We start from the raw sequence: 107,370 nt of genomic DNA on the forward strand, positions 1-107,370 counted from the left end.
TGCATTACTGACACTACAATTTTTTTGTCTTTCATTAAAGCCATGTTAGTGATTACCCATGCATTAAAACAGAAATAAGGTTTTCAATCGTAGGCATATTTTAACTATATTTTGTGATTTTAAAGCTTTTATTTTTTTTTCTCTTGCTTAAGGTTGTACAGCTAACAATACTTATGTTAATTAGTGTGCATTTTGTTAGTAACTCTACTTGTCTAATATATAAAAAAGTTACTCTTGCTTGTGAAATTTACTCACAATCGGAGGAAATTCCACTTCTGACAGTATTGACAAAAGTATTTCTATGTCTTAATTGTTTAACTCCAAACACTTTTTAAATCACATTCAGTTGTTCTATTATTACGTTAATATGTCAGACAAGTTATTTTTTTTCTCCAGACTTTTTGGTATTATCCATTTTGATCCGCATTGTATATGGATAGCAAAATATCGGAGTGATGCCAGACTTTGTTGTAAATTGTTATATAACCCTTACAAATTTGGTTTTGGTTTCTGACAGGCAACTATATGTACACTATCATACGCCAGGATTCATATATACAGGTGTAGCTCTTATGTTAATGAAATCTGAAGGACTTTGATTATAGCTTTAATTTGGAGTAGAAATCCCCAAGACTGTGTAAACACTTGTTAGTATGATGGCCTATATAGTGACAATCTGGCTCCATAGGCTCTCCGTATGTGCACTGTAGTAGTTTATTTAATCATATTCCCACCCCCTTAGTGTGTCTGACATTTTATTTGTTTAATAAATCCAAATGTATTGAGTTTGATCCATCTTCTTTTTATTACTAAGGCTATGTCTTTTACTATTTTTTTTTTACTTCTTTTCCTTTCTGTTGCTAGACTCTCTTAAGATTTTTTCCTCTCCTTTTCTCAGCCTAAATTATAAACTTGTAGGCCTGCTTCTGATGTTGGCTTTACTCACAGAGGACTGCAACAGAGAGGAAGTAATTCTATAGATCCCACCTCTGCTAATAAACCAAAGGTTTTTTATTATTATTATTCATCCTTATTTATGTTGTCTTGTTTTTCGCTAAGCTTTTGAGTTCATTGTTTTTTGTTAAACGAGATCTTTTAAGTTGAATTGGATATTATTTAAATTTGTGTAGTTTCATGCATTATGAAAGTGCATTTGCCAAAATGTTACAATCTGTTGTTTCACCCCCTGAAAATGCTCTTAAACTTTAAAAAATTGTACAGATATTTGTAAACAATAAGTATGTAATATTTGTACATTTCTTTGTTTCTTTTTTATGATGATTTGTTTGGTTTTTAGACGCAAAAATTTGCTCATTATCTCCTTAGTATGATAAGGGGGAAAAAATGAAGACTTGAAATTCTTTGGCATGAATGTGTGTATGTTACATAATCATGGTCTAGTCTGAATGTTGCTACAGTATGTTTCGTACTATAACCATTGTATCATATTCTACATGTTCACTATAACACAATACATTTCAAAATGTGTTATATTTTATTTGTTATCCATAACTACTACAGATAAGTATATATAAATATATATAGGTGCTTACACAACAGTAAACTATTTCTAAACTGAAAGAGCCGTGTTATTTCTTTTTTCTTTTGTTGGTGCTGTCTTCGCAAAGAAGAGTTCAGGCAAGAAACATGGCAATGTTTGGACTTGATGTCGCTAAGAGATCTTGTAACTTGTCAGATTGCAATGCAAGAATCGTGTGATATGCTTTGGAAAAAGCAGTAAATAGTTACTTGAAATGTGAAGAATCTATCTTCTAAAAAGACACGAGTTCAGATTGCTGCATTGTGCTTATGACCGGTTTTCATTGCACTGTTGTTGGCACACCTTTGGTGTTCCTGTGTCTGTTATAGACCTGCAATCGGTAATGTTTCTGAACAGATGAGCATTAAAAATGATAAGAAGACCATTAGTATAGTCACTACAAAGGATATCTTAACAATTCACTGATTTCACTTAATCATATCATAGACTGTTTTTAAGATTAATCGTCAAATGTCTCATCTATGACTTTGCATGGAATTTGTTGTGGTTGGTGCGTTATAGTGCAATGATCACGACTTGTTAATTACTGCGTGGCCGAACCAGTCCAAAGTTTTAATCTCTTGAAATCCAATCCAGTCAAACTCTAACCAACTGTATATCAGGTCTAGTCAGAACACTAAATTACCCGATATACATGCTAGTCAAAACACTAAAATTACTGGATATCCAATCTAGTCAAAACACTTGAATACTGAATATCTAAGTCAATCAAAACACTAAAATTACTGAATATTCAATCCAGTCCAACTCTAACCCAATTGTATACCAGGTCCAGTCAAAACACTAAATTATTGGATATCCAATCCAGTCACAACACTGAATTACTGGATATCTTAGTCAGTCAAAACACTAAAATTACTGGATCTTTAATCCAGTCCAACCCTAACCAAATGCATATCAGGTCCAGTCAAAACACTAAATTACCGGATATCAAAGCCAGTCAAAACACTAAAATTACTGGATTTCCAATCTTGTCAAAACACTTAACTACCGAAGATCCGATTTCCAGTCCAAAATCCAACTCGCGGCATGTCCTATCAGACCAAGCTCTAACTCGTAGGATATTCTATCCAGTCAAGTATATTGACTCCAGATCACTCAATCGATATCCGATCCAGTCTGTATTTCAACTCATTGCTTAGCCGATCCAGCTATAAACTCCAATTACAAATCAGGGATGTTTGAAAATCAATAGATTGCTTTACTGCATATCAGCAGACGTTGTCGTTAGTATTGATAGGAACAAAAACCCACGTCTCTTTCTTTTCCGTTTTCGTATGGATATTATAGACAAAGATCGATGAAAAATCACCGAAGTATTATCATGTATCTTTGTAAATTGGGTCGAGATTTTTTTTAAAAAGTTTAGCAGAGATATTAGTGTAGCATTGCGATTCGTTATAGAATATACGTACTTGTAGAAAGATATTTGATCATGCACAAAGACCACTGAAAATTCGTGAAGTGTTTAGAAGTGTACTGCAGTACTGAAAATTCCAAAATATAGATAAAAGATCGATGAATTTATTTGAACTGACAAATAGACGCTCCGACCTACAAAAATGACAAGTAATTTGTGACACATATAGGTGCATTGTTGAGTTTTGTCAAATCTGGAGCCATCGAACAGTTATTTGCATCGGTTTTTTTTGTTGTTGAATTATTAATTTTCAAAATTGAAAAGAGGTCTTTAAGTGAATATCAAGTAGAGCAGCTAGAGAGCCTTTTTCTTTACCTGTCACGTGTCTAGGAGATTTATTGAAGATTATATAGAGAACATATTTGGCCATAGATCTGTGATGGAATGACGGTAACTGTTTCCAATAGAGTGCTCGCTAACATTGGTCATTAATTTTGTACGCTAAACTGTCGCCTTGATGAACAATCCGGGGCTACCTGTCAAACCGCCCCATAATTTCTCCTATCCCTATACAGGGCCCCTGGGGAGGCAATATGCAGCAGTTTATCTTTCGCACACATGAACAAGAAATTGATGTCTGTACCATCAACTCGCTGTACTTACTTTATTAGTACTAAAAGTTTGTCATCAATTGTTTTTTTTTCTATTGCGATGCGATCATACTTTTTGTAACCGTCGCTCAGGGATTTGCAACGGTGACGTTTAAGGATGTTGTCTTGGATGCGGTTATTTTAATTAGTATTTAAATTTATGATATGTAACAAATTTAGTGAGAGCCTTCATGCCTGAAAAAAAAAGGAAATTGATTAATTTTCTTGTGTATTTTGACACCTAATTCTATTTTGTCGTCAATGTTTTTGGATACAACGTATGATTGTGGATGGGCAAAAATATACGATAAAGTTTCGTCTTCTTGCACCAATATATTACGCAAATATCGTACAAATGTATATATTATTTGAAGGAGACCCTTCATATCAATCTTGTAACATCTCATCTATCTGTCAATTTATACAAATCTTTTAGCGACCAAACTTTTACGCGTTAACTCTAGAAGTCTCCGTTTCGTAACCAAAAGGGACATATGGGTTTGACTGCTCTTCTTTGGCAATTAAGGCAAACTCATTGAGATTTGTTTACAGGGTTGGTCATATGTTTCTGTATATGCCAAAATTTCTGCCCTATTATAGATTGCAAGTACGCCTACAAAATGTAACTTCAACATACTGCCGTTCCTTGTGGTAAACCTTTAATTCTGAAGCGATAACCCCGTAGGCGCTTCTATAATTCTCCAATTACTAATAATTAAAACGATCGTGAATTATGATTTATTCCCAATGTTTGTGCCAGCCATAAATTTCCACGACAAGTGACTAGTGTAGGGAAGCAACACTCGGACATTTGATATATATTAAAAAAACAATATTTAATTTTTAAAGGCTAGTCATCTCAAGAACCGTCGAACACCAAAACTTTTTTTTAACTAATTGATCAAATTCTATATCGACGTATTTTGGGACACAGTTCCAATAGGTCAATGGGATTGATGCGTAAAAGACAAATTGAAGGCAGGTGTGAAGGACCACGTGATCAGAATGTTCCGATCGGGTCCTACCGGTACGCAGTAAACAATTGACCGCAATTGTCAGTTAAGAAAAAAATATATGAAATTAAAGTTAGCATTTTAATGAGTGTATTGGCTGCGAAAACTTTTATAGCCATTTTATGATAATGCGGGAGATATTTAGAATTCGAATTTCAAGCCATCAATCTGTCAAAACGCAGTGTCCATTTTTGGAGTTTAGCGCTTAAATAGCAGACGAATACGAGCCTTATACAAATTAATAGTCCTTTCTTGGATAAAAAAAAAAAGGATTAAAAAGACATGCATTGCATGGTACATTTGAAAATTAATACATGCAAACATATGTTCATTTCACTTACAATACTTTTGAAAATATCATGTCTTTATCATTGCCCATCAAAATATAGATTGACTGTGAATAAAAATAAAATTGTTTGTGAAATTAAAAAAGAAGATACATATGTATTTCACTCTTGGGCGCGAGGCAAGTTTAGTCAACAGGATGATTCAGTCATGATTAATTTATTAACGGCAGTGATGTTGATAAGAATATCCTTAAGCTAATCGTATACACACGAATCAAAGTATATCTATAAACCGAAAACCTTCCCTTTCTCGGTCCAAGACTGATGACCAGGGGGTGCGACTAATTTTTATTAATTACAGCATGGATTCCGCGAAAATTTATGTCCGAGCTGCACGTGTATTCAAAGGAAAGACTGATCCTGGCCGTGCCGCGATCGGCGGCCCAGTAGCCGCGAGTAAATATGGAAACTTTGACAGAAGTCTGAAGTTGTATTTGTCAAATTGCTCGCATGCGTAACTGACGTAAATAGCAGTTACGATTGATTGAAAATTTAGCCCCCGTGTCAGAGTTTGGGCTGTTTTTGGACCCATGATGAAGGACCCTTGGTTAGTGTACATGACAGTTCGAACGTCGCCATCGAGCGGGTCGGCCTTTGGATGGCCGACATCGCATGACGATTTAGAGCGGTATTAATTGTGAATATTAGTTTATAAAGATAAACGATGCAGTTTTTAATGCTATATGCATATGTTGATCCTACGCGCATTTCAATTCTTACCTGCAGCAACTGGATCTTTATTCGTGTTGATTTAAAAAATATATCTTAGATAATTTATAAAACAATAATAATTGACACCAGTACAGTTTATAACAATTGTTTGGTGCAAATAAATTGCTATTCTTAACCCTGGTCCAGAACTTTAAGCAAAACTCTCTTTTTGAACTATATCATCACGTTTATTGTCATATTATTTGAAGTTATTACATCCTTGATTTTCAAATAAACAATCGGATGGTGAACCCAAATTTCAGAACACAGAATCCATTCCCTGCCAAAATACTAGTATATGAAGCGATTACTCTGGCTAGATGAAGGAAAGGGAATATAAATTATATAAATGAGAACCGTTGATGGTTTGATTGACAGAGCTTTGAAAACGAGCATTTAAAATGAAAGTCTTCTCTAGGTATTCATTTTCTAATACATGTATATTAATTTATATCTATACATGTAAATGATGAATCACTATCTAACATCATCAAACATAATCTTTTCTAATGTTGTTTTGAGACGCCTGAATAGAAAGTTAAACGACAAATCTGTTTACAGAACGGTACCGGAAGTTGCAGGAGGACTACCAGGAAGCTGCGTCAACCGTTCAGGAACAGAAGCTACTCATCACTCAGCTGGAGGAGGATCTGCGAAGCTTCAACGCCGTGTCGTCAATGTTCCGGGGTGAAGCGGAAGGGGAACCTGTCACCGGAAGTCAAGTTGAGGCGGATGTAGTTGCAGAAGTAGTGAAAGACGTCATTCCAGGTTTTAATATTTTTTTGCTCGATTGGAAAAAATATATAGCAGTTTGTTTGAAGTATTGTGTAAATTTGTTTTTAAATAATGTTTCAGGAGTAACGGCAGGAGATAAGACAGCGGTTGATTCCATTTTGCCGATTGTTCAGAGTCAGCGGGAACGCTACAGATTGCGCGCGCAGGAACTTGAAGCAGTAAGATTTACATTTTTGTTTTCTTGACTACCTGTTAAAACTCTGTTTCTGCTGTTTGATTTTCTGACAATTTTTAAAGTAGGTTCAATAAAATCGCTTTAAATTAAATACAAGTTGCTGTCCTTTGAAAAAGGACTACAATACGTGGACCATTTGCATGTGTTTCCAACGAAAACGTGAAAGCCTTAAGATTATCAGAGAGTCCACCGACTCTAGCCCTCTGCTTTTAACCACTAAATTTGTACGTTGTATTACGTATGTACATGTATGTATAGCCCTGACTTTTTATCTCAGAGTTTAAAGGATTCATACTTCTAAAATAATTATGATCTATCTATGAATGAAGCTTGCATGTGTAGTATCAGGCATTCGGTGAATTCTACTATTTGCGCACACATTAAGATTCGCACTACTTTGTTAACTATGCAGTGACATCTTTGTGTAAATTAAAAATTTCATATTTTGATGCATTTTTCTTGAGATTTAAACTTTTATACAGTGACATAATTATTCAATCATACTTAAATGCTTAAAAAAATTTAATCGGGAAGTTCTCTAGCCTCGCCTACTATAAAAGTAAAGTTAAGTTACATGTGTGTATTCGGAAAACAACAAAACATTGCAAATTATGCTATTTGATGAATATTGTAGTTTCGTCATAACATTACCTTATTTCACAATACTGATAGTTCATATCACATGCCAAACTTTTCTTTAAAAGGAATACTTTCTGTACTGTTTACCGACAACTTTACAATTACAGCGCCTTTGAACTTATGTGTGCATATGGCATGGAATTCCGATCCCGATTCAGATAAACGTTTGCTAGCCTGGTTCCCTGAGTTACCCATTACGCACAGGAACCAGGCTAGCGCATGCGCAGGCTGAATTTTCCCCATAGCATCCGGTTTAACCTCGCTTATATATTTTCTGCGTGGACCTCAGGGTCCACGCAATGAAAAGTTCGTAATTTAACTGATATATACATTGTAGAAATGTCACCACTTATCAGTTGATTTTTAAGAATTAGGAAATCTCTGTATTCTCATGACAAAAAACTAAGTAGGAAAATAAGGGGATTTACGATACATATTCCTTTGACAATGTATTTAAGCAAGACCGAGGGAATGAAAATAAAAATGTCAACTTGTATCGAAGAGCTCGTGGATTTTCCAAGAATGAATCATAAAGCATCCTGTCGATTGCTCGCAGAACGTGCCTGCAATTGCACCTGTAAAACTCCACTATTGGCCATTGCATATTCATTTTTTGACCTTAAACATCTTGTCCTATATCTTTGCACGCTTTGTTAATTTCGTTGGCGTTTTATGTTTTTAGGTCTGCAAATATTGATCCCTGTCACTTTTGCATTATTTTTAAAATTGAAAATGGAGATTTTTGAACTTGTGATCGTTTTCATCTGTCAGGTTTCAAGGCGTTGTGAAGAGATTTATGACAAAACAAGTTGTTTATCTTATGAAATATATCCTTGGTCCTATATAGAATGGCAATTTGGATTTCACAGGTCATCCAATGTGCCCGTCAGTTGACAGCTTACATCGGGTTATTTCTATATACATAATTTTTTAAATAATGTTTCAAGGTTCAAGCTAGAGACAAAAAGAGAAAAAGTGAAACATTTTTTTCCCCGACCGTCGGTTTGTCCTAAATGATGGCAATTAATTCATTAAACTGAGAAAAAAAACCACGCAGTTTGTTGCATAAGTTTCTTTCTTGTAAAGTTTTGTTTTCAAAAACCGTTCAAACAAAACCTGTTCAAATTAATTCGGTCCCGGCCACCATTTATCACTGAACGTCCCTCGTCTCTCTCTGCGTTGCTCCTTGTTTCCCTACACTTGACACAGTGTTGGAGTACATCTTGTCCGTGTATTTGACGGTTACTGCTGCCGTAAGCCGTGAAACATTGCTGTTCTTTTCCGACCTCGACCACTTTTCTCCGGTTCTGTCGCCTCCTGTACAAGATGGCAACTTCCCTATAGCATGTTTTCCAATTTCTTATCTATGTTTTCATGCTTTTGTGCGTATTAACTTTCCTGAATGTATCCTTTGGCAGAAACTGTAGATTTGCACGTTCCAAAATACAGAAAACATCGATGACATGCACGTTCTATGTCTGAAGCAGTTTTTTATTTTGCATTCTCAGCACAGACTTGTCCACATTGCATGAAAACGCGATTTTTCCAACTATCTACAATTGAAATATTTTGATACCTTTTTCAAACCTCCTTTTTTGCACGAATACCACACGAGCTGTATTTAAACCCGTTTAACTGTAACAGCGAGCTCTCCATACCAATAGGTAAATTATATGGGAACGGAGAACTCGTGGTCAAATGGGCTTCGCCCCTGTGAAGATTACTGGTCAATCATGATCGTCGTAGAATTCGCAGTTGCTGCCACCCAGTAAATTCACTATCGTCCGTGAGCTCTAGCTCTGTGTTTTGTGGTGACAGCACTACATATCTCTACATGAGCTTTGTGTTTTATGTTGACAACACTATCTCTACATGAGTTCTATGTTTAGTGCTGACAGCACTATCTCTACATAAGCGCTATATTTTATGTTGACAGCACTATCTTTATATGAGCTCCGTGTTTTTTATGTTGACAGCACTATCTCTCCATGAGCTCAGTGTTTTTTAGTGCTGATAGCACTATCTCTACATAAGCAGCACTATCTCTACATGTTTGTCTCTATGTTTTGTGTTGACAGCACTCGCTCGGTCAGCAGCAACAGATCAGTCTCCTTCAGAATGAGATAGACAAGCTCCGCTCAGACAATGTGAAGCTCTACGAGAAGATCCGATTCCTCCAGAGTTTCCCAGCCAAGGTACTGACTCATATTATATTAATAGTAGCTGTTTGGGAGGGTAACAGTTGAAATTGACACCCCGAGGAAACCATTGTCAACCTCCGCTTCGCGTCGGTTGACAATGGTTTTCGAGGGGTGTCAATTTCAACTGTTACCCTCCCAAACAGGCACTATTTATTTTATTATGCTGAATGTGTTAATTTTAGAGAATTTTTATATTGCTTTTATATAGAAATGACTTGAATTCTATCGCGAAACGTACGCGCATAACTTACGCGCATGTAACAATTCGTTGTGTTACCCGTTGCCAAGTGTGTTGCTAACGCTGAGGGTAATAGAACGGATTACCAACTGCGTCTAAACCAATCAGATTTCAGTATTTAAATGAAAGTATAATAAATATACATATAGGGTCCAACCAATCAACTCACACTATACTATTGCTATACATAGGTACCTAAATACGTACATGTACCTTTATAACCATACCTCAAGAGCTACCCAAGCAATGCATATGGAACAAAGGGTCCAACAAATTTGCCTAATAAAAAATGCTGTTGTTTTACATGAATCATGGTTACAGTTCATCTTCTTGTCTTCTCACGTGTTGCCAAGAAAAAAAAACCTCGTGACAATATTTTGGCATATGCATATTCGAAAGTAAATTATTTTATAAGTTTACAAAAGCAAAAGAGGCAACTCAGAACACACAGGGTATATGTAAATATATCCCATCTGCTGGTAATGCTGTTAACATTAGCCTCTGACCTGGTCCTTTTTCTGTACAGGGAGGACAGGCGTCCTCTGAGGACACGGAGAGTCGTTATTCCATGCAGTATGAGGAGCGGCTGGACCCCTTCTCCACATTCAGCAGAAAGGTACCTCCCAGTTATAAATATACATGTACTACTGTAGATAATCCTATCACTAACTTCTGTAGAAAAACATTTAATTATAAGATTTTTATCAACATGGCATATGATTCATGTGATATTTTGTGCATTCTAAGGTCGTGATTTTATTTCATCTCAGAAAGTTAATTTTTAATTTGACTTTAGAAAAATCAAATTTAAAGAAAAAGCTAAAAAGTTCTTTTTTTTTTATAAACATAAAAAGGATCTTCGGATATTAAAAATCATTAACATAGTGAATTAGAGATAATAAATTCTTTACTTGGGGCATTTGTTCAACATGTTATTGTAAACAACTTGTATGATGATGGACACAAACACATAATTTTATAAACGCCTACGTTTGCCAGATGATAATATTATATCATTAATATTAATATTTAATTTCTATCAGCGTGATTGGCATTTTAAATTTAGAATTTCGAAATTCTATACTACTAAATATCATTTATACACATTAAGCAGCGGCTCAGAACTGATTTCCCCATCAATAATTTTCAATAATTCCCCTATACGTCTTCTTACGATAACGTCATTTCTCTAGGAAATAAACATTCTTCATGCATGAAATTTACACACATCCTTCATCAGCTGTTTTTGTTGTGTGTTTTTTTTCAGGAGAGACAGCGGAAGTACATGAATCTCAAACCATACGACAAAATCACCCTCAGTATGGTAAATATGTGACGTCATTTCAGAATAGTTTAAACTGTCAGTTATTGAATATATTCCACAATTTGTGCGTACATGGATTCATTTAACATTACAAATTAATATGTTATATAATACTCGAAAAGTTATCAAAATGCCATTCGAAATATGTCTTCATATGTCATGCATTCCTCAAATTAAGTAATAGTGCTAATTCGGAATTAAAAGCGAACAACCTCGATGAGTTAATCCTCCATCCTCTTATTCATGATATTTTCTAATGGATGTAAACAATTTAAGTAATAAGTTGATATCGAGATCACGATGTTTGTAATTAATTTATGTTATTCTATTATATTTGGAAAACAGGAACTTTAGGGACATTTTCTATCAGAAAATAAAATCTTGTTAATCGATATTCGAAAAAGAAACGTGATAAATTCATATGCTTTCTTTGTTTAATTGACCAAATTTAGTCGAGTTGAATAAGTTATTTTTTTTTAACATTGTCATGTCATGTTTAATTAAATAAAAATAAATTATAATGACCAATGGCTTAATGAAAAGAAAACAAAACACGTGAATTGGGAACCGACAACATACTTTTCTGCAACGAAGATATGAATTTTTCAACATTTGCGGTCAATGAATTAATCATTCGGTGAGATACACAAGTCAAGAAGAAAAAATCGGACATTTAATCAAGATCAGCTAACTGTCTTCAAATGTCAGATTTCCATTAAATCTTGATATTAACGCTAAAATTTTAATCACTCTGCACCCGCTGCTACTTAACCAAAAAAAAATGGTTGCAGACTTTTTTCTCAGAAAAGGAAAGCTAAAATATTATGGCATTGGAAGGATTTACTATCATATGCATGTAATTGCTGTTACCTGAGTTTTCAGTGTTTCGAAAATGCTGCAATCAAATTCTAGAATTATTTGCTTTGAATGCAAAAAAAAAAAAAAAATTAAAAATTAATAATAATTCATAATAAAGTTTAGAATTTTACAGTTTCGGTCCAATTTGAAGCATGCAAATTTGAAAAATGGATAATTATATATCCTGCAGCTGTCAGGGAATATAAAGACTTTTAGGAGACAACGTGTTGGCATTTATATTCATTTTGTCCCAGATATATTCTTTCAATGTAGGTAAAACAATGGGTTATTAAAAGAAAAACTTTGCAACAGTGTGTAGGACTTAAATCCTTTTCGAATTTCTCGAACGCATATACCTGTATTTTGGAGAAACGGGGCCATTCTACATAATTGTTAATACTTTGCATTCATGTTTACATAAAAGTGAATATTTGACCATGCTAATGTAGGTTTTATATTAAGTAATTGTAATATGTAAGGCTAAGCTCACGGGGTATAATAAGCCGGCTTCTTGAGATGTTCTAGATTTCCAACGTGTAATCAAAGGTGGTGACTTTTACGGCCATGCTTTTAAAACAAAGTTTGCGGCATAACCAGTTAGGACCACTAGTTTAGTTTGCGGATCTGGCTGTGATAATTAAAATAAACATCATTTATATAAAAGAGGGCAGTGATGCCAATAATATGGGAGGAGGAAGGGGGGGGGGATTAACTCTAAACGATTATGAAAACATTACATGTAATATTGTACATGTATGACTTCTGTTTGACAATTTTTCCACAGGGGCGCTTCATCATGAGTAACAAAGTGGCCCGGACCATTGCTTTTTTCTACACCCTTCTTCTGCACAGTCTGGTGTTCTTGGTAAGGCTCGCAATGAACGGAGAAACCAACTGATTAACCGATTAAATCATGTAAAATTTATACGGCCGAATGTCCAGAAATGCTAAACAATTTTCCATACTGACATATTTCATTTTGGCATCTGATTTTGATAAATTATTAATCATACGATAGCGAAAAGCTGGCTCCAGTAAAAAAAGACAAAAAAAATGAATCACAATTTGCACTTGCTGTTTCTATAAAAAGGCATATCGAGACGCGGTTGTTTTGTTTTTAATACCGATCATGTCAATATGTGGTGGTGTTTTTTGACAGGTACTGTACAAGTTGGCCCACACCGAGTCTTGTAAGCGAGACTATGCGGCGGACTGCCATGCCAAGTAAGAATGAAATCTTGAATCTTGAATAGCAATAGAAACATTCATTCATTCCTGAATTTCAATCAATTTACTACACGATTAAAATATGAAAATAACACCCCCTACCCCACCCCCCCCCCCCCCAAAAAAAAAGTGGTCAGAAAGAATTACGTTACGTGAAATTCTGCAAAGGTCATTAACTTTTGGTAATGACGTTTTCTTCGCGTAATTTTATGTGGTTGTTTTATGGTATTTATATTTACATTTGAATAACAATAACCCTTATACAACCATTGTTTAATACGTAATTCGCTACTACGATATTGGCATCTCCCTGGCAAACTGAAAGACTAAGGTGTCCAATAAGATCTTCTCATTAGATGTAGCGAGTCAACGGCAAAGGCTTCAAAGTAAAGCTGTATAATTGTATCTATATGCGAACACAACTTATAGGCGAGTATATATGGTATCTTAAACCCAAGTAGCCTAAACCTTGAACACAATAAATGCGGTTCATGTTTTAATTTCCATAAAGGTTTTTATATGTTTACCCTATATATTGAACCCCACCCACGCCTCACTGCATATATTGACAAAACCATTCTCCAGCGTTAGTATCAGCGATAAATGGAACTTGTCTGGTCAGTATTTAGATTACAATGTGAAATTCCAAGCATGGGATATTTGATCTGATTTTTTATGTAAGACGCAAAGTAATGGAAATTTTATTTATTTTATCTGATTAGGCATTCAAACAGGGGCGCATTGTAAAGATCAATGACGTGCAAAATTAAAATCAGAAAAAAATGTAAACACGGACTCGATTTTTTGGAAAAAGAATTCCAATATTTCGAAAAAGACCTAGAAATGATTAAAATTCCATTGTCTTATATGACAATATGCGCGCAACCTTTGAGTAATGAATTCTTAACCCTACCACAAGCCGTGGACACCGAGTGAAATTGCAAATCATTTCGTCACTTCTGGAATTAAAAAAAAAAATTAGAAAATCCTTTCAGAGGTTCAGCGCTCCTGGGTCCCGAGTTTTACCATTGTCTCTATAATGACGAATGTCAAAGCGCGCATCTCATTGCGATCCTGACCTAATATTGTGCTCTGTGTTTGAGAGATGAACCGCCGGCTAAATTTAAGAAAAACTGTCAATAATTAATGTTTGTTGTCGTCTTTATGTTTGCATGCTGATGTATATCCCTATTTAGCATTCGGCAATATCTTCATGTGTCAGTGTCAATTAACGCTCAGCTAATTGCGAAAAACGTAATTTTAAATTATAAATTTTGATACATTTCCACGCTTATGCATGAATTATCATAATGAGATAAAAGTCTCCTATGTTGAAAGGTTTGTGCTTCATTAAGCGATTGTTATCTTCTTTGCAGGTTTGCAGAACACATGTTTAAGGTGCATGGTGCAAAGGACGACCACCGACATAACTAGAGAAATGGTGTAGGGAATTCATTGTTGTCACGTGACCAAGCAGCATATAACGGAACTTTTATCATAACTTTTTTCTATGTTTAAAAAAAAATGCCACCACATTTAGAACTATTTGACCAAAAACGAAATAAGTATTTAATCAACCAGGAATTAACGTATATCGGGATCATGATTGTTTAAAGTCATAAACATTTTGTTTATCATTTTATCATTAAACAAAGAAACTGTGACTAAAGATTTTTATGCTTGTGCCTGTAATGCTTGTACTACAGTTCTTGCCTGTTTCTTTAATAGTCGAAATAAATATGGGATCAATGGTTATTGTATTTTTATTATTTATTTTTTTTTGGACAATTCTTTTTTGTGTTCTGTAATGTACATGTATTGTACAACAAGATTATACATGTATAGCCCAAGATGTTGACACATAGCACTTAAAAATATGAAGAAAAAACCCACTGATTGTTTCGCTATGGGTGGTTTGATTTTCTTGTGTATGTATATGTAAAATACACAATTAATTTTGAACAAGTTGAGAATTATTGGGATTATTGGAACTTCGTAAGGTTCCAGGCGCATGTTTAAAATGCAACCATCGGAAAGGGCTAGCAGCAAAGATAAATTTGAAAGACTTGGCAAGAGTATAGGGGAATTATGTGTATGTGTATACACTTTCCATCGGGGAAAGGAACTCGACGGTCAGTGTCGAGCAATTAATCTGCATCTTTTAAAAGATCTGCACATTCTGATCTAACGTTTTGGGTTACAACAGTCTTATCAAAAATGTCGATTTTATAGCACACGTGCCGATCTCAACAGGATTCGGGGGGGGGGGGGGGGTTCGATAATGGGTTACGGGTTGGGACCGACGGGTGTTTTTTTTAAGGTGACTTTAAAATTTAGGTAAGATTTTACGTTCGTTTGGATCATGTGCATTACTTGTATATATATATATATGGAGGTCATGTATCGTATTGTGACTTTACTGCACTTAAAATTAAATGAGAATGTATGTCAGCGATACGAAATTAACCACGAGCAGTTAATTAAAAATGTATGTTATGCCTTATTAGAAGCATCTGTGATCTATCTGCACCTAGGCTTACAATGATCTTAACTTCTAAATTCTATTTTTTTAACACAAGTTTTTGAGAGACATTCGGTGTTTTAAACATGCTAACAAACTACGAATTTCTTTTAAAGTAACTTGGTTTGACAATGATAGTAAATTGATCTATTGTTTAAATTTCGGTAATACATGTACATGTTTATTACACTATCAGAATTTAAAACTTTTTTGTAAATTCCCTACTACGTACAGAACAAAACTTAAGAAATTTAGAGAGGTATATTCATATTTATTTGAAGACGGATTTAAAAAATTCTTTCGCTGATGTTTTTCAGTCGGACGTTTAAGTTGTAATCATTGGCGAAAAAATATTAAAATAACCCGCTTAAACAAAGGTGATGTATTTTCTGTTAAATATCCATTAATCCATTAAAATAATGTAAGGATTTTTTTTCACTTGCGATTTGTTAAACTCAAAAGAATTACATGTAGATGAATATATTTCATTTGAACGTAGTAATTTTCTTTCAAATTGATGGATAATTATTAGGCAGGCAGGGTTTGAAGTGATTATAGAAAAAGAATATTCGAGAGGTCATTATTCTAAAGATCCTGGAAGACATGATAAAATTGTTTTTATTTTAAGAAAAGAAATACATATACTAGTATTTATCATATTTCATATCTTTAAAAAGAAATGGTGATGATTTTGTAATGTTTCATGTAAACGTGCTTAGTTTTAATGAAAAATGTATTTGTTAGATACAATGTAATCGGTATGCAAAATTTTGTGAATTTTTTGTCGATTTCTGTGGTTGAGGAAAAAAAAAGAGATATCATTAGAGAATTGTACTTTGAGAGGAATTAAAAGAATCTTGTAAAGAACAACTATATACTATATCCAAAATGGTTCAAAAATATCTGTTATATTTTGTTTTTAAAAGTGCATCAATGTTAAATACTAAGATCAAAATATTTTGAATTGGTCATGCACGGTTAATCGATTAACACGCGCGATAAGTAAAATTGTTTTCATACCCCTCCTTGAATGTTATCGCGAATACAAATGACACGATAGGTATCGTTTTTCATTAAACGCATAAAGAAAGATAACTCTAAACTTTTTGTAGTTGCGTAATGAAATTTCGAATTTCCTCGATATAGTTATGCTGTGTCCTCGTGTGGTATTCATAACTGGCGCAAACAGAGGTTTGGGGCTAGAATTTGTCAGACAGTTTTTGAAGTTAGGAAACCCTCCTGATCATCTATTTGCAACCTGTCGTGACCCCGAAAGAGCTGAGGTAAGTATCGTGTGTTGCTCTGCAGCTCCCCGATGGTCTGAAAAAGAAAATCTGGACGACTCCATTTTTTTTTCAGACCAGGGAGCTACAGACCTGCAGCTAAGTGTCCTTTGTAAGGCCTATATGCTAATTATAACCGTGAACGCAAGCTCTTTTAACTATAAAATGTTTTTGATTTGGTTCTTATAGTCAATGAAGATCGACACTGTAGAAAGAAATACCGTAATCGGCATAAGCCGATTATGTTTATCTTTCTGCAATGCATAGAATCACATCAGAAGGTACAGTGTTACATATATGCCATTTACGGAACAGCCCCAAAAATCCGGTGTAAAGTCCATGTAGTCCGTTGTCACTGTTCAATGTCGATATATCTCGGAGAGTCCTCGAATGATTTAAAAGAGAATGAATTTATTGACACCGAATGAAATTATATAGTTAAAAGTAATTGAGAAAAAACACATTAAAGATTCAATATTTCAAACAATGTTAATCGAAAAGCAAAATTCAAATAATGTTTACATTTGAATTTTGCCTTTAGGTTATTTAAATAGTCTGTTGTTCATTTCCGGTCAAATTGCCTTCATCAAACGGATAAGATTCGATTTGCGACATAGACTAGTTACAGCACTTTTTGGAGATAAGTTTTTAAAATATTCAGAAAAGAGAAATCTTTCTATGTTCAACTGATCTACATGTAGTTAACGTAGATTTAATTTAAATGGAAAAAATCTTTAAAATGATTTGGTTTCTTGTTTTTACAGGAGTTAAAAATTCTGAAAGAAGAGAACGACAGAATTCAAATAATTAAACTAGGTAAGCAGTAATAAACGAAGAAAAAAATGTGACGTGATGTCCGTGATAAGAATAAATACCAACCATACTTAACCAGTCTATATTTTTGTAAAAAACACCGATAGCAATGTAAGTATCAGGTGAAAAGTAAAATTCATCAGAAAATAGCTGTCATGCTTGCAGATCTGACTAAGTTTCACTGTAGTCGGGTGGTATTTAGATAAAAGGCCTGCAGGTATTAGTCCAGCTTGCACTTTACCGTAATAAAACTAATGTGTATATAATCGTTGTTGTATTTCTGACCGCATATATTATGCTTCAAAGTTTAATACAGGTTTAAAGAAGTGTTGAGTAATACTAGTTTTATCGATAATTATAACAATTATAACGTTACCCGTTTTACAATGTTGTTCTATGTTTTAAACTAGTATTCAGTACTATTGGTTCTCCTTTTATTAGTGACACAATTTTTGTTGAAGATGGTAAAACACAGTATACGTATATCTGTACTGTGACGTCATTGATATCTTTGTTCGGTAGATGTGACCAGTCAGACCGACATCGATGCCGCGGCCAGACAAGTGGAGGATCGTGTGGGGGACAGGGGACTGAATCTACTGATCAACAACGCCGGCATGACCAGAAAAAGACAGTACGTCGGTAATCTCAACCGGGACCATCTCCTGGAGCAATTCGACACTAATGTCATTGGACCCCTCCTGGTGACACAGGTAGGTGTATTCCGATTCTAAAATTCCCAAGTGGTTTCATATTGGAATTATGCTTTTCATGTTAAGTATTTTTCAGTTAATATTGAGATGAAGTAATTGAAAACGCATGTGGAGTAGCTCCAATTTTCGCGTAGATCCATTCTCAAGTTTTCGTAGGCTTGATGATTTACCAAATACGGTACAGCTTAAAAATATTTTCTCAAATCAGCAGACAAATACTTGATTATGATAGACATCATAATGGATAAGAAGTATTTAAGTCAAAGAGGCAAAAAATGTGCAATTTTGGATGAAAAATTAGATTTTCGAAAATTTAATTAAGTAAACATGAACAAAAACTCCAGGCAGATTCGAACTCATGATCTGCGGTTCAGAAGCCTAATACTATAGCCACTGAGCTACGACGATATACAACCGAATCGAACGATATAAACAGTTTAACAAAATATTTAAATCGCCATCTTGTGACGTAGTGTCTTAAAAGTATAAGTCTGGGTGTAGTGAGGTACCTTAAGATGTTTTTCATCAGCAATACGTATTTTATCTCCTCTGTGATGAAAACTTACATGTTGTAACTCACAGTTATGTGCATTTCAGTGTTTTAACATCAATTTATAAAGCGTCACATAAAACTTGCATGTACATTACATGTATAGTTTATATGCCGCTAAAAGACTGGTTGTAATGCTGTATTTTCAGTCCCTTATGCCCCTACTATTGAGAGCAGCAAGTTTATACAATGAACCAGACAGTTGTAATAAGGCAGCCATAGTCAACATCTCCAGCATACTGGGGTCTATAGCAGAAAACAAGTCTGGTGGAATGTACGGGTACCGTCCATCAAAGGTCAGTGAGGTCGACTGAAAACGACGTCACATCCTGTTTCTAAATTATTTCAAACAAAATTAAAAATGGCTCACTTTTTCATGCAATTTAGGTTTATATTGTAAATTTTAGGCAGCAATGAATATGGTTACTAAAAGTCTCCATGAAGAACTGAAAAATAAAGGAATTCTCGTGGCGGCATTACATCCAGGTTGGGTAAGAACCGGAATCGGTGGACTGGAAGCTACTTTATCCCCGGAAGAGAGCATTAAAGACTGTTTAAATGTACTATCGAAATTATCAACTGAAAAATCGGGATGTCTTTTGTCAAACAATGGAGATAAAATTGAATGGTGACTCGATGTCTCGTACAATTTGTATTTTCTGGAGGTTCTGTTATTTTGATGATATATTTCGCGGTAAGAGATGCAAATATAATAATGTGAAGTGTTTAAGAAAACAAGTTTCTGGTTTATTCACAAACTTGATACCATCATTTACATGTACATGTAACAGCCATTGTTTCACCTCAATGACGCACAGAGGAAGGGGCTGTTGACTGTGGTGGCCTGCTGACGACAATCATTTTTTCATCGGGCTCAACCTTCTTTTTTCTCTTGTTTCGCTTACACAGTAAAGCAATAAGAAAACAGGTGAGACAGAAGAGGGCTGCCGCTCAAGCTGCTGCTTTAATGGCAATTTCTTCGGCTGAAAAAAAATCATAGTCAATGGTTTACATTCACTTTTTTTGTACCGAAATCAGCTGAACATTAATAAATTACTATATCTTGTGAGTGACATGTAACATCTGGCACACAGCTACACTTTTTTTTTTTTTAATTTTGTTGTAATAGAATATAGGAAAATGCAGACACGTACATGTAGCATGATCAGCATCACCCCTCCCACTTTTTCCATTTTCTTGCAATATTTAAAGAAGAATTTTATTTTGTATAGAAAATTGAATTTTGTAGATGTCTCCCACGTACAATTTTGGGAGCATATGACATTGAAGTGAAATTAACTTAATAAACTTTGCAATGGAGAATTAAGTAAGTACCACGCACCTCCCTGCACAAAGGATTAGGATTTTGAAATAAATCTCTCTCTCTCTCTCTCTCTCTCTCTCTCTCTCTCTCAGTAAACTTGGATTATCATATAGTTTATATTTTAAGAGCGACGCATTAAACTCTCCCCTCCTTCATGGATTAAGATTTCCTGAACATGTATTAGAGAGCTTATCGGATAAACCCGATCGGTCGTTGTCTTCATTGGTTGTAGAATTACTCACGGAGTAAACAGACAGACCTGTAATCAGACTAAGTTTGGTAACGATTCACTGGCATTCACGGATTCAATATTTTCAGTAATACACGTTTCAGTTGATATCTGAATGTGGCAAATTGACTGGATTTCAAAAGGTTCGAGAATATCTGACAATAGAAGGTTTATTATGAATAGCTTGAAACTTCTTCATGAAAGGTTCTAGAATCATTTTAACAAGACCTTGGACTTTAAGTAGGATGTAACGATCTATTTCTTGCGTCAAGACAAGTTAAAATGACGCTCGTTTCAAGCGAAATACACACCGATTGCGTAGTCTTCGCTCAAAAGCCAGACAAATCCTGTTGATTTCAAAGAGCCATAGCTTAGTGGCCTACAAAGAAATAGAAAGGCCTACGCCACATTGCCGTTTGACCTAACTACCCAAAGTCCAAGCTCTTGTTAAAATGGTTCTAAAAAAATTTCAAAAATATTCCAAATCATTTTTTTCATGCTGAACGTTAAATACTAATTGGGATATCTTTCTGCCCTTTTGGGATATGGTTTGAACAATATTGAATTGATTGTACATATATATGAGGAAGCGTATACATGCATATAAAAGTTTTAATATTGCTCGCTATGATAATTAAAATTTTACAACCATAATGCCCTATTGAAAATCTTATTTTTGAAGGCCCTTCATTTGAACAAAATCTTGACAGCCCTTTAGCCAAGGATCCTCTATTTTACTTTTTACTACCCTCGCACAATGAACATTTGATTGATCAGAAAAGCTCACATGAATCTTCTGACAAGATTAGACAAGGCTAATTATACCTTACTGCTTGCGCAATTAGTGGAAGGATCATATCCGGAAACGCAGGAACACGAGAATGTGGAATCTGAGAGCTTGGTGCACGTGCCCCCGTGCTTGCAGGGAAAACTGTCACATGGATCGTCTGTAAAATTCCAGAAAAAGATTTTCATAGAAAGTAAAGAATATTATAAATAATATGGATTTTTGCACGAATATAGGGAGCTATGAAGATTAAATTACCCTCTCCGTCTCCACCCCAAGAAAAAACAGAAAAAGGGCTCTACCCGTGGGAAATATATGTCGTGGGAAATAAATGGAGGACAACTACGGAAGCCCATTGAGGTCTTTTAAGTAGGTAAAAAAAAAAATTTCGCGAATAAATGCGTTACTTTTGCGATTGACGCGAAACTTTCGCGTTACTTTCGCGAATAAACAAATTCCTTTCGCAAAAATACTCTAAACTTTCGCGATATAACATGTAACTTTCGCGAATCAACGCGAAAGTTTCGCGATATAACGCGTAGTTTTCGCGAATGAACGAAAAACTGAAGTATAAATATTGTCATTTCACACAAGAACCCTTATGAAGAACAATGGCTAAAAACAAACACATTTTAGTTTTAAGGTGGCTCTATACACCCACAGTTTATTCCAATTTTCAATAGAAGACCACAAAACATATACTTATCAAATATTAAAATGATGATAGGGATATATAGGTATTTTTAAAGAATTTTTTAATGTTTTTTCGTGTTTTTGTAAAATTATTTTTAAAAAGTTAACTATTAACAAATTGAGAGATTTTTTTTTTGTCATATAATGGATATTTCCTTCGGATATCTAAATAATATAACACTTCTTAACATTCAAAAATGTTATTATTGTAATTTTTTTTAGTTTTTCCCCAAAACATAATTTTTCATATTTTCTTACTCTGTTCACAAATCATCTGAAAAAGCTGCTTCATGTTATAAGAAAATGTATTTTAATAAATGTGACATAAACAAGAGGCCCATGGGGCCACATCGCTCACCTGAGCAACAATGGGCATCAAAAGATATTGTCCCATATGGTCCCTCGGTAGAAAAACAAAAAATAAATATTGTAAAGTATTCGAATTTTACACTTTTTTGTATACATGTAATTTTTGACATTGTACCTTCATGAAATACTATTTTTTACCAGAATAAGAAAATTCTACGCAAGATATAAAACTAAACATTTGGTAGAGGTATACTGTTAAGTTGTTAACTTCCAAATCCCTATATTTTCGTTCTGCCCCCCCCCCCACTTTGTAAAGCGATCAAAATATATGAGTGCATATAGTTACATTTTTTTCATCAACTACTCAGTACTTACTAGTTATTGTTTTAAAAAAAAATAATAGTTATTGTTTTTTATTTTAAAAACCCTACATGTATAGATGTGAAGAAGAAAATTGTACCTCAATGTGCTCAATTTCTCAAATTAAAACCATTCAAAAATTTTATTTGTCTTCTCCATTACAATTAAATGACTGTTATTTACTTCGCGTACAAACCAGGATAATTTTCCGCTGTGATATTCTTAGGAATAGCGATAATTACTTTATCCCCGCAACAGAAATGTGTCAGAAATATGGAAACTGTTTTAAAGATGTCGTTTTTATTTACTCGTGTCTGAAAAACTATCAAAATTGATGTAGATTTCACATTATTTATTGTATAAAGAGAGGGAAAGTAGATATATACAGAATACTGTGGAATCATTAAATTTCGTGGGGGCCAATTTTCGTGGATGACTTAAATTTTACAGATTCGTGGGGACGTAATTTCGTGTTTTCATATATATCTACAAAAGGGAATATGACTTTATTACCCTAATTCATCAATTCGTGAAGGATGTTATTTCGTGGATGAGAGGTACCCAAGAATTCCACGAAAAATGAGCCACCACGAAATCTAATGATTTCACAGTATCATTATTTTATTTTGTTTGTACAAGTATTTAACATACTCTAATTCATAGAGATTTTCTAATGTTCAACCAAAATTTCAGCGTCAATTGTAGAATTATAAGCAAGATACAGAGCTCACAGTTCGCCTAGGTTTGATTCATATTTTGTTCACATGAGTTTATTACATTCAGCTTATGATTTTTAACTTGGTATTTCCTATTCAGCATTTAAAATGGAAAAAAAGAATGGCCTAAGATTTTATATTCTTTTATTCACTCAATACCAGTTCACTGGTATTTGAGGTTCAAAATCAGTTTATACAAATGTACACAAACACAGTGAAGGATCACATGTACAGTAGGAGTAATAATGACGAAAAAATGTTAAGTTTACAATACAATAAGATGTTAAAGTTGGTTTCTGAACGAACAGACTTTGAAAATTTTCTCAATAAATATTGACAAATTTTTTACTTTTTTAATCTTTAGTTTTTAAGATCTGTGTACAAACATAGAATTGTGAGCAAATCTCTGTATCTTGCTTATAATTTGAAGCTTAACACTTAAATATGGTTAGTTATTAGAAATTGAAAACAATTAAACACAAGAAACATTCACTATAACAAATAAAGAACACAATTTATTTTTTCGAAATGAATCATATAGATACATGTATATACCTACATATTTCCGTCAGCAATGTCAAACTTTATTTAAATTGAATAAACTCGAGAAAATGCCGAGCATCGCAACAAAACCTATTGCATTAATCTACCATTACGCAAAAGATAATGCCGATCGAATTACCGGTAGAATGAATTGTATTTCATTATTTTTTAATACATCAGATTTTGCTTAATTTGCGCAGGTAAACAGTTAACTGTTTGATTTACCAAAGTCTCTGTTTGATTTGATACGTAAAAATCACGAAATAATACAGACGATTGTTCCCAGGTTACAAGCAGAAATAATGAAAACGAAACGAAAATCGGAACAAGCTAACACCAACGTCATGTGTGAAAACTGTCAACGCATTGAAATATTTAGCCTCAATTTACTTCACAAAATCGGCAACGATATATTTTGCATGTTTCAAAAATTTCCCTTCATACGCGAACTGTTGCACAACAAGCAAATTCATCATAGTCAGATCGACCCTTTTTCTTATAATGTCATGGCTGCTTTAAACAAAGAACCTCGTTTTAGATGTATGGAATACGAGTCTAGGTAAAATGGGTATGCAAACCCGGGCCGTGGCAAAATAAAAGCCAAGGCAGATCGACAATCGTCAATTCCAAATACGCATTATTTTGCAGCAATATTTACAGCGAATACAAATATACTAGTCCATCAAATATCCTGATATTTTAATGAGATTGGCAGATTAATATCTGCCAATCTTTGTTTTGCCCAGACCAAGTCTTGCCTACCCATTTTACCGGATGCCGGATTACCGGATGCCGAGCCCGAAGCTATTAAACTGATTGAAACACCCATTTCCTTTATTATTATTTTCGTAATAACTCAAATTTGACACAGAATTAGCACTTAATTTTTGCAATTTATATTTTCCTTCCCATAAGGATAATTTATGCTAAACTACGTTGAATTGGAATCAGTAGTTCTTGAGAAGAAGATTTTTAAAAATGCACCCCCCTTTTTCTACAGTTTCAAGGTTTTCTCCGCTTTGAATACAGATCGGACTTTTATTTTTGCAATTTATATTCGCCCTCACATAAGGATGCTTTGTGCCAAATTTGGTTGAAATTGGATAAGCGGTTTTAGAGAAGAAGTTCAAAATGTAAAAAGTTTACAGACGGACAGACAGACAGACGGACAGACGGACAGACGGACAGACGGACGACGGACAAAATGTGATCAGAATAGCTCACTTGAGCTTTCAGCTCAGGTGAGCTAAAAATTGAATGAAAATCATTGCAAATAAACATAAAAAATAATTTAAATTTTATTTGGTATGAAAGTTCCTCGGGTAAGAGTTATTGTTCCTAAGTCCTAAGTCCCTGTAACAATCACTTGTATACTAGCACCAGGCTAGCTTCGTGGCCCTTTGATTTTGTAAGTCGGGTTACCCATAAGTCTTTGCAAATGCGCAGTCAGGTAGAACCGCTGACACCTGGTCATTCCCGGGTTGGCTGCCGTGTAACGAGACACGATTTTGAGGGCAGCTCTTGTTTGCTGTACTGAGCGATATTGCAGCATGCATTGTGCATGAACCATGTTATAAGTGGGCACGGATAGCAGACCGTGGTAAGTATTTGTTATCAGTTTTATTCAGTATTTTTGTGTATTCGACTAGTAATTCTTGTTTATTGAACTAAATATAACCTTGGCCAGCGTTCACCTGTTAAACTTACCTGTGTGAGCAGTCGAGCGTATCTTTTGCGTGGAAGTTTAAATACCAGTTTTATACTATCGATAAAGCCTTGTAATATAATTGTATAGCTTTGAACGTTATTCTATGCGTATTTTTTTGTATTAGATAAAACTTGCTGATTTATTTAAATGTCTTGGGCGGAAGTGATTCTCCGGAACTTATTGACCGGAAGTGTGCGCCATATTTATTTTGTTATTATTTACATGTTGCTATGAAACATAACTTTGTTTACATATTAGTGACAGACACTTATCATATGATTATTTTATTCAAGTATCATCATATCTTGCCACACTCAGGTTGCCTACATATACTTATAACTGTAATAAATTGTAGCGTTTTGACTTGGTCATACATCAGTGAAGGTCCAGTTGGGATAACCACCCCGATGTTCAACACCACCACGGTTCCTAAGTTCCAGGACCACAGCCCTGAAGGATTCCACGGTGGGGATACTGGAGAGAAGTGAAGTCTACTCCGTGACATCGGCGATGATTTGAAATAAAAGCAGATATCCGATCGAGATAAGTGATCGCGTGACTTGGAACACGAGTGATATGATAGATATTAAGTGATTGATATGTGAACAGTTGAAAATAAGTTTTGGAGTGGCAACCATGTTTAGAACTTAAAGAAAACTATTATATACCGGTTCGTCTGTCTGTCAAAAAAGGTTTTTTTTTATATTCATAGATAGTATTTTTTTCATATAAGTTTGTTAAAGTAGGGTTATTAATTACTGCAAATTGAATGAGTATGGGGTGTGAGCGAGTATGGGTGTGAAAGTGTTATTGTAAATATATTTCATTTGTTCTTTTGTTAATAAATTTATAAACCTGAAGTTGTCTTAACTGTTATTTGGAGAACGCCTGGCTCATCCACGTTACAATTGGTGGCAGCGGTGGGATGACGATCAGTTCTTCTCCAAATCATTTAAGATTGCTTCAAGGGTGAAGGTTTGCCAATTCTAAATATCACTTGTAATTTCATTGAATTGTTAGGTTTAGTCAATAGTCACAAGTTGTTGCTGATATTATCTTTGGAGGTGAGTAAAAGTATGGTACACCCATAAATTAGTTAAAGGTGGGTATCTTAGATTAAAGATAAAAGTGAAAGTATATAGACAAAGAGAGCTGTAGATATTCAGGTATACAGGTTCATTACAGTACTTACCGCCATGTCTACTATAGCAGAAATGAAGGATCTCCTCGACTTGGGTGCTCAGATGGGACTGAAAGATGAAGACTTGAAGACATTCGTCCGCGAGGAGCAAGCTAGAATGCGTGATGACAGAGAAAAAGAACGATCTGAAAGACAAGCTGAAAAGGATCGTGAATTCCAGTTACAATTAGAAAAAGAGCGCAGTGAAAGAGAGCGTGAAGAACGACAACATCAGTTAGAACTAGAAGAGAAAAGAGAACTTCATGCTGTGTCCGAGCATAAACGTAAAATGCAGGAAATCGAAGTGGACCATCAATTCCAAGCACTTGCGTCAGAACGATCTCACAGAGTTGCGTTGGAATCTACACATGTGACAGAAAATCATCAACCTGTGAAAGGCCCGAAACTTCCAGCATTTGATGAATCTAAAGACAATATTGACGCTTACATCCAACGTTTTGAAAGATATGCAAGAGCTCAGAACTGGAACGTCGGTAACTGGGGATCTCACCTTAGTGCTCTCCTAACAGGAAAAGCGTTAGATGTGTTCGCAAGACTTCCACCTGCGAGTGCACTCAATTATGAGGAACTCAAAGAAGCTTTGTACAAACGTTTTGAAATGACTGAAGATGGATTCAGAAAGAAATTCAGAACATCCAAACCAGATGGAAGCGAAACATTTTCCCAATTTTCATCACGGATTGACAATTACCTTGGTCGGTGGATCGAACTCTCTAAAATTGAGAAAACATTTGATGGATTAAAGGATCTGTTTCTCCGAGAGCAGTTCATTCTGTGTTGTTCAAAGGAACTTTCATTATTTCTTAAGGAAAGGATTCCCGCAACTGTTCAAGAAATGGCACGTTATGCAGATCAATTCGCAGAAGCAAGGGCAACAACGTCTTCGTTCGTAACCCAGAAACCTGTGGGATTCGACAGAAAGCAGCAGTTTAATTGTCAGCAACAATCTAGAAGTCAAGGGACACCAGGGAGTCAAAGGGGACAATGCTATGTGTGTGGTAGATACGGACATAAAGCTGTCGAATGTACATCCGGAACCTACACACCAAACAGACAATCAAGTGATATTCACAAGGGAAAAGATGAATCGAAACAAGTTCGTTTTTGTGATGACAATCGTAACTCAAACCATTATAACAACAGGAACAGAGTTCCAAGTCCTATGAGATATTCACCTTCCTTTCGTGATCGCGATAGAAACTATGGAAATCAGTGGCAGGGAAGGAATCGTCAAGGATCATCAGTTGTTGAAGCACAGAAGCATGTGTCACACGTCAATGACTGTAAGATAATCCCAGAGACTGTTATGCCGATAGTCAAGGGTTGTGTTGGTGACAAAATTGTGAACGTACTCAGAGACACTGGTTGTGGTGGAGTAGTGATAAGGAAAAACCTTGTGAAACCAGAACAGATGACAGGCCAAATTCAGAAGTGTGTTTTGGCAGATGGTAGTGTGGTCGATGCTGATGTGGCAGAAATAGAAGTGGATTCACCGTACTACTCCGGAACTGTTGTCGCTTGGTGTTTCGAAAACCCATCGTATGATTTGATTTTGGGCAATATCGAGGGCGTCAGAAGAGCAGATGACCCAGACACATCGTGGATATTGGCTAACGGATCGACTACAGCAGTGCAAACTCGTAGCCAGTCGAAGAAACAGAGCCAGTCTTATAAACTTTTGCGAGTTCCAAGTGCATTGGCAGATGTATCTCCAGAGGAATTTATCAAAGAACAACAAACAGACACAACTCTGGATAAATTCAGAACTCTAGCCAAAAAACAGCCAGTGAAAACATATAGTGATGGAGGATCAACCAAAATATATGAGCGGAACAACTTGTTATACAGAGAGTTTAGCAGTCTAAAAGTTTCGAATGGAAAATTGTTTCATCAGTTGATCGTACCGAAGAAATACCGACACTTTGTAATGAAACTTGCGCACGAAACACTGATGGCTGGACATCTAGGGGTGAAGAAAACTATCGACAGAGTTACATCAGAGTTTTATTGGCCTGGAGTTCAAGCGGATATTCGACGATTCATCAGTTCCTGTGATATCTGTCAACGAACAACCCCAAAAGGCAAAATTCCTCCTGTTCCACTAGGTCGTATGCCTCTAATTTCAGAACCATTTCACCGAGTTGCCGCAGATATTGTGGGACCGCTAGAACCAAGAACGACAAAAGGCAATAAGTACATCTTGACGATTATCGACTTTGCAACACGCTATCCTGAAGCAGTTGCATTGTCTGGCATAGAGACTGAACGAGTAGCAGAAGCTTTAGTTGACGTATTCAGTCGTGTTGGAGTACCTAGAGAAATCTTAACAGACCAGGGAACACAGTTTACATCAGATGTAATGAAAGAAGTCAGCAGGCTACTGTCATTGAAACGAATCACGACAACTCCCTACCACCCTATGTGTAATGGTCTGGTGGAAAAATTCAACGGCACTCTTAAACTAATGCTTAAAAGGATGTGCGCCGAAAGACCCAAAGACTGGGACAAATATCTGAACGCTTTACTGTTCGCATATAGAGAGGTACCGCAAGAAAGCTTGGGTTTCTCACCCTTTGAACTTCTATATGGACATTCAGTGCGTGGTCCCATGAAAATTCTGAAGGAATTATGGACAAAAGAAATACCTGATGAAGATGTGAAATCAACATACCAGTATGTGATTGACCTCCGAGAAAAGTTAGAAGAAACATGCAAGATTGCACATGAACAGTTAGAAAAAGCACAAAAGAAACAGAGACACTATTACAACAGAAAGACAAAGGTCAGACAGATGAAAGTTGGTGACAAAGTTCTGATCCTTTTGCCAACTAAGTCAAACAAGCTATTGATGCAGTGGAAAGGACCATATGATATCGTTGAGAAGTTGGGAAATATGGACTACAAAGTTAACGTTGACGGTAAACTGAAGACTCTCCATGCAAACTTACTGAAGAAATATGTTGAGAGAGATGATGAGTGTCGTGGCGTCTTAACTGCATGTGCTGTATCTGTTATTGACTGTGACGATGAAGACACCGATGAAAATCAAGAGTCCATTGTGTTACCTCCTGCATTTCAGACGGAAACCTACAACGACATTAAGATCTCAGAGCAGATTACTCAAGTTCAGCTTGAAACAGTAAAGACTCTGTGTGAATCATTCAGTGATGTTCTGACAGATCTACCCGGAGCAACAAATTTGGTGGAACACAAGATTGACGTGACAACAACTGAGCCAGTTAGAGTAAAGCAGTACCCTTTACCGTTCCATACAGAAAAGACAATAAAAGAGGAAGTGGAAAAAATGCTCCAGTTGAAGGTCATAGAGCCATCATCTTCACCTTATTGCGCACCAGTAGTCATAGCTAGAAAAAAAGATGGCACGAACAGATTTTGTGTGGATTTTAGGAAACTCAACAGCATAACTGTCTTTGACTCAGAACCGATGCCGAATCCCGAAAGTATATTTGCAAAGATGTCAGGGAAGAAATACGTGTCGAAAATTGATCTTAGCAAAGGATACTGGCAGGTGCCAATGGAGAGACAAAGTAAACAGCTCACGGCATTCACAACACCAGTCGGTTTATTCCAGTTTACAACCATGCCGTTTGGGTTAGTAAATGCCCCAGCAACATTCAGCAGACTTATGAGAAAGCTACTTCAAGACATGGATGACGTAGACAACTTCATTGATGATATTATGGTGTTCACCGACACTTGGGAACAACATCTTGATGTACTACGTGAACTGTTTGCTCGTCTACGGAGAGCAGGACTAACAGCTAGACCATCCAAATGTTTTATTGCTTACCCAGAACTGGATTGCCTTGGACACGTCATTGGTCAACAGCGATTACAACCTGAAGTGGAGAAAATCGAGTCTCTCAAAAATTCACCAATTCCCCAAACAAAGAAGCAAGTCCGTTCATTCTTGGGATTAGCTGGATTTTACAGAAAGTTCATACCGAACTTTTCTGCCATAGCAATTCCATTGTCAGATCTTACCAAGAAAGGACAGCCTAATAAAGTGAAGTGGAGTGATAGTGCACAGCTGGCATTTGACACGCTTAAGCAACTATTGTGTGCGAGACCAATCCTCAAATTACCAGATTTTAAGGAGAAATTCATTTTGCGCACCGATGCATCAGAAGATGGGATTGGCGCGGTGTTACTGCAAACTGAGAATGAGGAAAAATTACCGGTAGCGTATGCTAGTCGGAAACTTAAGAACAGTGAGAAGTCTTACGCTGTAATAGAGAAAGAATGTTTAGCTGTGGTTTGGGGCATACAAAAGTTTCACCAGTACTTGTATGGGCAAGAATTTATCCTTGAAACAGATCATCAACCCCTAACCTACTTGAACAAGTCAAAAACGGAGAACTCTCGATTGATGAGATGGGCGCTTCAACTTCAGCAGTATCGTTTTCGAATAGTGGCGATAAAAGGGAGCGAAAACGTTGGGGCAGACTACTTGAGCCGCCAGTGATGAAATCCAGTAGACAAGATAAGGTATGTATACCGGTCTATTTGTAAATATGTTCAGAATTTTTGTTGTTGTTAGGATATTACCGATCTCAAGTGATTGTACTATATTGAGAAAATTGTAGACAATTTTCTTCACAAGGGGGGAGGTGTGTAACAATCACTTGTATACTAGCACCAGGCTAGCTTCGTGGCCCTTTGATTTTGTAAGTCGGGTTACCCATAAGTCTTTGCAAATGCGCAGTCAGGTAGAACCGCTGACACCTGGTCATTCCCGGGTTGGCTGCCGTGTAACGAGACACGATTTTGAGGGCAGCTCTTGTTTGCTGTACTGAGCGATATTGCAGCATGCATTGTGCATGAACCATGTTATAAGTGGGCACGGATAGCAGACCGTGGTAAGTATTTGTTATCAGTTTTATTCAGTATTTTTGTGTATTCGACTAGTAATTCTTGTTTATTGAACTAAATATAACCTTGGCCAGCGTTCACCTGTTAAACTTACCTGTGTGAGCAGTCGAGCGTATCTTTTGCGTGGAAGTTTAAATACCAGTTTTATACTATCGATAAAGCCTTGTAATATAATTGTATAGCTTTGAACGTTATTCTATGCGTATTTTTTTGTATTAGATAAAACTTGCTGATTTATTTAAATGTCTTGGGCGGAAGTGATTCTCCGGAACTTATTGACCGGAAGTGTGCGCCATATTTATTTTGTTATTATTTACATGTTGCTATGAAACATAACTTTGTTTACATATTAGTGACAGACACTTATCATATGATTATTTTATTCAAGTATCATCATATCTTGCCACACTCAGGTTGCCTACATATACTTATAACTGTAATAAATTGTAGCGTTTTGACTTGGTCATACATCAGTGAAGGTCCAGTTGGGATAACCACCCCGATGTTCAACACCACCACGGTTCCTAAGTTCCAGGACCACAGCCCTGAAGGATTCCACGGTGGGGATACTGGAGAGAAGTGAAGTCTACTCCGTGACATCGGCGATGATTTGAAATAAAAGCAGATATCCGATCGAGATAAGTGATCGCGTGACTTGGAACACGAGTGATATGATAGATATTAAGTGATTGATATGTGAACAGTTGAAAATAAGTTTTGGAGTGGCAACCATGTTTAGAACTTAAAGAAAACTATTATATACCGGTTCGTCTGTCTGTCAAAAAAGGTTTTTTTTTATATTCATAGATAGTATTTTTTTCATATAAGTTTGTTAAAGTAGGGTTATTAATTACTGCAAATTGAATGAGTATGGGGTGTGAGCGAGTATGGGTGTGAAAGTGTTATTGTAAATATATTTCATTTGTTCTTTTGTTAATAAATTTATAAACCTGAAGTTGTCTTAACTGTTATTTGGAGAACGCCTGGCTCATCCACGTTACAGTCCCAAACACCTTGGGGACTTCTCATTTCTGAGTTGAAGAAATTTCCTAAATATCATGTTGAAATGGTAAATACATGCATATTTCATTATAGGCCTACATAAGTGAATATATTGAAATTAGCTTTAATGCAAAACTAAGTCAAATAAATAAAGGGGAAAATTAACTAATAGGATTTATGTATCCCAACCTGAGAGAAATTCAAAGCCACCTTCCCATCCCCTTAAGTTGGTAATTTAAGGAACATCTGTCGATATTATTGTGGATTTTAGAATATTATAATTGAGATACTTTCACCGGTTTTGAATTTTCTTTCACAGTTTTCATTCCAAAAATACGTTTCAGAAAATTTTGAAAAGTTAAAATTTTTTATCGTCCTCAACGGGATTCGATCTCATGACCTACAGATTTGTAGTGAACCCACTAACCCACTGCGCTACGCTGTAATATGACGATTATGGGAAAGAAACTATTTTAAAAAGTATACTTGATTTTATTGTTTATTTCGATAAATCTATTCGCCTCAGTTTAAATCAGCAAGTACCGGAATTGCATGCTTCCAGATTTACCTTTTTGCGTACTGCGTCATCAAAAAGTGGTGTATAGAGCCACCTTAAATAAAACAAAATAATCTTTTTATAAAAAAGATTCGAATTAAAAGGTTTATCAAATATCAATGTAAAATTGAAAGGTTATCATTGTTCAACACGTCACTTGTGTTATATCGCCGCGACATTTATTGATATCTAGTTTGTCGGTTTTATATCAGAAAATAAGTCAAGCTGAAATCACTTTAAACTTTAAAATTTTAAAGCTATTATTTCGATTTAGATAACATGAATTCGTCCTCTAAATCTATCTCACATGGCGTTTGAAAATCAGGATAATATAATAATAATAATGAATGATAAGTATTTTTTTAAAACTAAAATGAGTTTTCAATCATTGTCTTCATAAGGGTTCTTATATTAAAATGACAATATATTAAGTTTCGCGTTTATTCGCAAAACTAGCTAGTTTATTCGGGAAAGTTTCGCATTTATTCGCGAAATTAATGCGTTAATTCGCACAAAAAAAATTTTACCAACAAAAATGAGCTCAATGGGCTTTATTTAGATATTTATCATACTGGATTATTTAGTAGTTTTTATTGTTTCTCCACTGTATCGCTCTCAATGATTTAAACATTGAATCTGTTTCTTTATTTGCAAATGTGATGCCTTTATTCTTGTTTCCAACTTACCTGTAGTCCTCCAATAGGTTAATATTTTTAACTGTCTCTGTCCATTATTTTAAAAAAAACCGGACAGTTTTTTATCCATTATTTTTAAGAATGGACACCTACAGGTAACTTACTGAATTGTTTTTTTAAATTTAGAAGTATATTATCTTGTATAAAAGCCAAGAAGAACAAAGGATTGCATAACAAAAATATTTAAATTATAGGTAGTCACACCTTAAAATTTATTGTATTATTGTATTATATTGTTGATTTGAAGGTCAATGCATGATTAAATATCACGGAAATATTTGAAATATAATTTGAAGTTTATTCAAAGTCTGTAGTAAGAAATATTTATTCAAAGAGAGTGCATTTTTATAAAATAAAGAAAGAGAAAGTCGAGCAAATAGATAAGACATTTACCGTAATAGCCGAGTCTAAAGAGTACATGTACATCGAGCACTTCCCAATACAGCTCTCTACATTCAGGCACTTTGACAGACTAGAATATACTTGTACATAAAGTTCTTACCTATAAAGCTTATCCTAGAGAATAAGACAAAATTTACTTCATATGATAGAGAGTAAAGAACTTACCGATACAGCAAAGTCGAGAGATTAATACGGCTTTTGCGGATAATATAAGTATAACAAGAGGCCCAAGGGCCACATCGTTCACCTGAACAACAATAGCCATAAGATAATAAAATCAGCTTCATGGAGTCATAGACAAAATACCTGAACAATGTAGTAAAATATATCCTGTATAAAATATTTTGATATTTTTGTCCAGATATCCTTATGTAAGACATTGAGCCCCTTTTGTAATTGGATGTTTTTATAGTCATATCAGATATTGAACATTGCAGGTCTCAAAAAGATCCTAAACAACTGTTTATTCATATATGTGTAAACCTACATCAAACTTTAAACATCTGATTTCTTAAAATTGTTTAAAATTTTATCCTTGGTAAATTTTCGACCCTTCAATGTGGCCCCACTCTATCCCCAAACATAATAATTTTAACAAACTTAAATCGACACTGTCTGAGGTTGCTTTCAAGCAAGTTTCAGCATTTCTGGCCAATTTGTTCTTGAGAAGATTTAAAAGATTTTTCTCTTTATATACCTATGTAGTAATTCAACCCCAAATGTGACCCTACCCTCCCTTGGGGTTCATAATAATCATTTCGAACCAACTCTACCCGAGAATGCTTCCTCACAATTTTCAGATTTTTTTGAAAGATACCAACACAGTTTTAATAAGTCTTAATAATCTCCCTTTGAAAGAGGGCGTGGTCCGTTATTATAACAAACGTGAATCCTCTCCACCTAGAGATGCTTTGAGCCAAGTTCGATTAAAATCAGCCCAGTAGTTCAAGAAAAGTCGAAAATGTAAGACGTTTACAGACCGACAGACGGGTGCCGGACAAAAAGTGACCAGAAATAGCCCCTGAGCGTTCGCCTCAGATGAGCCAAAAACCAGAATCTTAATACAGCTAAATCAGGTAAAACAGACACTTACCATTGCAGCGATGTCTGGGGAGACAGAAAGAAAGTAAACTTAAGGTTCTTACCGATATGTTAAGTCTAGACAGTAAGGTACTCACCGATACAGCTTACTCTAGAGAGAAAAGAAGGCACTGGCACAGCTAACCTTAGAGAGTAAGGAATGTACTTACCGATGTAGCTGGTTCTAGTAAGTGGGTACTTACCAATACAACCGATCATGTAGTGGGCTGGACATGGTAAGGACAAATGGCAAGTCGTTCCCACGGGGCAGGTCCATCCGGAACAGAGCGTTTCTCGTACATGTTCACTTTGAGTCTGAAAATCATCGATTTACTTTAGTTTTTGATTGAATTTTTCAACATTTTATCTGGACATTCGCTGTTTGAGTTATATTGTACTTCTTTTTTAAGAATAATTAACTGCTCAGAAATTATAATAATTAATGATTAAAAATTTGTAAGGCTCGATGGGCGTGGCCATTTTCAGACTGTATTGATCTTCTTTAGAAGAAGAGCTCTATATAAAAGTAAAGGAAAATACCAAAATGATAAATTCTTTTTTTTTTTACTATATAATAGTTTATAGCTATACAAATCATAGACATCTTCAAATTAAAGGTAGATTTGATGATTAATTTGTGGACCATCCAGCCTCCTTACGTAAGTAAAAAAATAAAAAGAACTCCCCTCAACTTCCTCCTTCTTATTATCGTAATACAACGGGAAAATATGTGTTGATCGGGTAAAGTCACCTGCGATTGGGGAAACTCCTTCTGTTTGAATTATCAATTACTGTAAATTTATTTGAGCAATTATTATTCTGAATAATTTCTGACATACAACTGAATGCATGGGCAATATTTTGCAGCTATTTTTGCTATTAATGCTAGCCCACAATTTTCACCTCAATCGTGTTGATGTTCATCATAAAAAAAATTAATGGTCAAAAACAGAAATGCTTACAGTACTAGTACTGTCCGACAGGGAAAGATTCGCCCCGTTTTATTTTTGCCTATTTCGCCCTCGTCGTCAGCGGGCGAATTCAAGATTTGGCGAATATAAATGTCATTATTTACCTCTCTTTTAACACAACTGTTTGTATGTCTGGGCGAATTTAACTGTTTGCAGGTATAGAAGGACAAAGGGAAAATAAATAGAGATGAATCAAACATTTAATTTATTTGGATTATATTGCAAATCTGAACATGATTCAAGCTGACGTGGTTTTGTTTCTCAAATTACATGTATTATGTTTTACTCAACCCTTGCGTATCAAGAAATACATATTAGTACAGAGTGCAATTAATCACTGTATTAAATAATAGACTTGTACCATTTCATCCTCAAAAATATTTTTTCTGATTCAATTTTAACAATTTGACATAAAACACTTTGAAGTGAGCCGGAATTGGGGACATCCCAAAATTGGCGACTTCACTGTATTAATAGCAATAATTTCCAAGATGGAAAACGATTGAAATATATATTAAGAACAATAGTTTCAAGACAAAAATTAGTAAACAAAAAAAATACATTCTACTTTTAGTGTTTAAGTGAGTATTAAAACTTCTGGAAAGAACTATATATGATAAGAGTTAAATTTGGCCCCCATAATTCGCCATTTTTTAAGTGTTTCGGGTACAATAAAATGTTTACGTATTTTTTAGAAGAGTTGATATAAAATATATATTTCATCTATTTATTTCATTTATTTGCACTCACTGGCAGTATATGACGTCAGAAGTGACGCCATTTCTATAATTCCATCAAAATCAGCCAAAAATTGACATATTTCTTATCTATTTACGAATGGGAAATATAGAGCGCATGCTTGAACAAGAAACATTTTTTTGTCACTTATTTGTCTTGGCTAGATACATCTCTGATTAAAATATTTTGTTTGTTCAAGGATGCGCTCAATGTTTTCGGAAGGAAAAACTGCTTGAAAACAAGCTGTTTTACGCCAAAAATGCAAAAATGGCGGGAAAAGGTTGTCTTTACAACGTCATATTTCTAAATTGTGGGCACTTGAACCAAAATGAATACTATGTGAACTCATCACATAGATATCTGTACTAAGAAAACAAATAACTATAGTAAAATGATGATATTCATTTAAGGGGGCCATTTTAGGCCCATATCATATATAGTCCTTTGGAAATCATTTGATGCTGTTATCATTTAGGAAATAAATACATGTAACCTTGAAAAATTTTCGAAATTTTTGGTATTAAAAAAAAAGAATTAAAAAATATGTAATCTTTCGTTTCCTCAGAATACTTTGTATCAGTAATCGAAATATTTCTGGAAAATTGTATCCAAGCAATGTTGAACTCTAGCGTAGTCCTGAATACACACAAAAACAAAGAATATCTCTGAATTGTTCGGATCATTTAAAATCTGACTATTTTCAAGGTATTATAAATAAGCTTCCTTGAAAAATGCTTTTGAATACATTACACTGAATTTTTTAAAAATTATTTTCAAGTACTAAGTCTTGTCTGCGGTGATAATTTGTGCTTAGGTCCCAACTCTGTTTCACCTCCGGTTTGCCAGAGTAACAGCATAGGAGAGTTGATTAAAATCAACTTCAAAAGGCAGTGTATTATACAGACGGAATCCTGTCGTTTACATGGGGAGTTGTTTCTCCACACATGCATATTGATGAAATTCTTTGATAAAATATCCACACAGTTGATAAAATCGAAAAGAAAATGTATATAAAAAATGTTACTTGTAAGTGAAAGAATACAGATAGAAACTCACCCGGCGTGATGATTGGTCGTTCTCACATACAGGTTCATGGAGACAAATCGTGGCTCTCTTCTCTCTGTTCAACAGGAACGAGGCCGACTGATGAAGCGAGATCTCGCCTGGAAGCTGATGACCCGTGTAGCAGGTAAAACTTACGTGTAATCATAGGTACAATACTGGCAATACCCATTGAGAGAGAGGGACAGAGAGAGAGAGAGACAGAGACAGAGCGAGAGAGAGTTACTTTTATACCTGAAAAACCCATTATTATAATAAATATTAAAGTCGACATCAGTGGAGACCTTTGGTGTGTCGTGAGAGTTAAACAATGAGTTGCTTCTCTTTTCCTTGTCCTTTGTTTTTATGAATAATTAATTTTTTTTTGGGGGGGGGGGGGGGAGTCCCTTTGGCTTAAGCAAATTGAAATTCGCATTTAAAATTTCTGATCAATTCAAGTCAAAAATTGAATAAGCTGCTGTATTAAAATATTTGTAAAGAATTTTAAAACTACATAAGCATCGACCGTTATATCGACCGTTATTTAAAAGTAAACATTGTTTGGACTTGAAAGAAGAGGAGTACAGTACGTACATGTACAAAGCACTGGAATGAACTGAATATGAAAAGTATTATTGAAATGTAGACAGTCATCATATGATTGTATTAATCAATGACATTATATAAATAGAGCAAGATTCGTGGAAATTTTCTTTCATAGTTTAAATGTTGGTAAATGTCTTTCAATGGAGTACCTTTTCATTTTAATAAATTAGTTGTAAACACATCAATAACGCTCCTTTCTGGCATAACTGTAAAGGTTTTATGTGTTTAAATGATTTTCTCTTCCTGGTTCGATCTTTTGATATAGAATTACTTTCTGGGATTTAATTTTTTTTTTTGTGTTAATTTTTATCCACTTCATACATTGGATATTGCTGATCGATGAAAATTCACTTCTTTGTACCCGAACATCCCACACGATGCCTATTTTGTTTGATTTTATTCAGTGCTTTTCATTATAGATAATTTTTGGCCAACGACACGAAAAATTAAAAGTCAAAAATTTTGGACATCCATTGCCTTCTTTGGGACACTAAAAAATAAATTATTGAGAGCTACACGTAGTACACCGCTGAATCTAAAAAGAAATTTATTAATATATATTCATAAAAAAACAACTATGATATATACGGCACCAATGAAAATGTCTTTATTGAAGTATTTTCGTGTTTTCTGTTTTAATTTCTCTCTCTCTCTCCCTGTCTGTCTGTCTGTCTATCTCTCCCCCTCTCTCTCTCTCTTTCTCTGTGTCCGGTTAGTAAATGGAGCTACAAAAATGTACATAATTATAAACCGATGGAATTTATACCGCTTTTCAATTTAAAGGTATTAAGGATATTTTTCCATTGTTTGTTTTTTATTACTGTCCGAGACTGAATAGTTTTTTTAGCCAACGTCAGAAAAGTATTTCCGTTTGCTTTATTCTTATCAACAAGTTTTTTTTACCATTTCTTTACCTTGATTACTATTCTCCTGCACATGCGCAAATTCTAACAATTGACATTTGCTCTTGAAAATTCCTATTTCATTACATCAAATTATCCCAACACTTATTTAATACCAATTAATAATCTGTCACCCTTTTCACAAAATTTTCTTTTATACAGCTTATTACACTACATTTATACATATCATCATGAAATAATTACTAGATTTGCAGTTTAGATACTGAAGTACGTTGTTTATTCACAAAATAACAAATCTAATCAATAACATTGTACACATGAATAGTGATAGATAATTTCCATCACTTTTCGTTTTCGGCATTTTTTAATCTCAAGATTTCACGAAAGAAGGAGCTGCCGTTGATGCAGGTGCACTTCCACTTATGTTTGGGTTTTCTTCGGGCTCAACCTTTTTTCTCTTGTTTCGTTTACACAGTAAAGCAATCAGAAAACAGGCGAGACAGGCAAGGGCTGCTACTCCTGCCGCCGCTATAATGGCGATTTCTTCGGCTGAAAAAAAGTTAACATAAGTGAAGGGTTAAATACAGTGGGAACTTATTGATATATGGATTCCTATTATGTTCATCATCACTCATTAACGCTGTTGGTAGTTATCATGTTACTTACTGGATAAACCTGACTTGGTGTTGTCTGTATTCGTCGTTCCATTACTAACAGAGTGAAGAGTTCCTCCTGTGAAAAAAATGGAAAAAGGTTTTAAAAACAAAAAAAAATGCACCACTCATTTCCATGCACGCACTCTTAAGTTGTTGGATCAGATATTTGTCGTTGGATCAGATATTTGTCGTTGGATCAGATATTTGTCGTTGGATCAGATGTTTGTCGGTGAACCAGATATTTGTCAACTAAACTCGGAAAATTCAATTAAGCCTCAACGCTCTAAGGAAACCGTTTAAAACCTGATTGATTTGTAGTGTTTCAGTTTATCAAATAAACTGTTAAATCTTTATGAAAAACGAAATATGGAGAGCTATCGTTATTTTACGCTTTGACAGAAAACCAATATCGTTCAAGTTTAGACATCAGTTTTCGAAAACATCACAGTAGTAAAATGAACCCCAAAAATTTATTTATGAAACGGGTGGTTTTGGAATAAGTAAATGTGTCTGAATAAAGTACATTAGCTTGATTTTTCGGATGAAAGTAAGATTATCTCTTAGCCACTGTCTTTGAACTCTTCACTCTGGATTTATCGGACAGATAAGTGTTTCAAATCGTCCCATTTCAACATGGCACGTACAGGATTAAGGGTATTTATCATAAGAGTTTATCAAAAGATATTAAGTTAAAGTTCACATGGTCTACTGTAAAAATTTTTAATTAACATGCCCGTTGGGAAAATTGCAACAAATGTTCCAGTCTACCATATAATTATATAATAAATCGTGAATAAATATGTATGTGTATATCCTTACAAGAGAGAGAAAAAATCTCGTTGTATATAGGCAAACGTCCATCCATAAACGCAGAAAAGATCTTAAGTTTTGATGAAACATGCGAAGTTTTATATGATTAATGAAACTTCTTACATGCAGTGTTTGCATAATATTTTTGAGAATTTGTTGCTTCTAATTTCATTGAGATAATATTCTTTTAAACTTTCTATTATGTGGGGACCCAATGCAAATGCAGACAATGTACGAGCATTACTAGTAAATCTTAAAATATTGTATAGGATTGAAGTTTTTCTTAACCACGAAAATTCAACGCTTTTTAAGTAGGTCATTTATAGAGTACCAATAAACACAATAAAGTCATGACCGTACCTTGGACCACCGTAATTGTTCGTGTCCGCTGAGTTCCTGGACGTGAAGTGGTCCCTATAAATAATTTATCAAAAAATAAATAAATATATAAATGAAATAAAATTGCTATCGGAATTTGACCTTTTAACAAATTAAACTAGTACATTTTGGGTTCAATTAATTCCTGGATTCAATTATAAAACAGTGTTAAAAAAAACGATGACAAAAATTACAGATTAGTGACATTTGTTGTTAACTTTATGCATAATTATACTAGAAGGACTTGTTAAGAAAATGCAAACAGGCGACAAATACAAATAGCATTATATCCAGATTAAAAATTTATGAGTCTGCTAGTGTATTCTAAATACTAGTATGCAGTTTAAGATAAATTTATTATTTAACCTTTGATTTAAACAAAGTTTAACATTTTCAAGTTTCTTTATTTTTACACTGTACAACCACTTTCAAAACGTGCCTTTTAATTGATTTTCGTACTCATGAATTCGCTGCTACTTGTTATTTTTGGCTCAGTTAATACCTGTTTCCTACACGTAAGTGTATTTACATCTGAAATACTGATTATATGTATTTACCCCCCCCCCCCCCCAAAAAAAAATAAATAGAAGAAGATCTTGACCGAGCAATATACACGTGCCCAACTGAATTTAATTCAATTTAAAAACCATATAAATGGTACAATGGTGTCTGGATTTCAAAAACAGTGGTTTGTCATAAATATACAATGTATTTGTTGAAAGCAACAATTCTTACCGATTTTGGGCATGAATATATCATATCTGTTAAAATGCAGAATTTGTATAAGTTTGTAAACTAATTATAGAACTTTAATATATTTTTTCTATCTTTTTTGAGGCCCCGTTGCTCTTCCTTGAATTCGTGTTTCGTTTTATCGATTTTTGAGATGGTTGACAGTTTGTTATTGTAATTTTGACATTATATCCTTAGCTTGCTAAAAATGTTTTTCAAAGGAAGACAGAACATTACATAATTACAAATGATGACACCCAACTCCATTTGGATATTTATCCCACGCGAGTTATACTGAAAAATCTAATACTGATATACGATTGCTTTGATAACATAAGTTTCAATTATTGAAGAAGCAGCAGCGCAATTGTAATAGGAAATAATGATCGCTAAGATAATAACACGTTTACATTGAAAAATATGTACTTTTTGTCAAGTTTGAACAGAAACAAAATTTCAAATAAATAATCTGAAAAGTATAAAAAAAAAACCCAACGTTTTAACATGGAAGAGTTGACATTCCAGATTAAATTGCATCATGGAAAAGTAAACCAAGAAATGAAGAAGTTTCTTAAATTGTGTATTACCAGTTGTTGAATGAGATAGTCCAGGTACTCTGTGCGTTGTAGGTGGAACTAAAACGCAAAAACGATTAAAGATAATGAACAGTGAACGAAAAAGTAAAGAAAAAATTATATTATCATATTCCTAATAAAGTTTTATCAATTGTGATCAAACGTTTTGGAAAATTATACATTTGAGTTTGTTAATATTTTAGATAAACGTATTTTTGACTCAATACCTTAACGATTTTATCATTGTTTTCATGAATTCCAAAAGATAAACCTAAAACACGGAAGTGTGTTTGGCAATCTGAACACACTGTCTCGCCTTTTCTTCAAAACAGATTTTGATTAAACCATAAATATTTAAAAAGTACAATAGATTCAAAATGAAAAAAAAACCCCAATGTTTCAAATAGAACAGAATCACACAATAAACGTATGCCACTTCTAGAGAATCGTGAAAAAAAAATTATTTTAATTTCACTTGCAACCAAATTCCCGTATTTATGATTGTTGACCTTTTTGACCGTTCTGTAGAGGGAACCTGGTGTAAATATAGCTTAGCAGTGAAATGATCTTCCAATCTTAACTATAATTGAAAATACATGTTTGACCCATCAATCATAAAGAAACATTTCTGTACCTGTAGTTGTAAGAAGCCTCAGTTCCTCGAAGTCATCATCCGTCATATTGCAATTTATTTTGCACGCAAGGAAAGTTTCATCTGTTGTCTCAGTTGAGCTGTTTCTAGGACAACACACGGCTTTTTGCCGTTTTTCGTACCCAATTGTGCATTCTTTTGGTTGCATTCCATGACCTCCCGTGCAATCGTTCCATCCAGTCCAGTACATTAAACCACACTCGGTGTAATTTTTGCCATGAGCTGTGCAGTATCTCAAGATAGATTGATAATTTGGAACGAATAACAAAAAATATAACGAACAAAGTGCAACACTTTTAATCATTTTGGCTATTGCAGCGATGCACCTTTTCTTCAGAAGGAGAGGAAGTAATACGCTTTATCTCTGGTCACGTGAGAATAGACTTTTATGAAGTGTTCCTTCCTTTCAATCTCAGACCTTTTGTTCACACTTTAGAAATATGGAATTTGAGGAGATGGCCCTAAGTTCTTGGATTTCACATAAGTTATGATAAGAACACTCGATTGTTCGATGACAATTTGAAGATCCCTTTGATATCTAACAATACTTTACATATGTGTGTACTTAGAGTCATGAAAACGACGAGCATTATCTACATGCATACCTGTCCAAAATATCAAAGGTTGTCGTATAGAGACTTATCATTTTAACTGTACAACCAAACAGTTTACTTGTAATAGAAAAAAATGCACCCCATTTGCAACTGGGTATTTGCATTTGATAAATGCAATGGAACATTTCAAACCAGTCATAAATACTAGAGAAAAGAAGATTTACTCAGTTACATAAGATTCAAAGAGTATGTATTTTTTGTCATTTGGACGTTGAAGAATGAGTATCACTTTATTTTTAAATGCTCGCTGAATCATGAATATAGGAAATTGTATGTCCAAAAAATACTATTGGTGTAAACCAAGTATGTTTAAACTGTTACAACTATTGTCAACTGGAAATACCACTGAATTAAGTAATCTAGGAAAATGTCTACAAATAGCAGAAACACTTAGAAATTTGATTGTAATAGATAAAAAGATAATACGTTGATGCATTTAGTACGATATATTATGTATTCTTTGTATCTGATGAGGCATTTGGCTTAAAGAATAAATACAATAAACTAAACAAAAAAATCCAATAATCTTGTCATTACTTTTAATGCATTTGTGCTCTAATTTTTTAATTACACAATAATTATTTTGTAGACATTAACCATTCATTTATCACAGTTAAATGGGAAAAGTTTTTGTTAATTGAATTTATTTCAAGCGTGTGTATTTTCCTCAACATAAAAATTGCTACCTTTAGTTGATGTTTATTGCTAATAAAGTTAAAAAATAATCCTGTCAATCGAAAATTCATTTCAAGATAAGATTTTGATTTAAGTGTGGAAGTTTATCACAGAAATTGATATCAAGGTTTAAAAACGAGGAATTCATAAGATTGAGGAAGTATAAAGTACCGTCAGGAGAGGTTTGTCGCACGAGATAATAAAGTGTAAGGTCAATAAAACTGAGTGTATAAAATGCTCAAATGACTTCCCGGTAACTCATTGGTTGTATTGCGTCGTCAGTAAACTTCTTCATCCCAATACCTGCCGTAGTTATAATATCTCCGGCATGGGAAATTTAACTGGCGGCCAAGTTGTTAATTTTGAATTTTTACAGAGGTAGTAAATACAAAATTTAGAACAAATATCTTATTTGCTTCAACCTGGTTATAGAAAATCTACACCATGACAATCAGTTCAGCGGTCACAACATCAGGTTTTTCTGTTGTTTGTATGTATTCCCAACAGAGACGTATGATTCTTATTCTAGATTTTCTACATTGTATATATTTGTACAATGGCAAGCTTACCAGAGTCTGCGTTAAGAGGAGAACGTTTAAAATTGTTTAAAAGTTTTGATGATATTGAATGTTGCTGCTCCTGAAAATGAAAAAATATGAATTTTTATGAATTTATATAAGAAAATTTCATTTCAATTTCTCGAAAATCAATATGAGAAAATATGTCAGGTACAGATTCCATGACATGTGGTGATAACAAACTGTGCACAAAATCAAAAGTCCAAAAGAAAAATACAAACAGGAGCAGAGCGTACACGGACCTTAAAACAAAATAGTTCGGAGCAAGTGCCATGTCGGATAGGCATCCTCTGCTGCATGTAATCGGTCACACCCGCTGTGGGTACTTTGTCGAAATTAGTAAAACGGGAAACTTCCGTAGACAAATAGTTGATTATCTATGGTCTTACAATATCTAATATTATACCATAGCCATGAAATATAAAATTCATGTTTTGTTAACATTAATTTTTTATGTATTAAATTCTACACATTCTTTTTTTTGCATCAGGAAAGTGTGTAATTATCGGTTTCAATTGATTTTTAGCAAAATGTTCCATTTCGATATAGCTTTATATTTTTAAATGGCAGGATTGAAAATGCTGAAAGACCTTCGCATGAAACATTAAAATCTGAGGCGATGAGTCTCAAATATTTCCATTGTAAAGATTTTATTGTAGGTGTTGCAAGTCTTTGCAACCACAATAAAACTGTGATAAAAAAGAAAATTCAATACATAGCGTAGCACAAGGGGTTAGAGGTATCTATACTAATCTGTTAATTATTAGTTCAAATCTCGCTTGGGTTTTATCTTTTTTTTTCTTTTCAAAGTTTATTAAACGAATTTGTTGGTTAAATAAGGTGGAATTTAAAAATTCCAAACCGATTTAAGTAATTTAAGTATGATGTACTTTAATCCACATTAATATCGACATGTGTCCCATACCACCTGAAAGGTCTTTGTAAGAATCTAGTGAAGGTTTATTTATAGATTGTTTAGCAGCTATATTTGTGTTTGTAGAAATTACGTTGATCCTACTTTATCAATCACGAAGCATTACGTGTATTTTTACATGGGAAAAAATCAGAACAAATCTTGAACGAGAGTCGAATTTTATATTCCGTCATAAAATAAAAAATGTATAAAAAATTGTAACTGATTAAGTCAAAATTCTGTTCAACGTTGCTAATATCTGTTGACATTGTATCATCTCAATGATGTTATATACGCAATCTGATAAATTTTGAATTGAGATTTAAGTCCACGAATAACCAAGAGAGTAAAAAAATAATGATGATAATTTATGATGTCCTTTTTTGATAAACATACAACTTAACATACCTTTTCATGCCATAACACCCAAGTAAATCATTTAACACAAGGGGACGTATATTCAGAGAACTACACCTCAACTATATCTGATTCTAATTCAATGGGATTATTACCATAAACTCGTGCTGTGCACATCGTGCCTTTCCATTTATATAATTTTATTAAGAATAGCACATAAATAACTTTGAAAACAAAAGATCAAAGATAATTTTCTAAATTGTAATTTATTTATTGAAAGTAGTACAAAAGTCATTAGAAGATGTTTCACAAGGCCGTGAAAAAAACATTTCCGATTATATTTTGAGATGAGTAAACGTAACACACACAGGGCATAATTAATCATATCAAATATTTGATGAATAGAACTGCCATTATTTTCAACATAGTATATAACGAAAAATAAATCAAATAAATTAATTTTGATTATAAACAATATACCGTTAGAGAAAATGAAATAAAACGTAAATGAAAAGTTAGTTTCATGAGGTGTTATTATATTACAGGAAAGCAATGTTATATGTATATCACAGGAAAAAGCTGTAAGCCTGTAATAATACGGGAAAATGTTGTAATATCACAGGAAAGTGTTGTAATATCACAGGAAAGTGTTGTAATATCACAGGAAAGTGTTGTAATATCACAGAAAAGTCTTGTAATATTACAGGAATATGTTGTAATATCACAAGAAAATGTTACAATATTACAGGGAAGTGTTGTAATATCACAGGAAAGTGTTTCAATATCACAGGAAAATTAATTACTGACAGACTCCTCTCTCGTCCTTCTTCCTCGGACTGAGTGTGTCGCCCTGTACAGTGGCCACAAGACGGATTCTACGATTTTGTTTTCGTTTCCAACGTTTAATAAAGACGATCAGCAGAAGAGCACCAACTACGATTCCAATAACACCCGTCACAATGCCGGCTACTGCACCACCTGGTATGTTGAGGAATATAGATTAATGTTTTTAAAGTTTATAATTCCCTCTCTCTCTCTCTCTCTCTCTCTCTCTCTCTCTCTCTCTCTATCTCTCTCTCTCTCTCTCTCTCTCTACTAAAAACACGAACATAAATGGTAATAGAAATTAAGTTATTAAGGCAATATGAGCTGTATTTTTTAGAATTCTATTTTGGTGCAAAAACCTGTCAGTATGACTAGATGTAACTTAAACATTATGGTAGATAAGATTGGAACAATTCATTTATTTTTGTCAAGCAAGAGACAGATTTCTCTTCAAAGGAATATACATGTTTGGCAAATCAATTTTTGTACAGGACGATAATAAACCAATTCTGTTCCAATGAAGGTTTCTTAACGACTTTTCCCCACCAAAATATGGCTAACAGATATTTAAAAGTTATGATATTTTTGTCATTTTAGTAGAAAATAACATTTTCATAATATGAAATTTCAACATGAAAATTGCAGCTCATATTGCTTAAAATATTCAGATACATTTACCTATTACCTACATGTACGAGTCCAAAGCCTTCATTTGGAAAAGTTGAATCCGAAAAATATATTTTTTCTAATGCGATTGCTCCGAGTTACATGCTGTTCTTTGTTAAACAATTTTTATAATATAAATGTTATTTCTTATCAGATATTATAGCATTTCTTTTGCGTTTACATATCATATTCAAAACAACTAGACCATTAATTTTAACTACAACTTAGCAAAGAAAAAGAACATAAAAAAGGAAACAAATGTTTTACCTGACAGAAACGTATGCCTTTTATCCAGAGTACACATTGATACATCGTTACAGGTTTGGTATTCCCTATACTGTGTTCTGCTGAGATTACAGTGCGCGATGCATCCCAAGAAGTCCAGATTGCTTTGGTCATCGCAACACACGCCCCGCCATCGGGACTGTACGCCCGACCCACAGGTCGTGTTGCATGCCGCCCATGGGTGCCAGGATGTCCACTGACACAGCTGACCAGGTTGACATGAAAGTATTGTACAGAACCAGCAACTTAAAGTCAACAAAAGTAAGCCTTGTTCTTTGTAACTCAAATGCATGACTATGTTAATCGGAATGTTAGATACAGGCGTTTAAAACAATTTGTTTTAAAGCAAATATCATTTTTGTTACCAATATCAATTTAATATAATTAAATCCTACATCTTAGTCATGAATAAAAAATATAAGTTTTCCTAATCCACGTCATTGACTTCAAAGTAAAAGCAAACATGGTGTTATCTGTTTTACATAAAATGCTATGAACGTCAATTAAAGGAAAAATCCGTAGAAGTATTCTTTCTATAAAGATAAAGCATTGAAGATAAAATAATGTGCAGTTTCGTAAAAATCCATATATATCAAATAATAGATCATGGTCTAGAGAGTGATTTACCACCTTAGTTTCTTTTGTGTGTCTCGCCTGACAGGTGAGATATTAACCTTTAAAAATCCCATAAGAAAATAATAATTCCCGTAAAAATTCAATAGGAAAAAACAATTCCAATAGAAGAAATAACATTTCTACGGGAATATTAAAAATCTTATGGGAATTTCTAAAAATCCTATGGAATTTTCCAAAAATCCTATAGGAATTATATTTCATATAGGAAAAAATATTTCATAACACAATTTGATTCAGACAGGTGATTTCCCTATAAAAATTTAAGATTTTCTATCGGATATTAAAATCCTATGGGAGCTTTCATGAACCTGATCGGAATTCAAATTCCTCTAGGTAGTTTTTTAATTCCAGTAGAAAATTTTAAATATTCTAAAGGAAAATTGTCTTTACGATGGGAATTTTTTTTTCTGTAGGAATTTAATTTTTAAAAGTAAATACCTCACCTGACAAGCGAGATACATTAGTAACAAAGGTGAATATTTACTCTAGAAGCATTGTTCTATCATACTGCGTATTTAAAATTTTTGATACATGCTGTTCAGACGGATGCAAAAATACCACCTTTGCACTGGCATAATCATCTGGCAGTGTTATAAGAAAATGAAGTAAAAAAAGCTCCAAGACTTTTTTAATATCAAAATTGACGTAAAACCGCTAGTCACTATGGTAGACGACATACTAACCAATCAGTATTGTGAACAAAATCTTAAATATCGCGCGATCTCTGAAAAATTTATCTTCATAGTCATTTAATACATTCGTCACGGTAATGTAAATAAAGAGTGTTTCAATGTAGAACTGCCATTTATGAATTGTATAGCATTCTCCATTTTAATCGAAATAAAGTTTTTGACATTTGAGATTAACCGATTAAATGAGCTACAATATATAAAATATGAATCGAGAGGTTTTTTTTGTTGTTTTTTTAAAAACATTAAAATTATTGTTAACCCATAGTTTGATTTTCAAGAAGTTAAATAAGTAACGATGTACCAATCTCCCAAACATTTGATTATAGAAATTATATATATTTATTTTGTAAATTAAATTTTTAATATATATATATATATATATATATATATATATATATATATATATATATATATATTCTAGTGCGGATTTTAATTTTTTTTGCCGCCCGAATGAAAATTTCATTCCGTCGATTTGTAAAAATAATCCCAGTGATATCAATTAAAAGAAAACACATATCGGTGAGGCATTAACAAAGTATATTCTCTTTAACACATTTAATTTAGCGTTTTTAGCTATTTGATTATGATTAATATATATTCTGTGCATTTTATAACACCTACAGCAAGGGAATTTTTATTTCATGCCAGTCTTGAGTATTATGTGGGATTGATTTTTATCAAAATTTTATCACCTTTACTTTAGGCCTCGGTTCAGATGAGCTAAAATTTAAGCACAAGGTAAAACAATTTAATTTGAATGACAAATGAAAATTAAATATACAAGCGTATTTAGATTTTCGTGTCAGAGTCCAGTTAATGTCTATCAAATTTCTTCCACATGAATTCGTCTTAGCTTAGTCTTCCTGTACGGTTGGTCATCCAGGGTTTCAAACATGACCTGATTTTGCTTCATCAACTTCGAGTACTTGAATATCAGCACTAGTACTGTCACTGCTACACCAAGCGACCCAAGGGCGATTCCAGCAATGGCAGCGCCTGAAGTAAAAGGTTTTTTTATTGAATCACGTATGTTTATGAAAAATATTTAAGAGACCACTTTGGATATCTTTAAATACCTTTTTATCTGCTTGCTGCTGAACTGAATTCAGTTTCTAAAGTAAAAGTCTGGGGCCCTTTTCACAAAACTATCTTATGACTAAGATCTATTTTATGACTAAGATATCATCATATCCGTTTTACGAAACTGTCATGAATAATGATTATCTTAAGATCCCTCATAATCTTAAGACAACCAAATACATGTCTGAAGTCCAACTTTATGATGACGGGAGCTTATAATTTGGTCCACCACCGGAGGTCGAGTATCATTCGAGTGCGCGCGACTTTGTACACCCTTTTATTTTCCTGCTGCTGTTAGTGCCGTCGTTTAAAAAGATGTGTATCAATTGTACAACAAAACAAAGTAATGTTCATATCATACACATTTTTTTAAAAAGACGATAAAGGGCAATTTTATTGGTGGATTTTATTTCAATACCACAGAAAATTTATTGAATTACCATTTTAGGATTTTTTTCCTCGTCTAATAACCCAGTACCTGTGGATTAAATTTTACCGTGTACGTTTTAATTAGAATTTAATCACCGGTATTGACAGGGCATCAACAGAAGCATGCACTTTATATAATTTTTTTCCCATCCAGAGTTAATTGATGACCGCCAATATACATGCCAAATTAAGAGGGATGGGGCACGGAAAAAATTACTTTGATATAATCTCAGAACAAAATTGTAGCGAAATTATCAACATTTTAAAAACATTTCCATTTGGTGACTTTTTACAGCAGTTTTCATGCATGTGAAAGAACAAATAGAACCCTTTGACAAAACTGCAAAATCTTACAACTTGTTTTGATATAATGGTAATACTTCTTTCACCGTGTTTGAGTTAAAGACTTCAGTGCACCCCCCTCTCTTTTCCCCGATGCTTCCCTTTTCATGTCTTCTGTCTCTTTCAGAGCATTTCGAAAAAAGACATGATTCTGAAATGAAACTTAATTTCAACCGTGTTTTTTTAAATTGGACACAGTACATCGTAGACAATTTCAAATGTGTTTTTCTGACCGCACGGACATTCAGGGCAATACCCGTTTTATTGTCACAACTGTCGGCATTCAAACGACATCTATTGTTTGTAAATGCGCAAATACAGGAGTAAATGAAGTATAGATTTCTAGGTTTCTAGGCGCAATGTACTTTATAAAAATGAGTTTGAGTATTCATTTCAATATTTCAATCACCAAATTTTATCATTATTATATTTAAGATAGCTCAGTATAGCAATACCTCCTTCACCCGTAAAATATATTCGTTTGATGCAAGTTTCAGAGCATAAAATGTTTTCAAATCAGGAAGATGTACTTTTTAAAAGGTAAAATATTAGGAAAATGAAAACAGCTAGACTCCGCGCAGGTAGATACATTTTTTAGACAGATAAATGCATGTAAATAGATAAAAATAAAGAAAATAAGTATATTCAAGAATGAAATTGTGTCTTAAGAATTGTCTTAAGATTCCTTACACTTAAGTAAGTTTTGTGAAACGGAACTGATATAACTTATGATTATCATAAGTTAGATCCTATTATACCGGTAAATCTAGTTTTGTGAAACCTAGCCCAGGTCCGAAATATTTGATTTTGCAAAACAATTAAAGTGTTGTACGCACACAAATTGTCCAAAGCCTTGATACCGATTAATTATTATAAAAACTAGCCTGTAGAAATACTTGATATTAGCGCGATCTGTCTTGGTTTCCAGTTTGTACATGCGTTACCGGGTATCTATACATGCATTTCTGAGGGATTTATGTAATAACAATGAGGTATAACAATTAAAGAAAAATTAGTTGTATTTAGTTTGCTACAGTTTTTTTTAAATAGTTTTTTCTATTCTGTAATCAATATGATAAAACTGTGTAACATTTATTTTGTATCATTTTATGTTCGATTATTGATCTGACCCGGAAAATATTTTTTTCAGCTCACCGAATGCTTCCAATAAAAAACTTATATTATATCATTACAGACTGAAAGGGCTCAATGTCAAGATTTACTACAGATCCCAACGAGACAACTAACTTTAACATGACATCCAATTAACCACTTGGGTTGGTAAGAATGGTCTAAATTGAATATTGAATACGCATACCTAAGTTGAACATCGCAGTAAACATATTTTTGTAGTCTTAATTTATATATATATATATATATATATATATATATATATATATATATATATATATATATATATATATATATATATATATATATATACAATGTAATTATTTGAAAGGATCCATGAATAGATATGAAACAACAAATTGATATGATTTCATATACAAAATCTTAGAAAATATGAATTAAACGTAAAAAATCCTTTAGTTACTAGTAATAGATCTGTATGTATAGTCACAATATTTCTGTCTATTAAAAGCAATCACCGCATGAATTTATGTAACCATTTTCTCATCTTGTGGATTTTTTTTTATTTCTTTCCGTACCCTGTATCCTGAAAAGTTTGTGCTTTTCGTCTTTTACTATTAAACATATCCTCTTTATAGTATAAAGGTCAACTTTGTGATTGATTTACATACCATACAATTTGTTACTGCAACAAGGTTTCGATTGAATTTTAAAAATATCAAGTGTACATATAAGGTTTCCATCAAACTTGTATTTTGCAAGATAATACATTTGACTAACTTATCATATTTTAGTAACGATTGTTAAAGATTTTGGAAAACCCTCACTGTATCTTAAATAGCAATAAATATCGCAAAATCTTATAAGAATTTATTCAATCAATCAGAATAAAAAAAAATAAAACTATTGGTCAAATGAATATCTCTTGTAAAATTACATAAATGTTATAAATATATTTGCATTCATCATTTAATTTACTTGAGTACGATTATATTGGATTTAATATAAACAAAACAAGCAATCAAATCACTAATTTTAAGTAATAACAGGTTTTTTTTACCTGAGAGAACAGCTTTGGATGCCGAAGGTGATACCGAAGCTGGCGTGGCTTTGGTTTTACTCGTAGTTCCTGAAGGTGTGGTTGTTCTCATTGTAATTGGCCTTGTTGTTTGTTCATCAGGAGAAGATTTTAAATAGACATTCACTGAGGTTGATGATTTTGGTTTTGATGTTGTTGTCGTCGTCGGATATGCCTTTGTTTGGGGATATGCTGTCGTGATTACAGATGTTTTTGTTGTTGTTGCTGTCGTTGTTGTTGTTGTTTTGGGTTTTAGGGTTGTTGTTACATGTCGAACGGTTGTTGTCTCAAGCGCCTTGGTTAGTTGAAGTATTGTAGAAATCACTGTTGATATTGTTGATTGTGTTGTTTCTGTTGTTTTTAGTGTAGTTGGTGGAGTTGAACAAGCAACAGAACAACTTTGATAGTCTTTGTATGCAGACGAAGATAAATTGCAGACATTGATGCATTCCATAAAACTGTTCGCTTTGGAAGCATCACAACACGGGCTACGCCATCTGGACTTCATACCGGATCCACAAGTAGCATTGCAAGAAGACCATTCATGCCAAAGACTCCATTGACATATTGGAATGTTCTCGCATATGCATTGTACAACCACAGCATACTGTGATAGCATCAGTATGCACAATATACTGGTGCACGTTAACCAAAATTTAGAAAACATGTCAGGTTGGTTTTAGAATGGCTTTGATTTTAATGTTGTATTTTCTGATCTAATGTCATTTTTTATCCAACAAAATTCTTTTTATATCAGCATAGATAACTTTTATCACTATTTTTTCTAATATTTTCACTTTGCCTTGTAATACAAGATCAATTAATTTGCCTCTACGTTTAGTTAGTCTGCCTTCAAAGCAGGGTATCCTCATGAATTTATCAGCGTGATCCTTTGACCTTAAAGCATCAAAGGCTCAATATTATTGCTATATTGGTGAAACATTGTTATATCCCTATGCGATAAATTATGTATGAAATGCCAAATAACACCTGTTCAACCAAGTCAATTTTTGTCATGATGAGTTACAAGATATTTGCGTTTAAAAGCAAATGAATAAATGTAATATTTATCTGAAAGTTACATTCACGTACATTGTACGTATGATCTTCAATTAATTATTCTTTCGTAATAGATACATATCAGATAATGTTGTTTTATGTGATAAAATTATAGGCATAATTTTTTTTTAAATTATAGGTTTTGAATGCCAATTTCACTATTTGTTTAAATGTAACGAAAAAAAATGTTATGACTATATCTAAACCCAACTAGCATAATTAAGTTTGGAACAATGTTACTTATAGTTTAAGCAAATGTCAGAATTCATTTGATTTATTGCTTTTTAAAACAAAAATTAGAGTCCATAATTTTAGTATTATAGATTTGTTTGCTGTGAATTTATTTTTGCTTCGCCTTCCATGGTCTTGTTGAACAATCAGACAAGACGACGTAAATACATTGTAGATCGTAGATCAGAATAAGTAATATCAGTCATGTATTGAAAACAAAATTTTTCATTCTGTTAGTACTTGTCCGTTGCAGTCTTATTATCAATTAAAAAACCCACCTCAAAAAATAAGAAAAGAAAATAATAAAGAATACAAAACAAACATTAATGATTGAAGAGGTTCGCTCTTTTGGGATACCTAGTTTATGTCACCTCTTGTCTAAAAACTCGCATATCAATTCTATTTGTAGATTTTTATTATACAATTCCAAATAAACCATATTGAATGAAATTATTAAAAGTAAATTATATACTTACAGAGTTAAATAAGGGACTATATTTTGTGGCGGAAGGTTTTCGAAACGAAAATTAACCATTTTCATAACACTATAGTTTAAGAGTATTGTTACTTTAGCTTCCTAATTTTCAGCACAGACTAAACATCCAGATAGTTTGTGTATTACAATATATTCGTGTTGACCTGAAAAACATATTTGAACAATATTTTAATTTTTCTCTCGATATATTTTGGCAGATTTAGCTTATATTTTATAGAGGTAAAGAAAAAATTAACTCCAAATTTTGCCCAAAATTAGCTTGTTTAATGTCATATCTTAATTTCCTGAGATGTGACCCCTACTTTTTTTACTTTTATATAAGACATTAAATGTATGGCTATTTGTATGCAACGTTTTGGACAAATGGCGTTACTATTACTTTTTAGCCCCCTACCGGTTTTCATTTTAATCTGCATTACAATTTGATAATTGCAAAATGTTGTAACAATCTTTACATTTGCTATTGTACTCATCATGCACTGGCACTTGAACATCTAAGCCCCTCCCCCCCCCCCCCCTTGTTATATTCAAGATGTTTTCGTATGATTGACATTACTAGTATTTCAGGTGCCAACCTCCTTAACGGAGTTTATTTCTTTCTTACGAAAGACTAATGTGAACTTAACCTTTCTCACGGTTTCTGTATCTATTATGTATACTTAGTAGGGGGTGGTGCGGTCTCTCCTAAGTAATTTATAATTTTGCCGTTTCAAAAAAAAAGGATATAAATTAAGTATTTCAATTGAATAAATGATCATTCTCAAACTCCATATGAATAAATGATCTCGAATGAGGGATTTAAATATTTTCAATCATAGAAATATCTCTCATCTTTTTTATGCTTACCTAAGTGCGTGTAGATTATCAAAAAATGTGTCAAAAATGGGTTTAGGGACTTAATGGCAGACAACTGTGGAATGCATTTAATAAATCAAGAGCTCAGTGGTTTGTCTAAAGGAGTAGACTGTATTACAAACTTTGCACACAAAAAACTATTTCATTCAGTGGTGGAAAAATGGAAAAAGAAGCTTCGCGAATCATATTAATACGCGTACGGTGTAGCAGGATTTCAGCAAGATACATGTACAAATAATATGCTATGAGGAACGCTTTATGGTAACGCATATGCCTTTGTTTTTATACTTTAATTTTTTAACGAATGTATTTTCTTTTTTTTATTTCATTAAGATCATCAAAATATTGTTGTTATTATCTTTTCAGTTGTGGAGTCTTTATTATACCAACAAACGTCAAGGGCCTTTTGAACTTTACAACCCGTTTTCTCACTTTTTTATCATAGTGACTGAAAGTTTTGAGCTTAGAAAACCTTAACATGGCACACTTATTAAGTTCACAAAATCGATCTTGAAGCAAGTACAAGAGACCTTGAAATCGTTCGATGGATCAATGATATGGAATCACTTTTGTATCTTTATTGTGTTTGGATAAATGATTTTACTTATCAGTTCGGATTGAATATATTTTCCTTAAGTTTCAATTGGCTACTTATGGATTTCAATTCTGTAATTATTTGTAAATGTATTTGTTTTTCATTGAATTCATATAGGTATTCCTTGTTACTTCTTTGTTGATTTTATATGAAAAAAAAATTAAAGTATGCAAAGAAATGTCTACTGAGTGTTATTGTCAATGTATTAATATTATGCACTTGGTCAACCCGGAGGATTATAAACCTCATCGATCTCATTTCATAAATCTCCTTGTTGTGTAAATTCTTTTGTAAAATTGAGTGATACAAAATGAAACCTAATTTCATTTATATGGCATCTTGGCTTTAAAGAGATAAAGCGTTACCGTTACTTTTGGCGATAATAGTGAGGACGCCTGTGCACAATCTTATTCAAACAGATATCGCGACCGATATAAAGATAAAAAGTTTCAACAGGTGTATACTCATTTCATATAAGTTTTCAGAGGTAGATAGGTCACAATTAAGTGATGTTTTTAGAATGAGGAAATGAAAGGTAAAATGCCATACAAAACTCCTTAATTGTAAAGAAACTAACGTTTGTTCACTTTAAAATTAACGGAAAGGTTATCATTAACATTAACGTAAAATTATTAGTTTCACGACATTCACCATTTCTATAGAACAATTTAAAAAAGACAGTTATTGATAAGAGCAATTCTCAATTAAGAAAGTTCGTATAATCATCATTTATTTATGAATTGTTAAACGAAAAAAAAATTTCAACAGGATGAATTTCTGTCATTCAGTCAACTGAAATGTGACTGAATGGCATAGTTATGCCATTCAGTCATATTTCAGTGTTAACTTTCAGTCATATTTCAGTTGACTGAATGGCAGAGAATCATCCTGTGATTTCTTTACTACGTTCGTAATTCTTTAATCGAGAGATCATATGGTATTCATTTAGCGCATAGAAACTTACTATTTTTAATAAAATTAATTTTATTCAATAAAACCTATCGACAATTCTTATTCCGTAAGAAACGTTTTTCTGAATGTTGGCTTTCTTGTGAAAAAGTTATCAGCCATTTGTATGTTAAGTTTTATTTACTTAAATAACTTATTAGGACGAATTAGTTTTATTTTAGTAGTAGCTGTAATAGTTATAATAGACGTAAACTATCTTGGGGTTACAGGTAGACATAATTTATACTACTACATGCATATTAAAATAATAGACTCGAATTTTTGGGCTTTAATACCAAGAAATCGGAAAAGTTCTTTTTTTGTTTTTATTTATTTTAAACATCATTGGTACTTGAAGATTACCAATTTGCTTTTATTTTTTCTTAATCAATCTTCGCTAATTAATAATCAAAGTAAATTCCTCTAAAAAATCCGGAAATTATCTGGATTTTTGGATTTTACAATCTTGCGCATGCGCATTACATTCACGCTAAATCACCGGAGGGTCTCTAGTTTATGTTTCCACAATATCATATTTGCATGGATTAACTCAGAAATGAGATTACAAATACGTGTGAATTTTCGTTGAAAATTTGTCTTATATTCTGTTCATCAAAGATTCTGCAATTTTTTGCTACATTACGGGTATATGCTGTGCCTAGTGAAGGCCTGTCCCGAGACACAGTTACATGTAGATTGTTCTAACTAAGCAGAATGTAGTGAAATTAATAGCATTATTGTAGGCTTAATCTTGGTTATGTAAAAGTGAACAATACGGTGTGTCGATGCATCTATTTCGTAAATGTGCGATATCATAGTATGCAATGTAAACCCGTGCACGCACGGGTCAAAGTCTAGTATATTTTGAATTTTTACTTATATACAAGTTCTCCTCTTTCTTGTACTGTGAATAATTCTACACACGTCCAAAATAACATTACAACTGATCCTAGAAGCAAAGCTGAGAATAAATACTCACTTAGATTTGGCACAGTGGTAGATATACTAAATATCAATTTTACAATAATTTCCATCTCAGAAAAGAATATAAACCTTTTTTCAGAATGGGAATTTTTCTTTTACTTTGATAAATTTGACAACGATCATCTTGTCATTATCCTTACTTAACATTGAAGCAATTTATTATTTTTTCAATTTTCTGTGACAGGTCTCCGTATACCAGTTAACTGAAAATGACGGTTTATTAACTTATAAATTCAATTAAGTTCAATATTTCTATTTAAAGTTTACGATTGGAATGTGCAGTCTATTTATATCGATTATTGTGCAATAAACAAACACATTTGTCAAGAAAATATACAGTCATAGTTTTGGTTGTCTCATTTTCGGTTGATAAATAAAGAGGGTTTGACTTGCAGTTTTAATTTTCTCTGTTATTGAAAAGCAGGTGTCAAGATTAAATGAGCACAAAAACATTTATATCACCTGGTCACATGAAATACCGACAGGAATACCCAAAAAAAAATGAATGACGGATAGCAGTTATTCTTAAAAGTTTTGAGATTGACACGCCTCTGAATCAATTCTGTGTTGAAACAAACTGTCCATTTATTCCCCAAAGTATGCACGATGCTGATATGCGCGCGCAACACGCGTGTTAACATCACTGAGTTCTCAAACGGCAATGTGCTATTCAAACTGGCTTTTTAAAGTATTTTTACACTATCTCTACATTTGATAGTTACATAACTGAAAAGAAAATGTTCAATGTGTTTGAGAATGGGAGTTCACACCAGTCCTTTACCTTCAGTGGTGTTGATAACCAAAATGTTTGCATTTTACATCAATGGTGTAGATAACCAAATTGTTTGCATGTTAAAATTTTAAAGAAAAATATGTTTTTCTTAGTGGTGTCTGAGATGATAATATCACATATTTAGCACTATTCAACATCATATCCTACATCTATGAGGGAAATTTTTCTAAAACTAATCAACAAATGCTGATAGGTTAAACAGTAATATATAATTATGATCTTGTGTGCCTTAATGACCTACAAGGTGTCAGGGAACTCTTCAAGATCAAAAAAGTGTGAAAAAATCTTCTCACAAACTTTACAGTAATTATGCACAATACACGCCTTCCAGAAGTTTTTTTTTTGTTTTTTAAAGCTTTAACTCGTGTAACTATTCGACTTTTGCAATTTAAGTTCCAGTTTCACACAATAATCACAGTTCCACATTTTACATATATCTATAGGAATGTATATATTTTGCAAACAAACATTCAGTGATACATTAACCTTAAGTATAAATATTTTCTATATTTAAATTCATTTATGTTAAAAAAAATAATGAAAAATCATGATTGATTGCCTCTTGAATGACAAGAGTAAGTTACATAAACGATTTAACAGCATAACAATCACACACTATTTTATAAAGGTTTAGGTTCAAAACATTGTCATAATATAATCGCATTTAATATATTGGTTTATTCTAAATTGAACTTCAAATTCATGACTATAACAATTAAAAAGATATTTAACGTATTATAAATTGAAAGTAAAACATTCAACTTTCATTATAATGATAGTTTTAATGACTTTTAAACCATAAATATCGAAATAAATATGAAACCAATGTACTATTTTAACATTTAGAATTAAGCACCTGTAACAGTCAGAACAAAAATTAACAATCACAATCAAAAAGATAATAGAGATTAACCACAGGAATAGATATCGCTAGATAAGACATCCGCAAACCGACTTTTACTTCTCATCCCTTTCCTCGGGTTCTACTTTCGGATTTTCCTTCTTTTTCTTCCAACGCCGGCAGAGAAAAAAGATGAGCAATCCTAAAAGGCCGGATATAGCAAGCACTCCTATAACAGCCCCAGCAATAGACACACCTGATACAACATGTACACAAAAAATAAACTAATAAACAGTCATAAAGTTTAACTAATTATAAGTGAAAAAATTCTCTCATTGGAATAATCATATCTTTTGTTAAATTTAAGTTTAAGTTTGGTAAAGTAGTTTCTGCAAAATTTTGTTGAGAAAATGAACATTTTCTATATTTAACAATGTGGCAAGATACATGTGCATGTATCTTAAAGTTAGACAACAAAGGTCATAAGAGTCAGTAATTTGACGCTGTAATTTACATATATACCTTGGTACTATAAGCAATAACTCTGCTATGGAATATATATTTGAATCCATGGGTTCTTGATTCCTCTTAATTAACTTATCAATTTCGAAATCATTTAAGAAATATTTGCAGGTGACAATTACCTTTTAAGGTTATTTCAGACTGCTTATTCTCAATTTCTGGTGTGACGTTTGTAGGGACGGTCTCCTGAAAATCTTCATCAGTGAAATTACAATTCTGCATGCATCTATTTTTTAATGCTTGTCCTGTTTCCATGTTGTCTTGAATACAACATATTCCTTTACCGCGTGTTTGTTGTCCAATGGGACATCCTTTTCCGTCACAGATCGTCCAGTTGGTGTAGAACATAACATCACATTCTTGGAAGATCTGGTTTGTGTAGTTGCATGTTCTGTTACTAGTAGATTCTGCTGTAGTTAAAAGACAACTGACCATAAGCAATATTACAGAGAACATGAGTAACTGAATATTAAACATTTCGAATAGGAATATTAAGTGTCTGAAAGTTAGAATTTCACCACTTTTTATAAGTTTTATTCTACGCTTTGGCGTACATTTGTATCGATCAATTTAAGATATTTATCATTGGGCATTAAGCAAACATTTGGTACAGAAGATCAATACTAGTGGTAATAGTTTTGTGTGTCTTATTCTAGTTGATTAACGGAAACAGTTCAAAGCTTTACATCGGTGAACATTAATTTCATATATTAATTTAGATCAAAGAAGTATCAAAGCGTTGATACCATCATGATTACAACAACTTTAATTTTTTATACTAAGAATAATACGTAAAATGGCTAAGGTTATAAATTTCCAATTCGTCGTAAAATACATTGGATACACAAAAAACCCACACGATGGCAAAATAATATTTGCATATCTTTTAAAGCACCAAATACATGCATATGGAATCTTGTGTGAGGTCATAGACTACATTCGCTGAAAAAAGTGTTTTTCGACCGAATTTTTAACTAAATCTTTCTAGAAAAAAGTAAAGAATAATTATCATATACAATAAAGTTGAACCAAACAGGAATAATTAGTTGACAAGAAATAGTTTCAAGTATTTTGAAAATCATACTGTAAATTTTTAAAGAAGAGAGTATCGCGATATTAGTGTGAACAGTGTTGTAGGCAACATTAGGAAAACATAAACAATAGAAACGAATGACTTTGTCATGATACTTTTCATGCAATGTTATTGTTAAAAAAGTTATTAGTGAATTTTACGCTTGAGTTAATAAACACAGATACATGAAGCAAGTTATAATTTAAAAAAAAAAAGGAAAACGGGGCTATTCCAGTTGATAGGCACCAGCTCTTTGATGTTGTAGTGTACATTTGATTCTGCAATATCTTTTTGGAAACATGCAGGACACACACGTTATTATGATAATTTCTTTTTGTTTCTCATCTTTTGCTGATGGGTTAGTCTTGTCAGCGTTATACACACAACCCAACGTTATTGTTGATAAAAACCGAGTATCCAATACAATTGTCGTCTATACGTTCTATTAACTATAGCATTGTTTTAAAGCCAATAATCAAAAAACGATGTTTTTAATTAAGGAATGAATTCAATAATTTTTTTTGTTTTATACGATATAAAATGCTTTGGGACAGTTTACGCTTTATAAACCGCGAAGCGTTTTATAAAAAAGCGTAAACTGTTTCAAACCATTTAATATCTTATAAAAACTAATCAATATTGAATTCATTGCTTATAATTTAATTTTTTTACTCTTCATTGTAGATAAAAACGGTCATTTGACCTTTAAAATGACTTTCAATTGTACAAAATTCAAAACGTAACGTCAGGCGTATTGATACGTTTTTGACGTTAGTTTTAATATGATGTAGGCAACATTTTTTATACAATATGAAATAATTTTTATCCAATCAGAAAGCGCGTTACAACCAGAATTAATCATTATAAGTGAACCAGACGGTTCCTGCATGTACATTAAAAAAATTAAAAAACAAGACAAGGTGTTTTCACACACCTCTAATGTAGTTTGGAAATTTTTTTAATGTACATGCATTTGCAGCCTGATTGTTTTACCTTTTCAGTACTTATTTACCTCTACAAATGATGTAAATTATTCAATTAAGGAAGTCTAACTACTACCTTTGACTGTGTCTGACGCCTCGTCTCTGATTTCCGTTGATACATTTCTAGATGAAATTTCCCGAAAGTCCTCGTTCGTTAAATTACATCTCCTCCTGCACCACTCTTTTATTGTGTATTTTGTTCCAACGTTGTTTTGAATACAACATATTCCTTTGTCACGAATTAGTTGTCCATTTAGACACATTTTTCCGTCACACATAGTCCAGTTGGTGTAAAACATAACATCACATTCTCGGAAGGTTTTGTTGCCATGTTCACAAACTCTGTTAATTTTATTTGTAGTCAAAAAAGTATTATTGTGATACACCTGAAGAGCCAAAAGGGAGATGTGTAACATATAACTTAACTTCTTCATACTTCTAATTATTGCTAACTTATAATTTTGACGGTTTAAATGAAAATGTTAGAATTCTCATGGTTTTAAGATATAGTGGGATACGTATATATAGTACATGGGAAAATGCAATATTTATAAAAGAATAACTTTGAGATTTTTGTATTTTGTTGTTTTAAACAAAAATGATTAATCATTTTGTTTTACCAATTGGATGATTACATCAAACTAAAGGGGAATATATGATCCTTTATGATGGATTTAAATTTTTGTCGCACTTGGAAATGACTGTCTTTTCTTTTATGTTTACTGACATGTATGTGCGTGTTATTTTACAAAAAAGGTAATGGTGTTAAGAGGGAATATAGTTTTTATTTACTCCTATTGAAATATAACGTGTTAAGAAATGTTCTATTCCTTGCAGTGCGCTTAACTCTTGCACAAGCACTAGTGATGTAGACAAAATTATTTTTATTATTTACAGGATTACAGTATAGGTTGGTCAAAGTAAAGAAAAAGTACCAAAAAATGGATAGGAGCATGTCTAAAAAAATATACATTGTATAATACATGTTTATACATCGCCTTGATTTTATGGTCAACCTGTATAAGTATCATATGTGAATTTTGAATTTTCTAGGTGGGTGTTATACACAATTCACAATTTTAAAGTTTGTATGAAACCCAACAATGTGTTTTTAGGAAAAGTTTTAAACGCTTTGTTTGTTATGGTCATCACAACAATATTATATTAATCGAACATTGTACTCCTGTAAATTCAAAAGAAACTTAACTTTTAGATAACCTTTTAAATCACACAATCTAATTAACGAGGCCGGGTCTAATTTGTTCTGCCCTAGATTTTTGAATGAAATTTTTTACATGAATTTCTACTGATATAATTATTATTTTAAGATAAAAATGTAAGACATTTACCACACCGTTTGTTTAAGGGGTCATCTCAAAGTTTGTTAATTTTTAACATAGGACTCTATGGGATTTTGCTTGAAATATATCAATTTTGCACATTTTTTACAATTTTTTTAAACTTCTGCCCTAGGGATTTCTTTTTCTGTTCTACATATTAAAGTTATTGCTAAAAGGCATCAAATGGTCAAATAAAAAAACCGTTTCACCTCCTGTTTTGTTTCAGGGGTCTTATCAAAGTTGTTTTTTGTATGCCTAATTTCCCAGTTTGTCAGATAATGGCTATTTTTTATTTGACAAAGACGAAAATTGTGATCTAGCGAGTAAGCGAGCGGATCTAACATGTAATATTAACTAGATTGTAAATCATACAGCATATTTATTTAACACCTTATTTGTTTTAGGTGGTACTGACTAATTGAAGGCCTTCATTTTCTCCAGTCCAAAGATGTTTTCGCTAATTAACAAACCCTTAAGCACTTAATTAATTTTAGAATGACTCGCATGACAACAAAGAAAACACAAACTTAGATGAAAATTTCAGATCGTTAAATTATTGATGAACAAAAAATGTGAAACGACTAGATCGAGATTTAATTGGATTAAACTTTTGATCATTTGATTTCATTTTATCAAAAACAGTATTATCACCAAATCCAACCTGAAATTGTTTTTTGAAGAAATCGTTTAATACATGTAAATGGTCAATTCTCGATAGTTGTGTGTTTTTGCAAAAACAGAGATACATTAGGCTATGTTGACCCATAACACGCAAATAAAGTGAATGCTGATACATTTAATTTTCCTTTTTCGAAATTCAGAAGTGATGTGTAATTTTTCACAGAGTATTTTTAATAAACCATTAATGTTACGAACAGTGAATGAAAAAAGATTTTTTATTTACTGTAATTTTCTTTCCCTTGGGGGGCATTTATTAGATATCGATATCATGGCAACAAAGCCGTCGGTTTTTTGGGGAGCTTTTTTGAAAGCCCTCACTAGATTTTTTTTTTACGCATACGGCACAGAGACTTGAAGGATTTTGAAATAGGACAGTCTTATTGAATTTTATTTTAAGAATTGTTCAGATATCTTATTTATGTAATAAGTATAGCAAACAAAGATTTTTTGAGGATCAATTCAATATGTAAGCGTCTTTAAATTTTTTTCCGAAATGGGTCTTCAAAACTAATATTTATCATTAATGCATTTCTGAAATCTCTGCGTTTTGATATAATTTTAGATGGATCGATCAAGTTCAAAAAGGTGTGAGTGGTTTATTTCATTCATTTACCTGTATTATTGGGACTGAATTTAATATTTTGATGGAATCTTATTAAAGACGCTGGTAGGTAAGAAAATTTTATACGTGGCCACAAAGGTGTAATGATAACCTTTTAAAGTGGCATAGGCGTAATTTCAGTGAACGCTTTTCATATTTAAACGTTAGGATTGCTTCATGTTTCTACTGGAAAATAACCAAAAGTTGAGCGTTAGTGGAGCAGTTGAATTATAGGTGATATACTGAGCTAAGAATTCGTTAATATGTTAAGAAAACCAAGAAAACCATATTTTCAAGTTAAGGATATCCACCATACACCAAAAAACCTGTACATGGTCATTTACAATTTGAATGCCGACAAGAAAACACAAGGTTTCAAAATTTCAATTTGACAAACAATAGTACTTTGAAGTGTTTATTTGAGTTCAGAGCGAACTAGCAAAGATTTTAAATAGTAGAGTACTTAACCAGTGTGAACTTAAATATTACCATGAAACGTAGTGGAATTTGCCAAATTTTGTGTTTAATTTGAAGGTTTTTTTTAGAGAACCTAATTAGCCGCTTTTAATTGGCATACGGACGACCCTCTTGTGCAAAAAATAATCAGACAAGTAACAAAAATTGTACTGTTTATAAAAATGTCACGATTTTGTTCATTAAGTTCAGACAAAAGAGCAGGAAACAAAAAAGCTTATCATAACTGATCAATTGAGAATTTGTTTGCCTTTAAATGAAATTTATAATTGAACGAATTTGATTTATAAAGTTTAAGTCATGCAGTATCCATAAAAAGCGCATTACTTTTTTATGTGAAGTAACGATTAAGTATTAACTACCTGCTTTTAATATAAAAAGAAATGCAGACATAAAACACGACATTTTACAAGTATGATTATACTTTGCTCACAAACAAACAAAGATGATCCATCATACAATGTATAGACAGCTGGCCGGGGCTTGAACAACAACACGATGGATTCCACTGAACACCTTTATTATACTCTAAACGCTTCTTTCATTGAAATAGCAGGGGTAGATAAGTCACACATTTTGACGGCAATCTAAGTATCAAAAGTGTTTGTTGAATACGTGCCATGTAAGAAGGGACCTTATAATAATATATAAATATACACATGGATCCAGAATATTACTTCACTTGTTGTCAAGTATATCTTGATATATTTTTACTTGCAATTTCATTTTGTTTATTTCTTTAAAAAATGGACCATTTTTTAAATCGACAATGATTCCCCCATTTTCCTGAGTTTATTATGAATTATTAATTTAATTTTGAAGATTCCAATTAATCAAAGATAACAGATAATGTACGATCATATTTGTTGTGCATTTAACTCATTTTTGACAAGCATGGTGGTTTAAATGTCTGACCAAAGATAAATTTAATCTTATTGCAATTGCACATAAGTTTCAAAATCATTTTTCATCAATGTCACCGTGTTACACATCAATGGGCAATGTTATATGATGTGTTTGTATTAGATAATAGAAAATTTAAGATTGAATTTAAAATTAAAACAAAACTAAGATCTTTTTAATATTTATGAATCAATTATTCCCGTGCGAAAATGAATTTTATTGTTTCTGATTGTAATAACAAAAGGACCTAGAAAAAATATCTACAACTCTCAGGTCAGAAAATGTCAATAAAAAAAACTTACTGAAAGAAAATGAAACTATGAGCATGTCATAAAATTAGTAACAAGAGGCCCATGGGCCACATCGCTCACCTGAGGAACAATAGGTATGATAAAGTCAGCTTAATGGAGTCATAATACAAACAATCTGGACAATGTACAATAATACATGTAGATCCTGTATAAATAAAATCCATTTTTCCCCCTTGGAACTCGGATAGCCCTGATTGCTGCCAATATTTACAAGAGCAGACTTTAATCACCGCTCCTGCACATATATAGGGACTCAACGTTACGCAGGCAGGGATGACCGCACACCTACGCAACTCAACAGGTACCAACGTTTACGCAAGCAGGGATGACCGCACACTTGCGCCCACAGCTCAACCTAACGCAAGCAGGGAGTGCCGCACACTTGCGCTAGAAAGGCCTGAACACCAACAGGGATGACCATACATTAGTGCTCCGCCGCAACCACCACCAATACAAGCAGATATGACTGCACACTTGTATTAATGCGATACAGGGCACGAATGACCGCACACTTTGTATCGAAGGTTAGAAAACACGTAGAATAGAAAGAGCAAGGATGTTCACACACTCAATCCATCCAGCCCTGATCAAGTTTAACCCCTAACAGTCGCTCATCGAAATGCAATGGACACTGTCCCTATATACGTGCCAACCTAAAATAATTCATAGTATCTAAAAATCGGAAATCAAAAATAAACAAACTAATCCGGCCTTACCCAAAACTTCTTATGCAGAACAACTTATATACATTGAATATTTATTATTGTATAAAAATAATCATCACAATAATTGGTTAACAGTGGATGCATTAATTAAAATAATCAAGAATCAATAAATCAAGGGCAATAACTCAATACAGTAATACAAAAAGATTCTAATGAAAAAATAGCTGCCTGCTTCAATTTTATAGTCATATCACATGTTGAGTATTGCAGTTCTCAAAAAGATCCTTAACAATTGTTTATATATGGGATATTTAGCTACATCAAACTCTGAACCTTCTTATGAGGCCGGAGAATTGTCCTGGAGCCAAAGTTTTAACAATTATAAAAAATCATCTTGCTGATTAGTTTCTGAGAAGAAGATTTTTAAAGATTTACTTTATATATTCCTATGTAAAACTTTAACACACACCTCCCCCCCCCCCCCCATGTGGCCTCACCCTACCCCCAGGGATCATGATTTTCACAACTTTGAATCTACTCTACCTGAGGATGCTTCCACACAAGTTTCACCTTTCCTGGCTGATTAGTTTCTGAGAAGGAGATTTTCAAAGATTTACTCTATATATTTCTTTGTAAAATTTTAACACCCCCCCCCAATGTGGCCTCACCCTACCCCCAGGGATCATGATTTTCACAACTTTGAATCTACTCTACCTGAGGATGCTTCCACACAAGTTTCAGCTTTCCTGGCTGTTTAGTTTCTGAGAAGAAGATTTTTAAAGATTTACTCTATATATTCCTATGTAAAACTTCGACCCCCCATTGTGGCCCCACCCTACCCCCGGGGGTCATGAATTTCACAACTTTGAATCTACTCTACCTGAGGATGCTTCCACACAAGTTTCAGCTTTCCTGGCTGTTTAGTTTCTGAGAAGAAGATTTTTAAAGATTTACTTTATATATTCTTATGTAAAACTTCGACCCCCCCCCCCCCCATTGTGCCCCACGCTACCCCAAGGGATCATGATTTTCACAACTTTGAATCTACACTACCTGAGGATGCTTCCACAACAGTTTCACCTTTCCTGGCTGATTAGTTTCTGAGAAGAAGATTTTCAAAGATTTACTCTATATATTTCTTTGTAAAATTTTAACACCCCCCCCCCCCAATGTGGCCTCGCCCTACCCCCAGGGATCATGATTTTCACAACTTTGAATCTACTCTACCTGAGGATGCTTCCACACAAGTTTCAGCTTTCCTGGCTGTTTAGTTTCTGAGAAGAAGATTTTTAAAGATTTACTCTATATATTCCTATGTAAAACTTCGACCCCCCATTGTGGCCCCACCCTACCCCCGGGGGTCATGAATTTCACAACTTTAAATCTACACTACCTGAGGATGCTTCCACACAAGTTTCAGCTTTCCTGGCTGATTAGTTTCTGAGAAGAAGATTTTTAAAGATTTACTTTATATATTCCTATGTAAAACTTCGACCCCCCCCCCCCCATTGTTCCCCACCCTACTCTCAGGGATCATGATTTTCACAACTTTGAATCTACACTACCTGAGGATGCTTCCACAACAGTTTCATCTTTCCTGGCTGATTAGTTTCTGAGAAGAAGATTTTCAAAGATTTACTCTATATATTTCTTTGTAAAATTTTAACACCCCCCCCCCCAATGTGGCCTCGCCCTACCCCCAGGGATCATGATTTTCACAACTTTGAATCTACTCTACCTGAGGATGCTTCCACACAAGTTTCAGCTTTCCTGGCTGTTTAGTTTCTGAGAAGAAGATTTTTAAAGATTTACTCTATATATTCCTATGTAAAACTTCGACCCCCCATTGTGGCCCCACTCTACCCCTGGGGGTCATGAATTTCACAACTTTGAATCTACACTACCTGAGGATGCTTCCACACAAGTTTCAGCTTTCCTGGCTGATTAGTTTCTGAGAAGAAGATTTTTAAAGATTTACTTTATATATTCCTATGTAAAACTTCGACCCCCCCCCCCCATTGTTCCCCACCCTACTCTCAGGGATCATGATTTTCACAACTTTGAATATACACTACCTGAGGATGCTTCCACAACAGTTTCATCTTTCCTGGCTGATTAGTTTCTGAGAAGAAGATTTTCAAAGATTTACTCTATATATTTCTTTGTAAAATTTTAACACCCCCCCCCCCAATGTGGCCTCGCCCTACCCCCAGGGATCATGATTTTCACAACTTTGAATCTACTCTACCTGAGGATGCTTCCACACAAGTTTCAGCTTTCCTGGCTGTTTAGTTTCTGAGAAGAAGATTTTTAAAGATTTACTCTATATATTCCTATGTAAAACTTCGACCCCCCATTGTGGCCCCACCCTATCCCCGGGGGTAATGAATTTCACAACTTTGAATCTACACTACCTGAGGATGCTTCCACACAAGTTTCAGCTTTCCTGGCTGATTAGTTTCTGAGAAGAAGATTTTTAAAGATTTACTCTATATATTCCTATGTAAAACTTCGATCCCCCATTGTGGCCCCACCCTACCCCTGGGGGTCATGAATTTCACAACTTTGAATCTACACTACCTGAGGATGCTTCCACACAAGTTTCAGCTTTCCTGGGTTTCTGGTTCTTGAGAAGAAGATTTTTGAAAATTTCTCGAAATTTTTCATTAATTTCTAATTATCTCCCCTTGAAAACGTGTATGGCCCTTAATTTTCACAACTTTGAATCCCCTTTGCCTAAGGATGATTTGTGCCAAGTTTGGTTGAAATTGGCCTAGCAGTTCTTGAGAAGATGTTGAAAATGTGAAAAGTTTACGGACGGACGGACAGACGGACAGACGGACAGACAGACGACAGACAAAATGTGATCAGAATAGCTCACTTGAGCTTTCAGCTCAGGTGAGCTAAAAATGAGTACTGAAAATCGAAACATGGAATTTGCAGACCAAATAATTGTAAACGTTTTTTTCGTGTCTTTGATGTTTGTGTATTTTACGATTTATAAAAGGAAGCGTACCGATCGTTTACATACTACTGAATTAAAATCTTCAAAATATGGATTTCAATTCAAAGAGGTACGTGTATGTTGGTATCTGCTAATATCTTCTTGTTTATTACATCCATTGGAGTCTTAGCAACATTAACATGTTGATAAGTTAGATGATTATTTCACTAAATTCGGAAAGTGGCCACACGACAATGATACAATGTAGTACCTTTTCCCTGTATATTTCTGGATAAGTATCTCGTTTGAAGTGGAAAAGTCATGAACATTCGCTACAACATGTCCACAGACGGGAGGCAATTCCTGTAAAATTACGTCTATCGAAAACCATCTATTGGCAAATATTAATCTATTAGTTATGCACTTTTGTCCTTTCATTAGAGTTCTGCCTTCTGTCTACATGTAGCTTTCCAAAGGATGATTAACTCTTTTGTTCAAATCAGTCATATAGCAATGAGGTTTTTTTTTAGCTTGAATGTTTTGTTTTCTGTTTATGTAACTAAGTTATTTTTTTTTTAGTAATTCAATGATGCTCTCCATCCTACGTGTTTGGGTTGAATTTTATTTACAGAATGCTGAAAATAAGAGTGTCTACAACAAAGGATATTTTTGTTTATTGAAAAAACAAATAGCGCACAATACTATGTATGTACATTGAAAAAATAATCCAAGAACATTTTTTGACCTGAGTTATAAGTTTCCATACTCGTTTCTTCAAACTCCGCGTCCGTGAAATTGCAGTCTCTCTTGCAATAAGATTAAATGACAGTCGATTGGTCGAGGGAGTTAAGAGAACTATAGTATATTCCGCGTTTCTTTACCATGTGAAAAATCTCGACCATCAAAGGTAAGTCGTCAAGTTTAACCAAAATATTAACTCACATTCTGCATAACCCTTGTTATTTTACGAACATCCGATCTGTCCTTTTGTTGTTATAAACACAAAACTCAACACATTAAAAATAAATAGATATGCATTTTTGAAAACTTTCACGGGAAGCCATGCTCTGCATTTATGCGAGACCTACATGTCAATTGTTCGGAAAAATCCTTTTTAATGCACAGGCCATATGTTTTGCGTCGAATTTATACATTTATACAGTTAATTTTTACAAGCCTCTCGTCAATACAGGTATTTCACAGTGAACGAGTTGTTGAAATTAGTTCGAAAATTTAAACACTTTAAACAATGATTTGATTGTTACGAAATGTTGAAATTATTAAGTTTATGTCATATATTCAACATCTTAAGCTTTAATATTTGGTGGTATAATAAGCCCGGCTCGTCAATTTGATTTTTATTCCTAAATTGATAAAACATGTTCGAGCTGTAGAACAACGCCATGTGATTTATAATTTAGACTGTAAAATTAAATATCCGTTTAGGCGTTGTCGGAATATTATCTAGAAAAAATAAATACAAAGACCATTTCATAACACAGTTCACGAGAAAATTTACTTCCCTTGACTGCATATTGATATTACCTAAGGAAAGACCAAACTTCAACTATATCTATATTTATACTATATTGTATTTTGCGATTGTTGAAAAGTAAAGTGAACTGCATTTAACTTCTTATGCGCGTATATTGGGGTATTGGGGCACATGAAAATAATACCAGCTGCTTAAGTATATTCTGCTTAGCAGTGCTCTTGTTATGTTTGTAAAATTGTAAAACAGAAGAATAAACCACTTATTATTAAAAAATATTTTTATTATCTATATTGATTTTGACAAAGATTGCTTGAAAGACGTAATAACTATCACAGTAAAGTAAAAAAACGATTATCAACAATAAATCACAAATATATTTGTATGTATACAGTCAAGATGGTCTACGATTACAACTAGCTTTTTCCGTGACAATGGTCACTAGTTAAGGCTTGTACTAACGGGAGGCTTCTGACTGACAGGGTTCTCTCCGCCATTTTCCTCGGGCTCAACTTTCCTCTCGTCCTTGTTTTTCTTCCATCGCCGGTAAAGGAAAAAGGCGAGAAGTCCCGAAAGACCGGCAACAGCAAGGACACCTATGATAGCCCCGGCGATAACTCCACCTAAACAGCGTGTGCATAAGAAGGATCAATAAATATAGAGTAAGTCCCTTCAGAATGAGAGATAACTCAAGCAAGGAAGCTTTACCAAATAATCAAATACGTGTTTAAACACTGGTAGAATTATTATTGTTTCTAAAGGCATGTATATGTGAGTGTTGTACTGTACATATTTTATAATGTTTTTTTAAAAATCAACAAATTCAATAAGAATGTTTAGAAGCGCAAAATCTGTTTATCTGATAAAAAAATCTTCAACTATTTCGTAATAAAGTTTGGTTGTGAAAACATATTGAATGATACTGCGATTGAACATACCACCTGTTCCACCCTCTTCTTGTAATTTGTTTCTCGATAACTGAGATGCATTGGACGCTCCGTTTCCTACAAAAAACATAGAAAAACACCGTGAAAAAATAATTTAAGAAACTCGAAACAATGCCACTGTTTCGACCAATTTGATACATGTACCATCGCAATGATAGAGAGCTGCCGATTATTATCTAAGCATGCCATAGGTCCTATTCCTGGAAACCCAATGAGACTGAAAGCCAAAAGGTAAGAGCTACGAACATGTAACCAATCCTAGTAGAAACAGGTAGATAAGACTATGTTGACAAAAATTATAGAAAAAGGGTAAAAAGACGTGTGATTGTTTTAGCATTGGTGATAAATTTCAATACATATGAAAAATTTGCATACTTTGCAAACGATAGAGATTTTTGTAAAAGAGATATTATGAAAATCCAATTATTTTAAAGTTTAACGAGCTGATGAATAATTATGATGTAGAAAATCATATAGCATTGTCAAATTTTAAAGAGAATATTGAAAGATATATGTTCCTTCTTAAACCTTGACAGCCTCTTGTACTTTCACTTTTTACATTACATACTTTTGATCCTTGCATGTTTTAGCGTTTACTTGCATATATTCATGTTTAACATTAACTTTATAATACAGTGATCTTGTTTTGAGTGAATAAAGAATTAAAGGCACGTTTTTTTTAAAAATTCGATTTGCTTATTTACTTGTCTTAATTTGTTTCGATATTAGGAACTTTATACTGTCTTTTACTAATTGAAATTTGTTAATTAATAATAGACAATACTGTAATACGTAAAATGAAAAATCAAAACTAGAATTAAAGTTAAGGCATGCGTGGTAGTGTTGTAGGGATAATACCAACACGTTTCAGGACATGGAGTGTGTTAAAGTCAACAACCTAACAAAGAAATGTGAAGGAATTTTTATAAACAACTTGTCAGATTTTGAAATACCAACACTCTAAACAATGCCCCTCAATTCCAACAAAATATTTTTTGACATAGATATCATTTCATTAAGTCAATATTCAAAATGAAAAAGTGTCATCACGTGTATTAATAATCTCTTCTTTCATTAAAAACCCATGGCGTAGATAAGTCACACTTTTATGGAAGTAATAAATAATAAGTAACAATACGCAAAAATCTGTCAAAGCAAGTGCACTAAAAGGTAAAGTACCAGTAACTTTGCAAGCTACGTGTAGCTTTGAAATAAAACAAGTCTGAGGTCTCTCTCTCTCTCTCTCTCTCTCTCTCTCTCTCCGGTTGAATATAATAGAAAAGAATGTAACCCCCCCCCCCCCAATTTCATACTAGTACCTAAATTCTTATTGATATACGTATAAGAAGGATTTCATAGTCATAATCATTTATATCCCGTCAATGATAGATATAAGAGTACATGTATACGAAGGAATCTTAATTGCATATTTGATATTATTGTTCTGTTATATTCTGACTTGTCTAGTGAAAAATCAAGCCTTCACTTAGACCTCTCCTGTTAGGTCTAAGTGACGAAATTTATGCAGGGTTATTTGCTCACTTAATGAATTTTCGTGCGTTACCTTCTAAAAAATTGTTTAATGTTGACAAATGCATATCTATAGGTCACATTGAAAATCCATCAAATCTTTAAACAATAGTTCATTTTGGACGATCGAATCATGACTATGTTTGAAAAGATCAATTGTGTAAATAGAACTTTACAGTCACTGAATATATTCAGAATAGTTAGTACAGCATCCTTGACTTAAATGAACTTTAGAATAGTTAAAAGGGTGATAACTAAGTATTCTGAAATGTTAAAAACTTGACATATTGATTGCTTAACACGCTCATGAATCATTTCAAATTTTAGATTATTTTTTTTTTATTTTAGATAATTCTTTATTTCGGACCGCCGCCAAAAACAACTTTCTTGGGTGAAATTGCTGTCTTCAACAAATTCAAATTACGTTTGGGCGAACATGATCTAGCGACATTAGGCATGCATGAATATCGCTTCAAAGAATATCCAGTGTTCATGACATGGTTTTTTTAATTATCAAAAGCAACGGAAGAAATTCTAAACAATATATGATCAACTATGAAATACCAAACCTTTTATAATCACATCTGAATCAGTCAAATTACATTGATCCATACATTGTTGTAGAGAAGAATTCAACAAATTCTTGCTTTTCTGATATTATCTCCCATGTTTAAACTGCACTCATCTGTCCTCACCACCCATTCAGTTCATCCTAGAATGTATCACCCGTTAACAGTAACATTACATCTATCCCCAAAACTCTGGAGAAAATATACCATGGTGACAATACACATGTAAAAGTGTGCCATGGTCTTTGGATTCCTTTCACTGAAGCTTCTTCACATTGTTTTCGAATTTATATATGCATTTCCACTATTTTTGATTAATTGTACTATCTATTAAATGATAGATTTGATTCATTTTTATTAATATTATAAAAAAATAATATAACCTTTTTTCTCAATTTCGAAGTAATTCATTCGGAAATTTTATTCCATTTCTATCAAATATATATTTGAATGAGACATATTAAATGTTTCAATGTTAAAATGTCATTAGTTTATCAATTCATTCTAATACCATTTCTCCGTTTTGAGGCAAATCTGGAATGTTTAATTCTTTGTATTGATTAGTGTGCCCTGAGCACATACTTTGTTAAGAAAGTAAACTCTAAGTTTTCACTTTCTCATTTATCACTTGTTAAACAAAATCAGGTTTAGCGTACCAATCGTACGAAATATTTATTTTATAAACAAGTTAATATTTTAATTGATATAATTAACATCGAATACACTTGGACCATATTAAGCACCGAATTGTAATACATAAACATGTACTTTACAAAGTGTAATGATTATATGTATATTATGTACCTCGATGAAAAATTGCGTAATAGATCAGTGTTCACTTGGATTCAAATTTAAAACATAATCGCATTTTTTTAATTAAGTTTTTTTTTCATGTTTTCGCCTAATTACTTACAAATACATGTTACAAAAATTTTAAAAGGCATTAATAATGAGTAAGGATATGTAAATCAAATGTAACACTGTTCTGAAAAAAACACAAAACTTTTACAATTAAAAATACTCTGGGAAAGCATTGTTGCATTGCAACCAATAATGGTTATATTTACCTAAAGATAGCTGTTATAAAAAATGATTCAGAAATAAACGAGAATCAATCAAGATAAAGATTTAGAACGAATATGATATTTCATCTGTCGATCAATCTATTCTTTTAAAGGATTGCATTAATTGTGTTATAGAAATATATGAAGTTCTGATTTATCAAAACTTTCGAGCTCTTGTTTATGAACATAGCACATACCCTTAGGTGGAACATACGGAGAATGATCCTTGAAGTCATTTTCAGTCAGATTACACGTATTCATACATCTCTTTTTAATAACTTGTGTCGTTTCTAATTTTGTCTTTCTTACACAACAAATGCTTTTGAACCTCTGTCGCTGACCAAGTGGACATTTTACACCATTGCACACTGTCCACTGGGTCCAAAACATTATATCACATACCGAGAAAGAAACGTTGCGGTACACACAGTCTAAACTACACTGTATTAACAACGGCAGATTCAAGATTAATATGAAAAGGATGATTCTGGCCATACTACATGGCGGACGGTTCCTTAAAAAGTAGTTTGTTAGACAAAACTAGTGGACATTATATGTCACGAACTTGGAGCATAAAACTTGTCTCTACTGTGAATGTCGTGTCCTATGAGTGACAAATGATGTGCTTCATGAAGTCAATGGTACTTACTGGAATGTTTTCACCACGGAGAGTACCCAAGAACGTAAATCGTATTGACAGAAGATTAGAATAAAACAAGTATTTTTCTTCAAATCTTATCTCATTCGAAATGTCAAAATTTGGGGTTTAAAGAAACATGGGTAAAGCTTTTAAAAAGACCCAAAGAGGATATTCTGACCCAAATATGAAAAGATTCGTTTAAATCAGAAATACTTTACGGTTGTTAAATTATAATAATAGACTGGTTGAAAAAATGTTTTACTTTGTAAGATGACTGTAGTTGTTACCGTAACTTTGAATTAACCTATTTTAAGTAACTTGATACAGCATGACAAATCTAACTGTAAAAAGTTTTCAAATAACTATTTTATTGTTTTGACTTGTACATAAATACATTTATTTAATATTTTTCCTTAATACTGAAACTTTATGATCTATTTCACATTAAAAAACGAGGAAAAAAATTTGCTTACGAGACGAAAGTTACGTTTTGTTTCCGGTTTAAAGTAAATCAAGTATAAACAAACATGCATTCTTCCAACTAAAGTCATTTAAGCATTTGAATGAAATACAGACACAAAATTTTGTGGCATCTTTATTTGATGAAGAATGTCACGGTCGGTTTGGCTATAATAATAAACTTCGAGGCCATGGGTATTACTTAAACCAGTAAGTACCTGATAGTATAGCTATATTTGATGTAATAGATACCTACATTTATGAGTGTAACCAAAACGTTAGAATAATATAATGAAAACCAAACGTTAGAATAACATGATGAAAACCAAATTATTTCCCTTCAATGGATTCAACTCTGAATAGTTAAATCTTACTAGTAACGAATAAAGTTAAAACATAATTATTGTTTTTTCTGAAACTCTGAAATATATATATTCAATCTTACCAACTCCTTTGGAAATCACTGTATTAGATACATTGCAATACGAAAAACACAAATCTTTAGTCACATGTGAATGCGATCCCAATGACTGTGGGCAACATATAATTATGTTTCGAACCGGTGGACCACCAGTACATGGCGGGGAACAGCTGGTCCAAGCCGTCCATCCCACGACTTGACAGTAACTGTACGATGAACTGTTTATAATACAGCCTCCTTGACTGTCTATAACAGGAACCAAGAGCAAAGCACAGCTACTGAGAAGGAAGCATACGCAATTTCGTTCCAGCATAATTGAAATTAAAGATTAGAACTAGAACCAGTTGAAATTTTCTTTTGGATTAATTTGAAGAGACAGGTTGCATTTAAAATACACAAAGATTACCTGTATTTCTGTTGACGATGTCAAAGAACTATTTACAGGAAGAGATCACATGTCAAATAAATAGACAGATTTATCAATCTAGTTAAGCTAAATGTTACATCATCTTGTACTTACTTGTAGTTTATGTAAGTAGAGATATCTTTTAAATACTGTCATCACTAATAAACATTGTTCCGTTCGTGGAATATATTACATCCAATATAAAAAGAATTTAATCTTTTAGCAAAATCAAAATACTGTGTCTTTAAGTTTTGTTTTGATTTACAAAAAAACCTTCTAAAAATGACAGATGCTTCAACCAAAACAGTCTTTGTGACTTTAATATCGCAGTTATGGAAATGAGTAAAACTGATCTCCAAGGTGCAATGTTATTTCCATTTCAAATGAATTCAATTTGTGGATAGAATATTATGATGAAAACTAAACAAACTCATCAGAACGTTCAACAGAGAGGTTGTAAGAATTAACAATCAAGCACCCATAAAAACATCCATAACATTACAACCTATTGCTTGTAACTTGTAGCTAAAATGTGATCTTTTCAATATCTAAAATGAATAAAAAGGTTTAAACAAAAAATAAAAACAGTTAGTAAATTGTACTCACTGGTAGTAGTGCGTGTTATAAGTTCAAACCCTGATGTGACTGATTTCGACCCAGAATAATCACATGCCTGAGAAGAAGGTGATTCTCGTATGATAGAACAGTTTTGAAGACATTCGTCAATGGTGGTTATTCCTTGTGGACAACAGTAGAGCTTCTCTCTGGTCTGTGTTCCACTCACACTACAGTTACTCCAGGACCCCCACCCTGTAACACTACAGGTAGGACTACACAACCCAGTACATGTGATGACGAGGTCCATGAAGAACACAACAAACACAACTTTGAGAAGCATTGCTTAATTTTGAAATCTAGCAAATACATCTACCTCCCTCAATCACAAGACTTGCAATATCGTTCTATCATGTCCTTGATCAATATTCTTTTTAAAAAGGATAAGCAATTTTGTCTATTGACGCACTTTGAGTGTTATATCGACAATGAAATACATAAACTGGACAACATGTTAAAGGCGAGAGTAGCAATTTTTGTTCGTAAGCATTCCATTCTGACATTTCAAATAATAGGATAAGCCGGCTAAAACCTGTAAATAATTTTTCTTCGTTCTTATGACATTTATTAAAATTAATAAATTTAAAGTTGTCAATATTTTCCGTAATTCGTTATTGAAACGTATGTTAATAGAGAAAATGAAATCAATGACAGACGGGTATGGGGTGTAAATAAAGGATGTTTAACAGCAAAATTTTAGATAAGTACATGTAATATATCAGACTTGAGTACACTGTTCCTACAATCGTCGGATAATTTTGCTTAACGTTTTGTTTTATTCTTTACGATTCGGGAAAAAAATGATTACATCTTTAATCATTACAAGATTTAGATTTTTTTTTGAAAATAATGAAGTTGATGTCAAATAAGTCTGAAAAACTACATTCTTTACATGTAAATTTTATGACTACCTAATATATTTGCTGCGTTTGATATGGTCGCCTTCTCTGGGGTTGTATAAACTGTTTCTGTCGTGGTGGGAGGGGGAGATGTAGCCATCCCAGCACCGAGTGTAACACGCTCTGTCAAAGTTGTAGACGGAGGAACATAGGGCGATAGATCATAAAAATCAGAGTCTGAAAGGTTACAGTTCATTTTGCAGACTGCCTTTGTTATATCTATAGTTTCATTTTCAGATGTTTTAGGACAGCATATTCCTTTATCACTCCTCTGAAGTCCCAGTGGACAATCATTGCCATTACACGGAGTCGGAGCGAGATTAATCATTACTGTACATGCCGTGTAGTTCTTATGTTTGTAATAACATCCAACAGCTCCATTAATAGATTTGATTTTCAGTAGTCCAACAAACGTTAATACCATCGCAAACCAGAATGTTAGTCTAAAAATCATGTTATTCCGTTGATTTGACTTATTTTCCTTCCAAAAATTAGGTAGCATCAGCGCTAGCCAACTGAAACTCCAAGACTGTGCAGGTATGATGAAACTCATCGTTTATAAGTAACAGACACTAAAGGTTAAACTTAAAAGCAATTAATCGGAGTTAGCATGACGTTTTTCTGTATTGCAATACAATAAAAACATTACTTTACAGCGCAACAGGACATCAAAGTAGATTTTCTGAGCAATATAGCTTTATGTAATGAGTGTTACAAGCTTTCAAATTAAACGCGCATGCTTCACGTCTTTACTTTACTAAGTACAACATATGGTCGCGATGTTTGCTTAATCTTAGTTTCTTCTTGTGTCCTTATGTAAATGGGTTTCAAAGCTTGAGTCATTGAGAATATTAAAATCACCGACAGATAATCAGACAAGTACAAATAAACAGAGTGACAGTGGCTATACCAATGGTAAGAAAAAATGATTGAGTAATAATTCCTAAATTTTGATATATTTTTTAAAAGTTAATTGCTCACTGGGAGATTAATTAGATTAATTGCAATATTTAGCAGATATCGTTTGTATATATTTCGACAGTGTTTTAAACAGACAGATATTACAAAATAAATTGTGTACGAATTTTTTTTCTTGGTATTGAGAGTTAATAAGCCACAGAGTCAATAAAAATTCAAGAAGTCCTGTTACTCAAACGAACCTCTAAATATGATAACTGTTTACTTTCTGAATGTTTATGAGGCAACTGGTTTCGTTTAAGAAGGAGGTTTTATCATTTATCTATTCCGAAAAACCGATAAATTTTCTAGGAAATTTCTGGCTTATATTTCACATCGGCTTTAATGCCATTAGCTTATTAGCAAATATGTGGACCAAAATATGCATGAGTTATGTGTATCAAAAACAAAAATCTTAGTAGACACGTCTACTAAAATAATTTAACCGTTATCAGTTATTAGAACACATCGAAGGGCTAGTAACATCAGACTATAATGGCACGGATTCCATCTACGTCCATTAACAGGTCCTGAAATATTCTCAAACGCTCCTTTTTACATGGTCATCCACATGAAGTTTGAGAATACTATATCGCTTGCTACTATACAACAGCCATAGTTCAAAGTTTCCGTAGTCTGGCTGACAACGCACTAGAAACATCGTGAAGGCATCGTATTAACCCCAATGAACGCAGAAGACACGCCAAGGAAGCGCTATGATCGCAGCAGCAGCTCTTAGGAGTCGTTGTGTGAACGCAGCAAAATGAAAAACAACTCGATCAAACGCTGTGGATGCGCAGAGAGAGCGAGATCGAGAAGCAGTGAAAGTTACTTGAGCGCGTCAACGGAGCTTTAGTGGCGCTGTCAGAGACGTCCTAGACAAATAAAGGTGTCGTTTCGACGCTGCAAGAGACTCTACTGGGTGTATCTTCGAGTTTTACTATATTTAAGAAAGCAACAGAATCGCCTTTAGAACACAATCCCGGCGTGACAGGGGTTTAACCTAAGATGTCACGAAATTTGATGTAAAAAGACGGCTTGATTGTCTTTCTAAATATGCAGTCAGGTTTTTTTAGTGTCAGTGGACGTAAGGAATTTCTTAAACATATACATTAAATTTACAAAACTATTTTGTTAAACACCATTCGGTTTGTGTACACAAATACTCTGAATATGATATAAAAAGATTCTTGCGTTACTGATTGACAACATCTTTGTAGTTTTTGGAAATCAGGTCTTCCAACAATCTGTTGGAATTCCCATGGCCACCGATTGCCCACCATTGTTAGCAGATATAATGATATTGATATGAAGCAGAATTTATTCAAAGCTTTATACATGATAAGAAATCGTTCGCCTTGGCCTTGAACTCGACATTTGGTATGTCGACTACGTATTATCAGTTAACAATTGTTACTCCTATTCTTACGTCGACTCGATATGTATACCCCAGTGAACATAAAACAAAAGATACAACAGAGTCTGAGTCATCTGATTTATAATGAGACATTTTACTAGAAAAAGACATTAATGGTAACCTAACACCAAAACTTTATATGATAAACATGACCACTTCAAAGTTTCTATCGCCAGCCTTCCTTACTTATGTGGCGATATACATTCATCATCTGCATAAGGAGTTTTTGTCTCTTAGTTGATTCCATACACAAGGACTTGCTCTAAGTATGATCAATTTCTAAAACGAGGCAAGCAACTGACAATTTTGGTAGAGATGTTGATAGTCTGTCTAAATATGCAGTCAGTTTTTATTCAGTGCCAGTAAAAGTAAAGAATCAGATTACATGTATATACATTTACACTATTTACTGATTGATTCAGGTGACAAAAGTTAAAAGGTTGAATTCACATTCACTTTAAGACTAATGGAAATCCCCCACACATCCAACTTAACACATACATTGTATAATCAATAAATGCTTACAAATGGTTCTTAAATACCAAATTTTTGTCCGTCATTTTGTTAAATTAAATCAAATTTTTGTATATTTTGTATACTGGTACCCCCCCCCCCCAAAAAAAAAAACACACCAAAAAACAAGAAAACCAAAAACCAAAAACACACATACACAAAATGTTCTTTCCTTATCATAAACGCCATTTTTTACCTAAAATCTGAATGTGATCAAGGTAGTCCAAGTAGTTGTCTACATGTTGTACTGTAGAACGATGTGTCTTTATACCAAAATAGTAAAAGAATATTTCTGCTTTGAAAAAACATGTAAGAAGCATTCCACTCTGAAAACACGGTTCTTTGCTACCTTTTAATCTTTTCTAATTAAGTAAAATTAATTAATTTCTGTTAAATTTTGAAGAAATGCAAGGTAAATGTTGCAAAAGTTGACATCTTGTGTTCACTGTAGTATAAAACAATCGAGTATATTACATGTATGTAACATCTACCTTTAGAGCTGCTTGATACAGATGAAGAGCTGACGGTAGACGCGGGGATGCTTGTCTTCACAGCTGATCTTGTGGTGCCTGTAATATAAATTATATGCATAATAACTGACTATTATTCAAACAATTTATACGATGAAAACTAATAGACAATAACAACAAATTTAATTTTTAAATAAATTTGTGGAAAGACAGTATTATCGAACAAATCGTAAAACTGTAACCTTAATTGTTTTATTTTAAAGATCATTTTCTACAAAATAACTGATGTTTCTATACCAAACGGTTCAATGCATAAAATCCCAAGATTTCCAAGCAATAAACTATACATCACCTTAGACCTAAAAAAAATTTGAGGCATTTCATTTTCTAAGAATATTTTGATAAACATTTTGCAATAGGTTGCAAAAGTTAAAATTTCAAACCCTGATATCGAGTTAAATACAGTGGTGAAATCTCAATTACAAGTAATCTGAGGTGACGGTAGACTCAGTGATGCTTTTCATTTGTTCACGTTAAATTTCAATAAGATTAATAGTAAGAGATATCAACATTTACCGTCAATGGTTGACAATCGAACGCTTGTCGTTAGAGATTGTGTTAAATCTGGCAATTGGGTAGATAAAATATACGGCGACACTTCGTAGAAATCCAAATCGGAGAGTTTATAGTTTATTTTACATGCAATTTTTACCATAGCCACAATTCTTCCATCGGCACTAAAAGGACAACATATTCCTTTTAAATGCTTCTGTAATCCCAATGGACAGCCAGTACCATTACATGGAGTCCACTTTGTGTAAAGCATTAATGCACATGCTGAAAAGTTCTGTTGTCTGTATACACAACCCAATTGCCTAATTGATTTAATACATCTTATTTCCCAGAGCAAATTAAACAGTATTTCAAAGTCCCACATTTTAGACAACAAGTTTTCATGATTGCCTTAGGATTGAAGAAGTTTGACGTATCAGAACAGTTTTGGATAAATCATACAACACGGTAAGTTCAAAGGGCGGAGCAAAAAGACAAAAAGGTTCAAGGACCATTTTGCTCACCTAGGCCAGGAAGCATTACTTGTGAGATATGTGCATTGAAGAGCTCACACGTTGTCTTTTTATTCAACAGTTGCAACTGGGTTGCATAAATTAAGCTTCAAATTGCTTATAATATCGTTCTTTGGAACTAACGCTTCTCTATATATCAGAGTTGTGGACCATACCTATTTGATGATAATGAATGGAACAATTCGTATTCTACACCTTAAAATGATAGTGACTTATGAGTCATAATTTTTATATCACAGACCCAGTTTTAAAAAATGTTTAAAAATATATACTCACCTGTTATCATCCTCCATCAGAAGTTTTTGAAAAAAATCTTTTCCCTTTTAGTAAAGTTGCAATGATACATGTTACATGTTGGGCTTATTTATCCATTGGCTTTGGAAAAAATAAATTTTCGACAACAACATTATTAATGAGACGTATCCTCAGGTAAGCTAAAAGTGGTTATAGACCAATTGCCGAACAAATTAAAGGGTATTAGTTTGGAGAGTCTTACAGACGACAGTTTTGACGTCTATTCAATATCAAAAAGTAGTTGTAGAGGGATTCCTTTAAATAACGGATTTAAAATATTGAGTTTTAGATCCATTTCTAAATAAAAATGTCTGTAATTGTTTTTGTATACTAGATCTAATTTACGATAGAAACACATCAACAACCTGTACAATCTTTCACAAGAAGGTACAAACATCAAATAAGTAGTTTCAATTTAATACATTTAATTGATATAAATCATTTGGAACACGCCTTCAAACAATAATGTTTCTGTCCAGGTGACAGTTGTGTACCCACTAAAATATTTTAAGAATAAATTAAAAATTGATAAAACGTTTTGGTTCGCTAAAAAATTATATAACCACTTTAGTGACCCATTCGCCTGACTGATAACTACCTTTGATTCTAAATATCCTACAGGAAAATTTCTTAGGGAAAAAGAATTGTTTTTTTTTAAGGAAATCTTGTTACTGTGGGATTTTCAAAATATCTTACTGGAATAATATTTTCTTTAGAATAATTATTTTTTCTGGAATATAAATTTAGATAAGTACTTTTCATATACATGTAAATCATTTAGATTTCCCGGCGGAATTTAGAATCGTTACGGAGTTTTGTTTAACTCCAATTGGAATTTAAAATTATGCAAGAAATCTTGAATCTGTTAAGAAATTTGAAAGTTAAATATATCACCTAATGTGAGATATGAATGTATTAATCAAAAAGGTTGTGATAAAATAAGCAGCTACATGTAGCGTATTATTATAATACATAATAAATGAATTTTTCAAAATATGCGCCTAAGACGAATGCAAAAATGTCACCTTGGCACTAAATTATCCGACACACTGTTGTTTTTTCCTTTAAGTTAACTTCTTTTTTTCAATCTTTGGAATTATAGATGTTTTCATCTTCACGCAATGTTCTTTGGTACAAATGATAATTAAAACCAATGGTCAATGTTTCTGACTTTTAATGCCTAGTTCTGAATCTTGACTATCTTGAATTTTTACTAAATATTAAGGCTTTTTAAAAGGACTGCCCAAGTTGAACGTTAGATACAGGAATGCACTATAAAGATAAGATGAATTAATGTGAAATCCTTTAACTTTGTCAAACATCGACAAAAACCTTTTAGATAATACAAAATAGTATCTGAATGTTGTTTTACCCGTACTACATATACTTAAAATTAACGGCAGATTTAATGAATTTTCTTTGTAATAAATATATTTTCGCCCCCCCCCCCCCCCATCTCCACTTTATAAGGCAATCAAAATAGATGAGAGCATATGGGTACAGAGCTATAATAATCAATGTATTGACAGGCATATTACTTTATTTTACGAAGGCCCACCCATGGTTTAATCTTTATTGAAAAACAACAAATGGCTACAAACCAGAATGATTTTCCGCTTGGTACATTGTAAATATCTTCTTAGGAATAGCGACAATGCCTTTATCCCCGTAACAGAAACATAATGTAATGTGTTAAACACCAAGTAAAAAGGTTAGATCAAGTAGCAAAGAACTGATCTTATACAGAGGGACCCACATCCAGAGAAGACATTCATTTCAACCCAGTTACACGGACAAAACAAAGAATAATCTCACATTGGAGTCCTCTAAATCATGTAGGTTCAACAAATAAAGTATTTGTGTGACTACCTTTAATCGGCGTCGCCCTTGTAGAGGTTGTCGTGCTTTTTACTGTTGCTTTATTAACTACAGAAACAATGGTAGAAACGTGTACTTTGCCAAGAGCTGGGTGAACCGTAGAACCACTAGAACCGTGTGTCTTGCTATAAGTGGAGGTAATGGTAGAGTCATGTGCCTTGCTAGAAGTGACGAGAATGTTAGAACCATGTGTCTTCATTGGACCTGACGACGTCTGACTGTTTGCTAATAGTTCTGTGGTTGGGCTTGAAGTCCTGGCCAGTGTAGTAGGTGAAAATGTTATAATGGTCGTTTTAATTGCTGGGGAAGAAGCTTCCGTGGTCAAAATTGTAGACGGAGGTATGTACTTTTTAAGTTCATAGAAATCGGAATCAGAGATGTTACAGTTTCTTTTGCAGGCTTCTTTGATAATAGTAATAGTATCATTTTTACTTGATGCTGGACAGCAGATTCCTTTATCTCGCTTCTGTAGTCCCATGTCACAATCTGTGCCATTACAAGGAGTCCATTTTGTGTATAACATAACTGTGCATTCCGTGTAATTCTTCTTACTATACTCACATGTCCTATCACCAGTAATTGTTTTGATTCCAAACACTAACACAAGCCATAATGTTAGTCTAAAAGCCATGGCGTTTTATTGTTAAAACTTTTCTCTTTACTGAACATCCAGTTAACACTAACTAACTGCACTTCAAAGACTGTACAATCTGATATGTTCCGTCGTTTATATGCAGTTTTGAACATCTTAATCTAAATTGTACTTGAAATCTACCATACGGGATTACCATGGTAAACCTATGCATTGCCATAGAATGGGATAAAATGTTTTAATGCTTTCATATGCATACAGATATTAAAGGGGATTATCTAAGCAATATAGCTTTCAGCAATGAATGTTACATACTTTTTGAAAAAAACGGCACATGCTTAAAATCTCAAGATTGTTAAGCATAACATATGGTCGATATGTTTGATCAACTTAATTCTACCTGTGTGCAAATCAAACTAATGCCTTCATGAGAAAAATACTACATTCACATAAAACAGATAAATTGCTGTCAATAGTAGTAACAATTTTGGTGATATCTAAAATATAAAGAGACACACATGGACACCGATCAGTATAAAACAAGATATATGTGAGGCAATGCTCACTAGTACATGTAATATCCCCGCTCTGATGACAATATGAAAAATAAGTAAAGTCGACATTTAACATGAAGTTGGCGTCCAATTGGTACAAATATATATTCCATATGACATGCCAAAAAAAACCCAGTGTGTTAAAATTTCAAGCATCTGCAATAAATATATGCTGAGAAATCTTTGACGAAAATATGCTTGAAAATTTAGGCTGAAAATAAACAAAGTCGTCACTAACAGGAAGTTGGCGTCCGATTGGACTAACACTGTGCCGGATAATTATGCCAGTGCCAAGGTGTCATTTTTGCACCCGCTTAAGCTGCATATATCGAAAAATTCAAATATTCCATATGATAGACCACTTTGTTATTAGTTTATCTCACCTGTCAGGTGAGATATTTACCTTTCAACAATAAATTCCTATAGGAAAATAATTTTTCTCATAGGAAAATCAATATTCCGATAGGTAATTTGGAATTTCCTATCGGAATACAAGAACTTCTAATAGGAATTTCAATTCCGATAGGATTTGATAAAATCCGATAGGAAAACTTAATATCCTATAGGAAAACTACATGTTTGAATCAAATTCTACAGGAATTACCATTCTCCTATAGGAAATATAATTCCTACAGTACTTTTAAAAAATCCTATAGGATTGTCAATATTTCCTGTAGGAGAGTCAATTCTTCTATGGGAATTATCATTTTCCGATGGGATATTAATTTTTAAAGGTAAATATCTCACCTGTCAGGTGAAACACACTAAAAACAAAAGTGGTTATATACTCTCTAGACAATGGTCTATCATTTGGTATACATGGATTTTTCCGAAACTGCATCTTAAGCGGGTGCAAAAATGCCACCTTGGCACTGGCATAATTATCCGGCACAGTGTTCAGTGGTACAAATACATATCCTACTATATGACATACCGAAACAAATAGTGTGTTAAAATGTCAAGCATCTACAATGAATAGTTGCTGAGAAAAATACGACAGACATTTTTGTTAGGGACGAACAGACGGACAGAAGAAGGGACAGACAGACAGGCTCCTTCGGAGCGGGGTTATAAAAACATGGTACTACATTAGATTCGGAACCTTGATAGCCAATTATTCAAAAACTTTTTTTAGTAATTATAAGAAACTCGCTTTGATAAAAAAAAATTAATATTAAGTCGCTAGATGTATCACACATACAAGAATAATAGTTGTATCTGACATTATACATTAGAATATTAATTAAGCAAAGGAACCATGAACTATAAAATGCAATCGCTATTCACGATTTCAATAATATAGTCATTTGACATCTTTACGGTTGAAGTTCAATATATATACTAATCGTTCTATAGAGGAAACGTGCTTATAGCAAAACATCATTCATGTGTCTATAGCATTACCTCTTTTTGGTCAGAACAGAACAGGGACAAGCAAGTTAACCCTGAAAAGGTCTTTCAAGTCTTCTAGAGGGATCAACAGTACCAGGGATTGAATAGCGTTCGACATTATCTACTAGTTTTTCATTTCAGAAATTTCTAGTTGATCTTCGAACTGAATTTTAATTATACCCATTCTAAATGTAACTTGCCACACCAAAATGGACATAGTGGTACAACACATGTTTTATAGTACTGTTGTATATTATTGGGAGCATGATATTCCTATCCTCCTTTGCAATGCTGGTCAGAGGCAGAGCACTTGGCAGTCATATTTAATTAAATTAACAAGGATATTATCGCCATCTAAAGTTAGCCTGACAAAAACTGTAACAGCACACTGTACACTTACACAATTTTAGAGGGTTGAGGATTGTGGCCATTTTTACACTAATAATTCAATCGTTTGATTACGTTTTTCGTTTAATATATGAAAGAATTAATTTATCAATCTATTAATTATTAAAAAGGAAAAGTGTTATTAAAATTTTAGTTCATAATTTATTTTAAATGTACGACGATTTAATTTCCGCGATTTAAAGAAGCTCTTGAAATAAGCAAAAATTTGGTACACGTAGAAAAGAACATGTTATTTGCCACATGATTGATTATCGTGTGCTTTTTCAAATCATGCAATGTGCTGTGCACCTACATGTATGCATGTACAGATAAAATATTAAGATATGATTGTATCAAAATGATTGAATTTTGAAGGAAAAGCTTGTTTAGACATACATTCATCAGATACTTATTGATTATTAAAATAAAATACTGAGAATCATTGCCCAGAATGTGCTTAATCGATAAGACGTTTCGAGTTGACGTTAAATCTACCTTTGGACCTGCTCGAAACAGACGGGGAGGTGGTAACGCTTGTCTTGACAGTTGATTTTGTGGTGCCTGTTGTGGTGGTTTTGGTGGTTCTGGTTGAGATAATAGTGCTTGGTGCGGCGGTAGTAGTCGTGGTGGTTGTGGTAGATGGAGGAACATACGGCGCCAACTCGTAAAAGTCGGCATCAGTTAGGTTACAGTTCTGTTTGCACGATTCCTTGACCTCAGCGTTTGTCCTGTTCCCAGTACTTGGACAACACACTCCCTTGTCCCGTTTTTGCTTTCCCTGTGGACAAACCTTCCCGTCACAAGGAGTCCATTTGGTCCATAACATAAACTCACACTCGGTATAGTTAACATGCTTGTACTCACAGAAACCACTACCATCAGAATTATGAACCACCAGAAACAGAATTGCAAAGATCAAAAGTAAGAAAAAGTCGACACGACCCATTATTTGGTTATTGAATACTGAGAAGAAACCCTATCCGAAAGTTAGTTTTATTTGAAAAGAAAAGAAAAGCACATCATTTTGAATATATGTCACGCACCGTATAAAAAAAAAGCTGGTCTTATTAAATTGTTGAACTTCAAGAGACTACTTAAGCCCTCGTCGCCATATGAATAAACAATATCAAAGCCGTGCTGAGCAATAAGGCTAATAGATAGACCCTACTGAAAAGAATGAGGTGACCAAAGGAATTAGACAACTTGGGATATTATCAACTAGAAAGCTAATTATTACAGATATTGCTTTTCTTCTTGAGTTCTTTATCAACTATTTTCAACTGAATCAGAAATGTGAATAAATTAAAGATATAACATTAATATATATGAACATATTCATGCAGTTCATGTACTTGTTTGCGAGGAACAACTATATTTATCAACACCGCTTTATTATATCCAGAAAATCATTGTCATTAAACTGCATTGCATGAAAAGTTTGTTTATACGTTGGACCATATATTATATAACAAGCAACAAACATTATGTAACTAGATATAGTTTGCATCGATATAAAAAACATTGAACTGGAAAAAATTCAAGGTGAAAAGAAGGCTAATAATCAGCATTCCAAGAATCAATTCCTCTGTTATGTTCAGTTAAAAGAAATATATGTATATCCAATGTTATCCTTAAAAAGAATGCTATCTTACAGTTGTTGACAGAGACATCAAACGGGAAATATAACCCGCACAAAGACAAATCATAATATGTATTTATTAAATAAAGTCGAAGCAAACCGATCAACCACAAAGAATGAACATGAAACTGTGTTAAAAAGTTTTTATTCTTATTACGATGAAGGAAAGAAAGGCAAATAGTTTATACATGTAGAATAACTTGTCTTAAACTTCTCATTTATGACAAAATATCTGCTTTTTAATTCCGAAAATGTTATTGGTTAATTTGTTAATAGCAAAATTGTACTCCAAATATTTAACGTTAAGATTTAGTACTAACAAACAACAGAGCAACAAGGTCAAAACAACTGATTTTCTGTTCACTAAAACGAATACGAGTAATTAATTTGAAGAAATATTCATCGTTAATACATGTGTACGGATAAATGATATATTCATTTCTTGCAAAGCTTTTGAAAGCTAAGATTAGATCATGGGGATTAACTTATCAGTTTTTGTTATGCAGTTTTTGAATTAATATATATATATATATATGAGAGAGAGAGAGAGAGAGAGAGAGAGTCTTTTCTTATACTGTTTTTATTTCTTTCTTAAATACTAGTAAGTAAACTCTTTTAACAATTTCACGAAAGCTATCAACACTATAATCTTCCTTTATCATAATTATGTTAAATTTTGGCAGAATTTGGTCTATCTGATTTACAAAATGAAGTAAACAATGAATCAACTCCCATACCGCAAGTTCCTACAAATAGGTATTTCTTACGAATATGTTAAAGTACACGTTTTCAGATATTATACGCAGCGGTTCAAGAACGCTGATATCCTTTTTATTATTAGTGTACATTCAATGACGCCAAAAGTATATGGTCAAATGAGAAAAATTTCCAGAGATAAAGGCGTCTGAATTTCCTTTGAATGTGCACATCAACACATAGTGTCAAACACTAAACTACAAAGTTTAATCACATTTTGTGAATCGGCTACAGTGAAGTTGTGCTGACGAGAAAAAAACTCCAACAAGACTGACTGACTGGCGGACGGGTCAAAAACATATACAATGTAAACCCACAACTTGCTGACCCTGTGGGGTATAATAAACCACAATGCTACATGTACATGTATGTACCTTTCGTTGACGTCAGGGGCTTTGCCGTGGTAGACGATACAATCAAGGTGGTAGTGGCGATCGTGGTGGCGGCGGTGGTAGGCGGGGGAACGTAAGGGGATTGCTCCTGAAAGTCAGCGTCCGTAAGATTACAGTCCTTTTTACAGTTTTCTTTAGTTTCCTGTAAAGTTATATTGCCCACTTTGGGGCAGCATACGCCTTTTAGACGCTGTTGCTTTCCCGTCGGGCATTTGGAACCATCGCAAACACTCCAAGATGTCCAAAACATCAAATCACACTCAGTATAATTCACACCTTTGTGTGTGCAGCCCTTCAAACTGAATACTCGGGACACATTGTTATCCAGGAGAAGAAATATGCATAGTGAGAACGAAAATAACAGGAATCTGGACATTTTACTCTTTTACATTGCTCAAGCCCCCTAAGAAATATGGCAGGAAAATCATGATTACAGTAATTGAGTGAAGTCTTATCAATTAAGAAATAAATCTGAAGTAGGGACATCTTAACACCAGATTGTGAATGAAAAGTTGTATGATCTTGAGTACAATGACTTTAATAGTTCTGACCCTTTCGTATAAAAGACTTAAATATCTAGGATAAGTTCTGTTGTATGGGGTGTGATAAATTACCGAAAATTAATCAACCCCCGAATATGAAAATAAATAAATCATCTGTTGAGACATATATGAATATATATCGTAGATATTCAGGTATGCACTCATAATGAATTATTCTCAAAGAGTACTGTTAAGGTGTTGAATGACAAGGGTGCAAGGTATTCATCTTTTTTAAATGTTGATGAATTGTGTCATATAACCAATACTGTATGTAATCCATAGTTATACCAACAAAAACAAACGACAAATTCATTGTTGATGCAAAAATATGACCATAAAATTGAGGCATCTCTCTTAAAAGTTTTTTCACTCTTTATTAGCAAATACATGTATTTGTCGTTTTGTGCGTACACCGCATACAATGAGAGAGAGAGAGAGAGAGAGAGAGAGAGAGAGAGAGAGCACTAATGCTCTTGACAACGGTCCTAATAACATCGAAGATTCTAAAATTTCTATCAAATGTATCCAATCTAATACAGGAAATAATATCTTCTGTCATTCTCTAAAGTCCGCCTCATTCAATGAAATGAAGTAACTACAAGTAAATGAAATTCGGACTTGATAAATGAAGAGAGCACTTAATATTCCTTCCGTGTGTTAAAAGCCCGTTTTCAGCATAGGTAAGCCATGGCTATATTCCTGAGCAACGGCTGAGTGTTTGTGTATGACCAGCACATGCTGGTGAAATTGTCATGTTTGGATTATCAGCTCCGGATTACATTTGATCTTCGATCAGATAAATGGAGATTTACTCCATATTATCATTTCATAAGTGACACAACAAGGCAATTCTTCACATTATCCACTTATTCATCGCGTCAAAACAAGTGCGAGATGAAAGCGCTTTTCTGGCCTACATCTTCAGTGCGTTTTTAAAATAAATTCTTATCATTGTTGATTAAGTAAAAAAAAAATTGAGACACATATTTTGTGTTAAGAAAAAAAAGTAAACATAAAACTTTCTGCATCTGCAAAAACTAATTGGCTTTGAAATTTACAATAGTCAAGAAAAAGACAGGGTTGCTAAGGCTGATTTTATTCGTTCGTTGTAGAATTAAGAAAGGTTAATTTGCCTCTTAAGCGATTTCAGAGACCTTCGAATTTTTATTCATTACCTAGTGTTAATTTTCATTTCACCGAAATTATGATCAGTGATACATTTCCTTTTGTGTGCAAAAAAACTATTTATATATTTTTGACATAAGAACCGTATTACATGTTCTGAACAAATTTCAACTACTAATGCCTTTCAAAAATGTATTTGACTCAATGAAATTACTGTCATTTTGTAAATTTTGAATTTACTGGGTTGGTGTAAACCAAGTTGTAAATTTTGTATTTACACCCACCCAGTAAATTCAAAATTTACAACATGACAGTGCCATAAATTAAACGAGACAGCACAACAAATATGAACCTACTCAATCGGGCTCGATAAACATGTACACGTACATGAATATGTAAATATGTGCAATGTTCTAAGTAAATTACTTTAGGGATTGTATTAACAAATTTAATTCTCGATAACATTATATTCTTAGTGGACTTTTTTCTCGATCGATTTGATTGGTTTTGACCGCAAAATGAATAAATAAACATGTTTTATGCTGAAGAATGATCTATTAAAAGGACGCATGATATAATTTTTGTATTTTGAAGCAAGTAAGAAGTCATTGTGAATATTTTTTGTTTGCTTAAACTTTAATATAGTTTATCAAAATGACACTGGAATAACTTGGTCATTAAATCTAAATGCTTATTTGCACTGACATAAGGATTAAGTCAAAAGGTAAATCAAGCCCAAGAAAATCGTAAAATGGTCAAAACATATAAGACTTCAAAAGATAATAAAAGGGTTTACACATCATTGGATAATTTCAAAACTCGTAAGATTAGATTAGGGAGAGAAAACTATCAGTCTACCACGGGAAACGTCGTGACAATTGAGCAAGAAAAACCAACAAAGGTAAAAAAAAAATTAAACCGATTTCAAGATATTGACACCCGCCATTAAATTAAATATATTTAAATGCCTCATAATTCACATTGTCAAGAAGATAAAGGTAGATAAATCCTAACAAATTTTCAAACTAATCATTTTAATGTTGCTATATTCCCATAATTAATCATTTTAACTCAAAGGAAACAAAAATTTAGAGAGTATCAGAGGGTAATTTTTAGTTAGTCTTGTAATGGGATACATTAAACACTGACCTTCCGTTATTTACTCGGATAAACGCTTTAAACAAAAAAACTGGACATCACACATAATGCACGTATAACACGATTAAATTAAAATAACAATTTTGTTTCTTTCTTCAAGATATAGGGTTGTTTACAAACTGCCAAGTCCAAATGTTCAGTATATAGACTAATAGGAGATTGATAAACTGTGTTAAAGCTTGAACAAATCGATCTTTTGAGATTTTTTTAATTTCTTGGCAGTGAAAAGAAATTTACACGATAAGAGGAGAAAAAACATCCGAAGAGGAGATAAGCTTCTTAAATGTTAACCGAAAACTATTTAGTTTTGTTATGTAATCCTACATTTACGCTTTTTGACAATGAACGACATTTTCAATTTTTTTTAAATTTTTTTTTTTTACAATTTAACGGTTCTGACAGCCATGATATCGGCCAAAGTTCCGAAATGCTCTGCAGTACCATTTCAAAGTTAAATTTGCCAACCCCTACCTTTACATCCGGCGCTAGCTGTGCAGGACTGATGTTTGATATAATCGGACACGCTATGTGCACACAGTTGCTGCACACACTGCAGAATGGAAGATGCATTGTACTCTGGCGGGCAGCAAATAAAACGTTTCCGTTCCTGGGTTCCTGATCCACACTGGTTTGAACAGTTACTCCAAGTTCCCCATCCGGCCCAGTCACAATAGTGATAAGCTGTATTGGCACATGTTCCGTTCGGAGAAGTACAGTATACAGCAGAAATGCTAATCACCAATATTGTTGTACAAAAAAGAACCTTCATATTTTTTAGTCGGGTGAACTCTGACAATAAACGATGCTGTTACACGTGTGGGGAAATTTGATTGACATGGAGGGATTGTTAAAGATAAGAGGAGAACAATACTAGGGACGAAGATCACAGCAATGGAAAATGTCCCCACGGCATGATTGTTCAGAGACCAACTTAGCTACACTTTAATTAAGAAGCGGACCAAGAATAAGGACAGAAACCTGTGAATTTGAACCAAGACCGGCTCCTTTCCCAGTGCAATACCTCTGTCATTGAGAAATAGAGTAAAAAAAATGCCGTCGACCCCAAGTAAACCTTTGGTTAAAAAAAAGTTGTTATTTCACATTGTGGAAGATGTTGATATCTCAATTGTACTGAAGTCGTTTATAATATTGATTTTTCGAAGTCATTTATCTTAAGTTGATAATTTACTTTCGTGATAGAGAAGATAAATATGCTTGAAATTCAAATCATTCTGTTTAATATTTATATCTAAAAAAAGAGATTAAAAATTCAATAAAATGATATGAAGGTGTTAATAGACGGCAACAAGTTAATAAGTTGTGAACGGTTACGTTGTATTCTTCTCCCTTGAGGTTAATTTTATTATGATCCTGTACAAATGTATATCTACGCAATACTAGCATATATTATAAGGTTCAAATAATGATTTTCCGGAATTTTCGTACCTAAATTTATCGCGGTTTTTTTTATTTTAAAATTTACTTTAAATTTAAATAAAACGATTTTAAGGATTAACTTATCAATAACAAGTTACATGTGCTTTTTTTTGATAAGGATATCATTTGTACAAAATTATTAGCTCACTTTTCTTTGAAATGCTTTTCACTTTGTTTCTATGTTTCCTTATTTGCCTGATATTGTATTTTTACATTTACGACAATTCTTGCACCATTGATATGATTTAAGAGATATAAATTAAAAACGCACCAAAAGTTACACACAGTGTGATTTACCTATTAACCACTTCATTAATGACATGCACTATATTAAAAGAAAAATATGTTCCTACGTCTGCTTTCGTTAAATTTGATTTCTACTCATGTTATACAGAGCACTGGGACAGTTAACGCTTTATAAAAGCAACGCAATTTATAAAAAATAAACAACCGTAAACTGACCCAAGTTTTGTTTTAAGATTATAACATATTGTAGGTAGAAATTAAAGAAAAAAATAGAGTAAGCTCATATACTTCACGCTCCCCCATCACTTGACAATGCTACATAGAATGAATGATGATCAAATCCTACACATTAATTACACATATTCATTCAATGAAAGGACACAACTTTCGAAAATTCATCCCATCAAATATTTTCTCAACTATGCACATTTATACTTTTATTTTAACTACATTCCATTCTCAGAATATGGAATCGCAATTTTCGGGTAATATGAACATTTACATTTGTACATATTTTGTTCTAAACACATACAGAGTTTCGTGAAATTCTGTGAAACAGTTTCAGAGGAGCTGTGCTGATCATAACAAACTGTACATTACACTGTTTTTAAAAATGGAATTGCGATGACAAACTGTTCATTACACTATTCAATGCATAGCCACAGGACTGATCGACTTGCTGACTGACTGACAGGTCAAAACAATGCGTCGGGTATATTTAAATTCATTCTTTTTATTTTTATTTGTTCACATTTTTCACATGGTCACGTTTAATTGTTGCAGTGACTTTATTAAACTTGTACGCTTACGTCGTACCCAGAAGGTTAAAGAAAAGATGCATCATTTTAAGGTTAAGGATGACGTTGAAAGTATAAAAGTAATGTCAACCGAATTAATACCTTTTTGCACTTGCGTAGTATTTTGACATAGGCAGGTAATGCTATACGAGAAAGATTAATTTGTTTTGCAAATCAAACGAGCTGTTTCAACGCCAGATTAATATTTGGTATTTCATTTGTAAATCTAGTATTCAAATATTTATTATGAAGCGAGAGATATCTGTGGTTTAAAATACGATATAATAAGAACTGTTCTCTCCTGTATGCATGTGCATCTTACATAACTATTCCTTTCTTTGCGATGTAGCCTTGCATTTAAACCAACGACAAACAGGTGCGATTTTTTGAAACTTTGTAAATACAACACTTGATTTCGCAAATGAACACTTACCTTTTCCTTGATATCTACTTGTAGATGATGGAACAGAAGTCCTGTTAGAATAATACATTTATAAACATTTTAAACAAACAATCCTAAAACCAATAACATCTCATTTTATAGATACTCGTAAATTGCATACCGTCATAATACGACTGACCTGTTGTTGGACGTTTCTGATTTTACATGATATTCTGTTCCTTCTTTTGTGAAGTAGTTGTTCACATAATTGCTGGTTAACTCATATCCAGGTTCGTGTGAAGAAGTAGCTGAAAAGGACAACTCATGAAAAATGTTCCAGAAAAAAATATCTTTGCAATTAACAATTTTTTTTCTTGTGACCTTCACATAATAAACAACAGTCGGTCAATTGGTATATATCATGGTTTTGTGCCAAATTATCATGGTGAATATAAATTTATCAGCAAAGAAATTGCAGTTCATGTTGAATGTTCACCGAACATTTAGTTTTCTTAATTTCTCTTTCAAATTCACTAATTTTACCGTACTGATGTTTTTTCCATTCGTTGAAAATACAACTTCTTTCGAAATAATGTACTTAAAGATTTATTTGTTTCGTGTTCTCGTTAGTTGTACTTTCATCTTGGAATAAAAAGACTAAAAGAGACAGTACGGCGCATCTTATCAAAAAACCGACTTGAAAAAGTTTTTCGATCGGGTTCGGTATTTTTGTACAACTTATAGATATATTTATAAACTTTCAAAAATTACAACTTTCTCCATGGAATAAATCTAATTATTTCATTAAAATTAATAATTACGTATAACCCATAATTATATATTTACATCGCAACGTGTTACGGGTTTTTAATTAGCCTTCTATACTATTATGAATGCGTATTAACTGTAAACAAAACACATGCAGGGCTCGCGAAGATTCTCCTGTACATGTTTGTTGATAGAAATAGGTCTTTTCGACTTCTCCCACGTAGATATTGTTCAAAGTCTTTAAAATAACCAGAATTATTATTTTGTAAGCATGTATTTTGCGTGTTTACCATAAGAGTTGCTACAACCTATATTTATTTTTGTAAATGAGCCCCTTAGAGGGGTTATTTGACATATTTATGTCAGTTAATATAATTTTAATGCACTGACAATAGGACGATGAGGGGTCCATGAAAACAAAAATTTGGTTGGAATAAATCATCCAATTAAGTTCTGCGTATTGGAACATACCTTTCTCGCCGGTTGGTGTTTGTATAACAGTCCTAGAAAACATAAAGAAAACGTTAAGACATAGGCGGTTTATTTGGTAGAGTTGTAAGAGCTACTACATTTAATTAAAGGGACATGGTGATGCACAAACCCAGCAACTATCAATTTTTTACAAGATTTCCACATATTTTATATATCACATGAAAAGATGAACGTTTGAAAAATTACGGTCTTCCGAAGTAAATAAATCAAATTAAAAAGAGAAAAATAGAATTAAGCGTTGGGCTAACACAGAAATATTGACTTTCCTTCCGCTTCATAGCCACGCAAGCGCATGGAAATGTAAATACTGCAGCGTGGCATACATCATTGACCACAAAATCTCATTGAAATGTATGATGTCTTCAAGACAATATATTTATTAAGATGCATTCTCTATTAATGCATATTTCTTACCACAGACATCGAATAGCTTCAAATTCAAATTCTTTTTCAGTGTGTCTATATTTAGACAGAAATCGCAATCACGTGACACTAAACCAATGTAAAAAACAACTCGGTTTGTTTACATGTGCAATTTCCGGATGAGTTTTAATGACCTGTAAATTGATAGGTGATGACTTATGATTCGTGAAACCTTCCGTATGCTGATATTTCGAGTAGCTCTTTTTATTTCAGTTGTCATAACCAAACACTAAGACATAAATATTTTAATACCAACCTGTTATTAGATGCTTCTGGCGGGGGTGTCACAGAAGTACCCGACCTTTCATCAGTTATAGACGGCTTGTTAAACGTCTGATCACTAGTATATTCAATATTTTCAGCAGCGCTTGATGAATAGGTCGTTTGATATTCACTTGCCACGACTGTACAAAGAAAAAGTATAAACTGAAATACTTGTAGGCTTGATCATCTATAACAAACTCCTTTACTGGATTGATCAACACATTAGCAATCACATCCATTACACTACATCTAATAGTTCAAATTATGATTTTATATGCCAAATCTTATTATTTAGTACAGAAAATTAGTTATTTGCAATTGGCTTTAAATATACGTATTCATAAACTTTTAAGGAGAGACAGATTAGTACTCCAGGAAATTCATTTTTCTAAGATGATGGACATGACCATCTATTCTTCCTAAAGGACTGAATTAACCTAAATTTCAGCCCATATCGTTACATGTATCATGCCACAAACCATGCCGATGATTTCAAGTAATACTAAGTAAACGAACTGCAAGATTCAAGAGTATCAGGTTAAACAAATATTAACCGATTATCAAACTATGAATAAATGAATGTTATTAATAAATGTTAACAAATAAAGGTTACAAGTATAGAAATTGTAAATGTTAGGTTTGAATCAGAAACACCCGATACCAGGTACCTATATGTTTCTCAAAACACATTTTTTTATACTTTTTAAAATTGGGAAATGAAACTGCATTATAAAACTAACCGTTTTCTTGGTACAGACTGGTAGAAGATTGTACTGTTCTAGAAAACAAAAACATTGAAAATAGACTTCGTGCAACTCAACTTAGCACTTGTAGGAATTTTAGAAATTACTATGTTTTAAAACCTTATCACCAACGTATTTAACTAACCTGCTAACAAATATATCTGATGTGTCGGTTGTAATTTCAGTACCTCCTTTAGAAGAGATGGTGTTGTCAAAGACTTCATCACTTGTTGATTTTTCATATTCGGCCGCGTTTGTTGATGCATAAGACTCGATCGTCTGGTTTTCGTTTGGCACATCTGTAGAAAAATCTAATGTATCAGTTGTCGTGACTAGATTTGTCGTTAAATTCTCTCTTTCTATAGAACTTGACTTGACTAAACCAGATATGGCTGCGTGTGTTGTCGGTGTATATGTACAACTTTGTTTGGAGACCGCCATATCCATAGTCAAATTACACACTCTTAAACATTCTTCCAGTGTATAAATAGCAAGATTTGTCGGACAACACAACTTGGCATCTCTAGATTGTTCCCCCATCGGTGTGCAAGGGCTCCATTGCGTCCATCCCAACAACCCACAAGTTGGACTGCAACTTTTTGCATTATGACTTAAAAGCACAAAAGCCAAGCAAACGAAACACGCATAGCTACTAAAAGCTTGCATCAACATCTTCACGCCACAACCCTTCCATTTAGGTTATGTAATAATGCAATTATACTGACTGTGGATGTTTAATACAGACTTAATCAAATAAAAATTTATCTTATGTCGAGTAAATTACAATGAGAAGCGATTGATATGCCCTCATTTGTGTAGATTATTTTGTTTAAAGGTCCGCCTAATCTGAGGATGAGTTCAGTCTTTTAAAAACCATATCTATTTTGACATTCAAAATAGGACAACTGCTGCAAATGCATAATTATGTAAACTTATAACTATTATTTTACTGTATTCATAAAAAATATTGGTTAATAACAATAGACGGCTATGGGAATATGCACAAACACAATCAGGTCGGCTAATGATACATTCACTTAATATAAGAATGTATTGATGTGGCTTACGTAAGTGAATGCATCATTAGCCGACCTGATAGAATATTGCTATGCGCAGCAAGAAGATATTTTCAGTGTCCCGTTTTCATTTTTCATTCATCTTGTACCTTACAAAATAAAGATTCCTTCTCGAGCAATCAAATGAACAGATATCAGCATTTGATTTCTTGTCGTAATTTTGACAGTCGTTTCTTATTATAGAATTATTGAGCTTCGATATAGAATCGCTTTACTTGAAAAATATATTACAGAACATTTGTCTTTCTAGCGTCTTCAAAATTAATTACAAATAACAATTATTTTGTAATTGCAACATTTTTCAATCTATGCCTTGAGGTGGGTGTGGGGGGGGGGGGGGGGGGGTTATCTTTAAAACCAATATATTAAGTAAACAAAAGAAAAAAATTAAAGATTCTTCATTAATAAAATATTGCGTGGCATTACGAATCAGGTATTCACAGCTGAAGTTATCAAATGAGAAATGGTATCTTAATTTCTAGCTTCCTGAATTAAATAATAAAAAACCCCTGAATACTTGTATTGAATAACAAACTAAATCGAGTGAGAGGATCCAAACCAAGAATTTATGGACATTTAAGTACATGTATATACGTATTGTTACATGTATAAGGGGGGGGGGGGTTGTAAATAATTACACAAAATGTACAGTGTATTAGATTTTTCTTATTTGATTTTAGTAAGTTACAATATGATTAAACAATCAAACAACATGTATCAACAAACCACTTTCTTGAGACAGTTAATTAAGAAGTAAATACATGTACCTTATCACTTTACAGTATAATAAAAAAATATTGCTACAACTTTGGGTAAAAAATTTTAGGGTTGAAAAATAAAATTAAAAATTTTAAATAAAAAAATGATATGCTATATTGTACTAACAGTTAAGCCTCTCTGTTGCATCTCTCGTTGATACAAGTAAATTACCTTTGGGACTTGGACTTTCTGTCAACGACTGCTCATTTACCAAATTAGAGCTGGACACGATTTTTGTTGAAGCCACGAGGTATGCTGTGGGTATATACATGCAACTCCGCTTCACCTCTATCTGTTCTTGGGTCAATTTACATATTCTTTTACACTCCTCCGCTGATTTTGAATTAAGTTGAATCGGACAGCAAATCTTACTTTTGATGGATTGCTCACCTGTCTTAGAACAGGAGCTCCAAGATGTCCAGCCCATTACTTCACAATTTGTGCAACTGTCCGATGTGCCAATTATAAATAGTACAATCACGTAAAAATAAAAAATTGCTGACATTTTGTAGCAACTATCCATCAAACTGAACAAAATGACAAACTTCTATCAGACCCGTGATATAAGAGCAATAGAGATTTGATGATTAGATATTTTTAGAAGGTTTGGGGGGGGGAGGGGGGGGGCAATTGACATAACTGTTTTACAAAACTCTTTTAAATTTACATTGTTTATCATATCTTAAGTAGAAGAGGCTATGATAAATAATAATTGATCTTTTTGTCCTTAAGAGATAATATCCTTGAAAAATTGTAATTGATAGGCAGATTATCTCTTTGTTGTTTAAGAGTCCTGGGTGGCCGTGGCTATTTTTTGAACGTATTACATGTATTCTCCTTGAGAAGAGCTCTTTATATAAAGATATTTAGATCTTTTAATATTTAGAAGTTTTCTTTGCTAAATGAAATTTTTTGGCTGTAGAGATTATATCTTAAATTCTTAATAAGGTAGACCCAACCCTTTGGATAATTTCTTATTTAAGACTACATAGCCTTCTTAAAGGGTTGGTTAATTTTGTGTGATCGTGTTCTATATCAAATCAAACTTTGAAGATGTGAAATATATACCAAGCGAAATAACTTCTCCTGAGAGAAGAGTTATCTGCCTTGACTTTGGGTGACCATAAAGGAAATATTTAGATATAGTAATTTCTGATTAAAAAAAACAACCCTGTGTTTTGTTAGCAGAGTGTTTCCGTGTTGAACAATTTCCTTCTGTTATTTCCTTATTGCTTCAAATTCACAGAAATACTAATGTGTTTTCATGTTCTAAAGGAAAGGTTTCAATATACGTTTTATATACTGGATGTTGGGATCTAGGAGACCAAAATAACACAATTGTCTTAACTACACTTACTCAGGTATGTGTCGATTATTCGTTATTTAATTTAACAAAGATAGATGTTGAGACTCCATTAATGGTGCAATTATCACTAATTTGGTTTAAAATGAGTCCAACATAACATAAGGACATCATGATCACTGATGATAATTGTGTTTTATCAGTTGTCAAATTCATTTGCAATTTCTATGCACACATACTGAATTCACAATCGATCGTTTAAAGATTTTGATTATTTTAAGTTCCATGTTACTACAAAATTGAGTAGAATTTAAAAAGGAGTGTTTACTGTATTACCACTATCTGAGCAATGTAAATAGTCTAAATGTTTATATCATTTAAGATTTTAAATGGATGGTATCTTTAGTATTCTTGTTTAAAGTTAACACTCAAAGTTTGAACTTGTGTGAGGGGTCCTTTACAGAATTTAAAAGATTCTTGAAAACAAAAGCACAATATTAAACTTCTTGTCAAATTATTGGACCAAAAAAATTAAAAAGTAAACATGTACACAGCAATGAATGTTTGCCATCGACATAGCAATTCAGTTTGCAATGTTAAACATTTTGTTTTCTATTTCATATGTTAAACAAGGCCCCAGAATTTAAATTTACATTATATATGGATGCCTTCAATATAAATTCAAAAACTGAAGATTGTCGTTCTTTTCCTTTTTATCTAATGATTTTTACAATATAATGTTATAATGAACTTTGCCTCCATCTCAATAAGGAAACATTTTTTGGACCAAAGGTCATGGTTCCAACTTTGAAATGACAGTAACTTAAATCTGAGGAAAAAATCCAAAATTTGAAGAAAAAAATTGTACTCAAACAGACGGACAGGGGACAGAAAAATATTGTTAAAAAGGAAAATAAATTACAATATGTAATACTAGTACTATATCTAGTGATAATAGAAATGAAAAAAAAATGTTTACAAGAACCAATTTGATTGCCAAATTCATGGTTGTTATTTTTACAGGTGATATGCACCCTTACGTTGTGACGTTACTCGATGTCCTCTACACCGTCTTCATTACACCTCTGACGGCTGGAAATGTCATCCAATCGGTCGATAACACCGGAAGCAACACTCGTAAGACCGACGGCAGTTTGTCCTCCATGGTAACCATCGCCTGCCTGACGGCGATCACGTTTGTCGTCATTGGTATCTACGCCAAAAGTGAGGACCCTGGGAAATCGACCATAGCAATCACAACCATGACATTTGTGTTGACTGCCATGGCTTTGTTTGCCATCGTTCTGATTGCAGTTCTTGCCTTTCGCAAAAGACACGAATGGTTCATTGCAGCCGACATCAAGGACGATGCAGCAGAAAAATTCAAAGGGAAGTTTCTATGGCTCTTTAGTCTTGGTATAATCATGAAAAATGCTCTTGAATTAGCTATAAACATTGACTGTTCAAACAAAGAATCAGGTAAAAAATTTGTAACGGCTTTCATGATTGTCCACATCGTTTCAATACTATACTACTGTATTCAAACCGGTTTCATCAGTTACTTCAAGGATTACAGATTTAAGAGCTCTGTGAGAATTAACTATGGTATTCTCATCGTTTTACTTACTAATTTGACATTGTGGTTCACTAGCATCGTTGGTGATAATGAAGACTTAGTATTTAGCAATACAAATACTACTGAAAAGAATGGTATTATAGAAGAAATTATTTGTTTTCACAATTCTTCGATCCAAACACTGCGTATACACACACTCAAGTTTCTTAATCCTTGCGGAATTGAGTACGCCTTACTTGCCACGAGCTTCATGCTGTCACTATGGCCTTCAGTGAAAAAGGAAATCCATGATACACAGGACTCGGTTAATCTGGTCAACATCGAAGAGAGTTGTGACGAATACACTCCTTTGCTTCGACGACGAAGAAATCGTACAACCGACCCAACAGATATTCGCGCAGATGATCCAAGGCACCGCAGCCCTATTTCTTTTTTTCTCGCCATTTTATTTGGCCTTATTTTAAACCTTCCAGTGATAATATCCACCGTTTTAACATTTTTTGGAATTGATTCTGAAGGTTTTGGATATTTTCGAGATGCCTCAATGGCGACCTATAAATTGGCAATGTTGATTATGGTTTTCATTCTTTTCTTCCACTTGGCCAAATACGGAAAGTCGAACAATGTTAAAAGAAAACTTTCGTCAACCGAATATATTTTAGTGTTTGCAAACGCTGGAACGATTGCAGTTTGCACATTTGATTTTATTGTAAGTTTAAACAATCACAGATACATTTTGATGTCAGAGAAAATACTTGATATTATTCTGACTTTCTTGCAGACCACTCTAATAATGCATTCCACTCGCGTTACCATCAAAAAGACACTGGACAGCTTCATTGCTGCAGAATACGTCTGTTTATTGTTGTCCGTTTGTAACATCGTCCTTTGGGTTGGTGATAGTTTCAACAATATGGAGAATAGTGTCACCTCCTTACAAAACAGCAATAACAGCAAGACCAACAAAGTGATGAAGTATGTCATTTTCCCCATCCTTGTATTCTATCGATTCCATGCCTCCATCGACTTGTTCGGACTCTTCTCCAGAATGCGAAAGAACTGATTTTAAAACTTTGAAACAGATGAATAAAGTTAAAATATAATTTAAGAAAAATGTCATGCGTTGACTGTCTCTTCGGTAAAGTGAAATAAGATGGTCATAAAAGTGGCTACAAATACATAACAAAGAGTAAAGTACAGAGCTGTGTTTGGAAGAAAAACATCAAGTTTTTGATTTACAAAGTATCACAAGATTAGTCAAAATGCTATATGTCATTATCATGATATGCTGTCATAGAAAATGAGGTCAAAACTGATCATGATTGGTTATTTTGAATAAAATTTTAAACATTGCGCTTTACAATATGTATACTTGTATATGTTGCCGTTTGTAAACAATCAAAATTTACACTTCTTCTTTTATCAAGAGTTTACTTACACAATAAAATGTCATTCATGATTCTGTCTTTAATCTTTTATTGACTCCATTATTAACGTAATGATATAGTTGTTCTTATTTGAACACTTTTAAACTAAGTATTCGAATTTTATAATAATTTGAAACAGCTAATTATGTTACTACGATCCATTTTAAGGGTTATTTTTTTGTGTTTCATTTACCTCATAACAAAAAATAGATGTAAGTGTATATTTATTTAAAATCTTAGACGTTGAAAATTGAGATGTAATTGCTTTTGACTAAAAGAATGTCATTGTAAGATTTTAAATAAATTTTTGAATTCATTTTTTAATTTGCCAACTATTGATAATGTTCAATCGATCATAAAACTAAGAAGATATAAAGTGCCGTTTGATGTACGATTGATATTTTTCACGTGGTAATGTACTTCTT

General features: G+C 33.4%; 9 protein-coding genes across 12 annotated transcripts in view; 4 read left to right on the forward strand and 5 right to left on the reverse strand.

Annotated features, from left to right (window-relative positions):
- The window catches only part of LOC128188658 (homeobox protein cut-like 1), a 49,699-nt gene extending 48,118 nt beyond the window's left edge, over window positions 1-1,581 (forward strand). For all 4 annotated transcript variants that reach the window (XM_052859851.1, XM_052859853.1, XM_052859854.1 and 1 more), the window contains one exon: window positions 1-1,581. This exon is cut by the window's left edge and continues 3,444 nt beyond it. The gene's annotated coding sequence lies outside the window, so the exon portion shown is untranslated.
- A 3,652-nt stretch (window positions 1,582-5,233) lies between these two features.
- LOC128187406 (uncharacterized) lies at window positions 5,234-19,612 on the forward strand. The gene is made up of 14 exons (XM_052857852.1): window positions 5,234-5,327; window positions 6,204-6,410; window positions 6,498-6,595; window positions 9,330-9,446; window positions 10,217-10,306; window positions 10,958-11,014; window positions 12,657-12,737; window positions 13,032-13,096; window positions 14,476-14,497; window positions 16,733-16,903; window positions 17,668-17,719; window positions 18,239-18,429; window positions 19,129-19,275; window positions 19,387-19,612. Exons 1-14 carry the CDS (start codon window positions 5,234-5,236, stop codon window positions 19,609-19,611), a joined length of 1,617 nt encoding a protein of 538 aa, XP_052713812.1. The 3' UTR covers window position 19,612.
- A 5,688-nt stretch (window positions 19,613-25,300) lies between these two features.
- Window positions 25,301-32,738, forward strand: LOC128187407 (uncharacterized). The gene is made up of 3 exons (XM_052857853.1): window positions 25,301-25,540; window positions 26,004-31,729; window positions 32,193-32,738. The coding sequence occupies exon 2, from the start codon at window positions 26,845-26,847 to the stop codon at window positions 31,333-31,335; it is 4,491 nt and encodes a 1,496-aa protein (XP_052713813.1). The 5' UTR covers window positions 25,301-25,540; window positions 26,004-26,844; the 3' UTR covers window positions 31,336-31,729; window positions 32,193-32,738.
- A 7,205-nt stretch (window positions 32,739-39,943) lies between these two features.
- Window positions 39,944-43,930, reverse strand: LOC128189538 (uncharacterized). Its single transcript, XM_052861188.1, has 5 exons — window positions 43,482-43,930; window positions 42,860-42,907; window positions 41,523-41,576; window positions 40,363-40,428; window positions 39,944-40,245 (listed from the first exon to the last, which is right to left on the reverse strand). Exons 1-5 carry the CDS (start codon window positions 43,801-43,803, stop codon window positions 40,067-40,069), a joined length of 669 nt encoding a protein of 222 aa, XP_052717148.1. The 5' UTR covers window positions 43,804-43,930; the 3' UTR covers window positions 39,944-40,066.
- A 2,977-nt stretch (window positions 43,931-46,907) lies between these two features.
- LOC128190361 (SCO-spondin-like) lies at window positions 46,908-48,728 on the reverse strand. The gene is made up of 2 exons (XM_052862383.1): window positions 48,395-48,728; window positions 46,908-47,614 (listed from the first exon to the last, which is right to left on the reverse strand). The coding sequence occupies exons 1-2, from the start codon at window positions 48,702-48,704 to the stop codon at window positions 47,436-47,438; spliced, it is 489 nt and encodes a 162-aa protein (XP_052718343.1). The 5' UTR covers window positions 48,705-48,728; the 3' UTR covers window positions 46,908-47,435.
- Window positions 48,729-50,482: 1,754 nt separating this feature from the next.
- Window positions 50,483-54,518, reverse strand: LOC128190118 (uncharacterized). Its single transcript, XM_052862029.1, has 2 exons — window positions 53,744-54,518; window positions 50,483-50,736 (listed from the first exon to the last, which is right to left on the reverse strand). Exons 1-2 carry the CDS (start codon window positions 54,426-54,428, stop codon window positions 50,564-50,566), a joined length of 858 nt encoding a protein of 285 aa, XP_052717989.1. The 5' UTR covers window positions 54,429-54,518; the 3' UTR covers window positions 50,483-50,563.
- Window positions 54,519-60,516: 5,998 nt separating this feature from the next.
- LOC128187030 (uncharacterized) lies at window positions 60,517-61,562 on the reverse strand. Its single transcript, XM_052857098.1, has 2 exons — window positions 61,208-61,562; window positions 60,517-60,819 (listed from the first exon to the last, which is right to left on the reverse strand). The coding sequence occupies exons 1-2, from the start codon at window positions 61,560-61,562 to the stop codon at window positions 60,680-60,682; spliced, it is 495 nt and encodes a 164-aa protein (XP_052713058.1). The 3' UTR covers window positions 60,517-60,679.
- Window positions 61,563-72,813: 11,251 nt separating this feature from the next.
- On the reverse strand, window positions 72,814-103,081 carry LOC128190497 (uncharacterized). Its single transcript, XM_052862571.1, has 10 exons — window positions 102,811-103,081; window positions 100,950-101,103; window positions 100,802-100,839; window positions 100,054-100,201; window positions 99,354-99,385; window positions 98,314-98,422; window positions 98,166-98,206; window positions 83,480-83,557; window positions 73,490-73,555; window positions 72,814-73,174 (listed from the first exon to the last, which is right to left on the reverse strand). Exons 1-10 carry the CDS (start codon window positions 103,064-103,066, stop codon window positions 72,993-72,995), a joined length of 1,104 nt encoding a protein of 367 aa, XP_052718531.1. The 5' UTR covers window positions 103,067-103,081; the 3' UTR covers window positions 72,814-72,992.
- A 795-nt stretch (window positions 103,082-103,876) lies between these two features.
- On the forward strand, window positions 103,877-106,977 carry LOC128188832 (proton channel OtopLc-like). Its single transcript, XM_052860112.1, has 2 exons — window positions 103,877-104,000; window positions 104,966-106,977. The coding sequence occupies exon 2, from the start codon at window positions 104,971-104,973 to the stop codon at window positions 106,579-106,581; it is 1,611 nt and encodes a 536-aa protein (XP_052716072.1). The 5' UTR covers window positions 103,877-104,000; window positions 104,966-104,970; the 3' UTR covers window positions 106,582-106,977.
- The last annotated feature ends 393 nt before the right edge of the window (window positions 106,978-107,370 follow it).

Source organism: Crassostrea angulata, chromosome 6, assembly GCF_025612915.1.
Source record: "Crassostrea angulata isolate pt1a10 chromosome 6, ASM2561291v2, whole genome shotgun sequence".
Lineage (NCBI taxonomy): Eukaryota > Metazoa > Mollusca > Bivalvia > Ostreida > Ostreidae > Magallana > Magallana angulata.

Excerpts from the sequence above, each read along its gene's own strand:
- LOC128187406 (XM_052857852.1), top strand. The coding sequence starts at position 5,234 with ATGGATTCCGCGAAAATTTATGTCCGAGCTGCACGTGTATTCAAAGGA. Across the intron at positions 5,328-6,203 it reads CGGCGGCCCAGTAGCCGCGA|AACGGTACCGGAAGTTGCAG; the intron begins GTAAATATGGAA and ends ATCTGTTTACAG. Across the intron at positions 6,596-9,329 it reads GCGCGCAGGAACTTGAAGCA|CACTCGCTCGGTCAGCAGCA; the intron begins GTAAGATTTACA and ends TTGTGTTGACAG.
- LOC128187407 (XM_052857853.1), top strand. The coding sequence starts at position 26,845 with ATGTCTACTATAGCAGAAATGAAGGATCTCCTCGACTTGGGTGCTCAG.
- LOC128189538 (XM_052861188.1), bottom strand. The coding sequence starts at position 43,803 with ATGATTAAAAGTGTTGCACTTTGTTCGTTATATTTTTTGTTATTCGTT. Across the intron at positions 42,908-43,481 it reads GAGGCTTCTTACAACTACAG|TTCCACCTACAACGCACAGA; the intron begins GTACAGAAATGT and ends TTTGCGTTTTAG. Across the intron at positions 40,246-40,362 it reads CACCAAGTCAGGTTTATCCA|CCGAAGAAATCGCCATTATA; the intron begins GTAAGTAACATG and ends ACTTTTTTTCAG.
- LOC128190361 (XM_052862383.1), bottom strand. The coding sequence starts at position 48,704 with ATGCATTTGAGTTACAAAGAACAAGGCTTACTTTTGTTGACTTTAAGT. Across the intron at positions 47,615-48,394 it reads AAGGCATACGTTTCTGTCAG|GTGGTGCAGTAGCCGGCATT; the intron begins GTAAAACATTTG and ends TCAACATACCAG.
- LOC128190118 (XM_052862029.1), bottom strand. The coding sequence starts at position 54,428 with ATGTTTTCTAAATTTTGGTTAACGTGCACCAGTATATTGTGCATACTG. Across the intron at positions 50,737-53,743 it reads ATCCAAAGCTGTTCTCTCAG|GCGCTGCCATTGCTGGAATC; the intron begins GTAAAAAAAACC and ends CTTTTACTTCAG.
- LOC128187030 (XM_052857098.1), bottom strand. The coding sequence starts at position 61,562 with ATGTTTAATATTCAGTTACTCATGTTCTCTGTAATATTGCTTATGGTC. Across the intron at positions 60,820-61,207 it reads GTCTGAAATAACCTTAAAAG|GTGTGTCTATTGCTGGGGCT; the intron begins GTAATTGTCACC and ends ATGTTGTATCAG.
- LOC128190497 (XM_052862571.1), bottom strand. The coding sequence starts at position 103,066 with ATGGGCTGGACATCTTGGAGCTCCTGTTCTAAGACAGGTGAGCAATCC. Across the intron at positions 100,840-100,949 it reads TCAGATATATTTGTTAGCAG|AACAGTACAATCTTCTACCA; the intron begins GTTAGTTAAATA and ends TTTGTTTTCTAG. Across the intron at positions 73,175-73,489 it reads AGAAGAGGGTGGAACAGGTG|GTGGAGTTATCGCCGGGGCT; the intron begins GTATGTTCAATC and ends CACGCTGTTTAG.
- LOC128188832 (XM_052860112.1), top strand. The coding sequence starts at position 104,971 with ATGCACCCTTACGTTGTGACGTTACTCGATGTCCTCTACACCGTCTTC.